Raw genomic sequence first — 137741 nt, 5'->3', positions numbered from 1 at the left:
GCCCCGGCTTCGCCCGTGGTACATGTTTACGTTTTCTCTACGTAAGAACCATCCTCGTACTTCAAGGAATATAATAAAAAAAAAAGAATTATCGAAATCGGTTCAGCCGTTCTCGAGTTATGCGCTTACCAACACATGTTGCGATTCATTTTTATATATAAGAAGAAGAAGAAGAAAGAAGAAGAAGAAGATAATAATATTTGGGGATGCTGTACACTGAATCAAAAAAAAAAAAATATCATTTTGCATGTATGTTAAGAGATGAAGCCTCGCTTAAATAAAAATATAAATAAAATATGTACATAACAATATAAATTATTATTATTTGACACGGTCGTGTTCACTGCGCATCGCTCGTCGTTTGTGTTCGCTCGCATTTCACGGCGTCATGCCCACCGCAATCACTAGGACGCGTAGCCGTTATATATTAAATCAGATGGTGTCTTAAAAAAAAAACATACTTTAGTGATCGGCGCGTATCGTTGTACGTATCAGTTTTTCGTTTATTATAATATTATCAAAGAAAACGGTAAATAATGTCTGGACGCGGTAAAGGCGGTAAAGTGAAGGGGAAGGCAAAGTCACGTTCCAACCGTGCCGGTCTGCAGTTCCCCGTCGGCCGTATTCACAGATTGCTCAGGAAGGGCAATTACGCTGAGCGCGTGGGCGCCGGTGCCCCGGTCTACCTGGCGGCCGTGATGGAGTACCTGGCGGCTGAAGTTCTCGAGTTGGCCGGCAACGCGGCGCGCGACAACAAGAAGACTAGAATTATTCCGAGACATCTGCAATTGGCCATACGTAACGACGAAGAGCTGAACAAGCTCCTCTCCGGCGTGACCATAGCACAGGGCGGTGTATTGCCTAACATTCAGGCTGTGCTGCTGCCCAAGAAGACGGAGAAGAAGGCCTAATTGGATTGCATTGCATTTACCAATAACGCTACAATTACATATTTTTATGTATGTTCATCATAATATTATGAATTGTTCAAAAGGCCCTTTTCAGGGCCGCAATATATGTCTTGACAACAACGATAGATAGAGTTTCTAGCAGCCTAAACTCTCATCTCTTCAGTGATCGTTTACCATTTGACACGTACCAGAACATGAATAATATTAATCTATGTGTTTCGCCCGCATTTAATATTATATTATAATATAGCCTTTAACCCTAGAACCGTATCCATATTAGAATTTCATTAACGCTACCCAGGTGTACAAGACGTGTAGGTACCCCGATGAAAAAAAAGTAACATTCATTTGAGTATTTTTAATTTAATTTATAATGGCATTTTTGTATTTGATCAGTAGTTCCTGAGATTAGCGCGTTCAAACAAACAAACTCTTCAGCTTTATAATATTAGGATATAGATAAGAATTATACATAATTATTATAGATGTTTAGTTTATAATAAACCTTCTTGTTGAACGCATCAAAATCCGTTCCATGCTGACTAGGATCTTCGCACACGCAGCCTCCGCGAGGAGGCTGCGTGGGGAACATTGTTCGGGGCGGGAAGCCCCCTGCAATGGGTATATAACGCCGCCCGTCAACACGGGCGGGAATTTGGGGGGGCGTGAAAAGCCCTTATTTTTTGGAATTTGATTCCGCGTCGCACGAATCAATCGACCTCTTTCTTTTACGAGCCCGGCCATGAGTTGTGTCATGACCGGGGACGGAGGGGGACTGGGGCGAGGCGACACGAGTGGGCGGGGTAGGAGGCGCCAATTGCGCGTGGGAGTATAGGTGGGGGAGTGGGCTGGGTACTTGTGTACCGACAGACGGGATTTGTATTGGTGTAGGCGTAGGGGTAGTGGGCGGCGCGGCTGGGCGCGCCGGGGCAGTAGAGTACGGGACTTGCGGGGGCGGGGGAGTGATGGAGTGCACTATAAGTGCATGCAGGAAGGTATGGAGGGATGGTGCGTTATGCACCGGAGTGTGAGGGAGCGCACGGAGTGCGTGGGCGGAAGGTGGCGCTGGAGGCGCGGGTGTATGTAACGGAGCCGTCATTGCAGCTAGCAATTCCGGAGGATAGGAGGGCGTTGTATACGCCGCGGGAGGGGGGGGTGATAACAAGTCGCGCGGAAAAGGACGGCGCGACTCGGGAGGGGCGCGCATCGGTGCAATCTCTCGGAGATGGGAGTGAGAGGATGCATCCGCGCGCGCAAACATATTCTGGGATAGGCGTAGGATGAAATCGTCAAGTGTTTCCACACCGAGATCGCTGCGTATCCGCTCGTTCCTCACGCACCACGGCGCGCCAGCGATAGTGCGTAATGCGAGTGACTGCCGCGCGCGCATTTTGCGGCGCAGGCTTTCACCCACAAAAGCATACCAGGCGGGCGCGGCGTACGTAAGGAGCGGCCTTAGGTAAATCTTATACAGACTTACCTTTATACGCAGCGGGAGTTCGGATGACAACACCGGACGAAGTATTGCGTGGGCGGATTTACACTTATTGATTACCTGCTTCACGTGGCTGTTAAAGCGAAGCCGGCGATCAATAGTGATGCCCAGGTAGGTGACAGTGCTGGACCAAGGGATTTGCTCACCAGCCAGAGTGAGATGGGTGGAGGGGGTCCAACCGCCGAATATAATCGCCTGCGTCTTTCTAGCGTTCGCGGTAATCCGCCAGCGCTCAAAATACGCAGGCAATTCGTCCAACCAACGCTGCGCCTTTATCACCGCATTCGATGTCCACATCGATGCGGCGACAAAGGCTACATCGTCGGCGTACAATGCGACGATTTGGTTGGAGGGTTGCGCGGGGGAGGGGAAATCGTCTGTGTAGGCAGAGTATAGCGCGGGCGATAAACAGCTGCCCTGCGGGACACCCGCCTGCACAGCGTGGTCTTGTGAAATGGCGGGGGACACGGATACGTGAAAGGAACGATTCGTGAGGAAGGAGTGCAATATCCTCACGAGCCGTGCGGGGCACTGGGTGGCGGTAAGGATCTTATATATAAGACCCTCATGCCAGACGCGGTCGAAAGCCTTTTCGATGTCCAACAGTACTGCAACCGCTCTCTCATTCTTGTTCAAAGCGGAGCTAAGGTGGTGCAATACTCTTGTCACCTGAAGGGTGGTACTATGTGCCTCGCGAAAGCCGAATTGCTCAGCGCGAGGCGGCACGTACGGGCGCAGCATCGGCAACAGCAATGACTCGAATACTTTGGAGACTGTGCTCAACAGAGTAATGGGTCGATAGCTGCTCGGTAAGGAAGCATTCTTTCCTGGTTTGGGGATCATTATTACGCGTCCGGTCTTCCACACTGAAGGGAAATGACCGGAGCGTAATATACCGTTAAACAGCCGCGACAGAGCCGCGACTGTTTTACGGGGGAGGTGGCGCAGGGATTCATTCGTCACGCCGTCCGCGCCGGGCGCTTTGCGCAACTTTGTACGCGAAATCGCACGGCGGACGGCGGACGGGGACGTGAAGAATGCTTCCTCAGCGAGTGGCATCGGTGAATTTAGAAAACTCGTTAGGTATTCGTTCACTGCCGTTGCGTGGGCGGCGTTCGACGGCGTCAGGGGGTTCGGCTGAAAAACTTGTGCCAGGTGTTCGGCAAACAAGTCAGCGCGACCCTGAGGGCTATATACATAAGTACCTGCGGAGTCGGTGAGTGGGCGCGCGGGGGCGGTTGAGGATTTGAACCTGCGACAGAGTCGATGAAGCGACGGCCAGTCCTCGGCGGCCTGTTCGAGCGACCGGTGCCAGCCCTCGCTTTTGTGCTCCTCAAGCGCCTTGCTAACCTGTTCTCGCAAACGAACAAGTTGCCGCTTGAGGGTCGGGCAGCGAGTTCGCTGCCATTGCCGTCGCAGAGCTCGCTTCCTCTGGATAAGGTTTTTGAGGTAACCAGGAAGAGGGGGGAGACGGGAGGTGGACGGTTTGTGTGTCGTGGCTCGGACGAGGGCGGTTTGTAGTGTATCTTGCAAATCATTCGCAAACATCTCCACATCCGCGGCGCTTGTAACCGCGCGTGCGGGGGTGGAGCGCTCAAGCGTGCTTGCGAATAACTTCCAATTTACACATCGGAGGGAGCGGGATGGGGCGATTGCCGGACTGTCTGCAGCGAACTCGGCCAATACCGGCAGATGGTCTGAGTCGAGTTCGTCCACAATGACAGTTTGCGTTATCGACTGGCGGACCACATTGTGGATCGAAAAGTCGATAATATCCGCGCGGTGGGAGTCATTATCGGGATAGTGAGTGGGTTCAGGAGGGCCCTCTATCACGATATTGTTATAATCAATAAGGTTATAGAGGGCGTTGCCGTTGTGGCAGTTGAAGCGAGACAGCCAGTGCGTATGCTTGCTATTCCAGTCACCCGCAGCGAACGTCGGCACGTCCGAGGCGAAAAGTCGTTTCACCTCGTTCGTGTCGACACTCCCCGCAGGCGGTCTGTATATAGCATACATACGTATTCTGCCACATGGAAGTTCCGCTTCAACGCCAAGCGCGGAAAATGACTGGGATGTGAAGGCAGGGAGGGGGGTGTGGGGAATGGACCGACGGATTAGGATCGCAAGCCCGCGGTATCGCCTGCCAGTAGGCGATACCTCGTCCCTGCGATAAACTACATACCCGGACGCGCTCAGCTTCGACGAGGGCCCCAGCTGCGTCTCGTTGATTAGCGCTACATCGACGTTTTGCTCCCGCATTATGTGGCGGAGCAGAGGCTTCTTGTGCGCCGGCACCATAGTGCGGGCGTTCCAGTACAGCAGCCTGAGCGCTACTGCTGCAGGAGGCTGAGGAGGCCCTGCATGACGATGGGTACGGGGTCCGTCCCCTCCTCTAAGGCGCTCAGGACACTCTGGAGTACTAGCGACGCCGCTCGGATCACCGCTCGTTTCGCGGGATCGGCAGGCGTCGCTAGTGGGCGCTGTGGTGCCGACGTTGAGGTCGTCGGCTGTGTTCGGCTGTGCTCGGGAGCCGAAGTTGTACTCGGCTCCGTTCGGGGGCGCTCGGCTGTTGTCGGCATTGCACGACGTTGCGCCGGCGGAATGTGCGCGGGCGGGCCGGCATGGGGCACTGTGGCGGTGTCGCTCCGAGGGGGCTGCGAGCGGGATTTTTTCCCGCGTCCCCCCCGTTTGCGTTTTGCGGGGGCGGCGGAGGCGGGGTTCGCCGCCGCCATGAGGCCGCTGGTGTGCGCTTCTCCGCGCGGCACCGGCTGGACGGGTGCGGGTGGCGCTACTGGCGCGCTGGGTCGAGCGGCCGGCGCGGTGCGCGGCTGCTGCTGTGCGTGGGTGGTGGTGGTGGTGCGCGCGATAGGGCCCGCCTTTTTATTGCGGGCCTCGCGCCGCATCACTGGGCACGAAGCGTGGTTGGCCGGGTGCGGCCCGTCACAGTTGGCGCACCGTGGGGGGGCGTCCGCGGGCCGATTGCAGTCAGCCGCGGTGTGCCCCTCCCCACAACGCACACAGGCAAGCGGCCTGTGGCAATTGTGGGAGGAGTGTCTAAACCCCTGACAGCGGTGGCATTGCGCCGGGCCCCGCTTTGAGCGCCACGCCTCGATGATTACCCCGGGCATGTGCATCAACTCGTTGACATCGTAGATGCCCGGGGTGAGATTCGGTGTTTTCCTTAGGATCGCAAGGAAGAGGCATCCAGGGCGCCCCTTCCTAGCGCGGATGGGCCGCGCGAACTCTGGGTCATACCCTAATTCGCGCAGCGCGGCAAGCAGCTCGTCTGGCTGCGTGTTATGCGGTAGCCCGCGGATCGCCACCTTTATACTGCGCTCGGCTTCGGGGGAGTACGAGAACCAACTTATGTCGGTCCCCTCCCCCTCTATGCGGCGCAGGTATCGGTCGATTGCGCGGTACTCGGCTTCGTCTTTTGGGGTGAAGCGCACGCCCGTGCCATAGGCGCGCGCGCTCACCTGGTGTCCTATTATGTGGGTTAGCTCCCGCATGTGGGTCGTCCAGTTCGGGAACGACTCCACAATGATAGGCGGGAACCTTTTGGCAGCTGCGGCGCTAGTTGGCACTGCTGTGCGCGCGGGCGGCTGCGCGGGCGGCTGCGCGGGCGGCTGCGCGGGCGGCCGCGCGGGCGTAGTGCCGCGGTTTGCTGCTGGCGGCGGTTGTAGCCCGGAAGGGCCGGGCTGCGGCTCCTCGGCCGCTCCGACGTCGATGCGGCGGGGGCGGCGCGGGTCCCGCGGGTGGAGCGGTTTGCTCGAGGCGGCGCCTGCACTTACCGCGGCATAGGTGGCGGGTTGCGGTGCGGGCGCGATGGTAGTATCCATCGCAGTGGCGACGGCGGGGGCGGCGACGGTGAGGGCGGGAGTCTGGCAAGGCCGCTTGGCCTGTGCCGACTCGACCGGCTCCTCATCTTCGTCGCTGCTACTGATGAGGCGACGGCGCCGCGCTCGCGGCTTGCTAGGCGGGATCGGCACGGAGGCGAGCCTGTCTAACAGGACCTGCTCGTCCTCCGGCGATGGCTCCTCCCAACAGCCGGGCGGCATTCGCGCCAGGTCTCCTCTTCTCATTTCAATATATGACGCTAGCCATCCGCGCAGCTTATATGAAAGGAGGCCCGACTGCACGAACCGATCAATCATCGCCACGTCCGACAAATATGCGGTGCGCGGCGATGTAGTCTGGTTCGCGCCGGACTCGTCCTCAGCAGCGGCGGCGGGCCTGGGTGTCTCCCACAGCGGGGCGGGCTGCCAAAACGGGTGGGAGGGGCGTCCGGGAGCGGAGCTCGACCGGACTGCTCCATAGCGGTCTCTTCTCACGATGAAGCGCGGGCGCGATAATCGCGCGGATCGCGCGGGAGTCGCGTGCATTACTGCAGCGTCCTCCGTGTGGCCCTGAGAAGGGCCTTTACGGTCGAGTGCTTCGGCGAAGCACTGGGGCGTCCGTCAGTGCTGTCTCAACAGCTACGGCCGCATCACCGCCCTCTCCGCTTTTCGGCTTTCACCGTCAAACGGCAGACGGTGCTGCGGAACGTACCTGGGCTTCAACGAGCACGGGCGAACTCCTCAGTGGGGCGACTGACACTGACTTTACAAACACGAAAGAAGCGCAGTACGCACGAGGGAAACAGTAAGACACGAACACTATATAGATAAGAATTATACATAATTATTATAGATGTTTAGTTTATAATAAACCTTCTTGTTGAACGCATCAAAATCCGTTCCATTTTATGTTTGTTTGTAATATATATAATAACTAGCTGTGCCCCGCGGTTTCACCCGCATTGCTCCGCTCCTATTGGTCTTAGCGTGATTATATATAGCCTATAATAGCCTTCCTCGATAAATGGGCTATCTAACACCGAAAGAATTTCTGAAATTCGATTAGTAGTTCCTGAGATTAGCGTGTTCAAATAAACAAACAAACAAACTCTTCAGCTTTATAATATTAATTATAGATAATGTTCGTTCGTTAATCGTTTTCGTCAAGCGGGAAACTTGGAATATTGAAACTGTTTGGCGAGGCGAGCAACTGTTTTCATACTTCGTATTGTGTAAGCTGGAAATTTAAATAAATGTTAAATCAAGTAAAATTTTTAATAAATAGGTACTTGCTATTGTTTGGATACTATAGATTTATTTATTTATCATTTTATTTGATTTTGATATTTTATTTAAAGAAAAACCCGTTCCCGTAGGATTTCCGGGATAAAACCTTCTAATCTTATGTCCTTTCTCGGGTATCAAAATATCTCTAAGTATACCAAATTTCATGCAAATTGGTTCAGTAGTTAAGGCGTGATTGAGTAACAGACATACAGACAGAGTTACTTTCGCATTTATAATATTAGTATGGATAACAACAAACAATTGATGGAAAATTACCATACCTTTCAATGCTGCCTGCCTTTCAATTTTCTCGGTTTTGGAGACGACTGTATATTATGTTTTTATGTTTCCATATTATGCTTTCCAGAAATAAAGACGATGCTTAATTTGTGTGTGCACATGCATGCACATTTTTGTGGTTATCCTAAAAACAAATTAATAATAAATTATATACCATCATGATTAAGCTCGATATTTTTATACATGTTACATAATTTTTTTCACTCACAACCATTTTATTATATTAATTATTAATATAACAACGCGATGCGATTTCATGTACTATCTTTGAATCAATATTATAATTATTTTGACAGACATCGTCAGTTTGATTTATTGGTGTCAATTTAAAAAAAAAAAGAAAAGTTTAACACAAATAAGGTTTCATATCTTTAATTAAGTTAAGATATTAAATAAAATCCTCCTTGGTGATTCCCAATTCGACTGTAGTCTGTACTGTTATTTTACCTCAGCCTTATGTGATTTAAAAAAATAAATAAAATGCCAAATGTAAACATCTAAATGATTCACCGCATGTTCACCGCCCACTGTGTGGAGGGGACGCTTACGCTCCACGGTATTGGCCGATAACCAAAAGTGCTAGCTCGCATTACTAACCGACGGCCGTAACGCCGTGTGGCGCGATCTAGACCGGTTTTTGAACCGAAAAATTTTATACAGTTTCTATTGATTGAACTTATACTACAACAAGCAACATGCCGCCAAAAACGAGTGGAAAGGCCGCCAAGAAGTCCGGCAAAGCGCAGAAGAACATCTCGAAGTCTGACAAGAAAAAGAAGAAGCACAAGAGGAAGGAGAGCTACGCCATTTACATTTACAAGGTGCTCAAGCAGGTCCACCCCGACACCGGTATCTCCTCGAAGGCCATGTCCATCATGAACTCGTTCGTGAACGACATTTTCGAGCGCATCGCCGCGGAGGCGTCCCGGCTCGCTCACTACAACAAGCGGTCGACCATCACGTCGCGAGAGGTGCAAACCTCCGTGCGGCTGCTGCTGCCCGGCGAGCTCGCCAAGCACGCGGTCAGCGAGGGCACAAAGGCTGTCACCAAGTACACGAGCTCCAAGTGAGCGGTGAGCGGTCGTCGGGACAACGGCGTGGCGTGTTCGACTTATCGAACGCCCGCTCGCTCGCGTTTTGTGTTTATTATTATTATATACTATCAAAACAACAACGGCCCTTTTCAGGGCCACAATATATTTCATGAATGAATTGTGTGTGTGTGTACACGCCAAAAATACGTTTCTCCAACACGAACAACAGCAGTGAGAAAAAAAAAAACCTAAATTTGTAAGTAATTTTGAAATTCGAATTTCGAATTATACGTTCAACAATAATTATTAACGTTGGTCATATTTTGTGGGTATGATTTATTTTATTTTATTTACAAACTAGGGCTTCGCCCGTGGTACATATTATTTCGCAATAATAAAAAGTAGCCTATGTATGTTCTTTCTCAGCGTCTAAAGATTGTCTGTGCCAAATTTCATCAAAATCGGTCCAGTAGTTTTGATGATGAGCCTATTCATTAACAAACAAAGTTTTCCTCTTTATAATATTAGTGTAGATACAATATTATGATTGTCAGATCTACCAACCCGATATGCACACAACATTTCATGAGAATCGATCGAGCCGTTTCGTAGGAGTTTAACTTTAATTGGTTTAGATTATACAGAAGAATAAAATATAATCTAAAAATCTATATAGGTAGGTAGGTAGGTAGGTAGGTAGGTACGTACAATATAAAAATGAGACCCGTTTCGCGTTGTCACGGCATCACGTGTGAACGGCTGAACCGATTTCGATAATTCTTTCTTATCAAGTATATTCCTTATTATAATATTAGGATATAGATAAAAATTATACATAATTATTATAGATGTTTAGTTTATAATAAACCTTCTTGTTGAACGCATCAAAATCCGTTCCGTTTCATTTTATGTTTGTTTGTAATATAATATATATAATAATAACAACAAACAATTGATGGAAAATTACCATACCTTTCAATGCTGCCTGCCTTTCAATTTTCTCGGTTTTGGAGACGACTGTATATTATGTTTTTATGTTTCCATATTATGCTTTCCAGAAATAAAGACGATGCTTAATTTGTGTGTGCACATGCATGCACATTTTTGCGGTTATCCTAAAAACAAATTCATAATAAATTATATACCATCATGATTTGGCTCGATATTTTTATACATGTTACATAATTTTTTTTCACTCACAACCATTTTATTACTTATATATTAATATAACAACGCAATGCGATTTCATGTACTATCTTTGAATCAATATTATATTTATTTTGACAGACATCGTCAGTTTGATTTATTGGTGTCAATTTAAAAAAATAAAAAAGTTTAACACAAATAAGGTTTCATATCTTTAATTAAGTTAAGATATTAAATAAAATCCTCCTTGATGATTCCCAATTCGACTGTAGTCTGTACTGTTATTTTACCTCAGCCTTATGTCAAAACGTAAATTTAATTGATATACAACAAAAAATTAATATTAATTATTAAATGGAGAAATAATTAAACTTGTACAGTTAATTTGAAGTTATTTTTTTTTTTTAATAACTGTTTAACAAATAAATGGTAGATTGATTAGTTATCGCCCGCGGCTGTGCCTGCATTGTTCAGAACGTAACAAATTATATATACTAAAAGCTTCCTCGAGATGCAGCCTATCTATTGAAATAAACCGCATCAAAATCGGTTCTCTAGTTTTAATTATACAAATTTATATAGGGAATATAGCACACACGGACAGACATTCAAACCGATTTTCTGTTATATTTATATAGTTTTGTGTTTTGCAATAGTTTTGGTAAATTAATATTTTGTACTAGATTTCCGCCCGCGGCTTCGCCCGCGTTTTCAAAGGAAAACCCGCATAGTTCCCGTTCCCGCGGGATTTCCGGGATAAAACCTACCCTATGTGTTAATCCAAGTTACCTTCTATATGTGTGCTAAATTTCATTGTAATCGGTTCAGTAGTATTTTTCCGGACGTATAGAAATTTTCCTGGCGTATGGAAATTTTCCGGACTGAGAAAATTTTTCCTAACCTAACCTAACCCAACCTAACCTAACCTAACCTAACCTAACCTAACCTAACGTAACCTAACGTAACCTAACGTAACGTAACCTAACCTAACCTAACCTAACCTAACCTAACCTAACGTAACCTAACGTAACCTAACCTAACCTAACCTAACCTAACCTAACCTAACCTAACGTAACCTAACGTAACCTAACGTAACCTAACGTAACCTAACGTAACCTAACCTAACGTAACCTAACGTAACCTAACCTAACCTAACGTAACGTAACCTAACGTAACCTAACGTAACCTAACGTAACCTAACCTAACCTAACCTAACCTAACGTAACCTAACGTAACCTAACGTAACCTAACGTAACCTAACGTAACCTAACGTAACCTAACGTAACCTAACGTAACCTAACCTAACCTAACCTAACGTAACCTAACGTAACCTAACCTAACCTAACCTAACCTAACGTAACGTAACCTAACGTAACGTAACCTAACGTAACCTAACCTAACCTAACCTAACCTAACCTCTCCTAACCTAACCTCTCCTAACCTAACCTAACCTAACCTAACCTAACCTAACCTATCCTTTTCCACCTTATAGAAATTTTTCCTGACGTATAGAAATTTTCCTGGCTTATATAAATGTTCCTGACTTATAGAAATTTTCCTGGCGTATAGAAATTTTCCGGACTTATGATAATTCTCCTATCTTATAGAAATTTTCCTTTCTTATGGAATAATCAACTTGAAGATTACTCGAGATCTCAAAAACGGCGCAACGGATTTTGATGCGGTTTATTTTAATAGATATAATTTTTAAATGTTCATAAAATTTGCAACCGAACGAGGCCGCGGCGAATTTCTAGTTAGGTATATTATGAACGTATTATGTATTTGTTGGTATTTTTTTTTTTAGTGCTGTTTTGTTTTGGTATACGAAAATACCTATGTAGAGTATGAAGTAAAATAAATATAGTTTGAAAAACTAAAAAACACGCTTTCAAGTTAGATACTTACCACTAAAAAGTAGAAAATAATAATTCTTTAATCTTGTAATCAAGCAATAACCAAGACATATTTTATTTTTGAACGCATTTTTATGAAACTTTGCACCTATGTAGAGTATGTATGAAGTAAAATAAAAAAGTAGAATAATTTCCATCCATTTTGGATAAGACCGTACATGTAAATTTAATGAATAGATCCAGTACGACCATACCATAATGACGAACATAACAATATTATGACATGGGCTGTGTATGACATTGACAATATTATGACAGTGCAGATTGCACATTGCACATTGAAGATCGTTTTTCTTTTTTTTTTTTTGTTTTCGAGTTCGAGTAGTTAATTTTGCATCAGGAATCGTGCAAATCCAACACAAAACTTTGATTATTATTATTTTATCTCTCTTTTCTCGACATACACACCGCGCGAACGGTTACTTATCGATGTCTCTCTCGCACTCGACTACGATGAATAACGAAACGGAGACGAGTGTACCTAATGTGTTTATAAAAACGGCGTCGTACGCGTTTTCGTATTCATTCGAAGCGCAACCACTTCTCCGTGCGGTCGTATTTGTTGTTTTATTTCTCTATAATAAATATAGTGAATTCGAATTTCGAACAAGCCCCCCGGTCACAATGGCTCGCACAAAGCAGACCGCTCGCAAGTCCACCGGTGGAAAGGCGCCGAGGAAGCAGCTCGCCACCAAAGCGGCCCGCAAGAGTGCGCCCGCAACCGGTGGCGTGAAGAAGCCCCATCGCTACAGGCCCGGCACGGTTGCTCTGCGTGAGATTCGTCGCTACCAGAAGAGCACTGAGCTACTGATCCGCAAGTTGCCGTTCCAACGTCTCGTCCGTGAGATAGCGCAGGACTTCAAGACCGACCTCCGCTTCCAGAGCTCGGCCGTCATGGCCCTGCAGGAGGCGAGCGAAGCGTACCTCGTAGGTCTATTTGAAGACACCAATCTGTGCGCTATACACGCTAAGAGAGTGACCATTATGCCAAAGGACATTCAATTGGCCCGCCGTATCCGTGGTGAACGCGCCTAAGATCCGTTTGTTGTTTGCATTGTTCGTGTCTCGTGTCGTGTCGTGTGGTGTGTGGTTTCAATATGAAATAACATAACATAACATGACATAGCACAGAGGACACGTCATCGGACATCGAATGTTAAAAAAAAAGGCCCTTTTCAGGGCCGCACGTGATTCATTTTAATAGTAGGTACCTAACCTAACTATAAACGTTTTCCACTGTGCAGTAACGGAAACATACAACGAAATATCTAATAATATAATGATAATATTGTTATGAGAATGATAAAATGTATTAATATTATTATATTACTATTATAAACAGAAAACTTACCTACCTGATGAATTTTAGATTTTAGTAATGTAATCATTCAGTAGCCATTAACTTTAAATTCTTCTAATGAAATAGTTTTATTTAATATTATAAATGCAAAAGTTGTTGATGGATGGACGTATGTATGTATGTACCTATGTGTTGAACCGATTACAATGAAATTTAGCACACATAATAATAGAGAGATAATAGAGTACAAGTGAAATGATAGTGAGTGTTGTAGTTTTGCGCGCGTGGGGAAACATATCCATAATACAATAATATATAATATTGTGGAATTAATGAATCGTATGCGGCCCTGAAAAGGGCCTTTTTGTTGTTAATTTGTTTGTTTCAAAATCATCGCCGTGGTGGTCGTACGCCCATCTTTATTCGTACCAAGAATAATAATTATTAAAACGCCGAATCGATTGCATGGAATAATTATTGACGTACGTACGAACGGACGGACGATCTTTGAAGTAACACAATTAATTAACCGCCGAATCCGTAGAGGGTACGTCCCTGACGTTTCAGCGCGTACACGACGTCCATTGCGGTGACGGTCTTCCTCTTTGCGTGCTCGGTGTAAGTGACGGCGTCACGGATCACGTTCTCAAGGAATACCTTGAGAACGCCGCGCGTCTCTTCGTATATCAAACCGGATATACGCTTGACGCCACCCCTGCGAGCGAGACGACGGATCGCGGGCTTCGTGATACCCTGGATGTTGTCACGGAGCACCTTCCTGTGCCGCTTAGCGCCACCTTTTCCGAGCCCCTTGCCTCCTTTACCGCGGCCTGTCATATCGCCGACTGTCTTGCGTTATTCTACTCGTTTACTTGCTTACTCGCTGCGTGCCCGAAAGCTTGTGCGCTCCGCGCCTTCGGGGTCTTCGCTCCCACCATCACTGGTGAGGGGAAAGAGTACCGGGGCTAGGCCCCCCAACTCTGGTGTCTCTCGCCTCCCGCCACTACGGGAGGGTCCCTGGGATAACCCCACTATGGGGTTGTTGTTTGTTTATTTGCCGCATGCGCGTTGGTTTTGGTAGTGCTCAACGCAGTCTCCCCACCCAGGCAACCTGCCCACGGCGACTCGGGGTCCGCGTTTCCGCTAACCGGGCGATCCGCCCCACCGGGTGAGACCCTTAAGGGAGGCCCAGCGAGTGCGGATCAGCGACCATGCGCGGTGGCGACGCGTCCCCCTCGTCCCGGGCCAAGTCGCGCGGGTAGGGCTTCGCGTCAATCGCGCTAGCTCTCCAAGGTGCAATGTTTCGGAGGTGTTCGTAATTTGATCTATCGGTTTTTGCGAAGATCTTCTTTGCTTGTTCTTTGATAATCTTTTCGAGAGGCTCCACTCCCAAGTCCCTCTCGATAGTGGAATTGCGGACGTATCTGGGGGCGTCGACAATAACCCGCAGAGTGCGCGACTGAGCCGTCTTTATTTTCTTTTTATTGGCTTCTGAGATGTAGCCGTACCAGACTGGAGCAGCGTACAAGATCTTGGGTTTTACATAGGTATTATAGAGTCTCAGCTTCAGTCTGGTAGGCAAGCTGGATGTGAAGATCGGTCTCAGTCGCACAGCCGCGACTTGTGCCTGGCGAGCGGCTTTCAGGGCTTGATGGTTAAAGGCTAGGCGCCTGTCTATCTCCACCCCCAGATACGTGACTTTATTTGACCACGGAATCTTGGTTCGCAGTACTTCCAGGTTCGCCGGGTTCGGCGCACAGCCCATACAGATTGCCTGCGTCTTCCTCGGATTGACCCGGAGCCTCCACTTATCCAGCCACTCCGGCAGCTGATCAAGCATTTTCTGCATCTTGATAGCGGCATGGTTCCGGTTGAGCGATGTTGCTATGTACGCCGTGTCGTCCGCGAACAGGGACAATTGGGAGTCCGCCCTGTTCGGGATATCGTCCGTATACACGGCGTACAAGTGTGGTGACAAGCAGCTGCCTTGTGGGACTCCGGCTTCAATCCTCCTGGTACTGGAGGAGGCACCCCCTATGCGGACCTGAAAGGCCCGGTCCTCCAAGAAACTCCGCAAAAAGCCGAGGATATACTGTGGGCAATCCAATTGGCTCAGCTTGTACAGAAGGCCCTCGTGCCACACCTTGTCAAAGGCCTTCTCCATGTCCAAGAACACTGCAACTGCCGCTTCCTTTTTATTTGAGGCCGCTGCTAAGGAGTGTACGACTCTGGACAGTTGCAGTGTTGTGCTGTGTTCTGCCCGGAATCCAAATTGCTCATCTCTCGGGGTGAAATGTGGTGTGAAACGTCTTAGTAACAATCGTTCAAGCACCTTGGACATGGAGGGCAGTAGCGAGATCGGCCTGTATCCGTCCGGTTTGGTGTTATCCTTCCCTGGCTTCGGCAGCATAACCACCGTGGCCGTTTTCCAGTTGCAGGGGACATGTCCCAACCTCAGACATCCATTGAACACGCGGCTGAGTGCCGCTACCGCTCGCCTGTGTAGGTTTTTAAGGGCCATGTTGGTGATGGCGTCATTGCCAGGCGCTTTTTTGGGTTGTAGTTCACGTATCGCCTTTTGTACCTCTCTAGGAGACACCGCCTCTATATTCTCCTGTAGGCGCGGCCCGGCGAATACATCGTATAGCGCTTTTTCTACCATTCCAGTGTGCGCTGCGTCAACGGATGGGAGTGGCTTGAATGTGCTGGCCAGGTGGTCGGCCAGTAACTCTGCTCTATGGTTGGCATCGTATACTAAACCGCTTTCCGTCCTCAGCGGTAGGTCGGGAGTGGTGTCTTTCGTGAGCCCCTTGCAGAGCCTGTGTAGGGTTTCGTCGCTTCCCAGTGCTGCATCTATGGCTTCCTCCCATTCAATGGTTCTTTGGTTGTTCAGCAGCTCTTTGACTTCCTCGTCGAGACGATTTAGTTTACTGCGAAGAGTCGGACACCTGGATCTTTGCCATTCCTTCCGCAATCGACGCTTCTCCTTGAGCTTGGTTTCCAGGTGTCTAGGCAGTGGTGGGCAGCCACGGGGAGTCAGTTTTTTCGTAGAGCTGAACAGGGCCTCCTGAATGTTCCGGGTGATATCTCTGGCGTACATGTCGACGTCCTCCCTACATCCGATCGGTCCTGTAGTGATGTTTGCAGTTTTCTCCTTGAATGCTTCCCAATTAGTTTTCCCCCTTCTGGGGACTGGCGGGATGGTTGTCGGGGGCGTTGAGACGGTTACTACGACTGGGTGATGGTCCGACCCCATATTGTCCTCCAGGACCTCCTGTGTGAGCCTCCCATCAAAGGCCCGGGTGACTGCAAAGTCTATAGTGCTTGGCATGTGGGTGTGCGTGTCCGGGTAGTGTGTTGGTACACCCGGGCTGTGGACAATGGCGTCGACATGATCCAGGACGGCTCGGAGTCGCGTGCCAGCAGAGTTCGTGTTCGGTCCGCCCCATTCTAGGTTTTGGGCGTTCCAGTCGCCCATGGCCAGAGTGGCGATGTCTTGCGGAGGAGAGAGGATTGTTTCAATGTCGCTTCTGGAGATAGCGTTTCCTCCCGGCCGGTAGATGCTAAGAATTCTTGTTTGCGTGCCCCGGATATCAATCTCAATCCCCAGGGCATCCATGGCTTCCAGCTGTGTATAGGGAGCCAGTGGTCTGTGGATCACTGCCCTCTTGACTAGGACAGCAATCCCACGGTACGCGCTCCCAGCTTGGTTCGTTTTGTCCTCCCTATACACATGGTATCCTGGGATTCTCAGTTTTTCCTTGGTTGATAAGTGGGTCTCGGAGATCAGGGCGATGTGAATTTTGTACTCTTGTAGGACCTGCTTCAGCAGAGCGGCCTTCTGCCGCAGGCCCCGAGCGTTCCAGTAGAGAATTTTCAGGTTATCCATTGTGGAGTTCCAAAATTTTGGAAAGTCCTTGGACGACCGCCGTCACGGGGCTCTCGTCATTGAGTACGGCGTTCAGTACGTCGATCATGATCTTGACCAGCACGGCCACCTCTTCCTTGCGCTGGGGGGTGTCCTGGCGTGTCTGGCGTGCGGTTTTCCTCTTTAGAAGCTCCACTACTTGCACGTCCTTTGTTGTTGTAGCCGTTTGTTCGGTTACTTGGGCGGCTGGCTCCTTTGTGGATGGCATCTCTTCTGTCTTGTTTTTCTTCGGCTTCTTTTTCTTCTTTTTGGGGGCCGCTGCCGCTAGTTTAGGCATGTTGGCCACGGCCATTAGTGAAGCGCCCGTCTGTTCGCCCAGTGGGACGGGTTCCACGGACGTCGGGGCGGGGGGGTCCTCAGGTTTCCCCTTCGGCGGTCTCGTTGTGGCCGTGGGACCGGCCTTCTTGTTCCTTGCCTCCCGCTTGAACACAGGGCAGGAGGCATTGTTGGCCGGGTGCGGCCCTCCGCAGTTTGCGCATGTCGCCGGAATGTCTTTAGGGCGGCTGCACTCTTTCGCCGCGTGCGCCTCCCCGCATCTTACGCACTTGATTGGTCGGTGGCAATTGTGCGAGGAGTGGCGAAACTTTTGGCACCGGTGGCATTGCGCCGGCCCCTTCTTTGCTCGCCAGGCTTCTATTTTGATCCCCGGCATACACAGCATTTCGTTGATGCTGTATATAGCCGGGGTGGTGTCAGCTTCTCGCTTTATTATTGCGAAGAATATGCAGCCGGGCCGGCCCTTCCTTGCCCTTATATGGCGTGCATATTCCGCCTTGTGTCCTAATTCGTTAAATGCATCCACGATCTCCTCCGGAGTCGTCTGACTGGGAAGGCCGCGTATTGCGACCTTCAGGCTCCGTTCCTGCGGTGGCGTGTAAGCGTGCCACGCTATATCGCTCAACCCGCCCAAGTAATTCTGAATGCATCTAAACTCATCTCCGTCTTCGGGCATGAATCTTATGCCTTTCCCGTAAGGGCGGGCGCTGGGGTTCCTTCCTAGTAGTTTCTTTAGCTCCTTGAAATGGGATGCCCAATTCGGTAGTTCGTCCACTACTATTGGTGGGTATTTGTCCTTCTTTGAGGTGGCAGCCGTGGTGACGCCCTGTGTTGTCGGCAGCGGCTGGTCTCCCGCGGGGGGTGGGGGGGATCTCGCGGCCGTCGCGTATGTCCGCACCTCTGGGTTGAGTCTTTTCCTAGGTCTCGCGTTTTCCGCTTCATGTTCGTCGCTTGCGGAGCGGGGGCGCCGCAAGGGGGTATCCATGGGAGGGAGGGGGGTGCTCCTCGCCTCTTCGATCACAGCCTTCTCCTCTTCAGGTATCGGCTGCGCCATCATCTTCTGGATTTGCTTTTTACGCTCGCTGAGGCAGGCGGCCATCGCGGCGTGCATCTCTTCTGAGAGGGCTCCCAGCTCAAAGAGGCGGCTTGTGAGGATCATGTCCTTCTCTAAGCGGGCGCGTGGGGATAGGGTTTCGCCGGTGTTTTTCGCCGAAGTAGCCTGCGGAATCTTGGGGGGCTCTGGTTCCTCTTCGTCGGAGCTTCCATCGTCCTCCATAGAATCGCTCTTTGTTGAGTGGCTCTCCGCTCGGTCAACCGCGGTTTCAGTGCCTCTGTGGCTTTCCGCTCGGTAAACCGAGGTTTTGGTATCTATGCGGCTCTCCGTTCGGTCAACCTGCATCTCAGTATCGGTAACATGAACGCTAGGTGGCGCTTCGGTGCCGCGGCTCTCCTGTCGGTAAACCCGCGGGTTCGTTGTTTGCCCGCTAGGTGGCGCTTGGCTAGTCCTCGCCAGTCTTGGGTCGCGATTGCGCGGCTCCATTTCAACGATACGAATTTCATAAATTCTTAACTGTTGATATGTGGTTTGGCCCTGAAAAGGGCCTTTGATATGGAGAAAACTCTGTTGGCAGAGTAAGGAGCGACCACACGGTCCCAGGAGGGGGATCTACAGCCCCTCCTCCTCACGTTCCCCGGTGAGACCCGCTTGTGGGAGGCCGGGAAAAGTGAGGAGGCGAGAATAAACCTTCCCTCCGGAATCAAATATGAAAGCCTCTTACTCCACGGCGGTTACTTGATGTGAATTTTGCTCAGCAAAATCTCCGTAACTCTTCTTGTGTGCTTGTGGACCCGTGTGCTCTCAACGATCGCTCGGCGAATCCTGCGCTCCGCGCCTTTTTTTTTTTTTTTTTTTTGTGTGGTGTCTCTCAATGTTAGCCAGAAGGGCTTCTACATTTTAACGCGGACGCGGGGGTGAACTGAAGGTTCACCCTGGTAGCGACCTGCACAAGGGCGTCCCCCCTTGACGGGGACCACGAACCTCGGCTTGAGCTGTCGCTTGAGTGGAGGAGGCCAGAAGGGCCCTAATCGGACGGGCGCTCACCCGGGTGGGCGCGGGAACGCGGAACAAGGGACCTCGTCTTCGCCGGCGAAGACGGTGTACGCTTTCTGCTGTGGTGTGTGCGGTGTCGCGGTTGTTTCGACGTTGGGCTTCAATCGCCGCGTCTAGCCGTGCGTTAGCTTTGGTAATATCGTCGTCGGAGTCGTCCAAGACGTGTCTCGGCCGCCTGCGACGACGAGTGGGATCGGGATTCGCGACGTATGCGATGGCCTTTGTCACCAATGGGTTGGGGTGGTTTTTAGCCTTGTCGAAGTAGCGCTTAGACGCTTGCTTCATCCATTGGGCTATGGTGGGGAGTTCTAGGTCCCTATGTAGGTCCACGTTACGCACGAACCAGGGCGCTCCAGTCGCCGTTCTCATGAACCGCGACTGAATCGTCTGGAGCTTGTGTATGGAGCTGGGAGCGCAATGCGCGAAAACTACACTACTATAAGTGAGGATTGGACGGACCACCGTTTTGTAAAGTGTCACCTTATGTCTAAGGGACATTTTACTGCGACTGTTTATAAGGTAATAGAGCCGGCTAAGAACATAGCTGGCTTTCTTACGGACTGCCTTAATGTGGGCTTTAAATGACATGTGTGCGTCTAGAGTGACGCCTAAGAATTTGGTGTGCTTTTGCCACGGAATGACTTGGCCATAGAGTTTGACACTATCTATGGCCTCGGGGCCGCCGCGCCTGAAGAGCACGGCGGCGCTCTTGTCGGGGTTCACAGTGATACCCCATTTGCGAAACCATTTGCCTAGTGCATCGGTCGCGGATTGTAGGAGTGGAGTTATTCTTTTGCGGTGTGGACTCGACACGTAGAGTGCCGTGTCGTCCGCGAAGAGGGATAGTTGCACTTTATCGTGCTTTGGGATGTCGCTAGTGTATAGCGCGAATAGGAGGGGCGACAAGACGGAGCCCTGAGGGACTCCGGCCTGTATGGGACGTGAAGACGAGAGCGTGCCGTCTAGTCTGTAGCGGAAGGACCGGTTAGACAAGTAGTCTCGTATGATGAACACGAGACTGTCTGGCACGCCGAGAGTGTACAGTTTGTAAATCAAACCGTTGTGCCAGACCTTGTCGAACGCCTTCGCTACGTCAAAGAAGACCGCTCCCGTTCTGTGAGGTGTGAGGCGGGTGAGGCCCGCGAGAATGTACTCCGTGATGCGGTGTACTTGGTGAGGACATGAGTGAGCTCGCCTAAAGCCGAACTGTTCGTCCGGGAGCAGCTTTTTGGCAATGACTGCGTCCCAGAGGCGTTTGGAGATGATTCTCTCATAGATTTTCCCCAGAGAGCTGAGGAGACTGATGGGACGGTAACTAGATGCCACGTTCCGGGGTTTGCCCGGTTTGTGGATCCCGATCACAATTGCTTCCTTCCACTTAGCGGGGAAGGTACAATTGGCCAGGAGACAATTGAAGGTGGCTACTAGGAGAGCGATAAGGGCGGGCGGTAGGCTTTTTAGAGCTCTATTGGGAATAGAGTCTCCGCCTGGGGACTTCCTATTGGCAAGTGACTTGATAAGTGATTTTACTTCGGTGGCCGTCGTTGGTGACAAGGGCTCGGCATCGATACGAGGGGTTTCAGAAAAACGTGCGATCTCTTGATTAACTACGTTAATGTGAGTCGAGTCGGTCAAGTCGAGACTGGGGGAACATTGTTCCTCTAAACTGTCAGCTAAGCATTCGGCCTTCTCAAAATCGTCAAAAGCGGGAGGTTGGTCAGGGCGAATGAGCGGTGGCGTGGCGGCAATGCCATCAGATTTGAGAGTCCTCGCAAGCCGCCAGTAGGCAGTGTGCGAGGGAGAGAGATCGCTAAGTAAAGAGTCCCACCGCTCGTTGCGTAATTCGTGAATTCGCTCTCTTACCTCTCTCTGTAAGGAACGAAGTATTCTACGGTTTTCGTCTGTCGGTGCTCGGTCGTAGGCGCGCGTCGCCGCGTTCTTATCGCCCACCAGCCTTCGTACGTCCGGGGGCAGATCCAACCGGTGGCCGAGGCCAACGGGGACCCGCCGGGACGCGTATTCAATCTTGGATTGAATGTGGCTGGTGACCGAGGAGACTGCGTCGAGCGCCTCTACGACCGTGTCGATTTTGTCAGGTACAGACTCCAGCTCTGGCGAGTCGACGGGCTGTAAGGCCTCGTGCAACTTTCGCCAGTCTACCTTCGTCATGTACTCTACGGTGGTGCTATCGGGGGGACCCAGTTCGAACAACACGGGCCTGTGATCAGAGTCGAGCTCGTGCAACGTTTCAACGGAGCGCAACTGTAGCGTCACGTTCCGCATCACCGCCACATCGAGCACGTCCTGTCTGTGTCCCGTGTTCTTCGGAAAGTGAGTCGGTTCTAAGGGGCCTACAATCGTGACGTTAAGTAGGTCAGTCAGTCGGTCTAGTCGTTTGCCATTGGCATTCTCGTAGGAGCTATTCCAGTTCCAGTGCTTGCAGTTGAGGTCGCCGGCCAGAATGACCGAGTCGCCCAGTGCAAGCAAGGCTCTGAGATCGCTCTCCAAGATTGCCTTTGACGGTGAGAGATAGACCGAGGCGATTATGACGGGTTGATGACCGGTCATAGACACCTTGATCACTGTGGCTTCTAAGTTAATTAGAGGCGGCGTGTCGATGGGCGTGCAGTGCAAGGCCCTTCTGTAATATATAAGGGTGCCGCCTAAGGGGCTGTTTACGCGGTCGTTACGCACCAACATGTAGTTGGCGATTCGCGGATTGCGGTTAAAAGGCTTAAGGAATGTCTCTTGCATTACTAGCACATCGACACGCCGTCTAGTGACAAAGTCCCTAACTAGGTTAGTCTGTTTTAGAAGGCCGTCCGCGTTAAAAGTAACTACGGAGATCGCTCTGGGTTTAATTCTAGCTGTAGTAGCCATTAGGGAGTTGTGTTGATTTTATTTATTAACTCCCAATGGGTGAATACAGTGATCATGGCCTCATCACGGCTTTTGGCGTTTCTTAATTTCTCGGCCACTAGATTTACCTCATCAGGGTTGAGGTTGAGGTTTTTAACATAATTCCTAATGTAGATAACGTTTGATAAGAACTCGTTAGGCGAGGCTAATTCTAGTGAGTGCACTTCGGCTGAAGGCTTCGGTGCTGCTTGTATGGCGGGAGCCGCTGAAGGCGGCGCCGCCACGCTCGGCTGGGCCTGCGTCACTAGTGACGGAGGTTTCGCCCAAGCGTTTGTTTTGGGTGGTGGAGCCGGTATAAAGACCGGCTTTGGTTGTGGGGGTTGAGCCCCGGCGCGGGCGATCCCGCGAGGTTTGTTCGCCTTCTGGCGACCCCCCGCCCTGTGTTTGGGAGCCTTCGGGCAACCCCGGTAGTTCGCGGGGTGACCCGAAGTCTCACATAGTACGCAGGACGGTGGATCCTCATTAGGCAAATCTTTGGACCTCGTGCAATCCTCCGTGCCGTGGTCGCCTAAACATTTGACGCAGCGAGGCCGCGAAAAACAGTTACGAGCAGAGTGCCCGTAAAGTTGACAGCGATGACACTGTCTAATATAGCTGTGGGAGTCGGGTGTTTCCACCTTGAGCCCTGAAAGTTTGCAGCAATGCCGCATTTTAAAAATGTCTTTACCCTTCGGGGTACGATCTAGGACCGCGAGGACCATGTCATATGGTGCTTTAGTGATTCTATTGTGCATGCGGAAGCACTCCTGCACAGGGAAACCTTGGTCTTTCAAGTCATTGAAGACTTGATCGGCAGAGATCTCTTTAGGGATCCCTTTTATAACAACTCTTAAAGAGCGTTCCTCCGGAAGGGGGAACGAATGACCGCCTATGTTTTGGTCTCTAAGATAGGCCGTGAAAACCCTATGGTGGGTTGAAGTAAGCAATTGGACACGTATATTGTCCTTAGTAGGGCGAGCTTTGAAGGAGATTCCTTCACTATCTAAAAAGGCTGAGATTTTCAGCCAGGCTGATTTATCCCTCACGTAAACGGGGGGAGGGGAAGGTGGTTTGCGCGTCGCGGCGTTGCCCGCGGTCGGGCCTTCGGGTGCCTGAGGGGCGGATGCCTGAGGGGCGGGGGGCGCACGGCTAAACTCGGCGCGCGCGGAATCGCGAACGGTCGCGTTCCGTTTGGCGGGCGGAGCAGCATTTTTTAGTTTGCGTTTCTTTTTATTTGTAACGGTTTCGAAACCGTCTGACGAATTTGAGGACTCCGCCTCTGAAGCTATTGACTCTGACTCTGGAGCGCTCTCGCACTCCATAACGGTCGGGGCTTCGAACCCCGCTTCGACTGCCACTGGGGACAGCGGTGGGGACTCAGGAGAGTCCCTTAACGGTTGCGCAACGGGCGCGGCAAGTTTTTGAGCCCCGGCGGCGCTGTGTGCTTTAAACGCATCCAGCACCTCCGGGTTCTCCCTGACTAAGAAAGCCATAAAGGCTTTTATATCTAGGTCCTCCAACGAATCGGACATCCTAACGGTTTTTATTTTTCCTACTCGTCGTCCTAGCGGCCCTCCCCGCTTCCGGGCGGGGGGGGGGTTGTGTGCCTACACGTATGTATGTGAGTGTGGTGTGTTTGGTGCGTCCCGCTGGTGATAGCGGGGTGAGGTTGTCACTACCTAACAGTTCGCAGGGGTCTTGGAGTGACCCCCTGCGAAAGCGTGACGTGGACCCGTCAGGAGTAGTTTTCGGCCGAGTCCGGGCGCTAGCGAGCAGTTGGAGTACCTGCCCGCCGTGGCAGTGCCTACTAAGAGGACCCCGGACTCACAGTCACCGAAAAGCTCCCGAAGCGGTGAGGCTGTACGCCGTTTATACAAACGTGCGGTATCTGCGCCCCACAGATACTTCCACCGGATGGTGTTAATTTCTCCGAAGCCCGTTTGACACCGTTAGGTGGGCAACGGAGAAACCGCGACTGGCGCGTCGAGAAACAAGAAAGTTAGTTGTACGCTGCGAGTGCAGCTGCGGTTGCACCGCGACTGACCAGGTAGTAAACTACCTGAGCAGGCGGGGTGGGACCGGTCGCTTATCGGTCGCTATTGTTCACAACAAAGGCGCGGGTCACTTCCCGGAATTTGCCTTTCGGCGAATCTCAGGTAGCGGTCCCCCGTCTCTACGGAGAACAATAGACGGCAGGTAGGGCGCTCTTGCTAAGCACGAGTGCTCAGCTCGAGTGCCAAACCCGGTATATGACGCGCTCCGCGCCATTTCATGTCGGACTTTTATACACACACATTATACACGCGTTTCGCTCGGCTCGCCCTCGACGCGCGACGGAGACGGATAGATATATCGTGCATATCGAGGGACTGCGTTAATAATCTTTGAATAATAATAATAATAACTCAATCACAACAATTGACAACATTTCATTTTTTAATCGCATATTTTAAGAGAAATTAAATAAAAAAAAAAATAACGATAAATGTGATGATGACGTCATACATACGGAGGAATAAAAAATAAAAATACTATCACATTTACACTAGACATTAACAGGGTAGGTATGGCATGTGTCAAATTTCATATTAATGTAATTTTTGTGAATTATTATATAAATAAGTAGCTTGAAATTTTTTGAAATGTATATAATAGATCGTCATTACTTAATTAACTTACTTGTGTTGTTATCATTATCCTTCTAATATTATAAATGTTACTATTTCACGCAAATATTACTGAACTGATTACAATGAACTTGGATTAACACATAGGATAGGTTTTATCCTGTTGAAAAAAAAAAATAAAAATCGACACAGCAAATTAAATAAGTAATTATTATTAACCAACTCTCTATCTATAAATATAGATCCCTCGTAGTTATTAAGTATAGTAGAGCCATTTTAAAATAGGCAACATTTGACAGTTCAACAAAATTCAACAACGTAACCTAGTAACGACGACATAGAATAACAAGATATTTCGTTTTGTTAGAACTGCACATTTGCTTAACTTTTTTCAATTACGACTACATAATATTAATTATAATAATAATGACCGATAAAAGTATTTTTTTTTTTTTAAGATTTCATTTTACTGATAAACCATTCTAAACATAATAAATACCAGAGACGTTACTCTAAAAATCGAAATCTGACATCTAGAATCGAATGCTTCACTTTAATCGATGTTTACTGCGCTCAGGTGCATTACGAAGATTTAAGGAATCTACAACGGTACGACAATAATAATTCATCAAAACATGGATACGTCATTGTCGCTATTGAATTAATCGTAATTGCAGTTGATGATGATGATATTATATATAAGTAACTTAATGATTAGGTAAATAATAAACTATTAATTAACTACCTACATTCGTGTTATTATCGATTCGTCATAATATTGTTACTACTCCTCTGTCTATTATTTAGGTATTGCTTATTATGCGTTATTATGCGACGATATTAAGTTAACACAATAATAATATTATAATAAATACGCAATTGTGAATCGTAGTCTCGTTCTCGCGCGGCCTATATAATATTTTGACAATATTAAAACGTGCGGGCGTTGCGGTGTGGTGTGCGTACTATGTACCTACTAGCTGTTAGTACCTGTGACTGTGAATATAATATTGTGACAAATATGTGACATTTATTTATAATATTGTCATTTCGTTATTGTGGCACATTCGTATTGTTATTATTTTTGTATTTAAAGGACGTTAAACATATTCGACCGATCGCCGAACTGTGTGTGTAGCCGGCCGCGCGGTCGTCGTTTGCGTTATGCTGTTCTACAACAGGTCACATTCATCCCCCTAAAAACCGTCGCAAACATATTATATGGCGATTACGAATAGTTTCACCTTAACGTCTGTATATCAGTGTATTGAGAGAGCCTTTTTCGAAACGACAATCGGTTTAATTACAGGTGAAATGATAATTTTAAAGTTGACACCGCGCACGCGGATAGCCCTTGGCAAAATTTAAACGTCCATCGCTATCGATGCGCTCCTCGAGCGTCGCGCGGGCTTGCACACTACGAGGGCCGATCTCAAAAGGGACGAGAAACATGTGAAACGTATACTTTTAAACGTTAATTTCACGTAAAATATACGTTCGAACGGAGGCATGTTAGTGAAAAGTTTCAAGCGCGACCGCGAGAAAACGTATCTCGATTGCACGGTTCCCCGTGAGGTAAACCGTCCAGTCGATTCCTACACTAGCGACACCGTACGTCGAATACAGTGAAACCTACTAAGTACTACTTATATATACTAATTATTATTACATACTATTGTCGACGTAAAGTTGAATTTTAATTAACAAAAATGGCAGACACCGCAGTCGAAACTGAAACTCCGGCGCCAGCGTCGACGCCCGCGAAGAAAGCGCCCAAAGCATCAGCAGCAGCAGCAGCAGCGGCGTCGGGAGGAGCCAAGAAAGCGGCCAAAGCAAGATTGGCGCACCCGAAGACGTCGGAAATGGTGAACACTGCTATCAGCGATCTCAAAGAGCGTAGCGGCTCTTCCCTGCAGGCGATCAAGAAGTACATATCGGCCACGTACAAGGTGGACGCGGATAAACTGGCGCCGTTCATTAGGAGATATCTCAAGGGCGCCGTCGAATCCGGCACGCTCGTTCAGACGAAGGGCAAGGGCGCATCTGGCTCGTTCAAACTGGAGTCAAAGTCCTCCGCGGCCAAGAAGAAGACCTCTCCGTCGAGCGGAGCCGCCGGCAAGGGCTCCGGAGCGGCGGCGGCCGTCAAGGTGCGCAAATCTGGCGGCGGTGGCAAGGCGCAAGCGGCCGCCAAAAAGACGGCCGTCAACGCAGGCAGCAGGTCCAAGAAGGCGGCGGCAGCCGCCGCCGCAGCAGCGGCCGCAGACTCGTCGTCCTCGCCGTCCAAGTCGAAAGCGTCAGCGGTGAAAGACAAGAAAGTAGCTGCAGGCAGAAAGAAGCCCGCCGCGGCCGCCAAGAAGGCGCCGGCTGCGGGCAAGGCGGCCGCAAAACCCGCCGCAGCAGCGTCGGCCGCCGCGCCGAAGGCTAAGAGGAGTGCCAAACCGCCGACGAAGAAGCCGAAGGCACCGAAACCGAAGAAAGCGGCAACGCCAAAATCCAAAGCGGCCACCGCCAAGAAAGCCTCGGCCGCGTCCAAGAAGTGAACGTGTGGTGTGCGTGCAATCGATCAATCGCAAGCGCAAGCGCAACCTAATTCGACTTCGACGAAGGTTAAGGTTGGAACTGGTTATGCAGTGCAGCGGCGACGGCGAGTGCATCGGGCACAAGTCTCAGCAAAATAGATACATATTATATATTATCTATCGCCAAAAAGCCCTTCTCAGGGCTAACATATATTTTCGAATGCGCACTCACTACGAACGTTAACGTTTCCTTCCAATTTGCGAGGACGAACAAGCAACTTGTAGGTACCTACACAATAAAACTACAATTATTACAATTTTACAAATTACATAATAGTTATGTAACATCATAATATATTATAGTAGCAACTAGCAACATGCATGCACAATATAATAACAACAAGAAAATCAAATCTACTACTAACTAATCTACAGCTTTACGTTAGGTTAGGTTTAGGTTTAGGTTTAGGTTTAGGTTTAGGTTTAGGTTTAGGTTTAGGTTTAGGTTTAGGTTAGGTTAGGTTAGGTTAGGTTAGGTTTCTTAAAAAAAAACTACACAGAAATAGGAGCCCCGCGAAGCGGGGCTCCGTCGACGCGCAATGAAATAAGGAATAAATAAAAAAACATCAAAATATACCTACGTAATACGTACGGTAAACACACACGTTACTTTTTACCTTCAACTTGCAAAATAAAATATTATGTAACTATTCATCGCACACTGCAACACGCTACCACACAGACAGACACAGACACAGACACAGACACAGACACAGACACAGCACAGACACCGCCCGCCCGCCCCACACCAGCGCACGCCGCCCGACCGACCGCCCGCCCGACGCCCGACTCCCGATAGTACATTTTACCGAAACTTACTAAATACCTACTCTCTAAAATCTATACATACCTACTGCTATGAATAATTATTAATTATTATTGATGGTTGTCTAGACAACACAGTCTGTTTCTGTCACCTGACAAGTTACTTTAAAAACAATCAACCACGGTACAGATACAAACTGTCTTTTCGACATCGTCATAGATTGTGACGTACGTACTAATCATTATTATTATGAGTAACTAGCGGTCCGCCCCGGCTTCGCCCGTGGTACATGTTTACGTTTTCTCTACGTAAGAACCATCCTCGTACTTCAAGGAATATAATAAAAAAAAAAGAATTATCGAAATCGGTTCAGCCGTTCTCGAGTTATGCGCTTACCAACACATGTTGCGATTCATTTTTATATATAAGAAGAAGAAGAAGAAAGAAGAAGAAGAAGATAATAATATTTGGGGATGCTGTACACTGAATCAAAAAAAAAAAAATATCATTTTGCATGTATGTTAAGAGATGAAGCCTCGCTTAAATAAAAATATAAATAAAATATGTACATAACAATATAAATTATTATTATTTGACACGGTCGTGTTCACTGCGCATCGCTCGTCGTTTGTGTTCGCTCGCATTTCACGGCGTCATGCCCACCGCAATCACTAGGACGCGTAGCCGTTATATATTAAATCAGATGGTGTCTTAAAAAAAAAACATACTTTAGTGATCGGCGCGTATCGTTGTACGTATCAGTTTTTCGTTTATTATAATATTATCAAAGAAAACGGTAAATAATGTCTGGACGCGGTAAAGGCGGTAAAGTGAAGGGGAAGGCAAAGTCACGTTCCAACCGTGCCGGTCTGCAGTTCCCCGTCGGCCGTATTCACAGATTGCTCAGGAAGGGCAATTACGCTGAGCGCGTGGGCGCCGGTGCCCCGGTCTACCTGGCGGCCGTGATGGAGTACCTGGCGGCTGAAGTTCTCGAGTTGGCCGGCAACGCGGCGCGCGACAACAAGAAGACTAGAATTATTCCGAGACATCTGCAATTGGCCATACGTAACGACGAAGAGCTGAACAAGCTCCTCTCCGGCGTGACCATAGCACAGGGCGGTGTATTGCCTAACATTCAGGCTGTGCTGCTGCCCAAGAAGACGGAGAAGAAGGCCTAATTGGATTGCATTGCATTTACCAATAACGCTACAATTACATATTTTTATGTATGTTCATCATAATATTATGAATTGTTCAAAAGGCCCTTTTCAGGGCCGCAATATATGTCTTGACAACAACGATAGATAGAGTTTCTAGCAGCCTAAACTCTCATCTCTTCAGTGATCGTTTACCATTTGACACGTACCAGAACATGAATAATATTAATCTATGTGTTTCGCCCGCATTTAATATTATATTATAATATAGCCTTTAACCCTAGAACCGTATCCATATTAGAATTTCATTAACGCTACCCAGGTGTACAAGACGTGTAGGTACCCCGATGAAAAAAAAGTAACATTCATTTGAGTATTTTTAATTTAATTTATAATGGCATTTTTGTATTTGATCAGTAGTTCCTGAGATTAGCGCGTTCAAACAAACAAACTCTTCAGCTTTATAATATTAGGATATAGATAAGAATTATACATAATTATTATAGATGTTTAGTTTATAATAAACCTTCTTGTTGAACGCATCAAAATCCGTTCCATTTTATGTTTGTTTGTAATATATATAATAACTAGCTGTGCCCCGCGGTTTCACCCGCATTGCTCCGCTCCTATTGGTCTTAGCGTGATTATATATAGCCTATAATAGCCTTCCTCGATAAATGGGCTATCTAACACCGAAAGAATTTCTGAAATTCGATTAGTAGTTCCTGAGATTAGCGTGTTCAAATAAACAAACAAACAAACTCTTCAGCTTTATAATATTAATTATAGATAATGTTCGTTCGTTAATCGTTTTCGTCAAGCGGGAAACTTGGAATATTGAAACTGTTTGGCGAGGCGAGCAACTGTTTTCATACTTCGTATTGTGTAAGCTGGAAATTTAAATAAATGTTAAATCAAGTAAAATTTTTAATAAATAGGTACTTGCTATTGTTTGGATACTATAGATTTATTTATTTATCATTTTATTTGATTTTGATATTTTATTTAAAGAAAAACCCGTTCCCGTAGGATTTCCGGGATAAAACCTTCTAATCTTATGTCCTTTCTCGGGTATCAAAATATCTCTAAGTATACCAAATTTCATGCAAATTGGTTCAGTAGTTAAGGCGTGATTGAGTAACAGACATACAGACAGAGTTACTTTCGCATTTATAATATTAGTATGGATAACAACAAACAATTGATGGAAAATTACCATACCTTTCAATGCTGCCTGCCTTTCAATTTTCTCGGTTTTGGAGACGACTGTATATTATGTTTTTATGTTTCCATATTATGCTTTCCAGAAATAAAGACGATGCTTAATTTGTGTGTGCACATGCATGCACATTTTTGTGGTTATCCTAAAAACAAATTAATAATAAATTATATACCATCATGATTAAGCTCGATATTTTTATACATGTTACATAATTTTTTTCACTCACAACCATTTTATTATATTAATTATTAATATAACAACGCGATGCGATTTCATGTACTATCTTTGAATCAATATTATAATTATTTTGACAGACATCGTCAGTTTGATTTATTGGTGTCAATTTAAAAAAAAAAAGAAAAGTTTAACACAAATAAGGTTTCATATCTTTAATTAAGTTAAGATATTAAATAAAATCCTCCTTGGTGATTCCCAATTCGACTGTAGTCTGTACTGTTATTTTACCTCAGCCTTATGTGATTTAAAAAAATAAATAAAATGCCAAATGTAAACATCTAAATGATTCACCGCATGTTCACCGCCCACTGTGTGGAGGGGACGCTTACGCTCCACGGTATTGGCCGATAACCAAAAGTGCTAGCTCGCATTACTAACCGACGGCCGTAACGCCGTGTGGCGCGATCTAGACCGGTTTTTGAACCGAAAAATTTTATAAGCTGCGCGGATGGCTAGCGTCATATATTGAAATGAGAAGAGGAGACCTGGCGCGAATGCCGCCCGGCTGTTGGGAGGAGCCATCGCCGGAGGACGAGCAGGTCCTGTTAGACAGGCTTGCCTCCGTGCCGATCCCGCCTAGCAAGCCGCGAGCGCGGCGCCGTCGCCTCATCAGTAGCAGCGACGAAGATGAGGAGCCGGTCGAGTCGGCACAGGCCAAGCGGCCTTGCCAGACTCCCGCCCTCACCGTCGCCGCCCCCGCCGTCGCCACTGCGATGGATACTACCAGCGCGCCCGCACCGCAACCCGCCACCTATGCCGCGGTAAGTGCAGGCGCCGCCTCGAGCAAACCGCTCCACCCGCGGGACCCGCGCCGCCCCCGCCGCATCGACGTCGGAGCGGCCGAGGAGCCGCAGCCCGGCCCTTCCGGGCTACAACCGCCGCCAGCAGCAAACCGCGGCACTACGCCCGCGCGGCCGCCCGCGCAGCCGCCCGCGCAGCCGCCCGCGCAGCCGCCCGCGCGCACAGCAGTGCCAACTAGCACCGCAGCTGCCAAAAGGTTCCCGCCTATCATCGTGGAGTCGTTCCCGAACTGGGCGACCCACATGCGGGAGCTAACCCACATAATAGGACACCAGGTGAGCGCGCGCGCCTATGGCACGGGCGTGCGCTTCACCCCAAAAGACGAAGCCGAGTACCGCGCAATCGACCGATACCTGCGCCGCATAGAGGGGGAGGGGACCGACATAAGTTGGTTCTCGTACTCCCCCGAAGCCGAGCGCAGTATAAAGGTGGCGATCCGCGGGCTACCGCATAACACGCAGCCAGACGAGCTGCTTGCCGCGCTGCGCGAATTAGGGTATGACCCAGAGTTCGCGCGGCCCATCCGCGCTAGAAAGGGGCGCCCTGGATGCCTCTTCCTTGCGATCCTAAGGAAAACACCGAATCTCACCCCGGGCATCTACGATGTCAACGAGTTGATGCACATGCCCGGGGTAATCATCGAGGCGTGGCGCTCAAAGCGGGGCCCGGCGCAATGCCACCGCTGTCAGGGGTTTAGACACTCCTCCCACAACTGCCACAGGCCGCTTGCCTGTGTGCGTTGTGGGGAGGGGCACACCGCGGCTGACTGCAATCGGCCCGCGGACGCCCCCCCACGGTGCGCCAACTGTGGCGGGCCGCACCCGGCCAACCTCGCTTCGTGCCCAGTGATGCGGCGCGAGGCCCGCAATAAAAAGGCGGGCCCCATCGCGCGCACCACCACCACCACCCACGCACAGCAGCAGCCGCGCACCGCGCCGGCCGCTCGACCCAGCGCGCCAGTAGCGCCGCCCGCACCCGTCCAGCCGGTGCCGCGCGGAGAAGCGCACACCAGCGGCCTCATGGCGGCGGCGAACCCCGCCTCCGCCGCCCCCGCAAAACGCAAACGGGGGGGACGCGGGAAAAAATCCCGCTCGCAGCCCCCTCGGAGCGACACCGCCACAGTGCCCCATGCCGGCCCGCCCGCGCACATTCCGCCGGCGCAACGTCGTGCAATGCCGACAACAGCCGAGCGCCCCCGAACGGAGCCGAGTACAACTTCGGCTCCCGAGCACAGCCGAACACAGCCGACGACCTCAACGTCGGCACCACAGCGCCCACTAGCGACGCCTGCCGATCCCGCGAAACGAGCGGTGATCCGAGCGGCGTCGCTAGTACTCCAGAGTGTCCTGAGCGCCTTAGAGGAGGGGACGGACCCCGTACCCATCGTCATGCAGGGCCTCCTCAGCCTCCTGCAGCAGTAGCGCTCAGGCTGCTGTACTGGAACGCCCGCACTATGGTGCCGGCGCACAAGAAGCCTCTGCTCCGCCACATAATGCGGGAGCAAAACGTCGATGTAGCGCTAATCAACGAGACGCAGCTGGGGCCCTCGTCGAAGCTGAGCGCGTCCGGGTATGTAGTTTATCGCAGGGACGAGGTATCGCCTACTGGCAGGCGATACCGCGGGCTTGCGATCCTAATCCGTCGGTCCATTCCCCACACCCCCCTCCCTGCCTTCACATCCCAGTCATTTTCCGCGCTTGGCGTTGAAGCGGAACTTCCATGTGGCAGAATACGTATGTATGCTATATACAGACCGCCTGCGGGGAGTGTCGACACGAACGAGGTGAAACGACTTTTCGCCTCGGACGTGCCGACGTTCGCTGCGGGTGACTGGAATAGCAAGCATACGCACTGGTTGTCTCGCTTCAACTGCCACAACGGCAACGCCCTCTATAACCTTATTGATTATAACAATATCGTGATAGAGGGCCCTCCTGAACCCACTCACTATCCCGATAATGACTCCCACCGCGCGGATATTATCGACTTTTCGATCCACAATGTGGTCCGCCAGTCGATAACGCAAACTGTCATTGTGGACGAACTCGACTCAGACCATCTGCCGGTATTGGCCGAGTTCGCTGCAGACAGTCCGGCAATCGCCCCATCCCGCTCCCTCCGATGTGTAAATTGGAAGTTATTCGCAAGCACGCTTGAGCGCTCCACCCCCGCACGCGCGGTTACAAGCGCCGCGGATGTGGAGATGTTTGCGAATGATTTGCAAGATACACTACAAACCGCCCTCGTCCGAGCCACGACACACAAACCGTCCACCTCCCGTCTCCCCCCTCTTCCTGGTTACCTCAAAAACCTTATCCAGAGGAAGCGAGCTCTGCGACGGCAATGGCAGCGAACTCGCTGCCCGACCCTCAAGCGGCAACTTGTTCGTTTGCGAGAACAGGTTAGCAAGGCGCTTGAGGAGCACAAAAGCGAGGGCTGGCACCGGTCGCTCGAACAGGCCGCCGAGGACTGGCCGTCGCTTCATCGACTCTGTCGCAGGTTCAAATCCTCAACCGCCCCCGCGCGCCCACTCACCGACTCCGCAGGTACTTATGTATATAGCCCTCAGGGTCGCGCTGACTTGTTTGCCGAACACCTGGCACAAGTTTTTCAGCCGAACCCCCTGACGCCGTCGAACGCCGCCCACGCAACGGCAGTGAACGAATACCTAACGAGTTTTCTAAATTCACCGATGCCACTCGCTGAGGAAGCATTCTTCACGTCCCCGTCCGCCGTCCGCCGTGCGATTTCGCGTACAAAGTTGCGCAAAGCGCCCGGCGCGGACGGCGTGACGAATGAATCCCTGCGCCACCTCCCCCGTAAAACAGTCGCGGCTCTGTCGCGGCTGTTTAACGGTATATTACGCTCCGGTCATTTCCCTTCAGTGTGGAAGACCGGACGCGTAATAATGATCCCCAAACCAGGAAAGAATGCTTCCTTACCGAGCAGCTATCGACCCATTACTCTGTTGAGCACAGTCTCCAAAGTATTCGAGTCATTGCTGTTGCCGATGCTGCGCCCGTACGTGTCGCCTCGCGCTGAGCAATTCGGCTTTCGCGAGGCACATAGTACCACCCTTCAGGTGACAAGAGTATTGCACCACCTTAGCTCCGCTTTGAACAAGAATGAGAGAGCGGTTGCAGTACTGTTGGACATCGAAAAGGCTTTCGACCGCGTCTGGCATGAGGGTCTTATATATAAGATCCTTACCGCCACCCAGTGCCCCGCACGGCTCGTGAGGATATTGCACTCCTTCCTCACGAATCGTTCCTTTCACGTATCCGTGTCCCCCGCCATTTCACAAGACCACGCTGTGCAGGCGGGTGTCCCGCAGGGCAGCTGTTTATCGCCCGCGCTATACTCTGCCTACACAGACGATTTCCCCTCCCCCGCGCAACCCTCCAACCAAATCGTCGCATTGTACGCCGACGATGTAGCCTTTGTCGCCGCATCGATGTGGACATCGAATGCGGTGATAAAGGCGCAGCGTTGGTTGGACGAATTGCCTGCGTATTTTGAGCGCTGGCGGATTACCGCGAACGCTAGAAAGACGCAGGCGATTATATTCGGCGGTTGGACCCCCTCCACCCATCTCACTCTGGCTGGTGAGCAAATCCCTTGGTCCAGCACTGTCACCTACCTGGGCATCACTATTGATCGCCGGCTTCGCTTTAACAGCCACGTGAAGCAGGTAATCAATAAGTGTAAATCCGCCCACGCAATACTTCGTCCGGTGTTTTCATCCGAACTCCCGCTGCGTATAAAGGTAAGTCTGTATAAGATTTACCTAAGGCCGCTCCTTACGTACGCCGCGCCCGCCTGGTATGCTTTTGTGGGTGAAAGCCTGCGCCGCAAAATGCGCGCGCGGCAGTCACTCGCATTACGCACTATCGCTGGCGCGCCGTGGTGCGTGAGGAACGAGCGGATACGCAGCGATCTCGGTGTGGAAACACTTGACGATTTCATCCTACGCCTATCCCAGAATATGTTTGCGCGCGCGGATGCATCCTCTCACTCCCATCTCCGAGAGATTGCACCGATGCGCGCCCCTCCCGAGTCGCGCCGTCCTTTTCCGCGCGACTTGTTATCACCCCCCCCTCCCGCGGCGTATACAACGCCCTCCTATCCTCCGGAATTGCTAGCTGCAATGACGGCTCCGTTACATACACCCGCGCCTCCAGCGCCACCTTCCGCCCACGCACTCCGTGCGCTCCCTCACACTCCGGTGCATAACGCACCATCCCTCCATACCTTCCTGCATGCACTTATAGTGCACTCCATCACTCCCCCGCCCCCGCAAGTCCCGTACTCTACTGCCCCGGCGCGCCCAGCCGCGCCGCCCACTACCCCTACGCCTACACCAATACAAATCCCGTCTGTCGGTACACAAGTACCCAGCCCACTCCCCCACCTATACTCCCACGCGCAATTGGCGCCTCCTACCCCGCCCACTCGTGTCGCCTCGCCCCAGTCCCCCTCCGTCCCCGGTCATGACACAACTCATGGCCGGGCTCGTAAAAGAAAGAGGTCGATTGATTCGTGCGACGCGGAATCAAATTCCAAAAAATAAGGGCTTTTCACGCCCCCCCAAATTCCCGCCCGTGTTGACGGGCGGCGTTATATACCCATTGCAGGGGGCTTCCCGCCCCGAACAATGTTCCCCACGCAGCCTCCTCGCGGAGGCTGCGTGTGCGAAGATCCTAGTCAGAAAAATTTTATACAGTTTCTATTGATTGAACTTATACTACAACAAGCAACATGCCGCCAAAAACGAGTGGAAAGGCCGCCAAGAAGTCCGGCAAAGCGCAGAAGAACATCTCGAAGTCTGACAAGAAAAAGAAGAAGCACAAGAGGAAGGAGAGCTACGCCATTTACATTTACAAGGTGCTCAAGCAGGTCCACCCCGACACCGGTATCTCCTCGAAGGCCATGTCCATCATGAACTCGTTCGTGAACGACATTTTCGAGCGCATCGCCGCGGAGGCGTCCCGGCTCGCTCACTACAACAAGCGGTCGACCATCACGTCGCGAGAGGTGCAAACCTCCGTGCGGCTGCTGCTGCCCGGCGAGCTCGCCAAGCACGCGGTCAGCGAGGGCACAAAGGCTGTCACCAAGTACACGAGCTCCAAGTGAGCGGTGAGCGGTCGTCGGGACAACGGCGTGGCGTGTTCGACTTATCGAACGCCCGCTCGCTCGCGTTTTGTGTTTATTATTATTATATACTATCAAAACAACAACGGCCCTTTTCAGGGCCACAATATATTTCATGAATGAATTGTGTGTGTGTGTACACGCCAAAAATACGTTTCTCCAACACGAACAACAGCAGTGAGAAAAAAAAAAACCTAAATTTGTAAGTAATTTTGAAATTCGAATTTCGAATTATACGTTCAACAATAATTATTAACGTTGGTCATATTTTGTGGGTATGATTTATTTTATTTTATTTACAAACTAGGGCTTCGCCCGTGGTACATATTATTTCGCAATAATAAAAAGTAGCCTATGTATGTTCTTTCTCAGCGTCTAAAGATTGTCTGTGCCAAATTTCATCAAAATCGGTCCAGTAGTTTTGATGATGAGCCTATTCATTAACAAACAAAGTTTTCCTCTTTATAATATTAGTGTAGATACAATATTATGATTGTCAGATCTACCAACCCGATATGCACACAACATTTCATGAGAATCGATCGAGCCGTTTCGTAGGAGTTTAACTTTAATTGGTTTAGATTATACAGAAGAATAAAATATAATCTAAAAATCTATATAGGTAGGTAGGTAGGTAGGTAGGTAGGTACGTACAATATAAAAATGAGACCCGTTTCGCGTTGTCACGGCATCACGTGTGAACGGCTGAACCGATTTCGATAATTCTTTCTTATCAAGTATATTCCTTATTATAATATTAGGATATAGATAAAAATTATACATAATTATTATAGATGTTTAGTTTATAATAAACCTTCTTGTTGAACGCATCAAAATCCGTTCCGTTTCATTTTATGTTTGTTTGTAATATAATATATATAATAATAACAACAAACAATTGATGGAAAATTACCATACCTTTCAATGCTGCCTGCCTTTCAATTTTCTCGGTTTTGGAGACGACTGTATATTATGTTTTTATGTTTCCATATTATGCTTTCCAGAAATAAAGACGATGCTTAATTTGTGTGTGCACATGCATGCACATTTTTGCGGTTATCCTAAAAACAAATTCATAATAAATTATATACCATCATGATTTGGCTCGATATTTTTATACATGTTACATAATTTTTTTTCACTCACAACCATTTTATTACTTATATATTAATATAACAACGCAATGCGATTTCATGTACTATCTTTGAATCAATATTATATTTATTTTGACAGACATCGTCAGTTTGATTTATTGGTGTCAATTTAAAAAAATAAAAAAGTTTAACACAAATAAGGTTTCATATCTTTAATTAAGTTAAGATATTAAATAAAATCCTCCTTGATGATTCCCAATTCGACTGTAGTCTGTACTGTTATTTTACCTCAGCCTTATGTCAAAACGTAAATTTAATTGATATACAACAAAAAATTAATATTAATTATTAAATGGAGAAATAATTAAACTTGTACAGTTAATTTGAAGTTATTTTTTTTTTTTAATAACTGTTTAACAAATAAATGGTAGATTGATTAGTTATCGCCCGCGGCTGTGCCTGCATTGTTCAGAACGTAACAAATTATATATACTAAAAGCTTCCTCGAGATGCAGCCTATCTATTGAAATAAACCGCATCAAAATCGGTTCTCTAGTTTTAATTATACAAATTTATATAGGGAATATAGCACACACGGACAGACATTCAAACCGATTTTCTGTTATATTTATATAGTTTTGTGTTTTGCAATAGTTTTGGTAAATTAATATTTTGTACTAGATTTCCGCCCGCGGCTTCGCCCGCGTTTTCAAAGGAAAACCCGCATAGTTCCCGTTCCCGCGGGATTTCCGGGATAAAACCTACCCTATGTGTTAATCCAAGTTACCTTCTATATGTGTGCTAAATTTCATTGTAATCGGTTCAGTAGTATTTTTCCGGACGTATAGAAATTTTCCTGGCGTATGGAAATTTTCCGGACTGAGAAAATTTTTCCTAACCTAACCTAACCCAACCTAACCTAACCTAACCTAACCTAACCTAACCTAACGTAACCTAACGTAACCTAACGTAACGTAACCTAACCTAACCTAACCTAACCTAACCTAACCTAACGTAACCTAACGTAACCTAACCTAACCTAACCTAACCTAACCTAACCTAACCTAACGTAACCTAACGTAACCTAACGTAACCTAACGTAACCTAACGTAACCTAACCTAACGTAACCTAACGTAACCTAACCTAACCTAACGTAACGTAACCTAACGTAACCTAACGTAACCTAACGTAACCTAACCTAACCTAACCTAACCTAACGTAACCTAACGTAACCTAACGTAACCTAACGTAACCTAACGTAACCTAACGTAACCTAACGTAACCTAACGTAACCTAACCTAACCTAACCTAACGTAACCTAACGTAACCTAACCTAACCTAACCTAACCTAACGTAACGTAACCTAACGTAACGTAACCTAACGTAACCTAACCTAACCTAACCTAACCTAACCTCTCCTAACCTAACCTCTCCTAACCTAACCTAACCTAACCTAACCTAACCTAACCTATCCTTTTCCACCTTATAGAAATTTTTCCTGACGTATAGAAATTTTCCTGGCTTATATAAATGTTCCTGACTTATAGAAATTTTCCTGGCGTATAGAAATTTTCCGGACTTATGATAATTCTCCTATCTTATAGAAATTTTCCTTTCTTATGGAATAATCAACTTGAAGATTACTCGAGATCTCAAAAACGGCGCAACGGATTTTGATGCGGTTTATTTTAATAGATATAATTTTTAAATGTTCATAAAATTTGCAACCGAACGAGGCCGCGGCGAATTTCTAGTTAGGTATATTATGAACGTATTATGTATTTGTTGGTATTTTTTTTTTTAGTGCTGTTTTGTTTTGGTATACGAAAATACCTATGTAGAGTATGAAGTAAAATAAATATAGTTTGAAAAACTAAAAAACACGCTTTCAAGTTAGATACTTACCACTAAAAAGTAGAAAATAATAATTCTTTAATCTTGTAATCAAGCAATAACCAAGACATATTTTATTTTTGAACGCATTTTTATGAAACTTTGCACCTATGTAGAGTATGTATGAAGTAAAATAAAAAAGTAGAATAATTTCCATCCATTTTGGATAAGACCGTACATGTAAATTTAATGAATAGATCCAGTACGACCATACCATAATGACGAACATAACAATATTATGACATGGGCTGTGTATGACATTGACAATATTATGACAGTGCAGATTGCACATTGCACATTGAAGATCGTTTTTCTTTTTTTTTTTTTGTTTTCGAGTTCGAGTAGTTAATTTTGCATCAGGAATCGTGCAAATCCAACACAAAACTTTGATTATTATTATTTTATCTCTCTTTTCTCGACATACACACCGCGCGAACGGTTACTTATCGATGTCTCTCTCGCACTCGACTACGATGAATAACGAAACGGAGACGAGTGTACCTAATGTGTTTATAAAAACGGCGTCGTACGCGTTTTCGTACACGACATACCGGGTTTGGCACTCGAGCTGAGCACTCGTGCTTAGCAAGAGCGCCTACCTGCCGTCTATTGTTCTCCGTAGAGACGGGGGACCGCTACCTGAGATTCGCCGAAAGGCAAATTCCGGGAAGTGACCCGCGCCTTTGTTGTGAACAATAGCGACCGATAAGCGACCGGTCCCACCCCGCCTGCTCAGGTAGTTTACTACCTGGTCAGTCGCGGTGCAACCGCAGCTGCACTCGCAGCGTACAACTAATTCTTGTTTCTCGACGCGCCAATCGCGGTTTCTCCGTTGCCCACCTAACGGTGTCAAACGGGCTTCGGAGAAATTAACACCATCCGGTGGAAGTATCTGTGGGGCGCAGATACCGCACGTTTGTATAAACGGCGTACAGCCTCACCGCTTCGGGAGCTTTTCGGTGACTGTGAGTCCGGGGTCCTCTTAGTAGGCACTGCCACGGCGGGCAGGTACTCCAACTGCTCGCTAGCGCCCGGACTCGGCCGAAAACTACTCCTGACGGGTCCACGTCACGCTTTCGCAGGGGGTCACTCCAAGACCTCTGCGAACTGTTAGGTAGTGACAACCTCACCCCGCTATCACCAGCGGGACGCACCAAACACACCACACACACATACATACGTGTAGGCACACAACCCCCCCCCCCGCCCGGAAGCGGGGAGGGCCGCTAGGACGACAATTAGGAAAAATTAAAAACCGTTAGGATGTCCGATTCGTTGGAGGACCTAGATATAAAAGCCTTTATGGCTTTCTTAGTCAGGGAGAACCCGGAGGTGCTGGATGCATTTAAAGCACACAGCGCCGCCGGGGCTCAAAAACTTGCCGCGCCCGTTGCGCAACCGTTAAGGGACTCTCCTGAGTCCCCACCGCTGTCCCCAGTGGCAGTCGAAGCGGGGTTCGAAGCCCCGACCGTTATGGAGTGCGAGAGCGCTCCAGAGTCGATAGTATCGGAGGCGGAGTCCTCAAATTCGTCAGACGGCTTCGAAACCGTCACAAATAAAAAGAGACGCAAACTAAAAAATGCTGCTCCGCCCGCCAAACGGAACGCGACCGTTCGCGATTCCGCGCGCGCCGAATCTAGCCGTGCGCCCCCCGCCCCTCAGGCATCCGCCCCTCAGGCACCCGAAGGCCCGACCGCGGGCAACGCCGCGACGCGCAAACCGCCCTCCCCTCCCCCCGTCTACGTGAGGGATAAGTCCGCGTGGCTGAAGATCTCAGCCTACCTAGACAATGAAGGTATCCCCTTCAAAGCTCGTCCAACTAAGGACAACATTCGAGTTCAGTTATTAACGTCTACCCATCACAGGGTTTTCACTTCATATTTAAGAGACCAAAACATAGGCGGTCATTCGTTCCCCCTTCCGGAGGAACGCTCTTTAAGAGTCGTTATAAAAGGGATCCCCAAAGAGATCTCTGCCGATCAAGTCTTCAATGACTTGAAAGACCAAGGTTTCCCTGTGCAGGAGTGCTTCCGCATGCACAATAGAATCACTAAAGCACCATATGACATGGTCCTCGCGGTCCTAGATCGTACCCCGAAGGGTAAAGACATTTTTAAAATGCGGCATTGCTGCAAACTCTCAGGGCTCAAGGTGGAAACACCCGACTCCCACAGCTATATTAGACAGTGTCATCGCTGTCAACTTTACGGGCACTCTGCTCGTAACTGTTTTTCGCGGCCTCGCTGCGTCAAATGTTTAGGCGACCACGGCACGGAGGATTGCACGAGGTCCAAAGATTTGCCTAATGAGGATCCACCGTCCTGCGTACTATGTGAGACTTCGGGTCACCCCGCGAACTACCGGGGTTGCCCGAAGGCTCCCAAACACAGGGCGGGGGGTCGCCAGAAGGCGAACAAACCTCGCGGGATCGCCCGCGCCGGGGCTCAACCCCCACAACCAAAGCCGGTCTTTATACCGGCTCCACCTCCCAAGACAAACGCTTGGACGAAACCTCCGTCACTAGTGACGCAGGCCCAGTCGAGCGTGGCGGTGCCGCCTTCAGCGGCTCCCGCTATACATATAGCACCGAAGCCCTCAGCTAAAGTGCACACACCCGAATTAGACTTGCCTGACGAGTCTATCGCAAACCTCGTATACTTAATGAATTATATTCATGAAATCAACTTTGATGAGGTAAATCTAGTTGCAAACCAACTTAGGAATGCCAAAAGCAGCCTAGAGAGAATCCATATATTAGCAGCTCATAGGGAGTTGGTAATAAAACTCAACAAGACTCCCTAATGGCTACCACAAGTAGAATTAAACCTAGAGCGATCTCCGTAGTTACTTTTAACGCGGACGGCCTTCTCAAACAGACTAACTTAGTTAGGGACTTTGTCACTAGACGGCGTGTCGATGTGCTAGTAATGCAAGAGACATTCCTTAAGCCTTTTAACCGCAATCCGCGTATCGCCAACTACATGTTGGTGCGTAACGACCGCGTAAACAGCCCCTTAGGCGGCACCCTTATATATTACAGAAGGGCCTTGCACTGCACGCCCATCGACACGCCGCCTCTAATTAACTTAGAAGCCACAGTGATCAAGGTGTCTATGACCGGTCATCAACCCGTCATAATCGCCTCGGTCTATCTCTCACCGTCAAAGGCAATCTTGGAGAGCGATCTCAGAGCCTTGCTTGCACTGGGCGACTCGGTCATTCTGGCCGGCGACCTCAACTGCAAGCACTGGAACTGGAATAGCTCCTACGAGAATGCCAATGGCAAACGACTAGACCGACTGACTGACCTACTTAACGTCACGATTGTAGGCCCCTTAGAACCGACTCATTTTCCGAAGAACACGGGACACAGACAGGACGTGCTCGATGTGGCGGTGATGCGGAACGTGACGCTACAGTTGCGCTCCGTTGAAACGTTGCACGAGCTCGACTCTGATCACAGGCCCGTGTTGTTCGAACTGGGTCCCCCCGATAGCACCACCGTAGAGTACATGACGAAGGTAGACTGGCGAAAGTTGCACGAGGCCTTACAGCCCGTCGACTCGCCAGAGCTGGAGTCGGTACCTGACAAAATCGACACGGTCGTAGAGGCGCTCGACGCGGTCTCCTCGGTCACCAGCCACATTCAATCCAAGATTGAATACGCGTCCCGGCGGGTCCCCGTTGGCCTCGGCCACCGGTTGGATCTGCCCCCGGACGTACGAAGGCTGGTGGGCGATAAGAACGCGGCGACGCGCGCCTACGACCGAGCACCGACAGACGAAAACCGTAGAATACTTCGTTCCTTACAGAGAGAGGTAAGAGAGCGAATTCACGAATTACGCAACGAGCGGTGGGACTCTTTACTTAGCGATCTCTCTCCCTCGCACACCGCCTACTGGCGGCTTGCGAGGACTCTCAAATCTGATGGTATTGCCGCCACGCCACCGCTCATTCGCCCTGACCAACCTCCCGCTTTTGACGATTTTGAGAAGGCCGAATGCTTAGCTGACAGTTTAGAGGAACAATGTTCCCCCAATCTCGACATGACCGACTCGACTCACATTAACGTAGTTAATCAAGAGATCGCACGTTTTACCGAAACCCCTCGTATCGATGCCGAGCCCTTGTCACCAACGACGGCCACCGAAGTAAAATCACTCATCAAGTCACTTGCCAATAGGAAGTCCCCAGGCGGAGACTCTATTCCCAATAGAGCTCTAAAAAGCCTGCCGCCCGCCCTTATCGCTCTCCTAGTAGCCACCTTTAATTGTCTCCTGGCCAATTGTACCTTCCCCGCTAAGTGGAAGGAAGCAATTGTGATCGGGATCCACAAACCGGGCAAACCCCGGAACGTGGCATCTAGTTACCGTCCCATCAGTCTCCTCAGCTCTCTGGGGAAAATCTATGAGAGAATCATCTCTAAACGCCTCTGGGACGCAGTCATTGCCAAAAAGCTGCTCCCGGACGAACAATTCGGCTTTAGGCGAGCTCACTCATGTCCTCACCAAGTACACCGCATCACGGAGTACATTCTCGCGGGCCTCACCCGCCTCACACCCCACAGAACGGGAGCGGTCTTCTTTGACGTAGCGAAGGCGTTCGACAAGGTCTGGCACAACGGTTTGATTTACAAACTGCACACTCTCGGCGTGCCAGACAGTCTCGTGTTCATCATACGAGACTACTTGTCTAACCGGTCCTTCCGCTACAGACTAGACGGCACGCTCTCGTCTTCACGTCCCATCCAGGCCGGAGTCCCTCAGGGCTCCGTCTTGTCGCCCCTCCTATTCGCGCTATACACTAGCGACATCCCTAAGCACGATAAAGTGCAACTATCCCTCTTCGCGGACGACACGGCACTCTACGTGTCGAGTCCATACCGCAAAAGAATAACTCCACTCCTACAATCCGCGACCGATGCACTAGGCAAATGGTTTCGCAAATGGGGTATCACTGTGAACCCCGACAAGAGCGCCGCCGTGCTCTTCAGGCGCGGCGGCCCCGAGGCCATAGATAGTGTCAAACTCTATGGCCAAGTCATTCCGTGGCAAAAGCACACCAAATTCTTAGGCGTCACTCTAGACGCACACATGTCATTTAAAGCCCACATTAAGGCAGTCCGTAAGAAAGCCAGCTATGTTCTTAGCCGGCTCTATTACCTTATAAACAGTCGCAGTAAAATGTCCCTTAGACATAAGGTGACACTTTACAAAACGGTGGTCCGTCCTATCCTCACTTATAGTAGTGTAGTTTTCGCGCATTGCGCCCCCAGCTCCATACACAAGCTCCAGACGATTCAGTCGCGGTTCATGAGAACGGCGACTGGAGCGCCCTGGTTCGTGCGTAACGTGGACCTACATAGGGACCTAGAACTCCCCACCATAGCCCAATGGATGAAGCAAGCGTCTAAGCGCTACTTCGACAAGGCTAAAAACCACCCCAACCCATTGGTGACAAAGGCCATCGCATACGTCGCGAATCCCGATCCCACTCGTCGTCGCAGGCGGCCAAGACACGTCTTGGACGACTCCGACGACGACATTACCAAAGCCAACGCACGGCTAGACTCGGCGATTGAAGTCCAACGTCGAACCAACCGCGACACCGCACACACCACAGCAGAAAGCGTACACCGTCTTCGCCGGCGAAGACGAGGTCCCTTGTTCCGCGTTCCCGCGCCCACCCGGGTGAGCGCCCGTCCGATTAGGGCCCTTCTGGCCTCCTCCACTCAAGCGACAGCTCAAGCCGAGGTTCGTGGTCCCCGTCAAGGGGGGACGCCCTTGTGCATGTCGCTACCAGGGTGAACCTTCAGTTCACCCCCGCGTCCGCGTTAAAATGTAGAAGCCCTTCTGGCTAACATTGAGAGACACCACACAAAAAAAAAAAAAAAAAAAAAAAGCGTTTTCGTATTCATTCGAAGCGCAACCACTTCTCCGTGCGGTCGTATTTGTTGTTTTATTTCTCTATAATAAATATAGTGAATTCGAATTTCGAACAAGCCCCCCGGTCACAATGGCTCGCACAAAGCAGACCGCTCGCAAGTCCACCGGTGGAAAGGCGCCGAGGAAGCAGCTCGCCACCAAAGCGGCCCGCAAGAGTGCGCCCGCAACCGGTGGCGTGAAGAAGCCCCATCGCTACAGGCCCGGCACGGTTGCTCTGCGTGAGATTCGTCGCTACCAGAAGAGCACTGAGCTACTGATCCGCAAGTTGCCGTTCCAACGTCTCGTCCGTGAGATAGCGCAGGACTTCAAGACCGACCTCCGCTTCCAGAGCTCGGCCGTCATGGCCCTGCAGGAGGCGAGCGAAGCGTACCTCGTAGGTCTATTTGAAGACACCAATCTGTGCGCTATACACGCTAAGAGAGTGACCATTATGCCAAAGGACATTCAATTGGCCCGCCGTATCCGTGGTGAACGCGCCTAAGATCCGTTTGTTGTTTGCATTGTTCGTGTCTCGTGTCGTGTCGTGTGGTGTGTGGTTTCAATATGAAATAACATAACATAACATGACATAGCACAGAGGACACGTCATCGGACATCGAATGTTAAAAAAAAAGGCCCTTTTCAGGGCCGCACGTGATTCATTTTAATAGTAGGTACCTAACCTAACTATAAACGTTTTCCACTGTGCAGTAACGGAAACATACAACGAAATATCTAATAATATAATGATAATATTGTTATGAGAATGATAAAATGTATTAATATTATTATATTACTATTATAAACAGAAAACTTACCTACCTGATGAATTTTAGATTTTAGTAATGTAATCATTCAGTAGCCATTAACTTTAAATTCTTCTAATGAAATAGTTTTATTTAATATTATAAATGCAAAAGTTGTTGATGGATGGACGTATGTATGTATGTACCTATGTGTTGAACCGATTACAATGAAATTTAGCACACATAATAATAGAGAGATAATAGAGTACAAGTGAAATGATAGTGAGTGTTGTAGTTTTGCGCGCGTGGGGAAACATATCCATAATACAATAATATATAATATTGTGGAATTAATGAATCGTATGCGGCCCTGAAAAGGGCCTTTTTGTTGTTAATTTGTTTGTTTCAAAATCATCGCCGTGGTGGTCGTACGCCCATCTTTATTCGTACCAAGAATAATAATTATTAAAACGCCGAATCGATTGCATGGAATAATTATTGACGTACGTACGAACGGACGGACGATCTTTGAAGTAACACAATTAATTAACCGCCGAATCCGTAGAGGGTACGTCCCTGACGTTTCAGCGCGTACACGACGTCCATTGCGGTGACGGTCTTCCTCTTTGCGTGCTCGGTGTAAGTGACGGCGTCACGGATCACGTTCTCAAGGAATACCTTGAGAACGCCGCGCGTCTCTTCGTATATCAAACCGGATATACGCTTGACGCCACCCCTGCGAGCGAGACGACGGATCGCGGGCTTCGTGATACCCTGGATGTTGTCACGGAGCACCTTCCTGTGCCGCTTAGCGCCACCTTTTCCGAGCCCCTTGCCTCCTTTACCGCGGCCTGTCATATCGCCGACTGTCTTGCGTTATTCTACTCGTTTACTTGCTTACTCGCTGCGTGCCCGAAAGCTTGTGCGCTCCGCGCCATTTCATGTCGGACTTTTATACACACACATTATACACGCGTTTCGCTCGGCTCGCCCTCGACGCGCGACGGAGACGGATAGATATATCGTGCATATCGAGGGACTGCGTTAATAATCTTTGAATAATAATAATAATAACTCAATCACAACAATTGACAACATTTCATTTTTTAATCGCATATTTTAAGAGAAATTAAATAAAAAAAAAAATAACGATAAATGTGATGATGACGTCATACATACGGAGGAATAAAAAATAAAAATACTATCACATTTACACTAGACATTAACAGGGTAGGTATGGCATGTGTCAAATTTCATATTAATGTAATTTTTGTGAATTATTATATAAATAAGTAGCTTGAAATTTTTTGAAATGTATATAATAGATCGTCATTACTTAATTAACTTACTTGTGTTGTTATCATTATCCTTCTAATATTATAAATGTTACTATTTCACGCAAATATTACTGAACTGATTACAATGAACTTGGATTAACACATAGGATAGGTTTTATCCTGTTGAAAAAAAAAAATAAAAATCGACACAGCAAATTAAATAAGTAATTATTATTAACCAACTCTCTATCTATAAATATAGATCCCTCGTAGTTATTAAGTATAGTAGAGCCATTTTAAAATAGGCAACATTTGACAGTTCAACAAAATTCAACAACGTAACCTAGTAACGACGACATAGAATAACAAGATATTTCGTTTTGTTAGAACTGCACATTTGCTTAACTTTTTTCAATTACGACTACATAATATTAATTATAATAATAATGACCGATAAAAGTATTTTTTTTTTTTTAAGATTTCATTTTACTGATAAACCATTCTAAACATAATAAATACCAGAGACGTTACTCTAAAAATCGAAATCTGACATCTAGAATCGAATGCTTCACTTTAATCGATGTTTACTGCGCTCAGGTGCATTACGAAGATTTAAGGAATCTACAACGGTACGACAATAATAATTCATCAAAACATGGATACGTCATTGTCGCTATTGAATTAATCGTAATTGCAGTTGATGATGATGATATTATATATAAGTAACTTAATGATTAGGTAAATAATAAACTATTAATTAACTACCTACATTCGTGTTATTATCGATTCGTCATAATATTGTTACTACTCCTCTGTCTATTATTTAGGTATTGCTTATTATGCGTTATTATGCGACGATATTAAGTTAACACAATAATAATATTATAATAAATACGCAATTGTGAATCGTAGTCTCGTTCTCGCGCGGCCTATATAATATTTTGACAATATTAAAACGTGCGGGCGTTGCGGTGTGGTGTGCGTACTATGTACCTACTAGCTGTTAGTACCTGTGACTGTGAATATAATATTGTGACAAATATGTGACATTTATTTATAATATTGTCATTTCGTTATTGTGGCACATTCGTATTGTTATTATTTTTGTATTTAAAGGACGTTAAACATATTCGACCGATCGCCGAACTGTGTGTGTAGCCGGCCGCGCGGTCGTCGTTTGCGTTATGCTGTTCTACAACAGGTCACATTCATCCCCCTAAAAACCGTCGCAAACATATTATATGGCGATTACGAATAGTTTCACCTTAACGTCTGTATATCAGTGTATTGAGAGAGCCTTTTTCGAAACGACAATCGGTTTAATTACAGGTGAAATGATAATTTTAAAGTTGACACCGCGCACGCGGATAGCCCTTGGCAAAATTTAAACGTCCATCGCTATCGATGCGCTCCTCGAGCGTCGCGCGGGCTTGCACACTACGAGGGCCGATCTCAAAAGGGACGAGAAACATGTGAAACGTATACTTTTAAACGTTAATTTCACGTAAAATATACGTTCGAACGGAGGCATGTTAGTGAAAAGTTTCAAGCGCGACCGCGAGAAAACGTATCTCGATTGCACGGTTCCCCGTGAGGTAAACCGTCCAGTCGATTCCTACACTAGCGACACCGTACGTCGAATACAGTGAAACCTACTAAGTACTACTTATATATACTAATTATTATTACATACTATTGTCGACGTAAAGTTGAATTTTAATTAACAAAAATGGCAGACACCGCAGTCGAAACTGAAACTCCGGCGCCAGCGTCGACGCCCGCGAAGAAAGCGCCCAAAGCATCAGCAGCAGCAGCAGCAGCGGCGTCGGGAGGAGCCAAGAAAGCGGCCAAAGCAAGATTGGCGCACCCGAAGACGTCGGAAATGGTGAACACTGCTATCAGCGATCTCAAAGAGCGTAGCGGCTCTTCCCTGCAGGCGATCAAGAAGTACATATCGGCCACGTACAAGGTGGACGCGGATAAACTGGCGCCGTTCATTAGGAGATATCTCAAGGGCGCCGTCGAATCCGGCACGCTCGTTCAGACGAAGGGCAAGGGCGCATCTGGCTCGTTCAAACTGGAGTCAAAGTCCTCCGCGGCCAAGAAGAAGACCTCTCCGTCGAGCGGAGCCGCCGGCAAGGGCTCCGGAGCGGCGGCGGCCGTCAAGGTGCGCAAATCTGGCGGCGGTGGCAAGGCGCAAGCGGCCGCCAAAAAGACGGCCGTCAACGCAGGCAGCAGGTCCAAGAAGGCGGCGGCAGCCGCCGCCGCAGCAGCGGCCGCAGACTCGTCGTCCTCGCCGTCCAAGTCGAAAGCGTCAGCGGTGAAAGACAAGAAAGTAGCTGCAGGCAGAAAGAAGCCCGCCGCGGCCGCCAAGAAGGCGCCGGCTGCGGGCAAGGCGGCCGCAAAACCCGCCGCAGCAGCGTCGGCCGCCGCGCCGAAGGCTAAGAGGAGTGCCAAACCGCCGACGAAGAAGCCGAAGGCACCGAAACCGAAGAAAGCGGCAACGCCAAAATCCAAAGCGGCCACCGCCAAGAAAGCCTCGGCCGCGTCCAAGAAGTGAACGTGTGGTGTGCGTGCAATCGATCAATCGCAAGCGCAAGCGCAACCTAATTCGACTTCGACGAAGGTTAAGGTTGGAACTGGTTATGCAGTGCAGCGGCGACGGCGAGTGCATCGGGCACAAGTCTCAGCAAAATAGATACATATTATATATTATCTATCGCCAAAAAGCCCTTCTCAGGGCTAACATATATTTTCGAATGCGCACTCACTACGAACGTTAACGTTTCCTTCCAATTTGCGAGGACGAACAAGCAACTTGTAGGTACCTACACAATAAAACTACAATTATTACAATTTTACAAATTACATAATAGTTATGTAACATCATAATATATTATAGTAGCAACTAGCAACATGCATGCACAATATAATAACAACAAGAAAATCAAATCTACTACTAACTAATCTACAGCTTTACGTTAGGTTAGGTTTAGGTTTAGGTTTAGGTTTAGGTTTAGGTTTAGGTTTAGGTTTAGGTTTAGGTTTAGGTTAGGTTAGGTTAGGTTAGGTTAGGTTTCTTAAAAAAAAACTACACAGAAATAGGAGCCCCGCGAAGCGGGGCTCCGTCGACGCGCAATGAAATAAGGAATAAATAAAAAAACATCAAAATATACCTACGTAATACGTACGGTAAACACACACGTTACTTTTTACCTTCAACTTGCAAAATAAAATATTATGTAACTATTCATCGCACACTGCAACACGCTACCACACAGACAGACACAGACACAGACACAGACACAGACACAGACACAGCACAGACACCGCCCGCCCGCCCCACACCAGCGCACGCCGCCCGACCGACCGCCCGCCCGACGCCCGACTCCCGATAGTACATTTTACCGAAACTTACTAAATACCTACTCTCTAAAATCTATACATACCTACTGCTATGAATAATTATTAATTATTATTGATGGTTGTCTAGACAACACAGTCTGTTTCTGTCACCTGACAAGTTACTTTAAAAACAATCAACCACGGTACAGATACAAACTGTCTTTTCGACATCGTCATAGATTGTGACGTACGTACTAATCATTATTATTATGAGTAACTAGCGGTCCGCCCCGGCTTCGCCCGTGGTACATGTTTACGTTTTCTCTACGTAAGAACCATCCTCGTACTTCAAGGAATATAATAAAAAAAAAAGAATTATCGAAATCGGTTCAGCCGTTCTCGAGTTATGCGCTTACCAACACATGTTGCGATTCATTTTTATATATAAGAAGAAGAAGAAGAAAGAAGAAGAAGAAGATAATAATATTTGGGGATGCTGTACACTGAATCAAAAAAAAAAAAATATCATTTTGCATGTATGTTAAGAGATGAAGCCTCGCTTAAATAAAAATATAAATAAAATATGTACATAACAATATAAATTATTATTATTTGACACGGTCGTGTTCACTGCGCATCGCTCGTCGTTTGTGTTCGCTCGCATTTCACGGCGTCATGCCCACCGCAATCACTAGGACGCGTAGCCGTTATATATTAAATCAGATGGTGTCTTAAAAAAAAAACATACTTTAGTGATCGGCGCGTATCGTTGTACGTATCAGTTTTTCGTTTATTATAATATTATCAAAGAAAACGGTAAATAATGTCTGGACGCGGTAAAGGCGGTAAAGTGAAGGGGAAGGCAAAGTCACGTTCCAACCGTGCCGGTCTGCAGTTCCCCGTCGGCCGTATTCACAGATTGCTCAGGAAGGGCAATTACGCTGAGCGCGTGGGCGCCGGTGCCCCGGTCTACCTGGCGGCCGTGATGGAGTACCTGGCGGCTGAAGTTCTCGAGTTGGCCGGCAACGCGGCGCGCGACAACAAGAAGACTAGAATTATTCCGAGACATCTGCAATTGGCCATACGTAACGACGAAGAGCTGAACAAGCTCCTCTCCGGCGTGACCATAGCACAGGGCGGTGTATTGCCTAACATTCAGGCTGTGCTGCTGCCCAAGAAGACGGAGAAGAAGGCCTAATTGGATTGCATTGCATTTACCAATAACGCTACAATTACATATTTTTATGTATGTTCATCATAATATTATGAATTGTTCAAAAGGCCCTTTTCAGGGCCGCAATATATGTCTTGACAACAACGATAGATAGAGTTTCTAGCAGCCTAAACTCTCATCTCTTCAGTGATCGTTTACCATTTGACACGTACCAGAACATGAATAATATTAATCTATGTGTTTCGCCCGCATTTAATATTATATTATAATATAGCCTTTAACCCTAGAACCGTATCCATATTAGAATTTCATTAACGCTACCCAGGTGTACAAGACGTGTAGGTACCCCGATGAAAAAAAAGTAACATTCATTTGAGTATTTTTAATTTAATTTATAATGGCATTTTTGTATTTGATCAGTAGTTCCTGAGATTAGCGCGTTCAAACAAACAAACTCTTCAGCTTTATAATATTAGGATATAGATAAGAATTATACATAATTATTATAGATGTTTAGTTTATAATAAACCTTCTTGTTGAACGCATCAAAATCCGTTCCATTTTATGTTTGTTTGTAATATATATAATAACTAGCTGTGCCCCGCGGTTTCACCCGCATTGCTCCGCTCCTATTGGTCTTAGCGTGATTATATATAGCCTATAATAGCCTTCCTCGATAAATGGGCTATCTAACACCGAAAGAATTTCTGAAATTCGATTAGTAGTTCCTGAGATTAGCGTGTTCAAATAAACAAACAAACAAACTCTTCAGCTTTATAATATTAATTATAGATAATGTTCGTTCGTTAATCGTTTTCGTCAAGCGGGAAACTTGGAATATTGAAACTGTTTGGCGAGGCGAGCAACTGTTTTCATACTTCGTATTGTGTAAGCTGGAAATTTAAATAAATGTTAAATCAAGTAAAATTTTTAATAAATAGGTACTTGCTATTGTTTGGATACTATAGATTTATTTATTTATCATTTTATTTGATTTTGATATTTTATTTAAAGAAAAACCCGTTCCCGTAGGATTTCCGGGATAAAACCTTCTAATCTTATGTCCTTTCTCGGGTATCAAAATATCTCTAAGTATACCAAATTTCATGCAAATTGGTTCAGTAGTTAAGGCGTGATTGAGTAACAGACATACAGACAGAGTTACTTTCGCATTTATAATATTAGTATGGATAACAACAAACAATTGATGGAAAATTACCATACCTTTCAATGCTGCCTGCCTTTCAATTTTCTCGGTTTTGGAGACGACTGTATATTATGTTTTTATGTTTCCATATTATGCTTTCCAGAAATAAAGACGATGCTTAATTTGTGTGTGCACATGCATGCACATTTTTGTGGTTATCCTAAAAACAAATTAATAATAAATTATATACCATCATGATTAAGCTCGATATTTTTATACATGTTACATAATTTTTTTCACTCACAACCATTTTATTATATTAATTATTAATATAACAACGCGATGCGATTTCATGTACTATCTTTGAATCAATATTATAATTATTTTGACAGACATCGTCAGTTTGATTTATTGGTGTCAATTTAAAAAAAAAAAGAAAAGTTTAACACAAATAAGGTTTCATATCTTTAATTAAGTTAAGATATTAAATAAAATCCTCCTTGGTGATTCCCAATTCGACTGTAGTCTGTACTGTTATTTTACCTCAGCCTTATGTGATTTAAAAAAATAAATAAAATGCCAAATGTAAACATCTAAATGATTCACCGCATGTTCACCGCCCACTGTGTGGAGGGGACGCTTACGCTCCACGGTATTGGCCGATAACCAAAAGTGCTAGCTCGCATTACTAACCGACGGCCGTAACGCCGTGTGGCGCGATCTAGACCGGTTTTTGAACCGAAAAATTTTATAAGCTGCGCGGATGGCTAGCGTCATATATTGAAATGAGAAGAGGAGACCTGGCGCGAATGCCGCCCGGCTGTTGGGAGGAGCCATCGCCGGAGGACGAGCAGGTCCTGTTAGACAGGCTTGCCTCCGTGCCGATCCCGCCTAGCAAGCCGCGAGCGCGGCGCCGTCGCCTCATCAGTAGCAGCGACGAAGATGAGGAGCCGGTCGAGTCGGCACAGGCCAAGCGGCCTTGCCAGACTCCCGCCCTCACCGTCGCCGCCCCCGCCGTCGCCACTGCGATGGATACTACCAGCGCGCCCGCACCGCAACCCGCCACCTATGCCGCGGTAAGTGCAGGCGCCGCCTCGAGCAAACCGCTCCACCCGCGGGACCCGCGCCGCCCCCGCCGCATCGACGTCGGAGCGGCCGAGGAGCCGCAGCCCGGCCCTTCCGGGCTACAACCGCCGCCAGCAGCAAACCGCGGCACTACGCCCGCGCGGCCGCCCGCGCAGCCGCCCGCGCAGCCGCCCGCGCAGCCGCCCGCGCGCACAGCAGTGCCAACTAGCACCGCAGCTGCCAAAAGGTTCCCGCCTATCATCGTGGAGTCGTTCCCGAACTGGGCGACCCACATGCGGGAGCTAACCCACATAATAGGACACCAGGTGAGCGCGCGCGCCTATGGCACGGGCGTGCGCTTCACCCCAAAAGACGAAGCCGAGTACCGCGCAATCGACCGATACCTGCGCCGCATAGAGGGGGAGGGGACCGACATAAGTTGGTTCTCGTACTCCCCCGAAGCCGAGCGCAGTATAAAGGTGGCGATCCGCGGGCTACCGCATAACACGCAGCCAGACGAGCTGCTTGCCGCGCTGCGCGAATTAGGGTATGACCCAGAGTTCGCGCGGCCCATCCGCGCTAGAAAGGGGCGCCCTGGATGCCTCTTCCTTGCGATCCTAAGGAAAACACCGAATCTCACCCCGGGCATCTACGATGTCAACGAGTTGATGCACATGCCCGGGGTAATCATCGAGGCGTGGCGCTCAAAGCGGGGCCCGGCGCAATGCCACCGCTGTCAGGGGTTTAGACACTCCTCCCACAACTGCCACAGGCCGCTTGCCTGTGTGCGTTGTGGGGAGGGGCACACCGCGGCTGACTGCAATCGGCCCGCGGACGCCCCCCCACGGTGCGCCAACTGTGGCGGGCCGCACCCGGCCAACCTCGCTTCGTGCCCAGTGATGCGGCGCGAGGCCCGCAATAAAAAGGCGGGCCCCATCGCGCGCACCACCACCACCACCCACGCACAGCAGCAGCCGCGCACCGCGCCGGCCGCTCGACCCAGCGCGCCAGTAGCGCCGCCCGCACCCGTCCAGCCGGTGCCGCGCGGAGAAGCGCACACCAGCGGCCTCATGGCGGCGGCGAACCCCGCCTCCGCCGCCCCCGCAAAACGCAAACGGGGGGGACGCGGGAAAAAATCCCGCTCGCAGCCCCCTCGGAGCGACACCGCCACAGTGCCCCATGCCGGCCCGCCCGCGCACATTCCGCCGGCGCAACGTCGTGCAATGCCGACAACAGCCGAGCGCCCCCGAACGGAGCCGAGTACAACTTCGGCTCCCGAGCACAGCCGAACACAGCCGACGACCTCAACGTCGGCACCACAGCGCCCACTAGCGACGCCTGCCGATCCCGCGAAACGAGCGGTGATCCGAGCGGCGTCGCTAGTACTCCAGAGTGTCCTGAGCGCCTTAGAGGAGGGGACGGACCCCGTACCCATCGTCATGCAGGGCCTCCTCAGCCTCCTGCAGCAGTAGCGCTCAGGCTGCTGTACTGGAACGCCCGCACTATGGTGCCGGCGCACAAGAAGCCTCTGCTCCGCCACATAATGCGGGAGCAAAACGTCGATGTAGCGCTAATCAACGAGACGCAGCTGGGGCCCTCGTCGAAGCTGAGCGCGTCCGGGTATGTAGTTTATCGCAGGGACGAGGTATCGCCTACTGGCAGGCGATACCGCGGGCTTGCGATCCTAATCCGTCGGTCCATTCCCCACACCCCCCTCCCTGCCTTCACATCCCAGTCATTTTCCGCGCTTGGCGTTGAAGCGGAACTTCCATGTGGCAGAATACGTATGTATGCTATATACAGACCGCCTGCGGGGAGTGTCGACACGAACGAGGTGAAACGACTTTTCGCCTCGGACGTGCCGACGTTCGCTGCGGGTGACTGGAATAGCAAGCATACGCACTGGTTGTCTCGCTTCAACTGCCACAACGGCAACGCCCTCTATAACCTTATTGATTATAACAATATCGTGATAGAGGGCCCTCCTGAACCCACTCACTATCCCGATAATGACTCCCACCGCGCGGATATTATCGACTTTTCGATCCACAATGTGGTCCGCCAGTCGATAACGCAAACTGTCATTGTGGACGAACTCGACTCAGACCATCTGCCGGTATTGGCCGAGTTCGCTGCAGACAGTCCGGCAATCGCCCCATCCCGCTCCCTCCGATGTGTAAATTGGAAGTTATTCGCAAGCACGCTTGAGCGCTCCACCCCCGCACGCGCGGTTACAAGCGCCGCGGATGTGGAGATGTTTGCGAATGATTTGCAAGATACACTACAAACCGCCCTCGTCCGAGCCACGACACACAAACCGTCCACCTCCCGTCTCCCCCCTCTTCCTGGTTACCTCAAAAACCTTATCCAGAGGAAGCGAGCTCTGCGACGGCAATGGCAGCGAACTCGCTGCCCGACCCTCAAGCGGCAACTTGTTCGTTTGCGAGAACAGGTTAGCAAGGCGCTTGAGGAGCACAAAAGCGAGGGCTGGCACCGGTCGCTCGAACAGGCCGCCGAGGACTGGCCGTCGCTTCATCGACTCTGTCGCAGGTTCAAATCCTCAACCGCCCCCGCGCGCCCACTCACCGACTCCGCAGGTACTTATGTATATAGCCCTCAGGGTCGCGCTGACTTGTTTGCCGAACACCTGGCACAAGTTTTTCAGCCGAACCCCCTGACGCCGTCGAACGCCGCCCACGCAACGGCAGTGAACGAATACCTAACGAGTTTTCTAAATTCACCGATGCCACTCGCTGAGGAAGCATTCTTCACGTCCCCGTCCGCCGTCCGCCGTGCGATTTCGCGTACAAAGTTGCGCAAAGCGCCCGGCGCGGACGGCGTGACGAATGAATCCCTGCGCCACCTCCCCCGTAAAACAGTCGCGGCTCTGTCGCGGCTGTTTAACGGTATATTACGCTCCGGTCATTTCCCTTCAGTGTGGAAGACCGGACGCGTAATAATGATCCCCAAACCAGGAAAGAATGCTTCCTTACCGAGCAGCTATCGACCCATTACTCTGTTGAGCACAGTCTCCAAAGTATTCGAGTCATTGCTGTTGCCGATGCTGCGCCCGTACGTGTCGCCTCGCGCTGAGCAATTCGGCTTTCGCGAGGCACATAGTACCACCCTTCAGGTGACAAGAGTATTGCACCACCTTAGCTCCGCTTTGAACAAGAATGAGAGAGCGGTTGCAGTACTGTTGGACATCGAAAAGGCTTTCGACCGCGTCTGGCATGAGGGTCTTATATATAAGATCCTTACCGCCACCCAGTGCCCCGCACGGCTCGTGAGGATATTGCACTCCTTCCTCACGAATCGTTCCTTTCACGTATCCGTGTCCCCCGCCATTTCACAAGACCACGCTGTGCAGGCGGGTGTCCCGCAGGGCAGCTGTTTATCGCCCGCGCTATACTCTGCCTACACAGACGATTTCCCCTCCCCCGCGCAACCCTCCAACCAAATCGTCGCATTGTACGCCGACGATGTAGCCTTTGTCGCCGCATCGATGTGGACATCGAATGCGGTGATAAAGGCGCAGCGTTGGTTGGACGAATTGCCTGCGTATTTTGAGCGCTGGCGGATTACCGCGAACGCTAGAAAGACGCAGGCGATTATATTCGGCGGTTGGACCCCCTCCACCCATCTCACTCTGGCTGGTGAGCAAATCCCTTGGTCCAGCACTGTCACCTACCTGGGCATCACTATTGATCGCCGGCTTCGCTTTAACAGCCACGTGAAGCAGGTAATCAATAAGTGTAAATCCGCCCACGCAATACTTCGTCCGGTGTTTTCATCCGAACTCCCGCTGCGTATAAAGGTAAGTCTGTATAAGATTTACCTAAGGCCGCTCCTTACGTACGCCGCGCCCGCCTGGTATGCTTTTGTGGGTGAAAGCCTGCGCCGCAAAATGCGCGCGCGGCAGTCACTCGCATTACGCACTATCGCTGGCGCGCCGTGGTGCGTGAGGAACGAGCGGATACGCAGCGATCTCGGTGTGGAAACACTTGACGATTTCATCCTACGCCTATCCCAGAATATGTTTGCGCGCGCGGATGCATCCTCTCACTCCCATCTCCGAGAGATTGCACCGATGCGCGCCCCTCCCGAGTCGCGCCGTCCTTTTCCGCGCGACTTGTTATCACCCCCCCCTCCCGCGGCGTATACAACGCCCTCCTATCCTCCGGAATTGCTAGCTGCAATGACGGCTCCGTTACATACACCCGCGCCTCCAGCGCCACCTTCCGCCCACGCACTCCGTGCGCTCCCTCACACTCCGGTGCATAACGCACCATCCCTCCATACCTTCCTGCATGCACTTATAGTGCACTCCATCACTCCCCCGCCCCCGCAAGTCCCGTACTCTACTGCCCCGGCGCGCCCAGCCGCGCCGCCCACTACCCCTACGCCTACACCAATACAAATCCCGTCTGTCGGTACACAAGTACCCAGCCCACTCCCCCACCTATACTCCCACGCGCAATTGGCGCCTCCTACCCCGCCCACTCGTGTCGCCTCGCCCCAGTCCCCCTCCGTCCCCGGTCATGACACAACTCATGGCCGGGCTCGTAAAAGAAAGAGGTCGATTGATTCGTGCGACGCGGAATCAAATTCCAAAAAATAAGGGCTTTTCACGCCCCCCCAAATTCCCGCCCGTGTTGACGGGCGGCGTTATATACCCATTGCAGGGGGCTTCCCGCCCCGAACAATGTTCCCCACGCAGCCTCCTCGCGGAGGCTGCGTGTGCGAAGATCCTAGTCAGAAAAATTTTATACAGTTTCTATTGATTGAACTTATACTACAACAAGCAACATGCCGCCAAAAACGAGTGGAAAGGCCGCCAAGAAGTCCGGCAAAGCGCAGAAGAACATCTCGAAGTCTGACAAGAAAAAGAAGAAGCACAAGAGGAAGGAGAGCTACGCCATTTACATTTACAAGGTGCTCAAGCAGGTCCACCCCGACACCGGTATCTCCTCGAAGGCCATGTCCATCATGAACTCGTTCGTGAACGACATTTTCGAGCGCATCGCCGCGGAGGCGTCCCGGCTCGCTCACTACAACAAGCGGTCGACCATCACGTCGCGAGAGGTGCAAACCTCCGTGCGGCTGCTGCTGCCCGGCGAGCTCGCCAAGCACGCGGTCAGCGAGGGCACAAAGGCTGTCACCAAGTACACGAGCTCCAAGTGAGCGGTGAGCGGTCGTCGGGACAACGGCGTGGCGTGTTCGACTTATCGAACGCCCGCTCGCTCGCGTTTTGTGTTTATTATTATTATATACTATCAAAACAACAACGGCCCTTTTCAGGGCCACAATATATTTCATGAATGAATTGTGTGTGTGTGTACACGCCAAAAATACGTTTCTCCAACACGAACAACAGCAGTGAGAAAAAAAAAAACCTAAATTTGTAAGTAATTTTGAAATTCGAATTTCGAATTATACGTTCAACAATAATTATTAACGTTGGTCATATTTTGTGGGTATGATTTATTTTATTTTATTTACAAACTAGGGCTTCGCCCGTGGTACATATTATTTCGCAATAATAAAAAGTAGCCTATGTATGTTCTTTCTCAGCGTCTAAAGATTGTCTGTGCCAAATTTCATCAAAATCGGTCCAGTAGTTTTGATGATGAGCCTATTCATTAACAAACAAAGTTTTCCTCTTTATAATATTAGTGTAGATACAATATTATGATTGTCAGATCTACCAACCCGATATGCACACAACATTTCATGAGAATCGATCGAGCCGTTTCGTAGGAGTTTAACTTTAATTGGTTTAGATTATACAGAAGAATAAAATATAATCTAAAAATCTATATAGGTAGGTAGGTAGGTAGGTAGGTAGGTACGTACAATATAAAAATGAGACCCGTTTCGCGTTGTCACGGCATCACGTGTGAACGGCTGAACCGATTTCGATAATTCTTTCTTATCAAGTATATTCCTTATTATAATATTAGGATATAGATAAAAATTATACATAATTATTATAGATGTTTAGTTTATAATAAACCTTCTTGTTGAACGCATCAAAATCCGTTCCGTTTCATTTTATGTTTGTTTGTAATATAATATATATAATAATAACAACAAACAATTGATGGAAAATTACCATACCTTTCAATGCTGCCTGCCTTTCAATTTTCTCGGTTTTGGAGACGACTGTATATTATGTTTTTATGTTTCCATATTATGCTTTCCAGAAATAAAGACGATGCTTAATTTGTGTGTGCACATGCATGCACATTTTTGCGGTTATCCTAAAAACAAATTCATAATAAATTATATACCATCATGATTTGGCTCGATATTTTTATACATGTTACATAATTTTTTTTCACTCACAACCATTTTATTACTTATATATTAATATAACAACGCAATGCGATTTCATGTACTATCTTTGAATCAATATTATATTTATTTTGACAGACATCGTCAGTTTGATTTATTGGTGTCAATTTAAAAAAATAAAAAAGTTTAACACAAATAAGGTTTCATATCTTTAATTAAGTTAAGATATTAAATAAAATCCTCCTTGATGATTCCCAATTCGACTGTAGTCTGTACTGTTATTTTACCTCAGCCTTATGTCAAAACGTAAATTTAATTGATATACAACAAAAAATTAATATTAATTATTAAATGGAGAAATAATTAAACTTGTACAGTTAATTTGAAGTTATTTTTTTTTTTTAATAACTGTTTAACAAATAAATGGTAGATTGATTAGTTATCGCCCGCGGCTGTGCCTGCATTGTTCAGAACGTAACAAATTATATATACTAAAAGCTTCCTCGAGATGCAGCCTATCTATTGAAATAAACCGCATCAAAATCGGTTCTCTAGTTTTAATTATACAAATTTATATAGGGAATATAGCACACACGGACAGACATTCAAACCGATTTTCTGTTATATTTATATAGTTTTGTGTTTTGCAATAGTTTTGGTAAATTAATATTTTGTACTAGATTTCCGCCCGCGGCTTCGCCCGCGTTTTCAAAGGAAAACCCGCATAGTTCCCGTTCCCGCGGGATTTCCGGGATAAAACCTACCCTATGTGTTAATCCAAGTTACCTTCTATATGTGTGCTAAATTTCATTGTAATCGGTTCAGTAGTATTTTTCCGGACGTATAGAAATTTTCCTGGCGTATGGAAATTTTCCGGACTGAGAAAATTTTTCCTAACCTAACCTAACCCAACCTAACCTAACCTAACCTAACCTAACCTAACCTAACGTAACCTAACGTAACCTAACGTAACGTAACCTAACCTAACCTAACCTAACCTAACCTAACCTAACGTAACCTAACGTAACCTAACCTAACCTAACCTAACCTAACCTAACCTAACCTAACGTAACCTAACGTAACCTAACGTAACCTAACGTAACCTAACGTAACCTAACCTAACGTAACCTAACGTAACCTAACCTAACCTAACGTAACGTAACCTAACGTAACCTAACGTAACCTAACGTAACCTAACCTAACCTAACCTAACCTAACGTAACCTAACGTAACCTAACGTAACCTAACGTAACCTAACGTAACCTAACGTAACCTAACGTAACCTAACGTAACCTAACCTAACCTAACCTAACGTAACCTAACGTAACCTAACCTAACCTAACCTAACCTAACGTAACGTAACCTAACGTAACGTAACCTAACGTAACCTAACCTAACCTAACCTAACCTAACCTCTCCTAACCTAACCTCTCCTAACCTAACCTAACCTAACCTAACCTAACCTAACCTATCCTTTTCCACCTTATAGAAATTTTTCCTGACGTATAGAAATTTTCCTGGCTTATATAAATGTTCCTGACTTATAGAAATTTTCCTGGCGTATAGAAATTTTCCGGACTTATGATAATTCTCCTATCTTATAGAAATTTTCCTTTCTTATGGAATAATCAACTTGAAGATTACTCGAGATCTCAAAAACGGCGCAACGGATTTTGATGCGGTTTATTTTAATAGATATAATTTTTAAATGTTCATAAAATTTGCAACCGAACGAGGCCGCGGCGAATTTCTAGTTAGGTATATTATGAACGTATTATGTATTTGTTGGTATTTTTTTTTTTAGTGCTGTTTTGTTTTGGTATACGAAAATACCTATGTAGAGTATGAAGTAAAATAAATATAGTTTGAAAAACTAAAAAACACGCTTTCAAGTTAGATACTTACCACTAAAAAGTAGAAAATAATAATTCTTTAATCTTGTAATCAAGCAATAACCAAGACATATTTTATTTTTGAACGCATTTTTATGAAACTTTGCACCTATGTAGAGTATGTATGAAGTAAAATAAAAAAGTAGAATAATTTCCATCCATTTTGGATAAGACCGTACATGTAAATTTAATGAATAGATCCAGTACGACCATACCATAATGACGAACATAACAATATTATGACATGGGCTGTGTATGACATTGACAATATTATGACAGTGCAGATTGCACATTGCACATTGAAGATCGTTTTTCTTTTTTTTTTTTTGTTTTCGAGTTCGAGTAGTTAATTTTGCATCAGGAATCGTGCAAATCCAACACAAAACTTTGATTATTATTATTTTATCTCTCTTTTCTCGACATACACACCGCGCGAACGGTTACTTATCGATGTCTCTCTCGCACTCGACTACGATGAATAACGAAACGGAGACGAGTGTACCTAATGTGTTTATAAAAACGGCGTCGTACGCGTTTTCGTATTCATTCGAAGCGCAACCACTTCTCCGTGCGGTCGTATTTGTTGTTTTATTTCTCTATAATAAATATAGTGAATTCGAATTTCGAACAAGCCCCCCGGTCACAATGGCTCGCACAAAGCAGACCGCTCGCAAGTCCACCGGTGGAAAGGCGCCGAGGAAGCAGCTCGCCACCAAAGCGGCCCGCAAGAGTGCGCCCGCAACCGGTGGCGTGAAGAAGCCCCATCGCTACAGGCCCGGCACGGTTGCTCTGCGTGAGATTCGTCGCTACCAGAAGAGCACTGAGCTACTGATCCGCAAGTTGCCGTTCCAACGTCTCGTCCGTGAGATAGCGCAGGACTTCAAGACCGACCTCCGCTTCCAGAGCTCGGCCGTCATGGCCCTGCAGGAGGCGAGCGAAGCGTACCTCGTAGGTCTATTTGAAGACACCAATCTGTGCGCTATACACGCTAAGAGAGTGACCATTATGCCAAAGGACATTCAATTGGCCCGCCGTATCCGTGGTGAACGCGCCTAAGATCCGTTTGTTGTTTGCATTGTTCGTGTCTCGTGTCGTGTCGTGTGGTGTGTGGTTTCAATATGAAATAACATAACATAACATGACATAGCACAGAGGACACGTCATCGGACATCGAATGTTAAAAAAAAAGGCCCTTTTCAGGGCCGCACGTGATTCATTTTAATAGTAGGTACCTAACCTAACTATAAACGTTTTCCACTGTGCAGTAACGGAAACATACAACGAAATATCTAATAATATAATGATAATATTGTTATGAGAATGATAAAATGTATTAATATTATTATATTACTATTATAAACAGAAAACTTACCTACCTGATGAATTTTAGATTTTAGTAATGTAATCATTCAGTAGCCATTAACTTTAAATTCTTCTAATGAAATAGTTTTATTTAATATTATAAATGCAAAAGTTGTTGATGGATGGACGTATGTATGTATGTACCTATGTGTTGAACCGATTACAATGAAATTTAGCACACATAATAATAGAGAGATAATAGAGTACAAGTGAAATGATAGTGAGTGTTGTAGTTTTGCGCGCGTGGGGAAACATATCCATAATACAATAATATATAATATTGTGGAATTAATGAATCGTATGCGGCCCTGAAAAGGGCCTTTTTGTTGTTAATTTGTTTGTTTCAAAATCATCGCCGTGGTGGTCGTACGCCCATCTTTATTCGTACCAAGAATAATAATTATTAAAACGCCGAATCGATTGCATGGAATAATTATTGACGTACGTACGAACGGACGGACGATCTTTGAAGTAACACAATTAATTAACCGCCGAATCCGTAGAGGGTACGTCCCTGACGTTTCAGCGCGTACACGACGTCCATTGCGGTGACGGTCTTCCTCTTTGCGTGCTCGGTGTAAGTGACGGCGTCACGGATCACGTTCTCAAGGAATACCTTGAGAACGCCGCGCGTCTCTTCGTATATCAAACCGGATATACGCTTGACGCCACCCCTGCGAGCGAGACGACGGATCGCGGGCTTCGTGATACCCTGGATGTTGTCACGGAGCACCTTCCTGTGCCGCTTAGCGCCACCTTTTCCGAGCCCCTTGCCTCCTTTACCGCGGCCTGTCATATCGCCGACTGTCTTGCGTTATTCTACTCGTTTACTTGCTTACTCGCTGCGTGCCCGAAAGCTTGTGCGCTCCGCGCCATTTCATGTCGGACTTTTATACACACACATTATACACGCGTTTCGCTCGGCTCGCCCTCGACGCGCGACGGAGACGGATAGATATATCGTGCATATCGAGGGACTGCGTTAATAATCTTTGAATAATAATAATAATAACTCAATCACAACAATTGACAACATTTCATTTTTTAATCGCATATTTTAAGAGAAATTAAATAAAAAAAAAAATAACGATAAATGTGATGATGACGTCATACATACGGAGGAATAAAAAATAAAAATACTATCACATTTACACTAGACATTAACAGGGTAGGTATGGCATGTGTCAAATTTCATATTAATGTAATTTTTGTGAATTATTATATAAATAAGTAGCTTGAAATTTTTTGAAATGTATATAATAGATCGTCATTACTTAATTAACTTACTTGTGTTGTTATCATTATCCTTCTAATATTATAAATGTTACTATTTCACGCAAATATTACTGAACTGATTACAATGAACTTGGATTAACACATAGGATAGGTTTTATCCTGTTGAAAAAAAAAAATAAAAATCGACACAGCAAATTAAATAAGTAATTATTATTAACCAACTCTCTATCTATAAATATAGATCCCTCGTAGTTATTAAGTATAGTAGAGCCATTTTAAAATAGGCAACATTTGACAGTTCAACAAAATTCAACAACGTAACCTAGTAACGACGACATAGAATAACAAGATATTTCGTTTTGTTAGAACTGCACATTTGCTTAACTTTTTTCAATTACGACTACATAATATTAATTATAATAATAATGACCGATAAAAGTATTTTTTTTTTTTTAAGATTTCATTTTACTGATAAACCATTCTAAACATAATAAATACCAGAGACGTTACTCTAAAAATCGAAATCTGACATCTAGAATCGAATGCTTCACTTTAATCGATGTTTACTGCGCTCAGGTGCATTACGAAGATTTAAGGAATCTACAACGGTACGACAATAATAATTCATCAAAACATGGATACGTCATTGTCGCTATTGAATTAATCGTAATTGCAGTTGATGATGATGATATTATATATAAGTAACTTAATGATTAGGTAAATAATAAACTATTAATTAACTACCTACATTCGTGTTATTATCGATTCGTCATAATATTGTTACTACTCCTCTGTCTATTATTTAGGTATTGCTTATTATGCGTTATTATGCGACGATATTAAGTTAACACAATAATAATATTATAATAAATACGCAATTGTGAATCGTAGTCTCGTTCTCGCGCGGCCTATATAATATTTTGACAATATTAAAACGTGCGGGCGTTGCGGTGTGGTGTGCGTACTATGTACCTACTAGCTGTTAGTACCTGTGACTGTGAATATAATATTGTGACAAATATGTGACATTTATTTATAATATTGTCATTTCGTTATTGTGGCACATTCGTATTGTTATTATTTTTGTATTTAAAGGACGTTAAACATATTCGACCGATCGCCGAACTGTGTGTGTAGCCGGCCGCGCGGTCGTCGTTTGCGTTATGCTGTTCTACAACAGGTCACATTCATCCCCCTAAAAACCGTCGCAAACATATTATATGGCGATTACGAATAGTTTCACCTTAACGTCTGTATATCAGTGTATTGAGAGAGCCTTTTTCGAAACGACAATCGGTTTAATTACAGGTGAAATGATAATTTTAAAGTTGACACCGCGCACGCGGATAGCCCTTGGCAAAATTTAAACGTCCATCGCTATCGATGCGCTCCTCGAGCGTCGCGCGGGCTTGCACACTACGAGGGCCGATCTCAAAAGGGACGAGAAACATGTGAAACGTATACTTTTAAACGTTAATTTCACGTAAAATATACGTTCGAACGGAGGCATGTTAGTGAAAAGTTTCAAGCGCGACCGCGAGAAAACGTATCTCGATTGCACGGTTCCCCGTGAGGTAAACCGTCCAGTCGATTCCTACACTAGCGACACCGTACGTCGAATACAGTGAAACCTACTAAGTACTACTTATATATACTAATTATTATTACATACTATTGTCGACGTAAAGTTGAATTTTAATTAACAAAAATGGCAGACACCGCAGTCGAAACTGAAACTCCGGCGCCAGCGTCGACGCCCGCGAAGAAAGCGCCCAAAGCATCAGCAGCAGCAGCAGCAGCGGCGTCGGGAGGAGCCAAGAAAGCGGCCAAAGCAAGATTGGCGCACCCGAAGACGTCGGAAATGGTGAACACTGCTATCAGCGATCTCAAAGAGCGTAGCGGCTCTTCCCTGCAGGCGATCAAGAAGTACATATCGGCCACGTACAAGGTGGACGCGGATAAACTGGCGCCGTTCATTAGGAGATATCTCAAGGGCGCCGTCGAATCCGGCACGCTCGTTCAGACGAAGGGCAAGGGCGCATCTGGCTCGTTCAAACTGGAGTCAAAGTCCTCCGCGGCCAAGAAGAAGACCTCTCCGTCGAGCGGAGCCGCCGGCAAGGGCTCCGGAGCGGCGGCGGCCGTCAAGGTGCGCAAATCTGGCGGCGGTGGCAAGGCGCAAGCGGCCGCCAAAAAGACGGCCGTCAACGCAGGCAGCAGGTCCAAGAAGGCGGCGGCAGCCGCCGCCGCAGCAGCGGCCGCAGACTCGTCGTCCTCGCCGTCCAAGTCGAAAGCGTCAGCGGTGAAAGACAAGAAAGTAGCTGCAGGCAGAAAGAAGCCCGCCGCGGCCGCCAAGAAGGCGCCGGCTGCGGGCAAGGCGGCCGCAAAACCCGCCGCAGCAGCGTCGGCCGCCGCGCCGAAGGCTAAGAGGAGTGCCAAACCGCCGACGAAGAAGCCGAAGGCACCGAAACCGAAGAAAGCGGCAACGCCAAAATCCAAAGCGGCCACCGCCAAGAAAGCCTCGGCCGCGTCCAAGAAGTGAACGTGTGGTGTGCGTGCAATCGATCAATCGCAAGCGCAAGCGCAACCTAATTCGACTTCGACGAAGGTTAAGGTTGGAACTGGTTATGCAGTGCAGCGGCGACGGCGAGTGCATCGGGCACAAGTCTCAGCAAAATAGATACATATTATATATTATCTATCGCCAAAAAGCCCTTCTCAGGGCTAACATATATTTTCGAATGCGCACTCACTACGAACGTTAACGTTTCCTTCCAATTTGCGAGGACGAACAAGCAACTTGTAGGTACCTACACAATAAAACTACAATTATTACAATTTTACAAATTACATAATAGTTATGTAACATCATAATATATTATAGTAGCAACTAGCAACATGCATGCACAATATAATAACAACAAGAAAATCAAATCTACTACTAACTAATCTACAGCTTTACGTTAGGTTAGGTTTAGGTTTAGGTTTAGGTTTAGGTTTAGGTTTAGGTTTAGGTTTAGGTTTAGGTTTAGGTTAGGTTAGGTTAGGTTAGGTTAGGTTTCTTAAAAAAAAACTACACAGAAATAGGAGCCCCGCGAAGCGGGGCTCCGTCGACGCGCAATGAAATAAGGAATAAATAAAAAAACATCAAAATATACCTACGTAATACGTACGGTAAACACACACGTTACTTTTTACCTTCAACTTGCAAAATAAAATATTATGTAACTATTCATCGCACACTGCAACACGCTACCACACAGACAGACACAGACACAGACACAGACACAGACACAGACACAGCACAGACACCGCCCGCCCGCCCCACACCAGCGCACGCCGCCCGACCGACCGCCCGCCCGACGCCCGACTCCCGATAGTACATTTTACCGAAACTTACTAAATACCTACTCTCTAAAATCTATACATACCTACTGCTATGAATAATTATTAATTATTATTGATGGTTGTCTAGACAACACAGTCTGTTTCTGTCACCTGACAAGTTACTTTAAAAACAATCAACCACGGTACAGATACAAACTGTCTTTTCGACATCGTCATAGATTGTGACGTACGTACTAATCATTATTATTATGAGTAACTAGCGGTCCGCCCCGGCTTCGCCCGTGGTACATGTTTACGTTTTCTCTACGTAAGAACCATCCTCGTACTTCAAGGAATATAATAAAAAAAAAAGAATTATCGAAATCGGTTCAGCCGTTCTCGAGTTATGCGCTTACCAACACATGTTGCGATTCATTTTTATATATAAGAAGAAGAAGAAGAAAGAAGAAGAAGAAGATAATAATATTTGGGGATGCTGTACACTGAATCAAAAAAAAAAAAATATCATTTTGCATGTATGTTAAGAGATGAAGCCTCGCTTAAATAAAAATATAAATAAAATATGTACATAACAATATAAATTATTATTATTTGACACGGTCGTGTTCACTGCGCATCGCTCGTCGTTTGTGTTCGCTCGCATTTCACGGCGTCATGCCCACCGCAATCACTAGGACGCGTAGCCGTTATATATTAAATCAGATGGTGTCTTAAAAAAAAAACATACTTTAGTGATCGGCGCGTATCGTTGTACGTATCAGTTTTTCGTTTATTATAATATTATCAAAGAAAACGGTAAATAATGTCTGGACGCGGTAAAGGCGGTAAAGTGAAGGGGAAGGCAAAGTCACGTTCCAACCGTGCCGGTCTGCAGTTCCCCGTCGGCCGTATTCACAGATTGCTCAGGAAGGGCAATTACGCTGAGCGCGTGGGCGCCGGTGCCCCGGTCTACCTGGCGGCCGTGATGGAGTACCTGGCGGCTGAAGTTCTCGAGTTGGCCGGCAACGCGGCGCGCGACAACAAGAAGACTAGAATTATTCCGAGACATCTGCAATTGGCCATACGTAACGACGAAGAGCTGAACAAGCTCCTCTCCGGCGTGACCATAGCACAGGGCGGTGTATTGCCTAACATTCAGGCTGTGCTGCTGCCCAAGAAGACGGAGAAGAAGGCCTAATTGGATTGCATTGCATTTACCAATAACGCTACAATTACATATTTTTATGTATGTTCATCATAATATTATGAATTGTTCAAAAGGCCCTTTTCAGGGCCGCAATATATGTCTTGACAACAACGATAGATAGAGTTTCTAGCAGCCTAAACTCTCATCTCTTCAGTGATCGTTTACCATTTGACACGTACCAGAACATGAATAATATTAATCTATGTGTTTCGCCCGCATTTAATATTATATTATAATATAGCCTTTAACCCTAGAACCGTATCCATATTAGAATTTCATTAACGCTACCCAGGTGTACAAGACGTGTAGGTACCCCGATGAAAAAAAAGTAACATTCATTTGAGTATTTTTAATTTAATTTATAATGGCATTTTTGTATTTGATCAGTAGTTCCTGAGATTAGCGCGTTCAAACAAACAAACTCTTCAGCTTTATAATATTAGGATATAGATAAGAATTATACATAATTATTATAGATGTTTAGTTTATAATAAACCTTCTTGTTGAACGCATCAAAATCCGTTCCATTTTATGTTTGTTTGTAATATATATAATAACTAGCTGTGCCCCGCGGTTTCACCCGCATTGCTCCGCTCCTATTGGTCTTAGCGTGATTATATATAGCCTATAATAGCCTTCCTCGATAAATGGGCTATCTAACACCGAAAGAATTTCTGAAATTCGATTAGTAGTTCCTGAGATTAGCGTGTTCAAATAAACAAACAAACAAACTCTTCAGCTTTATAATATTAATTATAGATAATGTTCGTTCGTTAATCGTTTTCGTCAAGCGGGAAACTTGGAATATTGAAACTGTTTGGCGAGGCGAGCAACTGTTTTCATACTTCGTATTGTGTAAGCTGGAAATTTAAATAAATGTTAAATCAAGTAAAATTTTTAATAAATAGGTACTTGCTATTGTTTGGATACTATAGATTTATTTATTTATCATTTTATTTGATTTTGATATTTTATTTAAAGAAAAACCCGTTCCCGTAGGATTTCCGGGATAAAACCTTCTAATCTTATGTCCTTTCTCGGGTATCAAAATATCTCTAAGTATACCAAATTTCATGCAAATTGGTTCAGTAGTTAAGGCGTGATTGAGTAACAGACATACAGACAGAGTTACTTTCGCATTTATAATATTAGTATGGATAACAACAAACAATTGATGGAAAATTACCATACCTTTCAATGCTGCCTGCCTTTCAATTTTCTCGGTTTTGGAGACGACTGTATATTATGTTTTTATGTTTCCATATTATGCTTTCCAGAAATAAAGACGATGCTTAATTTGTGTGTGCACATGCATGCACATTTTTGTGGTTATCCTAAAAACAAATTAATAATAAATTATATACCATCATGATTAAGCTCGATATTTTTATACATGTTACATAATTTTTTTCACTCACAACCATTTTATTATATTAATTATTAATATAACAACGCGATGCGATTTCATGTACTATCTTTGAATCAATATTATAATTATTTTGACAGACATCGTCAGTTTGATTTATTGGTGTCAATTTAAAAAAAAAAAGAAAAGTTTAACACAAATAAGGTTTCATATCTTTAATTAAGTTAAGATATTAAATAAAATCCTCCTTGGTGATTCCCAATTCGACTGTAGTCTGTACTGTTATTTTACCTCAGCCTTATGTGATTTAAAAAAATAAATAAAATGCCAAATGTAAACATCTAAATGATTCACCGCATGTTCACCGCCCACTGTGTGGAGGGGACGCTTACGCTCCACGGTATTGGCCGATAACCAAAAGTGCTAGCTCGCATTACTAACCGACGGCCGTAACGCCGTGTGGCGCGATCTAGACCGGTTTTTGAACCGAAAAATTTTATCTTGGCGTTGAAGCGGAACTTCCATGTGGCAGAATACGTATGTATGCTATATACAGACCGCCTGCGGGGAGTGTCGACACGAACGAGGTGAAACGACTTTTCGCCTCGGACGTGCCGACGTTCGCTGCGGGTGACTGGAATAGCAAGCATACGCACTGGCTGTCTCGCTTCAACTGCCACAACGGCAACGCCCTCTATAACCTTATTGATTATAACAATATCGTGATAGAGGGCCCTCCTGAACCCACTCACTATCCCGATAATGACTCCCACCGCGCGGATATTATCGACTTTTCGATCCACAATGTGGTCCGCCAGTCGATAACGCAAACTGTCATTGTGGACGAACTCGACTCAGACCATCTGCCGGTATTGGCCGAGTTCGCTGCAGACAGTCCGGCAATCGCCCCATCCCGCTCCCTCCGATGTGTAAATTGGAAGTTATTCGCAAGCACGCTTGAGCGCTCCACCCCCGCACGCGCGGTTACAAGCGCCGCGGATGTGGAGATGTTTGCGAATGATTTGCAAGATACACTACAAACCGCCCTCGTCCGAGCCACGACACACAAACCGTCCACCTCCCGTCTCCCCCCTCTTCCTGGTTACCTCAAAAACCTTATCCAGAGGAAGCGAGCTCTGCGACGGCAATGGCAGCGAACTCGCTGCCCGACCCTCAAGCGGCAACTTGTTCGTTTGCGAGAACAGGTTAGCAAGGCGCTTGAGGAGCACAAAAGCGAGGGCTGGCACCGGTCGCTCGAACAGGCCGCCGAGGACTGGCCGTCGCTTCATCGACTCTGTCGCAGGTTCAAATCCTCAACCGCCCCCGCGCGCCCACTCACCGACTCCGCAGGTACTTATGTATATAGCCCTCAGGGTCGCGCTGACTTGTTTGCCGAACACCTGGCACAAGTTTTTCAGCCGAACCCCCTGACGCCGTCGAACGCCGCCCACGCAACGGCAGTGAACGAATACCTAACGAGTTTTCTAAATTCACCGATGCCACTCGCTGAGGAAGCATTCTTCACGTCCCCGTCCGCCGTCCGCCGTGCGATTTCGCGTACAAAGTTGCGCAAAGCGCCCGGCGCGGACGGCGTGACGAATGAATCCCTGCGCCACCTCCCCCGTAAAACAGTCGCGGCTCTGTCGCGGCTGTTTAACGGTATATTACGCTCCGGTCATTTCCCTTCAGTGTGGAAGACCGGACGCGTAATAATGATCCCCAAACCAGGAAAGAATGCTTCCTTACCGAGCAGCTATCGACCCATTACTCTGTTGAGCACAGTCTCCAAAGTATTCGAGTCATTGCTGTTGCCGATGCTGCGCCCGTACGTGTCGCCTCGCGCTGAGCAATTCGGCTTTCGCGAGGCACATAGTACCACCCTTCAGGTGACAAGAGTATTGCACCACCTTAGCTCCGCTTTGAACAAGAATGAGAGAGCGGTTGCAGTACTGTTGGACATCGAAAAGGCTTTCGACCGCGTCTGGCATGAGGGTCTTATATATAAGATCCTTACCGCCACCCAGTGCCCCGCACGGCTCGTGAGGATATTGCACTCCTTCCTCACGAATCGTTCCTTTCACGTATCCGTGTCCCCCGCCATTTCACAAGACCACGCTGTGCAGGCGGGTGTCCCGCAGGGCAGCTGTTTATCGCCCGCGCTATACTCTGCCTACACAGACGATTTCCCCTCCCCCGCGCAACCCACCAACCAAATCGTCGCATTGTACGCCGACGATGTAGCCTTTGTCGCCGCATCGATGTGGACATCGAATGCGGTGATAAAGGCGCAGCGTTGGTTGGACGAATTGCCTGCGTATTTTGAGCGCTGGCGGATTACCGCGAACGCTAGAAAGACGCAGGCGATTATATTCGGCGGTTGGACCCCCTCCACCCATCTCACTCTGGCTGGTGAGCAAATCCCTTGGTCCAGCACTGTCACCTACCTGGGCATCACTATTGATCGCCGGCTTCGCTTTAACAGCCACGTGAAGCAGGTAATCAATAAGTGTAAATCCGCCCACGCAATACTTCGTCCGGTGTTGTCATCCGAACTCCCGCTGCGTATAAAGGTAAGTCTGTATAAGATTTACCTAAGGCCGCTCCTTACGTACGCCGCGCCCGCCTGGTATGCTTTTGTGGGTGAAAGCCTGCGCCGCAAAATGCGCGCGCGGCAGTCACTCGCATTACGCACTATCGCTGGCGCGCCGTGGTGCGTGAGGAACGAGCGGATACGCAGCGATCTCGGTGTGGAAACACTTGACGATTTCATCCTACGCCTATCCCAGAATATGTTTGCGCGCGCGGATGCATCCTCTCACTCCCATCTCCGAGAGATTGCACCGATGCGCGCCCCTCCCGAGTCGCGCCGTCCTTTTCCGCGCGACTTGTTATCACCCCCCCCTCCCGCGGCGTATACAACGCCCTCCTATCCTCCGGAATTGCTAGCTGCAATGACGGCTCCGTTACATACACCCGCGCCTCCAGCGCCACCTTCCGCCCACGCACTCCGTGCGCTCCCTTATACTCCGGTGCATAACGCACCATCCCTCCATACCTTCCTGCATGCACTCATAGTGCACTCCATCACTCCCCCGCCCCCGCAAGTCCCGTACTCTACTGCCCCGGCGCGCCCAGCCGCGCCGCCCACTACCCCTACGCCTACACCAATACAAATCCCGTCTGTCGGTACACAAGTACCCAGCCCACTTCCCCACCTATACTCCCACGCGCAATTGGCGCCTCCTACCCCGCCCACTCGTGTCGCTTCGCCCCAGTCCCCCTCCGTCCCCGGCCATGACACAACTCATGGCCGGGCTCGTAAAAGAAAGAGGTCGATTGATTCGTGCGACGCGGAATCAAATTCCAAAAAATAAGGGCTTTTCACGCCCCCCCAAATTCCCGCCCGTGTTGACGGGCGGCGTTATATACCCATTGCAGGGGGCTTCCCGCCCCGAACAATGTTCCCCACGCAGCCTCCTCGCGGAGGCTGCGTGTGCGAAGATCCTAGTCAGCAAATTTTATACAGTTTCTATTGATTGAACTTATACTACAACAAGCAACATGCCGCCAAAAACGAGTGGAAAGGCCGCCAAGAAGTCCGGCAAAGCGCAGAAGAACATCTCGAAGTCTGACAAGAAAAAGAAGAAGCACAAGAGGAAGGAGAGCTACGCCATTTACATTTACAAGGTGCTCAAGCAGGTCCACCCCGACACCGGTATCTCCTCGAAGGCCATGTCCATCATGAACTCGTTCGTGAACGACATTTTCGAGCGCATCGCCGCGGAGGCGTCCCGGCTCGCTCACTACAACAAGCGGTCGACCATCACGTCGCGAGAGGTGCAAACCTCCGTGCGGCTGCTGCTGCCCGGCGAGCTCGCCAAGCACGCGGTCAGCGAGGGCACAAAGGCTGTCACCAAGTACACGAGCTCCAAGTGAGCGGTGAGCGGTCGTCGGGACAACGGCGTGGCGTGTTCGACTTATCGAACGCCCGCTCGCTCGCGTTTTGTGTTTATTATTATTATATACTATCAAAACAACAACGGCCCTTTTCAGGGCCACAATATATTTCATGAATGAATTGTGTGTGTGTGTACACGCCAAAAATACGTTTCTCCAACACGAACAACAGCAGTGAGAAAAAAAAAAACCTAAATTTGTAAGTAATTTTGAAATTCGAATTTCGAATTATACGTTCAACAATAATTATTAACGTTGGTCATATTTTGTGGGTATGATTTATTTTATTTTATTTACAAACTAGGGCTTCGCCCGTGGTACATATTATTTCGCAATAATAAAAAGTAGCCTATGTATGTTCTTTCTCAGCGTCTAAAGATTGTCTGTGCCAAATTTCATCAAAATCGGTCCAGTAGTTTTGATGATGAGCCTATTCATTAACAAACAAAGTTTTCCTCTTTATAATATTAGTGTAGATACAATATTATGATTGTCAGATCTACCAACCCGATATGCACACAACATTTCATGAGAATCGATCGAGCCGTTTCGTAGGAGTTTAACTTTAATTGGTTTAGATTATACAGAAGAATAAAATATAATCTAAAAATCTATATAGGTAGGTAGGTAGGTAGGTAGGTAGGTACGTACAATATAAAAATGAGACCCGTTTCGCGTTGTCACGGCATCACGTGTGAACGGCTGAACCGATTTCGATAATTCTTTCTTATCAAGTATATTCCTTATTATAATATTAGGATATAGATAAAAATTATACATAATTATTATAGATGTTTAGTTTATAATAAACCTTCTTGTTGAACGCATCAAAATCCGTTCCGTTTCATTTTATGTTTGTTTGTAATATAATATATATAATAATAACAACAAACAATTGATGGAAAATTACCATACCTTTCAATGCTGCCTGCCTTTCAATTTTCTCGGTTTTGGAGACGACTGTATATTATGTTTTTATGTTTCCATATTATGCTTTCCAGAAATAAAGACGATGCTTAATTTGTGTGTGCACATGCATGCACATTTTTGCGGTTATCCTAAAAACAAATTCATAATAAATTATATACCATCATGATTTGGCTCGATATTTTTATACATGTTACATAATTTTTTTTCACTCACAACCATTTTATTACTTATATATTAATATAACAACGCAATGCGATTTCATGTACTATCTTTGAATCAATATTATATTTATTTTGACAGACATCGTCAGTTTGATTTATTGGTGTCAATTTAAAAAAATAAAAAAGTTTAACACAAATAAGGTTTCATATCTTTAATTAAGTTAAGATATTAAATAAAATCCTCCTTGATGATTCCCAATTCGACTGTAGTCTGTACTGTTATTTTACCTCAGCCTTATGTCAAAACGTAAATTTAATTGATATACAACAAAAAATTAATATTAATTATTAAATGGAGAAATAATTAAACTTGTACAGTTAATTTGAAGTTATTTTTTTTTTTTAATAACTGTTTAACAAATAAATGGTAGATTGATTAGTTATCGCCCGCGGCTGTGCCTGCATTGTTCAGAACGTAACAAATTATATATACTAAAAGCTTCCTCGAGATGCAGCCTATCTATTGAAATAAACCGCATCAAAATCGGTTCTCTAGTTTTAATTATACAAATTTATATAGGGAATATAGCACACACGGACAGACATTCAAACCGATTTTCTGTTATATTTATATAGTTTTGTGTTTTGCAATAGTTTTGGTAAATTAATATTTTGTACTAGATTTCCGCCCGCGGCTTCGCCCGCGTTTTCAAAGGAAAACCCGCATAGTTCCCGTTCCCGCGGGATTTCCGGGATAAAACCTACCCTATGTGTTAATCCAAGTTACCTTCTATATGTGTGCTAAATTTCATTGTAATCGGTTCAGTAGTATTTTTCCGGACGTATAGAAATTTTCCTGGCGTATGGAAATTTTCCGGACTGAGAAAATTTTTCCTAACCTAACCTAACCCAACCTAACCTAACCTAACCTAACCTAACCTAACCTAACGTAACCTAACGTAACCTAACGTAACGTAACCTAACCTAACCTAACCTAACCTAACCTAACCTAACGTAACCTAACGTAACCTAACCTAACCTAACCTAACCTAACCTAACCTAACCTAACGTAACCTAACGTAACCTAACGTAACCTAACGTAACCTAACGTAACCTAACCTAACGTAACCTAACGTAACCTAACCTAACCTAACGTAACGTAACCTAACGTAACCTAACGTAACCTAACGTAACCTAACCTAACCTAACCTAACCTAACGTAACCTAACGTAACCTAACGTAACCTAACGTAACCTAACGTAACCTAACGTAACCTAACGTAACCTAACGTAACCTAACCTAACCTAACCTAACGTAACCTAACGTAACCTAACCTAACCTAACCTAACCTAACGTAACGTAACCTAACGTAACGTAACCTAACGTAACCTAACCTAACCTAACCTAACCTAACCTCTCCTAACCTAACCTCTCCTAACCTAACCTAACCTAACCTAACCTAACCTAACCTATCCTTTTCCACCTTATAGAAATTTTTCCTGACGTATAGAAATTTTCCTGGCTTATATAAATGTTCCTGACTTATAGAAATTTTCCTGGCGTATAGAAATTTTCCGGACTTATGATAATTCTCCTATCTTATAGAAATTTTCCTTTCTTATGGAATAATCAACTTGAAGATTACTCGAGATCTCAAAAACGGCGCAACGGATTTTGATGCGGTTTATTTTAATAGATATAATTTTTAAATGTTCATAAAATTTGCAACCGAACGAGGCCGCGGCGAATTTCTAGTTAGGTATATTATGAACGTATTATGTATTTGTTGGTATTTTTTTTTTTAGTGCTGTTTTGTTTTGGTATACGAAAATACCTATGTAGAGTATGAAGTAAAATAAATATAGTTTGAAAAACTAAAAAACACGCTTTCAAGTTAGATACTTACCACTAAAAAGTAGAAAATAATAATTCTTTAATCTTGTAATCAAGCAATAACCAAGACATATTTTATTTTTGAACGCATTTTTATGAAACTTTGCACCTATGTAGAGTATGTATGAAGTAAAATAAAAAAGTAGAATAATTTCCATCCATTTTGGATAAGACCGTACATGTAAATTTAATGAATAGATCCAGTACGACCATACCATAATGACGAACATAACAATATTATGACATGGGCTGTGTATGACATTGACAATATTATGACAGTGCAGATTGCACATTGCACATTGAAGATCGTTTTTCTTTTTTTTTTTTTGTTTTCGAGTTCGAGTAGTTAATTTTGCATCAGGAATCGTGCAAATCCAACACAAAACTTTGATTATTATTATTTTATCTCTCTTTTCTCGACATACACACCGCGCGAACGGTTACTTATCGATGTCTCTCTCGCACTCGACTACGATGAATAACGAAACGGAGACGAGTGTACCTAATGTGTTTATAAAAACGGCGTCGTACGCGTTTTCGTATTCATTCGAAGCGCAACCACTTCTCCGTGCGGTCGTATTTGTTGTTTTATTTCTCTATAATAAATATAGTGAATTCGAATTTCGAACAAGCCCCCCGGTCACAATGGCTCGCACAAAGCAGACCGCTCGCAAGTCCACCGGTGGAAAGGCGCCGAGGAAGCAGCTCGCCACCAAAGCGGCCCGCAAGAGTGCGCCCGCAACCGGTGGCGTGAAGAAGCCCCATCGCTACAGGCCCGGCACGGTTGCTCTGCGTGAGATTCGTCGCTACCAGAAGAGCACTGAGCTACTGATCCGCAAGTTGCCGTTCCAACGTCTCGTCCGTGAGATAGCGCAGGACTTCAAGACCGACCTCCGCTTCCAGAGCTCGGCCGTCATGGCCCTGCAGGAGGCGAGCGAAGCGTACCTCGTAGGTCTATTTGAAGACACCAATCTGTGCGCTATACACGCTAAGAGAGTGACCATTATGCCAAAGGACATTCAATTGGCCCGCCGTATCCGTGGTGAACGCGCCTAAGATCCGTTTGTTGTTTGCATTGTTCGTGTCTCGTGTCGTGTCGTGTGGTGTGTGGTTTCAATATGAAATAACATAACATAACATGACATAGCACAGAGGACACGTCATCGGACATCGAATGTTAAAAAAAAAGGCCCTTTTCAGGGCCGCACGTGATTCATTTTAATAGTAGGTACCTAACCTAACTATAAACGTTTTCCACTGTGCAGTAACGGAAACATACAACGAAATATCTAATAATATAATGATAATATTGTTATGAGAATGATAAAATGTATTAATATTATTATATTACTATTATAAACAGAAAACTTACCTACCTGATGAATTTTAGATTTTAGTAATGTAATCATTCAGTAGCCATTAACTTTAAATTCTTCTAATGAAATAGTTTTATTTAATATTATAAATGCAAAAGTTGTTGATGGATGGACGTATGTATGTATGTACCTATGTGTTGAACCGATTACAATGAAATTTAGCACACATAATAATAGAGAGATAATAGAGTACAAGTGAAATGATAGTGAGTGTTGTAGTTTTGCGCGCGTGGGGAAACATATCCATAATACAATAATATATAATATTGTGGAATTAATGAATCGTATGCGGCCCTGAAAAGGGCCTTTTTGTTGTTAATTTGTTTGTTTCAAAATCATCGCCGTGGTGGTCGTACGCCCATCTTTATTCGTACCAAGAATAATAATTATTAAAACGCCGAATCGATTGCATGGAATAATTATTGACGTACGTACGAACGGACGGACGATCTTTGAAGTAACACAATTAATTAACCGCCGAATCCGTAGAGGGTACGTCCCTGACGTTTCAGCGCGTACACGACGTCCATTGCGGTGACGGTCTTCCTCTTTGCGTGCTCGGTGTAAGTGACGGCGTCACGGATCACGTTCTCAAGGAATACCTTGAGAACGCCGCGCGTCTCTTCGTATATCAAACCGGATATACGCTTGACGCCACCCCTGCGAGCGAGACGACGGATCGCGGGCTTCGTGATACCCTGGATGTTGTCACGGAGCACCTTCCTGTGCCGCTTAGCGCCACCTTTTCCGAGCCCCTTGCCTCCTTTACCGCGGCCTGTCATATCGCCGACTGTCTTGCGTTATTCTACTCGTTTACTTGCTTACTCGCTGCGTGCCCGAAAGCTTGTGCGCTCCGCGCCTTCGGGGTCTTCGCTCCCACCATCACTGGTGAGGGGAAAGAGTACCGGGGCTAAGCCCCCCAACTCTAGTGTCTCTCGCCTCCCGCCACTACGGGAGGGTCCCTGGGATAACCCCACTATGGGGTTGTTGTTTGTTTATTTGCCGCATGCGCGTTGGTTTTGGTAGTGCTCAACGCAGTCTCCCCACCCAGGCAACCTGCCCACGGCGACTCGGGGTCCGCGTTTCCGCTAACTGGGCGATCCGCCCCACCGGGTGAGACCCTTAAGGGAGGCCCAGCGAGTGCGGATCAGCGACCATGCGCGGTGGCGACGCGTCCCCCTCGTCCCGGGCCAAGTCGCGCGGGTAGGGCTTCGCGTCAATCGCGCTAGCTCTCCAAGGTGCAATGTTTCGGAGGTGTTCGTAATTTGATCTATCGGTTTTTGCGAAGATCTTCTTTGCCTGTTCTTTGATAATCTTTTCGAGAGGCTCCACTCCCAAGTCCCTCTCGATAGTGGAGTTGCGGACGTATCTGGGGGCGTCGACAATAACCCGCAGAGTGCGCGACTGAGCCGTCTTTATTTTCTTTTTATTGGCTTCTGAGATGTAGCCGTACCAGACTGGAGCAGCGTACAAGATCTTGGGTTTTACATAGGTATTATAGAGTCTTAGCTTCAGTCTGGTAGGCAAGCTGGATGTGAAGATCGGTCTCAGTCGCACAGCCGCGACTTGTGCCTGGCGAGCGGCTTTCAGGGCTTGGTGGTTAAAGGCTAGGCGCCTGTCTATCTCCACCCCCAGATACGTGACTTTATTTGACCACGGAATCTTGGTTCGCAGTACTTCTAGGTTCGCCGGGTTCGGCGCACAGAGGTTTGTTCGCCTTCTGGCGACCCCCCGCCCTGTGTTTGGGAGCCTTCGGGCAACCCCGGTAGTTCGCGGGGTGACCCGAAGTCTCACATAGTACGCAGGACGGTGGATCCTCATTAGGCAAATCTTTGGACCTCGTGCAATCCTCCGTGCCGTGGTCGCCTAAACATTTGACGCAGCGAGGCCGCGAAAAACAGTTACGAGCAGAGTGCCCGTAAAGTTGACAGCGATGACACTGTCTAATATAGCTGTGGGAGTCGGGTGTTTCCACCTTGAGCCCTGAAAGTTTGCAGCAATGCCGCATTTTAAAAATGTCTTTACCCTTCGGGGTACGATCTAGGACCGCGAGGACCATGTCATATGGTGCTTTAGTGATTCTATTGTGCATGCGGAAGCACTCCTGCACAGGGAAACCTTGGTCTTTCAAGTCATTGAAGACTTGATCGGCAGAGATCTCTTTAGGGATCCCTTTTATAACAACTCTTAAAGAGCGTTCCTCCGGAAGGGGGAACGAATGACCGCCTATGTTTTGGTCTCTAAGATAGGCCGTGAAAACCCTATGGTGGGTTGAAGTAAGCAATTGGACACGTATATTGTCCTTAGTAGGGCGAGCTTTGAAGGAGATTCCTTCACTATCTAAAAAGGCTGAGATTTTCAGCCAGGCTGATTTATCCCTCACGTAAACGGGGGGAGGGGAAGGTGGTTTGCGCGTCGCGGCGTTGCCCGCGGTCGGGCCTTCGGGTGCCTGAGGGGCGGATGCCTGAGGGGCGGGGGGCGCACGGCTAAACTCGGCGCGCGCGGAATCGCGAACGGTCGCGTTCCGTTTGGCGGGCGGAGCAGCATTTTTTAGTTTGCGTTTCTTTTTATTTGTAACGGTTTCGAAACCGTCTGACGAATTTGAGGACTCCGCCTCTGAAGCTATTGACTCTGACTCTGGAGCGCTCTCGCACTCCATAACGGTCGGGGCTTCGAACCCCGCTTCGACTGCCACTGGGGACAGCGGTGGGGACTCAGGAGAGTCCCTTAACGGTTGCGCAACGGGCGCGGCAAGTTTTTGAGCCCCGGCGGCGCTGTGTGCTTTAAACGCATCCAGCACCTCCGGGTTCTCCCTGACTAAGAAAGCCATAAAGGCTTTTATATCTAGGTCCTCCAACGAATCGGACATCCTAACGGTTTTTATTTTTCCTACTCGTCGTCCTAGCGGCCCTCCCCGCTTCCGGGCGGGGGGGGGGTTGTGTGCCTACACGTATGTATGTGAGTGTGGTGTGTTTGGTGCGTCCCGCTGGTGATAGCGGGGTGAGGTTGTCACTACCTAACAGTTCGCAGGGGTCTTGGAGTGACCCCCTGCGAAAGCGTGACGTGGACCCGTCAGGAGTAGTTTTCGGCCGAGTCCGGGCGCTAGCGAGCAGTTGGAGTACCTGCCCGCCGTGGCAGTGCCTACTAAGAGGACCCCGGACTCACAGTCACCGAAAAGCTCCCGAAGCGGTGAGGCTGTACGCCGTTTATACAAACGTGCGGTATCTGCGCCCCACAGATACTTCCACCGGATGGTGTTAATTTCTCCGAAGCCCGTTTGACACCGTTAGGTGGGCAACGGAGAAACCGCGACTGGCGCGTCGAGAAACAAGAAAGTTAGTTGTACGCTGCGAGTGCAGCTGCGGTTGCACCGCGACTGACCAGGTAGTAAACTACCTGAGCAGGCGGGGTGGGACCGGTCGCTTATCGGTCGCTATTGTTCACAACAAAGGCGCGGGTCACTTCCCGGAATTTGCCTTTCGGCGAATCTCAGGTAGCGGTCCCCCGTCTCTACGGAGAACAATAGACGGCAGGTAGGGCGCTCTTGCTAAGCACGAGTGCTCAGCTCGAGTGCCAAACCCGGTATATGACGCGCTCCGCGCCATTTCATGTCGGACTTTTATACACACACATTATACACGCGTTTCGCTCGGCTCGCCCTCGACGCGCGACGGAGACGGATAGATATATCGTGCATATCGAGGGACTGCGTTAATAATCTTTGAATAATAATAATAATAACTCAATCACAACAATTGACAACATTTCATTTTTTAATCGCATATTTTAAGAGAAATTAAATAAAAAAAAAAATAACGATAAATGTGATGATGACGTCATACATACGGAGGAATAAAAAATAAAAATACTATCACATTTACACTAGACATTAACAGGGTAGGTATGGCATGTGTCAAATTTCATATTAATGTAATTTTTGTGAATTATTATATAAATAAGTAGCTTGAAATTTTTTGAAATGTATATAATAGATCGTCATTACTTAATTAACTTACTTGTGTTGTTATCATTATCCTTCTAATATTATAAATGTTACTATTTCACGCAAATATTACTGAACTGATTACAATGAACTTGGATTAACACATAGGATAGGTTTTATCCTGTTGAAAAAAAAAAATAAAAATCGACACAGCAAATTAAATAAGTAATTATTATTAACCAACTCTCTATCTATAAATATAGATCCCTCGTAGTTATTAAGTATAGTAGAGCCATTTTAAAATAGGCAACATTTGACAGTTCAACAAAATTCAACAACGTAACCTAGTAACGACGACATAGAATAACAAGATATTTCGTTTTGTTAGAACTGCACATTTGCTTAACTTTTTTCAATTACGACTACATAATATTAATTATAATAATAATGACCGATAAAAGTATTTTTTTTTTTTTAAGATTTCATTTTACTGATAAACCATTCTAAACATAATAAATACCAGAGACGTTACTCTAAAAATCGAAATCTGACATCTAGAATCGAATGCTTCACTTTAATCGATGTTTACTGCGCTCAGGTGCATTACGAAGATTTAAGGAATCTACAACGGTACGACAATAATAATTCATCAAAACATGGATACGTCATTGTCGCTATTGAATTAATCGTAATTGCAGTTGATGATGATGATATTATATATAAGTAACTTAATGATTAGGTAAATAATAAACTATTAATTAACTACCTACATTCGTGTTATTATCGATTCGTCATAATATTGTTACTACTCCTCTGTCTATTATTTAGGTATTGCTTATTATGCGTTATTATGCGACGATATTAAGTTAACACAATAATAATATTATAATAAATACGCAATTGTGAATCGTAGTCTCGTTCTCGCGCGGCCTATATAATATTTTGACAATATTAAAACGTGCGGGCGTTGCGGTGTGGTGTGCGTACTATGTACCTACTAGCTGTTAGTACCTGTGACTGTGAATATAATATTGTGACAAATATGTGACATTTATTTATAATATTGTCATTTCGTTATTGTGGCACATTCGTATTGTTATTATTTTTGTATTTAAAGGACGTTAAACATATTCGACCGATCGCCGAACTGTGTGTGTAGCCGGCCGCGCGGTCGTCGTTTGCGTTATGCTGTTCTACAACAGGTCACATTCATCCCCCTAAAAACCGTCGCAAACATATTATATGGCGATTACGAATAGTTTCACCTTAACGTCTGTATATCAGTGTATTGAGAGAGCCTTTTTCGAAACGACAATCGGTTTAATTACAGGTGAAATGATAATTTTAAAGTTGACACCGCGCACGCGGATAGCCCTTGGCAAAATTTAAACGTCCATCGCTATCGATGCGCTCCTCGAGCGTCGCGCGGGCTTGCACACTACGAGGGCCGATCTCAAAAGGGACGAGAAACATGTGAAACGTATACTTTTAAACGTTAATTTCACGTAAAATATACGTTCGAACGGAGGCATGTTAGTGAAAAGTTTCAAGCGCGACCGCGAGAAAACGTATCTCGATTGCACGGTTCCCCGTGAGGTAAACCGTCCAGTCGATTCCTACACTAGCGACACCGTACGTCGAATACAGTGAAACCTACTAAGTACTACTTATATATACTAATTATTATTACATACTATTGTCGACGTAAAGTTGAATTTTAATTAACAAAAATGGCAGACACCGCAGTCGAAACTGAAACTCCGGCGCCAGCGTCGACGCCCGCGAAGAAAGCGCCCAAAGCATCAGCAGCAGCAGCAGCAGCGGCGTCGGGAGGAGCCAAGAAAGCGGCCAAAGCAAGATTGGCGCACCCGAAGACGTCGGAAATGGTGAACACTGCTATCAGCGATCTCAAAGAGCGTAGCGGCTCTTCCCTGCAGGCGATCAAGAAGTACATATCGGCCACGTACAAGGTGGACGCGGATAAACTGGCGCCGTTCATTAGGAGATATCTCAAGGGCGCCGTCGAATCCGGCACGCTCGTTCAGACGAAGGGCAAGGGCGCATCTGGCTCGTTCAAACTGGAGTCAAAGTCCTCCGCGGCCAAGAAGAAGACCTCTCCGTCGAGCGGAGCCGCCGGCAAGGGCTCCGGAGCGGCGGCGGCCGTCAAGGTGCGCAAATCTGGCGGCGGTGGCAAGGCGCAAGCGGCCGCCAAAAAGACGGCCGTCAACGCAGGCAGCAGGTCCAAGAAGGCGGCGGCAGCCGCCGCCGCAGCAGCGGCCGCAGACTCGTCGTCCTCGCCGTCCAAGTCGAAAGCGTCAGCGGTGAAAGACAAGAAAGTAGCTGCAGGCAGAAAGAAGCCCGCCGCGGCCGCCAAGAAGGCGCCGGCTGCGGGCAAGGCGGCCGCAAAACCCGCCGCAGCAGCGTCGGCCGCCGCGCCGAAGGCTAAGAGGAGTGCCAAACCGCCGACGAAGAAGCCGAAGGCACCGAAACCGAAGAAAGCGGCAACGCCAAAATCCAAAGCGGCCACCGCCAAGAAAGCCTCGGCCGCGTCCAAGAAGTGAACGTGTGGTGTGCGTGCAATCGATCAATCGCAAGCGCAAGCGCAACCTAATTCGACTTCGACGAAGGTTAAGGTTGGAACTGGTTATGCAGTGCAGCGGCGACGGCGAGTGCATCGGGCACAAGTCTCAGCAAAATAGATACATATTATATATTATCTATCGCCAAAAAGCCCTTCTCAGGGCTAACATATATTTTCGAATGCGCACTCACTACGAACGTTAACGTTTCCTTCCAATTTGCGAGGACGAACAAGCAACTTGTAGGTACCTACACAATAAAACTACAATTATTACAATTTTACAAATTACATAATAGTTATGTAACATCATAATATATTATAGTAGCAACTAGCAACATGCATGCACAATATAATAACAACAAGAAAATCAAATCTACTACTAACTAATCTACAGCTTTACGTTAGGTTAGGTTTAGGTTTAGGTTTAGGTTTAGGTTTAGGTTTAGGTTTAGGTTTAGGTTTAGGTTTAGGTTAGGTTAGGTTAGGTTAGGTTAGGTTTCTTAAAAAAAAACTACACAGAAATAGGAGCCCCGCGAAGCGGGGCTCCGTCGACGCGCAATGAAATAAGGAATAAATAAAAAAACATCAAAATATACCTACGTAATACGTACGGTAAACACACACGTTACTTTTTACCTTCAACTTGCAAAATAAAATATTATGTAACTATTCATCGCACACTGCAACACGCTACCACACAGACAGACACAGACACAGACACAGACACAGACACAGACACAGCACAGACACCGCCCGCCCGCCCCACACCAGCGCACGCCGCCCGACCGACCGCCCGCCCGACGCCCGACTCCCGATAGTACATTTTACCGAAACTTACTAAATACCTACTCTCTAAAATCTATACATACCTACTGCTATGAATAATTATTAATTATTATTGATGGTTGTCTAGACAACACAGTCTGTTTCTGTCACCTGACAAGTTACTTTAAAAACAATCAACCACGGTACAGATACAAACTGTCTTTTCGACATCGTCATAGATTGTGACGTACGTACTAATCATTATTATTATGAGTAACTAGCGGTCCGCCCCGGCTTCGCCCGTGGTACATGTTTACGTTTTCTCTACGTAAGAACCATCCTCGTACTTCAAGGAATATAATAAAAAAAAAAGAATTATCGAAATCGGTTCAGCCGTTCTCGAGTTATGCGCTTACCAACACATGTTGCGATTCATTTTTATATATAAGAAGAAGAAGAAGAAAGAAGAAGAAGAAGATAATAATATTTGGGGATGCTGTACACTGAATCAAAAAAAAAAAAATATCATTTTGCATGTATGTTAAGAGATGAAGCCTCGCTTAAATAAAAATATAAATAAAATATGTACATAACAATATAAATTATTATTATTTGACACGGTCGTGTTCACTGCGCATCGCTCGTCGTTTGTGTTCGCTCGCATTTCACGGCGTCATGCCCACCGCAATCACTAGGACGCGTAGCCGTTATATATTAAATCAGATGGTGTCTTAAAAAAAAAACATACTTTAGTGATCGGCGCGTATCGTTGTACGTATCAGTTTTTCGTTTATTATAATATTATCAAAGAAAACGGTAAATAATGTCTGGACGCGGTAAAGGCGGTAAAGTGAAGGGGAAGGCAAAGTCACGTTCCAACCGTGCCGGTCTGCAGTTCCCCGTCGGCCGTATTCACAGATTGCTCAGGAAGGGCAATTACGCTGAGCGCGTGGGCGCCGGTGCCCCGGTCTACCTGGCGGCCGTGATGGAGTACCTGGCGGCTGAAGTTCTCGAGTTGGCCGGCAACGCGGCGCGCGACAACAAGAAGACTAGAATTATTCCGAGACATCTGCAATTGGCCATACGTAACGACGAAGAGCTGAACAAGCTCCTCTCCGGCGTGACCATAGCACAGGGCGGTGTATTGCCTAACATTCAGGCTGTGCTGCTGCCCAAGAAGACGGAGAAGAAGGCCTAATTGGATTGCATTGCATTTACCAATAACGCTACAATTACATATTTTTATGTATGTTCATCATAATATTATGAATTGTTCAAAAGGCCCTTTTCAGGGCCGCAATATATGTCTTGACAACAACGATAGATAGAGTTTCTAGCAGCCTAAACTCTCATCTCTTCAGTGATCGTTTACCATTTGACACGTACCAGAACATGAATAATATTAATCTATGTGTTTCGCCCGCATTTAATATTATATTATAATATAGCCTTTAACCCTAGAACCGTATCCATATTAGAATTTCATTAACGCTACCCAGGTGTACAAGACGTGTAGGTACCCCGATGAAAAAAAAGTAACATTCATTTGAGTATTTTTAATTTAATTTATAATGGCATTTTTGTATTTGATCAGTAGTTCCTGAGATTAGCGCGTTCAAACAAACAAACTCTTCAGCTTTATAATATTAGGATATAGATAAGAATTATACATAATTATTATAGATGTTTAGTTTATAATAAACCTTCTTGTTGAACGCATCAAAATCCGTTCCATTTTATGTTTGTTTGTAATATATATAATAACTAGCTGTGCCCCGCGGTTTCACCCGCATTGCTCCGCTCCTATTGGTCTTAGCGTGATTATATATAGCCTATAATAGCCTTCCTCGATAAATGGGCTATCTAACACCGAAAGAATTTCTGAAATTCGATTAGTAGTTCCTGAGATTAGCGTGTTCAAATAAACAAACAAACAAACTCTTCAGCTTTATAATATTAATTATAGATAATGTTCGTTCGTTAATCGTTTTCGTCAAGCGGGAAACTTGGAATATTGAAACTGTTTGGCGAGGCGAGCAACTGTTTTCATACTTCGTATTGTGTAAGCTGGAAATTTAAATAAATGTTAAATCAAGTAAAATTTTTAATAAATAGGTACTTGCTATTGTTTGGATACTATAGATTTATTTATTTATCATTTTATTTGATTTTGATATTTTATTTAAAGAAAAACCCGTTCCCGTAGGATTTCCGGGATAAAACCTTCTAATCTTATGTCCTTTCTCGGGTATCAAAATATCTCTAAGTATACCAAATTTCATGCAAATTGGTTCAGTAGTTAAGGCGTGATTGAGTAACAGACATACAGACAGAGTTACTTTCGCATTTATAATATTAGTATGGATAACAACAAACAATTGATGGAAAATTACCATACCTTTCAATGCTGCCTGCCTTTCAATTTTCTCGGTTTTGGAGACGACTGTATATTATGTTTTTATGTTTCCATATTATGCTTTCCAGAAATAAAGACGATGCTTAATTTGTGTGTGCACATGCATGCACATTTTTGTGGTTATCCTAAAAACAAATTAATAATAAATTATATACCATCATGATTAAGCTCGATATTTTTATACATGTTACATAATTTTTTTCACTCACAACCATTTTATTATATTAATTATTAATATAACAACGCGATGCGATTTCATGTACTATCTTTGAATCAATATTATAATTATTTTGACAGACATCGTCAGTTTGATTTATTGGTGTCAATTTAAAAAAAAAAAGAAAAGTTTAACACAAATAAGGTTTCATATCTTTAATTAAGTTAAGATATTAAATAAAATCCTCCTTGGTGATTCCCAATTCGACTGTAGTCTGTACTGTTATTTTACCTCAGCCTTATGTGATTTAAAAAAATAAATAAAATGCCAAATGTAAACATCTAAATGATTCACCGCATGTTCACCGCCCACTGTGTGGAGGGGACGCTTACGCTCCACGGTATTGGCCGATAACCAAAAGTGCTAGCTCGCATTACTAACCGACGGCCGTAACGCCGTGTGGCGCGATCTAGACCGGTTTTTGAACCGAAAAATTTTATCTTGGCGTTGAAGCGGAACTTCCATGTGGCAGAATACGTATGTATGCTATATACAGACCGCCTGCGGGGAGTGTCGACACGAACGAGGTGAAACGACTTTTCGCCTCGGACGTGCCGACGTTCGCTGCGGGTGACTGGAATAGCAAGCATACGCACTGGCTGTCTCGCTTCAACTGCCACAACGGCAACGCCCTCTATAACCTTATTGATTATAACAATATCGTGATAGAGGGCCCTCCTGAACCCACTCACTATCCCGATAATGACTCCCACCGCGCGGATATTATCGACTTTTCGATCCACAATGTGGTCCGCCAGTCGATAACGCAAACTGTCATTGTGGACGAACTCGACTCAGACCATCTGCCGGTATTGGCCGAGTTCGCTGCAGACAGTCCGGCAATCGCCCCATCCCGCTCCCTCCGATGTGTAAATTGGAAGTTATTCGCAAGCACGCTTGAGCGCTCCACCCCCGCACGCGCGGTTACAAGCGCCGCGGATGTGGAGATGTTTGCGAATGATTTGCAAGATACACTACAAACCGCCCTCGTCCGAGCCACGACACACAAACCGTCCACCTCCCGTCTCCCCCCTCTTCCTGGTTACCTCAAAAACCTTATCCAGAGGAAGCGAGCTCTGCGACGGCAATGGCAGCGAACTCGCTGCCCGACCCTCAAGCGGCAACTTGTTCGTTTGCGAGAACAGGTTAGCAAGGCGCTTGAGGAGCACAAAAGCGAGGGCTGGCACCGGTCGCTCGAACAGGCCGCCGAGGACTGGCCGTCGCTTCATCGACTCTGTCGCAGGTTCAAATCCTCAACCGCCCCCGCGCGCCCACTCACCGACTCCGCAGGTACTTATGTATATAGCCCTCAGGGTCGCGCTGACTTGTTTGCCGAACACCTGGCACAAGTTTTTCAGCCGAACCCCCTGACGCCGTCGAACGCCGCCCACGCAACGGCAGTGAACGAATACCTAACGAGTTTTCTAAATTCACCGATGCCACTCGCTGAGGAAGCATTCTTCACGTCCCCGTCCGCCGTCCGCCGTGCGATTTCGCGTACAAAGTTGCGCAAAGCGCCCGGCGCGGACGGCGTGACGAATGAATCCCTGCGCCACCTCCCCCGTAAAACAGTCGCGGCTCTGTCGCGGCTGTTTAACGGTATATTACGCTCCGGTCATTTCCCTTCAGTGTGGAAGACCGGACGCGTAATAATGATCCCCAAACCAGGAAAGAATGCTTCCTTACCGAGCAGCTATCGACCCATTACTCTGTTGAGCACAGTCTCCAAAGTATTCGAGTCATTGCTGTTGCCGATGCTGCGCCCGTACGTGTCGCCTCGCGCTGAGCAATTCGGCTTTCGCGAGGCACATAGTACCACCCTTCAGGTGACAAGAGTATTGCACCACCTTAGCTCCGCTTTGAACAAGAATGAGAGAGCGGTTGCAGTACTGTTGGACATCGAAAAGGCTTTCGACCGCGTCTGGCATGAGGGTCTTATATATAAGATCCTTACCGCCACCCAGTGCCCCGCACGGCTCGTGAGGATATTGCACTCCTTCCTCACGAATCGTTCCTTTCACGTATCCGTGTCCCCCGCCATTTCACAAGACCACGCTGTGCAGGCGGGTGTCCCGCAGGGCAGCTGTTTATCGCCCGCGCTATACTCTGCCTACACAGACGATTTCCCCTCCCCCGCGCAACCCTCCAACCAAATCGTCGCATTGTACGCCGACGATGTAGCCTTTGTCGCCGCATCGATGTGGACATCGAATGCGGTGATAAAGGCGCAGCGTTGGTTGGACGAATTGCCTGCGTATTTTGAGCGCTGGCGGATTACCGCGAACGCTAGAAAGACGCAGGCGATTATATTCGGCGGTTGGACCCCCTCCACCCATCTCACTCTGGCTGGTGAGCAAATCCCTTGGTCCAGCACTGTCACCTACCTGGGCATCACTATTGATCGCCGGCTTCGCTTTAACAGCCACGTGAAGCAGGTAATCAATAAGTGTAAATCCGCCCACGCAATACTTCGTCCGGTGTTGTCATCCGAACTCCCGCTGCGTATAAAGGTAAGTCTGTATAAGATTTACCTAAGGCCGCTCCTTACGTACGCCGCGCCCGCCTGGTATGCTTTTGTGGGTGAAAGCCTGCGCCGCAAAATGCGCGCGCGGCAGTCACTCGCATTACGCACTATCGCTGGCGCGCCGTGGTGCGTGAGGAACGAGCGGATACGCAGCGATCTCGGTGTGGAAACACTTGACGATTTCATCCTACGCCTATCCCAGAATATGTTTGCGCGCGCGGATGCATCCTCTCACTCCCATCTCCGAGAGATTGCACCGATGCGCGCCCCTCCCGAGTCGCGCCGTCCTTTTCCGCGCGACTTGTTATCACCCCCCCCTCCCGCGGCGTATACAACGCCCTCCTATCCTCCGGAATTGCTAGCTGCAATGACGGCTCCGTTACATACACCCGCGCCTCCAGCGCCACCTTCCGCCCACGCACTCCGTGCGCTCCCTCACACTCCGGTGCATAACGCACCATCCCTCCATACCTTCCTGCATGCACTTATAGTGCACTCCATCACTCCCCCGCCCCCGCAAGTCCCGTACTCTACTGCCCCGGCGCGCCCAGCCGCGCCGCCCACTACCCCTACGCCTACACCAATACAAATCCCGTCTGTCGGTACACAAGTACCCAGCCCACTCCCCCACCTATACTCCCACGCGCAATTGGCGCCTCCTACCCCGCCCACTCGTGTCGCCTCGCCCCAGTCCCCCTCCGTCCCCGGTCATGACACAACTCATGGCCGGGCTCGTAAAAGAAAGAGGTCGATTGATTCGTGCGACGCGGAATCAAATTCCAAAAAATAAGGGCTTTTCACGCCCCCCCAAATTCCCGCCCGTGTTGACGGGCGGCGTTATATACCCATTGCAGGGGGCTTCCCGCCCCGAACAATGTTCCCCACGCAGCCTCCTCGCGGAGGCTGCGTGTGCGAAGATCCTAGTCAGCAAAATTTTATACAGTTTCTATTGATTGAACTTATACTACAACAAGCAACATGCCGCCAAAAACGAGTGGAAAGGCCGCCAAGAAGTCCGGCAAAGCGCAGAAGAACATCTCGAAGTCTGACAAGAAAAAGAAGAAGCACAAGAGGAAGGAGAGCTACGCCATTTACATTTACAAGGTGCTCAAGCAGGTCCACCCCGACACCGGTATCTCCTCGAAGGCCATGTCCATCATGAACTCGTTCGTGAACGACATTTTCGAGCGCATCGCCGCGGAGGCGTCCCGGCTCGCTCACTACAACAAGCGGTCGACCATCACGTCGCGAGAGGTGCAAACCTCCGTGCGGCTGCTGCTGCCCGGCGAGCTCGCCAAGCACGCGGTCAGCGAGGGCACAAAGGCTGTCACCAAGTACACGAGCTCCAAGTGAGCGGTGAGCGGTCGTCGGGACAACGGCGTGGCGTGTTCGACTTATCGAACGCCCGCTCGCTCGCGTTTTGTGTTTATTATTATTATATACTATCAAAACAACAACGGCCCTTTTCAGGGCCACAATATATTTCATGAATGAATTGTGTGTGTGTGTACACGCCAAAAATACGTTTCTCCAACACGAACAACAGCAGTGAGAAAAAAAAAAACCTAAATTTGTAAGTAATTTTGAAATTCGAATTTCGAATTATACGTTCAACAATAATTATTAACGTTGGTCATATTTTGTGGGTATGATTTATTTTATTTTATTTACAAACTAGGGCTTCGCCCGTGGTACATATTATTTCGCAATAATAAAAAGTAGCCTATGTATGTTCTTTCTCAGCGTCTAAAGATTGTCTGTGCCAAATTTCATCAAAATCGGTCCAGTAGTTTTGATGATGAGCCTATTCATTAACAAACAAAGTTTTCCTCTTTATAATATTAGTGTAGATACAATATTATGATTGTCAGATCTACCAACCCGATATGCACACAACATTTCATGAGAATCGATCGAGCCGTTTCGTAGGAGTTTAACTTTAATTGGTTTAGATTATACAGAAGAATAAAATATAATCTAAAAATCTATATAGGTAGGTAGGTAGGTAGGTAGGTAGGTACGTACAATATAAAAATGAGACCCGTTTCGCGTTGTCACGGCATCACGTGTGAACGGCTGAACCGATTTCGATAATTCTTTCTTATCAAGTATATTCCTTATTATAATATTAGGATATAGATAAAAATTATACATAATTATTATAGATGTTTAGTTTATAATAAACCTTCTTGTTGAACGCATCAAAATCCGTTCCGTTTCATTTTATGTTTGTTTGTAATATAATATATATAATAATAACAACAAACAATTGATGGAAAATTACCATACCTTTCAATGCTGCCTGCCTTTCAATTTTCTCGGTTTTGGAGACGACTGTATATTATGTTTTTATGTTTCCATATTATGCTTTCCAGAAATAAAGACGATGCTTAATTTGTGTGTGCACATGCATGCACATTTTTGCGGTTATCCTAAAAACAAATTCATAATAAATTATATACCATCATGATTTGGCTCGATATTTTTATACATGTTACATAATTTTTTTTCACTCACAACCATTTTATTACTTATATATTAATATAACAACGCAATGCGATTTCATGTACTATCTTTGAATCAATATTATATTTATTTTGACAGACATCGTCAGTTTGATTTATTGGTGTCAATTTAAAAAAATAAAAAAGTTTAACACAAATAAGGTTTCATATCTTTAATTAAGTTAAGATATTAAATAAAATCCTCCTTGATGATTCCCAATTCGACTGTAGTCTGTACTGTTATTTTACCTCAGCCTTATGTCAAAACGTAAATTTAATTGATATACAACAAAAAATTAATATTAATTATTAAATGGAGAAATAATTAAACTTGTACAGTTAATTTGAAGTTATTTTTTTTTTTTAATAACTGTTTAACAAATAAATGGTAGATTGATTAGTTATCGCCCGCGGCTGTGCCTGCATTGTTCAGAACGTAACAAATTATATATACTAAAAGCTTCCTCGAGATGCAGCCTATCTATTGAAATAAACCGCATCAAAATCGGTTCTCTAGTTTTAATTATACAAATTTATATAGGGAATATAGCACACACGGACAGACATTCAAACCGATTTTCTGTTATATTTATATAGTTTTGTGTTTTGCAATAGTTTTGGTAAATTAATATTTTGTACTAGATTTCCGCCCGCGGCTTCGCCCGCGTTTTCAAAGGAAAACCCGCATAGTTCCCGTTCCCGCGGGATTTCCGGGATAAAACCTACCCTATGTGTTAATCCAAGTTACCTTCTATATGTGTGCTAAATTTCATTGTAATCGGTTCAGTAGTATTTTTCCGGACGTATAGAAATTTTCCTGGCGTATGGAAATTTTCCGGACTGAGAAAATTTTTCCTAACCTAACCTAACCCAACCTAACCTAACCTAACCTAACCTAACCTAACCTAACGTAACCTAACGTAACCTAACGTAACGTAACCTAACCTAACCTAACCTAACCTAACCTAACCTAACGTAACCTAACGTAACCTAACCTAACCTAACCTAACCTAACCTAACCTAACCTAACGTAACCTAACGTAACCTAACGTAACCTAACGTAACCTAACGTAACCTAACCTAACGTAACCTAACGTAACCTAACCTAACCTAACGTAACGTAACCTAACGTAACCTAACGTAACCTAACGTAACCTAACCTAACCTAACCTAACCTAACGTAACCTAACGTAACCTAACGTAACCTAACGTAACCTAACGTAACCTAACGTAACCTAACGTAACCTAACGTAACCTAACCTAACCTAACCTAACGTAACCTAACGTAACCTAACCTAACCTAACCTAACCTAACGTAACGTAACCTAACGTAACGTAACCTAACGTAACCTAACCTAACCTAACCTAACCTAACCTCTCCTAACCTAACCTCTCCTAACCTAACCTAACCTAACCTAACCTAACCTAACCTATCCTTTTCCACCTTATAGAAATTTTTCCTGACGTATAGAAATTTTCCTGGCTTATATAAATGTTCCTGACTTATAGAAATTTTCCTGGCGTATAGAAATTTTCCGGACTTATGATAATTCTCCTATCTTATAGAAATTTTCCTTTCTTATGGAATAATCAACTTGAAGATTACTCGAGATCTCAAAAACGGCGCAACGGATTTTGATGCGGTTTATTTTAATAGATATAATTTTTAAATGTTCATAAAATTTGCAACCGAACGAGGCCGCGGCGAATTTCTAGTTAGGTATATTATGAACGTATTATGTATTTGTTGGTATTTTTTTTTTTAGTGCTGTTTTGTTTTGGTATACGAAAATACCTATGTAGAGTATGAAGTAAAATAAATATAGTTTGAAAAACTAAAAAACACGCTTTCAAGTTAGATACTTACCACTAAAAAGTAGAAAATAATAATTCTTTAATCTTGTAATCAAGCAATAACCAAGACATATTTTATTTTTGAACGCATTTTTATGAAACTTTGCACCTATGTAGAGTATGTATGAAGTAAAATAAAAAAGTAGAATAATTTCCATCCATTTTGGATAAGACCGTACATGTAAATTTAATGAATAGATCCAGTACGACCATACCATAATGACGAACATAACAATATTATGACATGGGCTGTGTATGACATTGACAATATTATGACAGTGCAGATTGCACATTGCACATTGAAGATCGTTTTTCTTTTTTTTTTTTTGTTTTCGAGTTCGAGTAGTTAATTTTGCATCAGGAATCGTGCAAATCCAACACAAAACTTTGATTATTATTATTTTATCTCTCTTTTCTCGACATACACACCGCGCGAACGGTTACTTATCGATGTCTCTCTCGCACTCGACTACGATGAATAACGAAACGGAGACGAGTGTACCTAATGTGTTTATAAAAACGGCGTCGTACGCGTTTTCGTATTCATTCGAAGCGCAACCACTTCTCCGTGCGGTCGTATTTGTTGTTTTATTTCTCTATAATAAATATAGTGAATTCGAATTTCGAACAAGCCCCCCGGTCACAATGGCTCGCACAAAGCAGACCGCTCGCAAGTCCACCGGTGGAAAGGCGCCGAGGAAGCAGCTCGCCACCAAAGCGGCCCGCAAGAGTGCGCCCGCAACCGGTGGCGTGAAGAAGCCCCATCGCTACAGGCCCGGCACGGTTGCTCTGCGTGAGATTCGTCGCTACCAGAAGAGCACTGAGCTACTGATCCGCAAGTTGCCGTTCCAACGTCTCGTCCGTGAGATAGCGCAGGACTTCAAGACCGACCTCCGCTTCCAGAGCTCGGCCGTCATGGCCCTGCAGGAGGCGAGCGAAGCGTACCTCGTAGGTCTATTTGAAGACACCAATCTGTGCGCTATACACGCTAAGAGAGTGACCATTATGCCAAAGGACATTCAATTGGCCCGCCGTATCCGTGGTGAACGCGCCTAAGATCCGTTTGTTGTTTGCATTGTTCGTGTCTCGTGTCGTGTCGTGTGGTGTGTGGTTTCAATATGAAATAACATAACATAACATGACATAGCACAGAGGACACGTCATCGGACATCGAATGTTAAAAAAAAAGGCCCTTTTCAGGGCCGCACGTGATTCATTTTAATAGTAGGTACCTAACCTAACTATAAACGTTTTCCACTGTGCAGTAACGGAAACATACAACGAAATATCTAATAATATAATGATAATATTGTTATGAGAATGATAAAATGTATTAATATTATTATATTACTATTATAAACAGAAAACTTACCTACCTGATGAATTTTAGATTTTAGTAATGTAATCATTCAGTAGCCATTAACTTTAAATTCTTCTAATGAAATAGTTTTATTTAATATTATAAATGCAAAAGTTGTTGATGGATGGACGTATGTATGTATGTACCTATGTGTTGAACCGATTACAATGAAATTTAGCACACATAATAATAGAGAGATAATAGAGTACAAGTGAAATGATAGTGAGTGTTGTAGTTTTGCGCGCGTGGGGAAACATATCCATAATACAATAATATATAATATTGTGGAATTAATGAATCGTATGCGGCCCTGAAAAGGGCCTTTTTGTTGTTAATTTGTTTGTTTCAAAATCATCGCCGTGGTGGTCGTACGCCCATCTTTATTCGTACCAAGAATAATAATTATTAAAACGCCGAATCGATTGCATGGAATAATTATTGACGTACGTACGAACGGACGGACGATCTTTGAAGTAACACAATTAATTAACCGCCGAATCCGTAGAGGGTACGTCCCTGACGTTTCAGCGCGTACACGACGTCCATTGCGGTGACGGTCTTCCTCTTTGCGTGCTCGGTGTAAGTGACGGCGTCACGGATCACGTTCTCAAGGAATACCTTGAGAACGCCGCGCGTCTCTTCGTATATCAAACCGGATATACGCTTGACGCCACCCCTGCGAGCGAGACGACGGATCGCGGGCTTCGTGATACCCTGGATGTTGTCACGGAGCACCTTCCTGTGCCGCTTAGCGCCACCTTTTCCGAGCCCCTTGCCTCCTTTACCGCGGCCTGTCATATCGCCGACTGTCTTGCGTTATTCTACTCGTTTACTTGCTTACTCGCTGCGTGCCCGAAAGCTTGTGCGCTCCGCGCCTTCGGGGTCTTCGCTCCCACCATCACTGGTGAGGGGAAAGAGTACCGGGGCTAGGCCCCCCAACTCTGGTGTCTCTCGCCTCCCGCCACTACGGGAGGGTCCCTGGGATAACCCCACTATGGGGTTGTTGTTTGTTTATTTGCCGCATGCGCGTTGGTTTTGGTAGTGCTCAACGCAGTCTCCCCACCCAGGCAACCTGCCCACGGCGACTCGGGGTCCGCGTTTCCGCTAACCGGGCGATCCGCCCCACCGGGTGAGACCCTTAAGGGAGGCCCAGCGAGTGCGGATCAGCGACCATGCGCGGTGGCGACGCGTCCCCCTCGTCCCGGGCCAAGTCGCGCGGGTAGGGCTTCGCGTCAATCGCGCTAGCTCTCCAAGGTGCAATGTTTCGGAGGTGTTCGTAATTTGATCTATCGGTTTTTGCGAAGATCTTCTTTGCTTGTTCTTTGATAATCTTTTCGAGAGGCTCCACTCCCAAGTCCCTCTCGATAGTGGAATTGCGGACGTATCTGGGGGCGTCGACAATAACCCGCAGAGTGCGCGACTGAGCCGTCTTTATTTTCTTTTTATTGGCTTCTGAGATGTAGCCGTACCAGACTGGAGCAGCGTACAAGATCTTGGGTTTTACATAGGTATTATATAGTCTCAGCTTCAGTCTGGTAGGCAAGCTGGATGTGAAGATCGGTCTCAGTCGCACAGCCGCGACTTGTGCCTGGCGAGCGGCTTTCAGGGCTTGATGGTTAAAGGCTAGGCGCCTGTCTATCTCCACCCCCAGATACGTGACTTTATTTGACCACGGAATCTTGGTTCGCAGTACTTCCAGGTTCGCCGGGTTCGGCGCACAGCCCATACAGATTGCCTGCGTCTTCCTCGGATTGACCCGGAGCCTCCACTTGTCCAGCCACTCCGGCAGCTGATCAAGCATTTTCTGCATTTTGATAGCGGCATGATTCCGGTTGAGCGATGTTGCTATGTACGCCGTGTCGTCCGCGAACAGGGACAATTGGGAGTCCGCCCTGTTCGGGATATCGTCCGTATACACGGCGTACAAGTGTGGTGACAAGCAGCTGCCTTGTGGGACTCCGGCTTCAATCCTCCTGGTACTGGAGGAGGCACCCCCTATGCGGACCTGAAAGGCCCGGTCCTCCAAGAAACTCCGCATAAAGCCGAGGATATACTGTGGGCAATCCAATTGGCTCAGCTTGTACAGAAGGCCCTCGTGCCACACCTTGTCAAAGGCCTTCTCCATGTCCAAGAACACTGCAACTGCCGCTTCCTTTTTATTTGAGGCCGCTGCTAAGGAATGTACGACTCTGGACAGTTGCAGTGTTGTGCTGTGTTCTGCCCGGAATCCAAATTGCTCGTCTCTCGGGGTGAAATGTGGTGTGAAACGTCTTAGTATCAATCGTTCAAGCACCTTGGACATGGAGGGCAGCAGCGAGATCGGCCTGTATCCGTCCGGTTTGGTGTTATCCTTCCCTGGCTTCGGCAGCATAACCACTGTGGCCGTTTTCCAGTTGCAGGGGACATGTCCCAACCTCAGACATCCATTGAACACGCGGCTGAGTGCCGCTACCGCTCGCCTATGTAGGTTTTTAAGGGCCATGTTGGTGATGGCGTCATTGCCAGGCGCTTTCTTGGGTTGTAGTTCACGTATCGCCTTTTGTACCTCTCTGGGAGACACCGCCTTTATATTCTCCTGTAGGCGCGGCCCGGCGAATACATCGTATAGCGCTTTTTCCACCATTCCAGTGTGCGCTGCGTCAACGGATGGGAGTGGCTTGAATGTGCTGGCCAGGTGGTCGGCCAGTAACTCTGCTCTATGGTTGGCATCGTATACTAAACCGCTTTCCGTCCTCAGCGGTAGGTCGGGAGTGGTGTCTTTCGTGAGCCCCTTGCAGAGCCTGTGTAGGGTTTCGTCGCTTCCCAGTGCTGCATCTATGGCTTCCTCCCATTCAATGGTTCTTTGGTTATTCAGCAGCTCTTTGACTTCCTCGTCGAGACGATTTAGTTTACTGCGAAGAGTCGGACACCTGGATCTTTGCCATTCCTTCCGCAATCGACGCTTCTCCTTGAGCTTAGTTTCCAGGTGTCTAGGCAGTGGTGGACAGCCACGGGGAGTCAGTTTTTTCGTAGAGCTGAACAGGGCCTCCTGAATGTTCCGGGTGATATCTCTGGCGTACATGTCGACGTCCTCCCTACATTCGATCGGTCCTGTAGTGATATTAGCAGTTTTCTCCTTGAATGCTTCCCAATTAGTTTTCCCCCTTCTGGGGACTGGCGGGATGGTTGTCGGGGGCGTTGAGACGGTTACTACGACTGGGTGATGGTCCGACCCCATATTGTCCTCCAGGACCTCCTGCGTGAGCCTCCCATCAAAGGCCCGGGTGACTGCAAAGTCTATAGTGCTTGGCATGTGGGTGTGCGTGTCCGGGTAGTGTGTTGGTACACCCGGGCTGTGGACAATGGCGTCAACATGATCCAGGGCGGCTCGGAGTCGCGTGCCAGCAGAGTTCGTGTTCGGTCCGCCCCATTCTAGGTTTTGGGCGTTCCAATCGCCCATGGCCAGAGTGGCGATATCTTGCGGAGGAGAGAGGATTGTTTCAATGTCGCTTCTGGAGATAGCGTTTCCTCCCGGCCGGTAGATGCTAAGAATTCTTGTTTGTGTGCCCCGGATATCAATCTCAATCCCCAGGGCATCCATGGCTTCCAGCTGTGTATAGGGAGCCAGTGGTCTGTGGATCACTGCCCTCTTGACTAGGACAGCAATCCCACGGTACGCGCTCCCAGCTTGGTTCGTTTTGTCCTCCCTATACACATGGTATCCTGGGACTCTCAGTTTTTCCTTGGTTGATAAGTGGGTCTCGGAGATCAAGGCGATGTGAATTTTGTACTCTTGTAGGACCTGCTTCAGCAGAGCGGCCTTCTGCCGCAGGCCTCGAGCGTTCCAGTAGAGAATTTTCAGGTTATCCATTGTGGAGTTCCAAAATTTTGGAAAGTCCTTGGACGACCGCCGTCACGGGGCTCTCGTCATTGAGTACGGCGTTCAGTACGTCGATCATGATCTTGACCAGCACGGCCACCTCTTCCTTGCGCTGGGGGGTGTCCTGGCGTGTCTGGCGTGCGGTTTTCCTCTTTAGAAGCTCCACTACTTGCACGTCCTTTGTTGTTGTAGCCGTTTGTTCGGTTACTTGGGCGGCTGGCTCCTTTGTGGTTGGCATCTCTTCTGTCTTGTTTTTCTTCGGCTTCTTTTTCTTCTTTTTGGGGGCCGCTGCCGCTAGTTTAGGCATGTTGGCCACGGCCATTAGTGAAGCGCCCGTCTGTTCGCCCAGTGGGACGGGTTCCACGGACGTCGGGGCGGGGGGGTCCTCGGGTTTCCCCTTCGGCGGTCTCGTTGTGGCCGTGGGACCGGCCTTCTTGTTCCTTGCCTCCCGCTTGAACACAGGGCAGGAGGCATTGTTGGCCGGGTGCGGCCCTCCGCAGTTTGCGCATGTCGCCGGAATGTCTTTAGGGCGGCTGCACTCTTTCGCCGCGTGCGCCTCCCCGCATCTTACGCACTTGATTGGTCGGTGGCAATTGTGCGAGGAGTGGCGAAACTTTTGGCACCGGTGGCATTGCGCCGGCCCCTTCTTTGCTCGCCAGGCTTCTATTTTGATCCCCGGCATACACAGCATTTCGTTGATGCTGTATATAGCCGGGGTGGTGTCAGCTTCTCGCTTTATTATTGCGAAGAATATGCAGCCGGGCCGGCCCTTCCTTGCCCTTATATGGCGTGCATATTCCGCCTTGTGTCCCAGTTCACTAAATGCATCCATGATCTCCTCCGGAGTCGTCTGACTGGGAAGGCCGCGTATTGCGACCTTCAGGCTCCGTTCCTGCGGTGGCGTGTAAGCGTGCCACGCTATGTCGCTCAACCCGCCCAAGTAATTCTGAATGCATCTAAATTCATCTCCGTCTTCGGGCATGAATCTTATGCCTTTCCCGTAAGGGCGGGCGCTGGGGTTCCTTCCTAGTAGTTTCTTTAGTTCCTTGAAATGGGATGCCCAATTCGGTAGTTCGTCCACTACTATTGGTGGGTATTTGTCCTTCTTTGTGGTGGCAGCCGTGGTGACGCCCTGTGTTGTCGGCAGCGGCTGGTCTCCCGCGGGGGGTGGGGGGGATCTCGCGGCCGTCGCGTATGTCCGCACCTCTGGGTTGAGTCTTTTCCTAGGTCTCGCGTTTTCCGCTTCATGTTCGTCGCTTGCGGAGCGGGGGCGCCGCAAGGGGGTATCCATGGGAGGGAGGGGGGTGCTCCTCGCCTCTTCGATCACAGCCTTCTCCTCTTCAGGTATCGGCTGCGCCATCATCTTCTGAATTTGCTTTTTACGCTCGCTGAGGCAGGCGGCCATCGCGGCGTGCATCTCTTCTGAGAGGGCTCCCAGCTCAAAGAGGCGGCTTGTGAGGATCATGTCCTTCTCTAAGCGGGCGCGTGGGGATAGGGTTTCGCCGGTGTTTTTCGCCGAAGTAGCCTGCGGAATCTTGGGGGGCTCTGGTTCCTCTTCGTCGGAGCTTCCATCGTCCTCCATAGAATCGCTCTTTGTTGAGTGGCTCTCCGCTCGGTCAACCGCGGTTTCAGTGCCTCTGTGGCTTTCCGCTCGGTAAACCGAGGTTTTGGTATCTATGCGGCTCTCCGTTCGGTCAACCTGCATCTCAGTATCGGTAACATGAACGCTAGGTGGCGCTTCGGTGCCGCGGCTCTCCTGTCGGTAAACCCGCGGGTTCGTTGTTTGCCCGCTAGGTGGCGCTTGGCTAGTCCTCGCCAGTCTTGGGTCGCGATTGCGCGGCTCCATTTCAACGATACGAATTTCATAAATTCTTAACTGTTGATATGTGGTTTGGCCCTGAAAAGGGCCTTTGATATGGAGAAAACTCTGTTGGCAGAGTAAGGAGCGACCACACGGTCCCAGGAGGGGGATCTACAGCCCCTCCTCCTCACGTTCCCCGGTGAGACCCGCTTGTGGGAGGCCGGGAAAAGTGAGGAGGCGAGAATAAACCTTCCCTCCGGAATCAAATATGAAAGCCTCTTACTCCACGGCGGTTACTTGATGTGAATTTTGCTCAGCAAAATCTCCGTAACTCTTCTTGTGTGCTTGTGGACCCGTGTGCTCTCAACGATCGCTCGGCGAATCCTGCGCTCCGCGCCATTTCATGTCGGACTTTTATACACACACATTATACACGCGTTTCGCTCGGCTCGCCCTCGACGCGCGACGGAGACGGATAGATATATCGTGCATATCGAGGGACTGCGTTAATAATCTTTGAATAATAATAATAATAACTCAATCACAACAATTGACAACATTTCATTTTTTAATCGCATATTTTAAGAGAAATTAAATAAAAAAAAAAATAACGATAAATGTGATGATGACGTCATACATACGGAGGAATAAAAAATAAAAATACTATCACATTTACACTAGACATTAACAGGGTAGGTATGGCATGTGTCAAATTTCATATTAATGTAATTTTTGTGAATTATTATATAAATAAGTAGCTTGAAATTTTTTGAAATGTATATAATAGATCGTCATTACTTAATTAACTTACTTGTGTTGTTATCATTATCCTTCTAATATTATAAATGTTACTATTTCACGCAAATATTACTGAACTGATTACAATGAACTTGGATTAACACATAGGATAGGTTTTATCCTGTTGAAAAAAAAAAATAAAAATCGACACAGCAAATTAAATAAGTAATTATTATTAACCAACTCTCTATCTATAAATATAGATCCCTCGTAGTTATTAAGTATAGTAGAGCCATTTTAAAATAGGCAACATTTGACAGTTCAACAAAATTCAACAACGTAACCTAGTAACGACGACATAGAATAACAAGATATTTCGTTTTGTTAGAACTGCACATTTGCTTAACTTTTTTCAATTACGACTACATAATATTAATTATAATAATAATGACCGATAAAAGTATTTTTTTTTTTTTAAGATTTCATTTTACTGATAAACCATTCTAAACATAATAAATACCAGAGACGTTACTCTAAAAATCGAAATCTGACATCTAGAATCGAATGCTTCACTTTAATCGATGTTTACTGCGCTCAGGTGCATTACGAAGATTTAAGGAATCTACAACGGTACGACAATAATAATTCATCAAAACATGGATACGTCATTGTCGCTATTGAATTAATCGTAATTGCAGTTGATGATGATGATATTATATATAAGTAACTTAATGATTAGGTAAATAATAAACTATTAATTAACTACCTACATTCGTGTTATTATCGATTCGTCATAATATTGTTACTACTCCTCTGTCTATTATTTAGGTATTGCTTATTATGCGTTATTATGCGACGATATTAAGTTAACACAATAATAATATTATAATAAATACGCAATTGTGAATCGTAGTCTCGTTCTCGCGCGGCCTATATAATATTTTGACAATATTAAAACGTGCGGGCGTTGCGGTGTGGTGTGCGTACTATGTACCTACTAGCTGTTAGTACCTGTGACTGTGAATATAATATTGTGACAAATATGTGACATTTATTTATAATATTGTCATTTCGTTATTGTGGCACATTCGTATTGTTATTATTTTTGTATTTAAAGGACGTTAAACATATTCGACCGATCGCCGAACTGTGTGTGTAGCCGGCCGCGCGGTCGTCGTTTGCGTTATGCTGTTCTACAACAGGTCACATTCATCCCCCTAAAAACCGTCGCAAACATATTATATGGCGATTACGAATAGTTTCACCTTAACGTCTGTATATCAGTGTATTGAGAGAGCCTTTTTCGAAACGACAATCGGTTTAATTACAGGTGAAATGATAATTTTAAAGTTGACACCGCGCACGCGGATAGCCCTTGGCAAAATTTAAACGTCCATCGCTATCGATGCGCTCCTCGAGCGTCGCGCGGGCTTGCACACTACGAGGGCCGATCTCAAAAGGGACGAGAAACATGTGAAACGTATACTTTTAAACGTTAATTTCACGTAAAATATACGTTCGAACGGAGGCATGTTAGTGAAAAGTTTCAAGCGCGACCGCGAGAAAACGTATCTCGATTGCACGGTTCCCCGTGAGGTAAACCGTCCAGTCGATTCCTACACTAGCGACACCGTACGTCGAATACAGTGAAACCTACTAAGTACTACTTATATATACTAATTATTATTACATACTATTGTCGACGTAAAGTTGAATTTTAATTAACAAAAATGGCAGACACCGCAGTCGAAACTGAAACTCCGGCGCCAGCGTCGACGCCCGCGAAGAAAGCGCCCAAAGCATCAGCAGCAGCAGCAGCAGCGGCGTCGGGAGGAGCCAAGAAAGCGGCCAAAGCAAGATTGGCGCACCCGAAGACGTCGGAAATGGTGAACACTGCTATCAGCGATCTCAAAGAGCGTAGCGGCTCTTCCCTGCAGGCGATCAAGAAGTACATATCGGCCACGTACAAGGTGGACGCGGATAAACTGGCGCCGTTCATTAGGAGATATCTCAAGGGCGCCGTCGAATCCGGCACGCTCGTTCAGACGAAGGGCAAGGGCGCATCTGGCTCGTTCAAACTGGAGTCAAAGTCCTCCGCGGCCAAGAAGAAGACCTCTCCGTCGAGCGGAGCCGCCGGCAAGGGCTCCGGAGCGGCGGCGGCCGTCAAGGTGCGCAAATCTGGCGGCGGTGGCAAGGCGCAAGCGGCCGCCAAAAAGACGGCCGTCAACGCAGGCAGCAGGTCCAAGAAGGCGGCGGCAGCCGCCGCCGCAGCAGCGGCCGCAGACTCGTCGTCCTCGCCGTCCAAGTCGAAAGCGTCAGCGGTGAAAGACAAGAAAGTAGCTGCAGGCAGAAAGAAGCCCGCCGCGGCCGCCAAGAAGGCGCCGGCTGCGGGCAAGGCGGCCGCAAAACCCGCCGCAGCAGCGTCGGCCGCCGCGCCGAAGGCTAAGAGGAGTGCCAAACCGCCGACGAAGAAGCCGAAGGCACCGAAACCGAAGAAAGCGGCAACGCCAAAATCCAAAGCGGCCACCGCCAAGAAAGCCTCGGCCGCGTCCAAGAAGTGAACGTGTGGTGTGCGTGCAATCGATCAATCGCAAGCGCAAGCGCAACCTAATTCGACTTCGACGAAGGTTAAGGTTGGAACTGGTTATGCAGTGCAGCGGCGACGGCGAGTGCATCGGGCACAAGTCTCAGCAAAATAGATACATATTATATATTATCTATCGCCAAAAAGCCCTTCTCAGGGCTAACATATATTTTCGAATGCGCACTCACTACGAACGTTAACGTTTCCTTCCAATTTGCGAGGACGAACAAGCAACTTGTAGGTACCTACACAATAAAACTACAATTATTACAATTTTACAAATTACATAATAGTTATGTAACATCATAATATATTATAGTAGCAACTAGCAACATGCATGCACAATATAATAACAACAAGAAAATCAAATCTACTACTAACTAATCTACAGCTTTACGTTAGGTTAGGTTTAGGTTTAGGTTTAGGTTTAGGTTTAGGTTTAGGTTTAGGTTTAGGTTTAGGTTTAGGTTAGGTTAGGTTAGGTTAGGTTAGGTTTCTTAAAAAAAAACTACACAGAAATAGGAGCCCCGCGAAGCGGGGCTCCGTCGACGCGCAATGAAATAAGGAATAAATAAAAAAACATCAAAATATACCTACGTAATACGTACGGTAAACACACACGTTACTTTTTACCTTCAACTTGCAAAATAAAATATTATGTAACTATTCATCGCACACTGCAACACGCTACCACACAGACAGACACAGACACAGACACAGACACAGACACAGACACAGCACAGACACCGCCCGCCCGCCCCACACCAGCGCACGCCGCCCGACCGACCGCCCGCCCGACGCCCGACTCCCGATAGTACATTTTACCGAAACTTACTAAATACCTACTCTCTAAAATCTATACATACCTACTGCTATGAATAATTATTAATTATTATTGATGGTTGTCTAGACAACACAGTCTGTTTCTGTCACCTGACAAGTTACTTTAAAAACAATCAACCACGGTACAGATACAAACTGTCTTTTCGACATCGTCATAGATTGTGACGTACGTACTAATCATTATTATTATGAGTAACTAGCGGTCCGCCCCGGCTTCGCCCGTGGTACATGTTTACGTTTTCTCTACGTAAGAACCATCCTCGTACTTCAAGGAATATAATAAAAAAAAAAGAATTATCGAAATCGGTTCAGCCGTTCTCGAGTTATGCGCTTACCAACACATGTTGCGATTCATTTTTATATATAAGAAGAAGAAGAAGAAAGAAGAAGAAGAAGATAATAATATTTGGGGATGCTGTACACTGAATCAAAAAAAAAAAAATATCATTTTGCATGTATGTTAAGAGATGAAGCCTCGCTTAAATAAAAATATAAATAAAATATGTACATAACAATATAAATTATTATTATTTGACACGGTCGTGTTCACTGCGCATCGCTCGTCGTTTGTGTTCGCTCGCATTTCACGGCGTCATGCCCACCGCAATCACTAGGACGCGTAGCCGTTATATATTAAATCAGATGGTGTCTTAAAAAAAAAACATACTTTAGTGATCGGCGCGTATCGTTGTACGTATCAGTTTTTCGTTTATTATAATATTATCAAAGAAAACGGTAAATAATGTCTGGACGCGGTAAAGGCGGTAAAGTGAAGGGGAAGGCAAAGTCACGTTCCAACCGTGCCGGTCTGCAGTTCCCCGTCGGCCGTATTCACAGATTGCTCAGGAAGGGCAATTACGCTGAGCGCGTGGGCGCCGGTGCCCCGGTCTACCTGGCGGCCGTGATGGAGTACCTGGCGGCTGAAGTTCTCGAGTTGGCCGGCAACGCGGCGCGCGACAACAAGAAGACTAGAATTATTCCGAGACATCTGCAATTGGCCATACGTAACGACGAAGAGCTGAACAAGCTCCTCTCCGGCGTGACCATAGCACAGGGCGGTGTATTGCCTAACATTCAGGCTGTGCTGCTGCCCAAGAAGACGGAGAAGAAGGCCTAATTGGATTGCATTGCATTTACCAATAACGCTACAATTACATATTTTTATGTATGTTCATCATAATATTATGAATTGTTCAAAAGGCCCTTTTCAGGGCCGCAATATATGTCTTGACAACAACGATAGATAGAGTTTCTAGCAGCCTAAACTCTCATCTCTTCAGTGATCGTTTACCATTTGACACGTACCAGAACATGAATAATATTAATCTATGTGTTTCGCCCGCATTTAATATTATATTATAATATAGCCTTTAACCCTAGAACCGTATCCATATTAGAATTTCATTAACGCTACCCAGGTGTACAAGACGTGTAGGTACCCCGATGAAAAAAAAGTAACATTCATTTGAGTATTTTTAATTTAATTTATAATGGCATTTTTGTATTTGATCAGTAGTTCCTGAGATTAGCGCGTTCAAACAAACAAACTCTTCAGCTTTATAATATTAGGATATAGATAAGAATTATACATAATTATTATAGATGTTTAGTTTATAATAAACCTTCTTGTTGAACGCATCAAAATCCGTTCCATTTTATGTTTGTTTGTAATATATATAATAACTAGCTGTGCCCCGCGGTTTCACCCGCATTGCTCCGCTCCTATTGGTCTTAGCGTGATTATATATAGCCTATAATAGCCTTCCTCGATAAATGGGCTATCTAACACCGAAAGAATTTCTGAAATTCGATTAGTAGTTCCTGAGATTAGCGTGTTCAAATAAACAAACAAACAAACTCTTCAGCTTTATAATATTAATTATAGATAATGTTCGTTCGTTAATCGTTTTCGTCAAGCGGGAAACTTGGAATATTGAAACTGTTTGGCGAGGCGAGCAACTGTTTTCATACTTCGTATTGTGTAAGCTGGAAATTTAAATAAATGTTAAATCAAGTAAAATTTTTAATAAATAGGTACTTGCTATTGTTTGGATACTATAGATTTATTTATTTATCATTTTATTTGATTTTGATATTTTATTTAAAGAAAAACCCGTTCCCGTAGGATTTCCGGGATAAAACCTTCTAATCTTATGTCCTTTCTCGGGTATCAAAATATCTCTAAGTATACCAAATTTCATGCAAATTGGTTCAGTAGTTAAGGCGTGATTGAGTAACAGACATACAGACAGAGTTACTTTCGCATTTATAATATTAGTATGGATAACAACAAACAATTGATGGAAAATTACCATACCTTTCAATGCTGCCTGCCTTTCAATTTTCTCGGTTTTGGAGACGACTGTATATTATGTTTTTATGTTTCCATATTATGCTTTCCAGAAATAAAGACGATGCTTAATTTGTGTGTGCACATGCATGCACATTTTTGTGGTTATCCTAAAAACAAATTAATAATAAATTATATACCATCATGATTAAGCTCGATATTTTTATACATGTTACATAATTTTTTTCACTCACAACCATTTTATTATATTAATTATTAATATAACAACGCGATGCGATTTCATGTACTATCTTTGAATCAATATTATAATTATTTTGACAGACATCGTCAGTTTGATTTATTGGTGTCAATTTAAAAAAAAAAAGAAAAGTTTAACACAAATAAGGTTTCATATCTTTAATTAAGTTAAGATATTAAATAAAATCCTCCTTGGTGATTCCCAATTCGACTGTAGTCTGTACTGTTATTTTACCTCAGCCTTATGTGATTTAAAAAAATAAATAAAATGCCAAATGTAAACATCTAAATGATTCACCGCATGTTCACCGCCCACTGTGTGGAGGGGACGCTTACGCTCCACGGTATTGGCCGATAACCAAAAGTGCTAGCTCGCATTACTAACCGACGGCCGTAACGCCGTGTGGCGCGATCTAGACCGGTTTTTGAACCGAAAAATTTTATACAGTTTCTATTGATTGAACTTATACTACAACAAGCAACATGCCGCCAAAAACGAGTGGAAAGGCCGCCAAGAAGTCCGGCAAAGCGCAGAAGAACATCTCGAAGTCTGACAAGAAAAAGAAGAAGCACAAGAGGAAGGAGAGCTACGCCATTTACATTTACAAGGTGCTCAAGCAGGTCCACCCCGACACCGGTATCTCCTCGAAGGCCATGTCCATCATGAACTCGTTCGTGAACGACATTTTCGAGCGCATCGCCGCGGAGGCGTCCCGGCTCGCTCACTACAACAAGCGGTCGACCATCACGTCGCGAGAGGTGCAAACCTCCGTGCGGCTGCTGCTGCCCGGCGAGCTCGCCAAGCACGCGGTCAGCGAGGGCACAAAGGCTGTCACCAAGTACACGAGCTCCAAGTGAGCGGTGAGCGGTCGTCGGGACAACGGCGTGGCGTGTTCGACTTATCGAACGCCCGCTCGCTCGCGTTTTGTGTTTATTATTATTATATACTATCAAAACAACAACGGCCCTTTTCAGGGCCACAATATATTTCATGAATGAATTGTGTGTGTGTGTACACGCCAAAAATACGTTTCTCCAACACGAACAACAGCAGTGAGAAAAAAAAAAACCTAAATTTGTAAGTAATTTTGAAATTCGAATTTCGAATTATACGTTCAACAATAATTATTAACGTTGGTCATATTTTGTGGGTATGATTTATTTTATTTTATTTACAAACTAGGGCTTCGCCCGTGGTACATATTATTTCGCAATAATAAAAAGTAGCCTATGTATGTTCTTTCTCAGCGTCTAAAGATTGTCTGTGCCAAATTTCATCAAAATCGGTCCAGTAGTTTTGATGATGAGCCTATTCATTAACAAACAAAGTTTTCCTCTTTATAATATTAGTGTAGATACAATATTATGATTGTCAGATCTACCAACCCGATATGCACACAACATTTCATGAGAATCGATCGAGCCGTTTCGTAGGAGTTTAACTTTAATTGGTTTAGATTATACAGAAGAATAAAATATAATCTAAAAATCTATATAGGTAGGTAGGTAGGTAGGTAGGTAGGTACGTACAATATAAAAATGAGACCCGTTTCGCGTTGTCACGGCATCACGTGTGAACGGCTGAACCGATTTCGATAATTCTTTCTTATCAAGTATATTCCTTATTATAATATTAGGATATAGATAAAAATTATACATAATTATTATAGATGTTTAGTTTATAATAAACCTTCTTGTTGAACGCATCAAAATCCGTTCCGTTTCATTTTATGTTTGTTTGTAATATAATATATATAATAATAACAACAAACAATTGATGGAAAATTACCATACCTTTCAATGCTGCCTGCCTTTCAATTTTCTCGGTTTTGGAGACGACTGTATATTATGTTTTTATGTTTCCATATTATGCTTTCCAGAAATAAAGACGATGCTTAATTTGTGTGTGCACATGCATGCACATTTTTGCGGTTATCCTAAAAACAAATTCATAATAAATTATATACCATCATGATTTGGCTCGATATTTTTATACATGTTACATAATTTTTTTTCACTCACAACCATTTTATTACTTATATATTAATATAACAACGCAATGCGATTTCATGTACTATCTTTGAATCAATATTATATTTATTTTGACAGACATCGTCAGTTTGATTTATTGGTGTCAATTTAAAAAAATAAAAAAGTTTAACACAAATAAGGTTTCATATCTTTAATTAAGTTAAGATATTAAATAAAATCCTCCTTGATGATTCCCAATTCGACTGTAGTCTGTACTGTTATTTTACCTCAGCCTTATGTCAAAACGTAAATTTAATTGATATACAACAAAAAATTAATATTAATTATTAAATGGAGAAATAATTAAACTTGTACAGTTAATTTGAAGTTATTTTTTTTTTTTAATAACTGTTTAACAAATAAATGGTAGATTGATTAGTTATCGCCCGCGGCTGTGCCTGCATTGTTCAGAACGTAACAAATTATATATACTAAAAGCTTCCTCGAGATGCAGCCTATCTATTGAAATAAACCGCATCAAAATCGGTTCTCTAGTTTTAATTATACAAATTTATATAGGGAATATAGCACACACGGACAGACATTCAAACCGATTTTCTGTTATATTTATATAGTTTTGTGTTTTGCAATAGTTTTGGTAAATTAATATTTTGTACTAGATTTCCGCCCGCGGCTTCGCCCGCGTTTTCAAAGGAAAACCCGCATAGTTCCCGTTCCCGCGGGATTTCCGGGATAAAACCTACCCTATGTGTTAATCCAAGTTACCTTCTATATGTGTGCTAAATTTCATTGTAATCGGTTCAGTAGTATTTTTCCGGACGTATAGAAATTTTCCTGGCGTATGGAAATTTTCCGGACTGAGAAAATTTTTCCTAACCTAACCTAACCCAACCTAACCTAACCTAACCTAACCTAACCTAACCTAACGTAACCTAACGTAACCTAACGTAACGTAACCTAACCTAACCTAACCTAACCTAACCTAACCTAACGTAACCTAACGTAACCTAACCTAACCTAACCTAACCTAACCTAACCTAACCTAACGTAACCTAACGTAACCTAACGTAACCTAACGTAACCTAACGTAACCTAACCTAACGTAACCTAACGTAACCTAACCTAACCTAACGTAACGTAACCTAACGTAACCTAACGTAACCTAACGTAACCTAACCTAACCTAACCTAACCTAACGTAACCTAACGTAACCTAACGTAACCTAACGTAACCTAACGTAACCTAACGTAACCTAACGTAACCTAACGTAACCTAACCTAACCTAACCTAACGTAACCTAACGTAACCTAACCTAACCTAACCTAACCTAACGTAACGTAACCTAACGTAACGTAACCTAACGTAACCTAACCTAACCTAACCTAACCTAACCTCTCCTAACCTAACCTCTCCTAACCTAACCTAACCTAACCTAACCTAACCTAACCTATCCTTTTCCACCTTATAGAAATTTTTCCTGACGTATAGAAATTTTCCTGGCTTATATAAATGTTCCTGACTTATAGAAATTTTCCTGGCGTATAGAAATTTTCCGGACTTATGATAATTCTCCTATCTTATAGAAATTTTCCTTTCTTATGGAATAATCAACTTGAAGATTACTCGAGATCTCAAAAACGGCGCAACGGATTTTGATGCGGTTTATTTTAATAGATATAATTTTTAAATGTTCATAAAATTTGCAACCGAACGAGGCCGCGGCGAATTTCTAGTTAGGTATATTATGAACGTATTATGTATTTGTTGGTATTTTTTTTTTTAGTGCTGTTTTGTTTTGGTATACGAAAATACCTATGTAGAGTATGAAGTAAAATAAATATAGTTTGAAAAACTAAAAAACACGCTTTCAAGTTAGATACTTACCACTAAAAAGTAGAAAATAATAATTCTTTAATCTTGTAATCAAGCAATAACCAAGACATATTTTATTTTTGAACGCATTTTTATGAAACTTTGCACCTATGTAGAGTATGTATGAAGTAAAATAAAAAAGTAGAATAATTTCCATCCATTTTGGATAAGACCGTACATGTAAATTTAATGAATAGATCCAGTACGACCATACCATAATGACGAACATAACAATATTATGACATGGGCTGTGTATGACATTGACAATATTATGACAGTGCAGATTGCACATTGCACATTGAAGATCGTTTTTCTTTTTTTTTTTTTGTTTTCGAGTTCGAGTAGTTAATTTTGCATCAGGAATCGTGCAAATCCAACACAAAACTTTGATTATTATTATTTTATCTCTCTTTTCTCGACATACACACCGCGCGAACGGTTACTTATCGATGTCTCTCTCGCACTCGACTACGATGAATAACGAAACGGAGACGAGTGTACCTAATGTGTTTATAAAAACGGCGTCGTACGCGTTTTCGTATTCATTCGAAGCGCAACCACTTCTCCGTGCGGTCGTATTTGTTGTTTTATTTCTCTATAATAAATATAGTGAATTCGAATTTCGAACAAGCCCCCCGGTCACAATGGCTCGCACAAAGCAGACCGCTCGCAAGTCCACCGGTGGAAAGGCGCCGAGGAAGCAGCTCGCCACCAAAGCGGCCCGCAAGAGTGCGCCCGCAACCGGTGGCGTGAAGAAGCCCCATCGCTACAGGCCCGGCACGGTTGCTCTGCGTGAGATTCGTCGCTACCAGAAGAGCACTGAGCTACTGATCCGCAAGTTGCCGTTCCAACGTCTCGTCCGTGAGATAGCGCAGGACTTCAAGACCGACCTCCGCTTCCAGAGCTCGGCCGTCATGGCCCTGCAGGAGGCGAGCGAAGCGTACCTCGTAGGTCTATTTGAAGACACCAATCTGTGCGCTATACACGCTAAGAGAGTGACCATTATGCCAAAGGACATTCAATTGGCCCGCCGTATCCGTGGTGAACGCGCCTAAGATCCGTTTGTTGTTTGCATTGTTCGTGTCTCGTGTCGTGTCGTGTGGTGTGTGGTTTCAATATGAAATAACATAACATAACATGACATAGCACAGAGGACACGTCATCGGACATCGAATGTTAAAAAAAAAGGCCCTTTTCAGGGCCGCACGTGATTCATTTTAATAGTAGGTACCTAACCTAACTATAAACGTTTTCCACTGTGCAGTAACGGAAACATACAACGAAATATCTAATAATATAATGATAATATTGTTATGAGAATGATAAAATGTATTAATATTATTATATTACTATTATAAACAGAAAACTTACCTACCTGATGAATTTTAGATTTTAGTAATGTAATCATTCAGTAGCCATTAACTTTAAATTCTTCTAATGAAATAGTTTTATTTAATATTATAAATGCAAAAGTTGTTGATGGATGGACGTATGTATGTATGTACCTATGTGTTGAACCGATTACAATGAAATTTAGCACACATAATAATAGAGAGATAATAGAGTACAAGTGAAATGATAGTGAGTGTTGTAGTTTTGCGCGCGTGGGGAAACATATCCATAATACAATAATATATAATATTGTGGAATTAATGAATCGTATGCGGCCCTGAAAAGGGCCTTTTTGTTGTTAATTTGTTTGTTTCAAAATCATCGCCGTGGTGGTCGTACGCCCATCTTTATTCGTACCAAGAATAATAATTATTAAAACGCCGAATCGATTGCATGGAATAATTATTGACGTACGTACGAACGGACGGACGATCTTTGAAGTAACACAATTAATTAACCGCCGAATCCGTAGAGGGTACGTCCCTGACGTTTCAGCGCGTACACGACGTCCATTGCGGTGACGGTCTTCCTCTTTGCGTGCTCGGTGTAAGTGACGGCGTCACGGATCACGTTCTCAAGGAATACCTTGAGAACGCCGCGCGTCTCTTCGTATATCAAACCGGATATACGCTTGACGCCACCCCTGCGAGCGAGACGACGGATCGCGGGCTTCGTGATACCCTGGATGTTGTCACGGAGCACCTTCCTGTGCCGCTTAGCGCCACCTTTTCCGAGCCCCTTGCCTCCTTTACCGCGGCCTGTCATATCGCCGACTGTCTTGCGTTATTCTACTCGTTTACTTGCTTACTCGCTGCGTGCCCGAAAGCTTGTGCGCTCCGCGCCATTTCATGTCGGACTTTTATACACACACATTATACACGCGTTTCGCTCGGCTCGCCCTCGACGCGCGACGGAGACGGATAGATATATCGTGCATATCGAGGGACTGCGTTAATAATCTTTGAATAATAATAATAATAACTCAATCACAACAATTGACAACATTTCATTTTTTAATCGCATATTTTAAGAGAAATTAAATAAAAAAAAAAATAACGATAAATGTGATGATGACGTCATACATACGGAGGAATAAAAAATAAAAATACTATCACATTTACACTAGACATTAACAGGGTAGGTATGGCATGTGTCAAATTTCATATTAATGTAATTTTTGTGAATTATTATATAAATAAGTAGCTTGAAATTTTTTGAAATGTATATAATAGATCGTCATTACTTAATTAACTTACTTGTGTTGTTATCATTATCCTTCTAATATTATAAATGTTACTATTTCACGCAAATATTACTGAACTGATTACAATGAACTTGGATTAACACATAGGATAGGTTTTATCCTGTTGAAAAAAAAAAATAAAAATCGACACAGCAAATTAAATAAGTAATTATTATTAACCAACTCTCTATCTATAAATATAGATCCCTCGTAGTTATTAAGTATAGTAGAGCCATTTTAAAATAGGCAACATTTGACAGTTCAACAAAATTCAACAACGTAACCTAGTAACGACGACATAGAATAACAAGATATTTCGTTTTGTTAGAACTGCACATTTGCTTAACTTTTTTCAATTACGACTACATAATATTAATTATAATAATAATGACCGATAAAAGTATTTTTTTTTTTTTAAGATTTCATTTTACTGATAAACCATTCTAAACATAATAAATACCAGAGACGTTACTCTAAAAATCGAAATCTGACATCTAGAATCGAATGCTTCACTTTAATCGATGTTTACTGCGCTCAGGTGCATTACGAAGATTTAAGGAATCTACAACGGTACGACAATAATAATTCATCAAAACATGGATACGTCATTGTCGCTATTGAATTAATCGTAATTGCAGTTGATGATGATGATATTATATATAAGTAACTTAATGATTAGGTAAATAATAAACTATTAATTAACTACCTACATTCGTGTTATTATCGATTCGTCATAATATTGTTACTACTCCTCTGTCTATTATTTAGGTATTGCTTATTATGCGTTATTATGCGACGATATTAAGTTAACACAATAATAATATTATAATAAATACGCAATTGTGAATCGTAGTCTCGTTCTCGCGCGGCCTATATAATATTTTGACAATATTAAAACGTGCGGGCGTTGCGGTGTGGTGTGCGTACTATGTACCTACTAGCTGTTAGTACCTGTGACTGTGAATATAATATTGTGACAAATATGTGACATTTATTTATAATATTGTCATTTCGTTATTGTGGCACATTCGTATTGTTATTATTTTTGTATTTAAAGGACGTTAAACATATTCGACCGATCGCCGAACTGTGTGTGTAGCCGGCCGCGCGGTCGTCGTTTGCGTTATGCTGTTCTACAACAGGTCACATTCATCCCCCTAAAAACCGTCGCAAACATATTATATGGCGATTACGAATAGTTTCACCTTAACGTCTGTATATCAGTGTATTGAGAGAGCCTTTTTCGAAACGACAATCGGTTTAATTACAGGTGAAATGATAATTTTAAAGTTGACACCGCGCACGCGGATAGCCCTTGGCAAAATTTAAACGTCCATCGCTATCGATGCGCTCCTCGAGCGTCGCGCGGGCTTGCACACTACGAGGGCCGATCTCAAAAGGGACGAGAAACATGTGAAACGTATACTTTTAAACGTTAATTTCACGTAAAATATACGTTCGAACGGAGGCATGTTAGTGAAAAGTTTCAAGCGCGACCGCGAGAAAACGTATCTCGATTGCACGGTTCCCCGTGAGGTAAACCGTCCAGTCGATTCCTACACTAGCGACACCGTACGTCGAATACAGTGAAACCTACTAAGTACTACTTATATATACTAATTATTATTACATACTATTGTCGACGTAAAGTTGAATTTTAATTAACAAAAATGGCAGACACCGCAGTCGAAACTGAAACTCCGGCGCCAGCGTCGACGCCCGCGAAGAAAGCGCCCAAAGCATCAGCAGCAGCAGCAGCAGCGGCGTCGGGAGGAGCCAAGAAAGCGGCCAAAGCAAGATTGGCGCACCCGAAGACGTCGGAAATGGTGAACACTGCTATCAGCGATCTCAAAGAGCGTAGCGGCTCTTCCCTGCAGGCGATCAAGAAGTACATATCGGCCACGTACAAGGTGGACGCGGATAAACTGGCGCCGTTCATTAGGAGATATCTCAAGGGCGCCGTCGAATCCGGCACGCTCGTTCAGACGAAGGGCAAGGGCGCATCTGGCTCGTTCAAACTGGAGTCAAAGTCCTCCGCGGCCAAGAAGAAGACCTCTCCGTCGAGCGGAGCCGCCGGCAAGGGCTCCGGAGCGGCGGCGGCCGTCAAGGTGCGCAAATCTGGCGGCGGTGGCAAGGCGCAAGCGGCCGCCAAAAAGACGGCCGTCAACGCAGGCAGCAGGTCCAAGAAGGCGGCGGCAGCCGCCGCCGCAGCAGCGGCCGCAGACTCGTCGTCCTCGCCGTCCAAGTCGAAAGCGTCAGCGGTGAAAGACAAGAAAGTAGCTGCAGGCAGAAAGAAGCCCGCCGCGGCCGCCAAGAAGGCGCCGGCTGCGGGCAAGGCGGCCGCAAAACCCGCCGCAGCAGCGTCGGCCGCCGCGCCGAAGGCTAAGAGGAGTGCCAAACCGCCGACGAAGAAGCCGAAGGCACCGAAACCGAAGAAAGCGGCAACGCCAAAATCCAAAGCGGCCACCGCCAAGAAAGCCTCGGCCGCGTCCAAGAAGTGAACGTGTGGTGTGCGTGCAATCGATCAATCGCAAGCGCAAGCGCAACCTAATTCGACTTCGACGAAGGTTAAGGTTGGAACTGGTTATGCAGTGCAGCGGCGACGGCGAGTGCATCGGGCACAAGTCTCAGCAAAATAGATACATATTATATATTATCTATCGCCAAAAAGCCCTTCTCAGGGCTAACATATATTTTCGAATGCGCACTCACTACGAACGTTAACGTTTCCTTCCAATTTGCGAGGACGAACAAGCAACTTGTAGGTACCTACACAATAAAACTACAATTATTACAATTTTACAAATTACATAATAGTTATGTAACATCATAATATATTATAGTAGCAACTAGCAACATGCATGCACAATATAATAACAACAAGAAAATCAAATCTACTACTAACTAATCTACAGCTTTACGTTAGGTTAGGTTTAGGTTTAGGTTTAGGTTTAGGTTTAGGTTTAGGTTTAGGTTTAGGTTTAGGTTTAGGTTAGGTTAGGTTAGGTTAGGTTAGGTTTCTTAAAAAAAAACTACACAGAAATAGGAGCCCCGCGAAGCGGGGCTCCGTCGACGCGCAATGAAATAAGGAATAAATAAAAAAACATCAAAATATACCTACGTAATACGTACGGTAAACACACACGTTACTTTTTACCTTCAACTTGCAAAATAAAATATTATGTAACTATTCATCGCACACTGCAACACGCTACCACACAGACAGACACAGACACAGACACAGACACAGACACAGACACAGCACAGACACCGCCCGCCCGCCCCACACCAGCGCACGCCGCCCGACCGACCGCCCGCCCGACGCCCGACTCCCGATAGTACATTTTACCGAAACTTACTAAATACCTACTCTCTAAAATCTATACATACCTACTGCTATGAATAATTATTAATTATTATTGATGGTTGTCTAGACAACACAGTCTGTTTCTGTCACCTGACAAGTTACTTTAAAAACAATCAACCACGGTACAGATACAAACTGTCTTTTCGACATCGTCATAGATTGTGACGTACGTACTAATCATTATTATTATGAGTAACTAGCGGTCCGCCCCGGCTTCGCCCGTGGTACATGTTTACGTTTTCTCTACGTAAGAACCATCCTCGTACTTCAAGGAATATAATAAAAAAAAAAGAATTATCGAAATCGGTTCAGCCGTTCTCGAGTTATGCGCTTACCAACACATGTTGCGATTCATTTTTATATATAAGAAGAAGAAGAAGAAAGAAGAAGAAGAAGATAATAATATTTGGGGATGCTGTACACTGAATCAAAAAAAAAAAAATATCATTTTGCATGTATGTTAAGAGATGAAGCCTCGCTTAAATAAAAATATAAATAAAATATGTACATAACAATATAAATTATTATTATTTGACACGGTCGTGTTCACTGCGCATCGCTCGTCGTTTGTGTTCGCTCGCATTTCACGGCGTCATGCCCACCGCAATCACTAGGACGCGTAGCCGTTATATATTAAATCAGATGGTGTCTTAAAAAAAAAACATACTTTAGTGATCGGCGCGTATCGTTGTACGTATCAGTTTTTCGTTTATTATAATATTATCAAAGAAAACGGTAAATAATGTCTGGACGCGGTAAAGGCGGTAAAGTGAAGGGGAAGGCAAAGTCACGTTCCAACCGTGCCGGTCTGCAGTTCCCCGTCGGCCGTATTCACAGATTGCTCAGGAAGGGCAATTACGCTGAGCGCGTGGGCGCCGGTGCCCCGGTCTACCTGGCGGCCGTGATGGAGTACCTGGCGGCTGAAGTTCTCGAGTTGGCCGGCAACGCGGCGCGCGACAACAAGAAGACTAGAATTATTCCGAGACATCTGCAATTGGCCATACGTAACGACGAAGAGCTGAACAAGCTCCTCTCCGGCGTGACCATAGCACAGGGCGGTGTATTGCCTAACATTCAGGCTGTGCTGCTGCCCAAGAAGACGGAGAAGAAGGCCTAATTGGATTGCATTGCATTTACCAATAACGCTACAATTACATATTTTTATGTATGTTCATCATAATATTATGAATTGTTCAAAAGGCCCTTTTCAGGGCCGCAATATATGTCTTGACAACAACGATAGATAGAGTTTCTAGCAGCCTAAACTCTCATCTCTTCAGTGATCGTTTACCATTTGACACGTACCAGAACATGAATAATATTAATCTATGTGTTTCGCCCGCATTTAATATTATATTATAATATAGCCTTTAACCCTAGAACCGTATCCATATTAGAATTTCATTAACGCTACCCAGGTGTACAAGACGTGTAGGTACCCCGATGAAAAAAAAGTAACATTCATTTGAGTATTTTTAATTTAATTTATAATGGCATTTTTGTATTTGATCAGTAGTTCCTGAGATTAGCGCGTTCAAACAAACAAACTCTTCAGCTTTATAATATTAGGATATAGATAAGAATTATACATAATTATTATAGATGTTTAGTTTATAATAAACCTTCTTGTTGAACGCATCAAAATCCGTTCCATTTTATGTTTGTTTGTAATATATATAATAACTAGCTGTGCCCCGCGGTTTCACCCGCATTGCTCCGCTCCTATTGGTCTTAGCGTGATTATATATAGCCTATAATAGCCTTCCTCGATAAATGGGCTATCTAACACCGAAAGAATTTCTGAAATTCGATTAGTAGTTCCTGAGATTAGCGTGTTCAAATAAACAAACAAACAAACTCTTCAGCTTTATAATATTAATTATAGATAATGTTCGTTCGTTAATCGTTTTCGTCAAGCGGGAAACTTGGAATATTGAAACTGTTTGGCGAGGCGAGCAACTGTTTTCATACTTCGTATTGTGTAAGCTGGAAATTTAAATAAATGTTAAATCAAGTAAAATTTTTAATAAATAGGTACTTGCTATTGTTTGGATACTATAGATTTATTTATTTATCATTTTATTTGATTTTGATATTTTATTTAAAGAAAAACCCGTTCCCGTAGGATTTCCGGGATAAAACCTTCTAATCTTATGTCCTTTCTCGGGTATCAAAATATCTCTAAGTATACCAAATTTCATGCAAATTGGTTCAGTAGTTAAGGCGTGATTGAGTAACAGACATACAGACAGAGTTACTTTCGCATTTATAATATTAGTATGGATAACAACAAACAATTGATGGAAAATTACCATACCTTTCAATGCTGCCTGCCTTTCAATTTTCTCGGTTTTGGAGACGACTGTATATTATGTTTTTATGTTTCCATATTATGCTTTCCAGAAATAAAGACGATGCTTAATTTGTGTGTGCACATGCATGCACATTTTTGTGGTTATCCTAAAAACAAATTAATAATAAATTATATACCATCATGATTAAGCTCGATATTTTTATACATGTTACATAATTTTTTTCACTCACAACCATTTTATTATATTAATTATTAATATAACAACGCGATGCGATTTCATGTACTATCTTTGAATCAATATTATAATTATTTTGACAGACATCGTCAGTTTGATTTATTGGTGTCAATTTAAAAAAAAAAAGAAAAGTTTAACACAAATAAGGTTTCATATCTTTAATTAAGTTAAGATATTAAATAAAATCCTCCTTGGTGATTCCCAATTCGACTGTAGTCTGTACTGTTATTTTACCTCAGCCTTATGTGATTTAAAAAAATAAATAAAATGCCAAATGTAAACATCTAAATGATTCACCGCATGTTCACCGCCCACTGTGTGGAGGGGACGCTTACGCTCCACGGTATTGGCCGATAACCAAAAGTGCTAGCTCGCATTACTAACCGACGGCCGTAACGCCGTGTGGCGCGATCTAGACCGGTTTTTGAACCGAAAAATTTTATGGAAGGCCACGTCCGTCGCCTTTTGATATATGCCCGTGCTTATACCAACTGTGTCGTGTTCGTGTCTTACTGTTTCCCTCGTGCGTACTGCGCTTCTTTCGTGTTTGTAAAGTCAGTGTCAGTCGCCCCACTGAGGAGTTCGCCCGTGCTCGTTGAAGCCCAGGTACGTTCCGCAGCACCGTCTGCCGTTTGACGGTGAAAGCCGAAAAGCGGAGAGGGCGGTGATGCGGCCGTAGCTGTTGAGACAGCACTGACGGACGCCCCAGTGCTTCGCCGAAGCACTCGACCGTAAAGGCCCTTCTCAGGGCCACACGGAGGACGCTGCAGTAATGCACGCGACTCCCGCGCGATCCGCGCGATTATCGCGCCCGCGCTTCATCGTGAGAAGAGACCGCTATGGAGCAGTCCGGTCGAGCTCCGCTCCCGGACGCCCCTCCCACCCGTTTTGGCAGCCCGCCCCGCTGTGGGAGACACCCAGGCCCGCCGCCGCTGCTGAGGACGAGTCCGGCGCGAACCAGACTACATCGCCGCGCACCGCATATTTGTCGGACGTGGCGATGATTGATCGGTTCGTGCAGTCGGGCCTCCTTTCATATAAGCTGCGCGGATGGCTAGCGTCATATATTGAAATGAGAAGAGGAGACCTGGCGCGAATGCCGCCCGGCTGTTGGGAGGAGCCATCGCCGGAGGACGAGCAGGTCCTGTTAGACAGGCTCGCCTCCGTGCCGATCCCGCCTAGCAAGCCGCGAGCGCGGCGCCGTCGCCTCATCAGTAGCAGCGACGAAGATGAGGAGCCGGTCGAGTCGGCACAGGCCAAGCGGCCTTGCCAGACTCCCGCCCTCACCGTCGCCGCCCCCGCCGTCGCCACTGCGATGGATACTACCATCGCGCCCGCACCGCAACCCGCCACCTATGCCGCGGTAAGTGCAGGCGCCGCCTCGAGCAAACCGCTCCACCCGCGGGACCCGCGCCGCCCCCGCCGCATCGACGTCGGAGCGGCCGAGGAGCCGCAGCCCGGCCCTTCCGGGCTACAACCGCCGCCAGCAGCAAACCGCGGCACTACGCCCGCGCGGCCGCCCGCGCAGCCGCCCGCGCAGCCGCCCGCGCAGCCGCCCGCGCGCACAGCAGTGCCAACTAGCGCCGCAGCTGCCAAAAGGTTCCCGCCTATCATTGTGGAGTCGTTCCCGAACTGGGCGACCCACATGCGGGAGCTAACCCACATAATAGGACACCAGGTGAGCGCGCGCGCCTATGGCACGGGCGTGCGCTTCACCCCAAAAGACGAAGCCGAGTACCGCGCAATCGACCGATACCTGCGCCGCATAGAGGGGGAGGGGACCGACATAAGTTGGTTCTCGTACTCCCCCGAAGCCGAGCGCAGTATAAAGGTGGCGATCCGCGGGCTACCGCATAACACGCAGCCAGACGAGCTGCTTGCCGCGCTGCGCGAATTAGGGTATGACCCAGAGTTCGCGCGGCCCATCCGCGCTAGGAAGGGGCGCCCTGGATGCCTCTTCCTTGCGATCCTAAGGAAAACACCGAATCTCACCCCGGGCATCTACGATGTCAACGAGTTGATGCACATGCCCGGGGTAATCATCGAGGCGTGGCGCTCAAAGCGGGGCCCGGCGCAATGCCACCGCTGTCAGGGGTTTAGACACTCCTCCCACAATTGCCACAGGCCGCTTGCCTGTGTGCGTTGTGGGGAGGGGCACACCGCGGCTGACTGCAATCGGCCCGCGGACGCCCCCCCACGGTGCGCCAACTGTGACGGGCCGCACCCGGCCAACCACGCTTCGTGCCCAGTGATGCGGCGCGAGGCCCGCAATAAAAAGGCGGGCCCTATCGCGCGCACCACCACCACCACCCACGCACAGCAGCAGCCGCGCACCGCGCCGGCCGCTCGACCCAGCGCGCCAGTAGCGCCACCCGCACCCGTCCAGCCGGTGCCGCGCGGAGAAGCGCACACCAGCGGCCTCATGGCGGCGGCGAACCCCGCCTCCGCCGCCCCCGCAAAACGCAAACGGGGGGGACGCGGGAAAAAATCCCGCTCGCAGCCCCCTCGGAGCGACACCGCCACAGTGCCCCATGCCGGCCCGCCCGCGCACATTCCGCCGGCGCAACGTCGTGCAATGCCGACAACAGCCGAGCGCCCCCGAACGGAGCCGAGTACAACTTCGGCTCCCGAGCACAGCCGAACACAGCCGACGACCTCAACGTCGGCACCACAGCGCCCACTAGCGACGCCTGCCGATCCCGCGAAACGAGCGGTGATCCGAGCGGCGTCGCTAGTACTCCAGAGTGTCCTGAGCGCCTTAGAGGAGGGGACGGACCCCGTACCCATCGTCATGCAGGGCCTCCTCAGCCTCCTGCAGCAGTAGCGCTCAGGCTGCTGTACTGGAACGCCCGCACTATGGTGCCGGCGCACAAGAAGCCTCTGCTCCGCCACATAATGCGGGAGCAAAACGTCGATGTAGCGCTAATCAACGAGACGCAGCTGGGGCCCTCGTCGAAGCTGAGCGCGTCCGGGTATGTAGTTTATCGCAGGGACGAGGTATCGCCTACTGGCAGGCGATACCGCGGGCTTGCGATCCTAATCCGTCGGTCCATTCCCCACACCCCCCTCCCTGCCTTCACATCCCAGTCATTTTCCGCGCTTGGCGTTGAAGCGGAACTTCCATGTGGCAGAATACGTATGTATGCTATATACAGACCGCCTGCGGGGAGTGTCGACACGAACGAGGTGAAACGACTTTTCGCCTCGGACGTGCCGACGTTCGCTGCGGGTGACTGGAATAGCAAGCATACGCACTGGCTGTCTCGCTTCAACTGCCACAACGGCAACGCCCTCTATAACCTTATTGATTATAACAATATCGTGATAGAGGGCCCTCCTGAACCCACTCACTATCCCGATAATGACTCCCACCGCGCGGATATTATCGACTTTTCGATCCACAATGTGGTCCGCCAGTCGATAACGCAAACTGTCATTGTGGACGAACTCGACTCAGACCATCTGCCGGTATTGGCCGAGTTCGCTGCAGACAGTCCGGCAATCGCCCCATCCCGCTCCCTCCGATGTGTAAATTGGAAGTTATTCGCAAGCACGCTTGAGCGCTCCACCCCCGCACGCGCGGTTACAAGCGCCGCGGATGTGGAGATGTTTGCGAATGATTTGCAAGATACACTACAAACCGCCCTCGTCCGAGCCACGACACACAAACCGTCCACCTCCCGTCTCCCCCCTCTTCCTGGTTACCTCAAAAACCTTATCCAGAGGAAGCGAGCTCTGCGACGGCAATGGCAGCGAACTCGCTGCCCGACCCTCAAGCGGCAACTTGTTCGTTTGCGAGAACAGGTTAGCAAGGCGCTTGAGGAGCACAAAAGCGAGGGCTGGCACCGGTCGCTCGAACAGGCCGCCGAGGACTGGCCGTCGCTTCATCGACTCTGTCGCAGGTTCAAATCCTCAACCGCCCCCGCGCGCCCACTCACCGACTCCGCAGGTACTTATGTATATAGCCCTCAGGGTCGCGCTGACTTGTTTGCCGAACACCTGGCACAAGTTTTTCAGCCGAACCCCCTGACGCCGTCGAACGCCGCCCACGCAACGGCAGTGAACGAATACCTAACGAGTTTTCTAAATTCACCGATGCCACTCGCTGAGGAAGCATTCTTCACGTCCCCGTCCGCCGTCCGCCGTGCGATTTCGCGTACAAAGTTGCGCAAAGCGCCCGGCGCGGACGGCGTGACGAATGAATCCCTGCGCCACCTCCCCCGTAAAACAGTCGCGGCTCTGTCGCGGCTGTTTAACGGTATATTACGCTCCGGTCATTTCCCTTCAGTGTGGAAGACCGGACGCGTAATAATGATCCCCAAACCAGGAAAGAATGCTTCCTTACCGAGCAGCTATCGACCCATTACTCTGTTGAGCACAGTCTCCAAAGTATTCGAGTCATTGCTGTTGCCGATGCTGCGCCCGTACGTGTCGCCTCGCGCTGAGCAATTCGGCTTTCGCGAGGCACATAGTACCACCCTTCAGGTGACAAGAGTATTGCACCACCTTAGCTCCGCTTTGAACAAGAATGAGAGAGCGGTTGCAGTACTGTTGGACATCGAAAAGGCTTTCGACCGCGTCTGGCATGAGGGTCTTATATATAAGATCCTTACCGCCACCCAGTGCCCCGCACGGCTCGTGAGGATATTGCACTCCTTCCTCACGAATCGTTCCTTTCACGTATCCGTGTCCCCCGCCATTTCACAAGACCACGCTGTGCAGGCGGGTGTCCCGCAGGGCAGCTGTTTATCGCCCGCGCTATACTCTGCCTACACAGACGATTTCCCCTCCCCCGCGCAACCCACCAACCAAATCGTCGCATTGTACGCCGACGATGTAGCCTTTGTCGCCGCATCGATGTGGACATCGAATGCGGTGATAAAGGCGCAGCGTTGGTTGGACGAATTGCCTGCGTATTTTGAGCGCTGGCGGATTACCGCGAACGCTAGAAAGACGCAGGCGATTATATTCGGCGGTTGGACCCCCTCCACCCATCTCACTCTGGCTGGTGAGCAAATCCCTTGGTCCAGCACTGTCACCTACCTGGGCATCACTATTGATCGCCGGCTTCGCTTTAACAGCCACGTGAAGCAGGTAATCAATAAGTGTAAATCCGCCCACGCAATACTTCGTCCGGTGTTGTCATCCGAACTCCCGCTGCGTATAAAGGTAAGTCTGTATAAGATTTACCTAAGGCCGCTCCTTACGTACGCCGCGCCCGCCTGGTATGCTTTTGTGGGTGAAAGCCTGCGCCGCAAAATGCGCGCGCGGCAGTCACTCGCATTACGCACTATCGCTGGCGCGCCGTGGTGCGTGAGGAACGAGCGGATACGCAGCGATCTCGGTGTGGAAACACTTGACGATTTCATCCTACGCCTATCCCAGAATATGTTTGCGCGCGCGGATGCATCCTCTCACTCCCATCTCCGAGAGATTGCACCGATGCGCGCCCCTCCCGAGTCGCGCCGTCCTTTTCCGCGCGACTTGTTATCACCCCCCCCTCCCGCGGCGTATACAACGCCCTCCTATCCTCCGGAATTGCTAGCTGCAATGACGGCTCCGTTACATACACCCGCGCCTCCAGCGCCACCTTCCGCCCACGCACTCCGTGCGCTCCCTTATACTCCGGTGCATAACGCACCATCCCTCCATACCTTCCTGCATGCACTCATAGTGCACTCCATCACTCCCCCGCCCCCGCAAGTCCCGTACTCTACTGCCCCGGCGCGCCCAGCCGCGCCGCCCACTACCCCTACGCCTACACCAATACAAATCCCGTCTGTCGGTACACAAGTACCCAGCCCACTTCCCCACCTATACTCCCACGCGCAATTGGCGCCTCCTACCCCGCCCACTCGTGTCGCTTCGCCCCAGTCCCCCTCCGTCCCCGGCCATGACACAACTCATGGCCGGGCTCGTAAAAGAAAGAGGTCGATTGATTCGTGCGACGCGGAATCAAATTCCAAAAAATAAGGGCTTTTCACGCCCCCCCAAATTCCCGCCCGTGTTGACGGGCGGCGTTATATACCCATTGCAGGGGGCTTCCCGCCCCGAACAATGTTCCCCACGCAGCCTCCTCGCGGAGGCTGCGTGTGCGAAGATCCTAGTCAGCAAAATTTTATACAGTTTCTATTGATTGAACTTATACTACAACAAGCAACATGCCGCCAAAAACGAGTGGAAAGGCCGCCAAGAAGTCCGGCAAAGCGCAGAAGAACATCTCGAAGTCTGACAAGAAAAAGAAGAAGCACAAGAGGAAGGAGAGCTACGCCATTTACATTTACAAGGTGCTCAAGCAGGTCCACCCCGACACCGGTATCTCCTCGAAGGCCATGTCCATCATGAACTCGTTCGTGAACGACATTTTCGAGCGCATCGCCGCGGAGGCGTCCCGGCTCGCTCACTACAACAAGCGGTCGACCATCACGTCGCGAGAGGTGCAAACCTCCGTGCGGCTGCTGCTGCCCGGCGAGCTCGCCAAGCACGCGGTCAGCGAGGGCACAAAGGCTGTCACCAAGTACACGAGCTCCAAGTGAGCGGTGAGCGGTCGTCGGGACAACGGCGTGGCGTGTTCGACTTATCGAACGCCCGCTCGCTCGCGTTTTGTGTTTATTATTATTATATACTATCAAAACAACAACGGCCCTTTTCAGGGCCACAATATATTTCATGAATGAATTGTGTGTGTGTGTACACGCCAAAAATACGTTTCTCCAACACGAACAACAGCAGTGAGAAAAAAAAAAACCTAAATTTGTAAGTAATTTTGAAATTCGAATTTCGAATTATACGTTCAACAATAATTATTAACGTTGGTCATATTTTGTGGGTATGATTTATTTTATTTTATTTACAAACTAGGGCTTCGCCCGTGGTACATATTATTTCGCAATAATAAAAAGTAGCCTATGTATGTTCTTTCTCAGCGTCTAAAGATTGTCTGTGCCAAATTTCATCAAAATCGGTCCAGTAGTTTTGATGATGAGCCTATTCATTAACAAACAAAGTTTTCCTCTTTATAATATTAGTGTAGATACAATATTATGATTGTCAGATCTACCAACCCGATATGCACACAACATTTCATGAGAATCGATCGAGCCGTTTCGTAGGAGTTTAACTTTAATTGGTTTAGATTATACAGAAGAATAAAATATAATCTAAAAATCTATATAGGTAGGTAGGTAGGTAGGTAGGTAGGTACGTACAATATAAAAATGAGACCCGTTTCGCGTTGTCACGGCATCACGTGTGAACGGCTGAACCGATTTCGATAATTCTTTCTTATCAAGTATATTCCTTATTATAATATTAGGATATAGATAAAAATTATACATAATTATTATAGATGTTTAGTTTATAATAAACCTTCTTGTTGAACGCATCAAAATCCGTTCCGTTTCATTTTATGTTTGTTTGTAATATAATATATATAATAATAACAACAAACAATTGATGGAAAATTACCATACCTTTCAATGCTGCCTGCCTTTCAATTTTCTCGGTTTTGGAGACGACTGTATATTATGTTTTTATGTTTCCATATTATGCTTTCCAGAAATAAAGACGATGCTTAATTTGTGTGTGCACATGCATGCACATTTTTGCGGTTATCCTAAAAACAAATTCATAATAAATTATATACCATCATGATTTGGCTCGATATTTTTATACATGTTACATAATTTTTTTTCACTCACAACCATTTTATTACTTATATATTAATATAACAACGCAATGCGATTTCATGTACTATCTTTGAATCAATATTATATTTATTTTGACAGACATCGTCAGTTTGATTTATTGGTGTCAATTTAAAAAAATAAAAAAGTTTAACACAAATAAGGTTTCATATCTTTAATTAAGTTAAGATATTAAATAAAATCCTCCTTGATGATTCCCAATTCGACTGTAGTCTGTACTGTTATTTTACCTCAGCCTTATGTCAAAACGTAAATTTAATTGATATACAACAAAAAATTAATATTAATTATTAAATGGAGAAATAATTAAACTTGTACAGTTAATTTGAAGTTATTTTTTTTTTTTAATAACTGTTTAACAAATAAATGGTAGATTGATTAGTTATCGCCCGCGGCTGTGCCTGCATTGTTCAGAACGTAACAAATTATATATACTAAAAGCTTCCTCGAGATGCAGCCTATCTATTGAAATAAACCGCATCAAAATCGGTTCTCTAGTTTTAATTATACAAATTTATATAGGGAATATAGCACACACGGACAGACATTCAAACCGATTTTCTGTTATATTTATATAGTTTTGTGTTTTGCAATAGTTTTGGTAAATTAATATTTTGTACTAGATTTCCGCCCGCGGCTTCGCCCGCGTTTTCAAAGGAAAACCCGCATAGTTCCCGTTCCCGCGGGATTTCCGGGATAAAACCTACCCTATGTGTTAATCCAAGTTACCTTCTATATGTGTGCTAAATTTCATTGTAATCGGTTCAGTAGTATTTTTCCGGACGTATAGAAATTTTCCTGGCGTATGGAAATTTTCCGGACTGAGAAAATTTTTCCTAACCTAACCTAACCCAACCTAACCTAACCTAACCTAACCTAACCTAACCTAACGTAACCTAACGTAACCTAACGTAACGTAACCTAACCTAACCTAACCTAACCTAACCTAACCTAACGTAACCTAACGTAACCTAACCTAACCTAACCTAACCTAACCTAACCTAACCTAACGTAACCTAACGTAACCTAACGTAACCTAACGTAACCTAACGTAACCTAACCTAACGTAACCTAACGTAACCTAACCTAACCTAACGTAACGTAACCTAACGTAACCTAACGTAACCTAACGTAACCTAACCTAACCTAACCTAACCTAACGTAACCTAACGTAACCTAACGTAACCTAACGTAACCTAACGTAACCTAACGTAACCTAACGTAACCTAACGTAACCTAACCTAACCTAACCTAACGTAACCTAACGTAACCTAACCTAACCTAACCTAACCTAACGTAACGTAACCTAACGTAACGTAACCTAACGTAACCTAACCTAACCTAACCTAACCTAACCTCTCCTAACCTAACCTCTCCTAACCTAACCTAACCTAACCTAACCTAACCTAACCTATCCTTTTCCACCTTATAGAAATTTTTCCTGACGTATAGAAATTTTCCTGGCTTATATAAATGTTCCTGACTTATAGAAATTTTCCTGGCGTATAGAAATTTTCCGGACTTATGATAATTCTCCTATCTTATAGAAATTTTCCTTTCTTATGGAATAATCAACTTGAAGATTACTCGAGATCTCAAAAACGGCGCAACGGATTTTGATGCGGTTTATTTTAATAGATATAATTTTTAAATGTTCATAAAATTTGCAACCGAACGAGGCCGCGGCGAATTTCTAGTTAGGTATATTATGAACGTATTATGTATTTGTTGGTATTTTTTTTTTTAGTGCTGTTTTGTTTTGGTATACGAAAATACCTATGTAGAGTATGAAGTAAAATAAATATAGTTTGAAAAACTAAAAAACACGCTTTCAAGTTAGATACTTACCACTAAAAAGTAGAAAATAATAATTCTTTAATCTTGTAATCAAGCAATAACCAAGACATATTTTATTTTTGAACGCATTTTTATGAAACTTTGCACCTATGTAGAGTATGTATGAAGTAAAATAAAAAAGTAGAATAATTTCCATCCATTTTGGATAAGACCGTACATGTAAATTTAATGAATAGATCCAGTACGACCATACCATAATGACGAACATAACAATATTATGACATGGGCTGTGTATGACATTGACAATATTATGACAGTGCAGATTGCACATTGCACATTGAAGATCGTTTTTCTTTTTTTTTTTTTGTTTTCGAGTTCGAGTAGTTAATTTTGCATCAGGAATCGTGCAAATCCAACACAAAACTTTGATTATTATTATTTTATCTCTCTTTTCTCGACATACACACCGCGCGAACGGTTACTTATCGATGTCTCTCTCGCACTCGACTACGATGAATAACGAAACGGAGACGAGTGTACCTAATGTGTTTATAAAAACGGCGTCGTACGCGTTTTCGTATTCATTCGAAGCGCAACCACTTCTCCGTGCGGTCGTATTTGTTGTTTTATTTCTCTATAATAAATATAGTGAATTCGAATTTCGAACAAGCCCCCCGGTCACAATGGCTCGCACAAAGCAGACCGCTCGCAAGTCCACCGGTGGAAAGGCGCCGAGGAAGCAGCTCGCCACCAAAGCGGCCCGCAAGAGTGCGCCCGCAACCGGTGGCGTGAAGAAGCCCCATCGCTACAGGCCCGGCACGGTTGCTCTGCGTGAGATTCGTCGCTACCAGAAGAGCACTGAGCTACTGATCCGCAAGTTGCCGTTCCAACGTCTCGTCCGTGAGATAGCGCAGGACTTCAAGACCGACCTCCGCTTCCAGAGCTCGGCCGTCATGGCCCTGCAGGAGGCGAGCGAAGCGTACCTCGTAGGTCTATTTGAAGACACCAATCTGTGCGCTATACACGCTAAGAGAGTGACCATTATGCCAAAGGACATTCAATTGGCCCGCCGTATCCGTGGTGAACGCGCCTAAGATCCGTTTGTTGTTTGCATTGTTCGTGTCTCGTGTCGTGTCGTGTGGTGTGTGGTTTCAATATGAAATAACATAACATAACATGACATAGCACAGAGGACACGTCATCGGACATCGAATGTTAAAAAAAAAGGCCCTTTTCAGGGCCGCACGTGATTCATTTTAATAGTAGGTACCTAACCTAACTATAAACGTTTTCCACTGTGCAGTAACGGAAACATACAACGAAATATCTAATAATATAATGATAATATTGTTATGAGAATGATAAAATGTATTAATATTATTATATTACTATTATAAACAGAAAACTTACCTACCTGATGAATTTTAGATTTTAGTAATGTAATCATTCAGTAGCCATTAACTTTAAATTCTTCTAATGAAATAGTTTTATTTAATATTATAAATGCAAAAGTTGTTGATGGATGGACGTATGTATGTATGTACCTATGTGTTGAACCGATTACAATGAAATTTAGCACACATAATAATAGAGAGATAATAGAGTACAAGTGAAATGATAGTGAGTGTTGTAGTTTTGCGCGCGTGGGGAAACATATCCATAATACAATAATATATAATATTGTGGAATTAATGAATCGTATGCGGCCCTGAAAAGGGCCTTTTTGTTGTTAATTTGTTTGTTTCAAAATCATCGCCGTGGTGGTCGTACGCCCATCTTTATTCGTACCAAGAATAATAATTATTAAAACGCCGAATCGATTGCATGGAATAATTATTGACGTACGTACGAACGGACGGACGATCTTTGAAGTAACACAATTAATTAACCGCCGAATCCGTAGAGGGTACGTCCCTGACGTTTCAGCGCGTACACGACGTCCATTGCGGTGACGGTCTTCCTCTTTGCGTGCTCGGTGTAAGTGACGGCGTCACGGATCACGTTCTCAAGGAATACCTTGAGAACGCCGCGCGTCTCTTCGTATATCAAACCGGATATACGCTTGACGCCACCCCTGCGAGCGAGACGACGGATCGCGGGCTTCGTGATACCCTGGATGTTGTCACGGAGCACCTTCCTGTGCCGCTTAGCGCCACCTTTTCCGAGCCCCTTGCCTCCTTTACCGCGGCCTGTCATATCGCCGACTGTCTTGCGTTATTCTACTCGTTTACTTGCTTACTCGCTGCGTGCCCGAAAGCTTGTGCGCTCCGCGCCTTCGGGGTCTTCGCTCCCACCATCACTGGTGAGGGGAAAGAGTACCGGGGCTACGCCCCCCAACTCTGGTGTCTCTCGCCTCCCGCCACTACGGGAGGGTCCCTGGGTTAACCCCACATCTGTGGGGCTGTTATTTGTTCAGTTGTCGCTTGTGCGTTGTTTCTGGTGGTGTTCTATACGCAGTCCCCCGCCCAGGCAACCTGCCCACGGCGACTCGGGGTTTGCGTTTCCGCGAACCGGGCGATCCGCCCCACCGGGTGAGACCCTTAAGGGAGGCCCAGCGAGTGCGGATCAGCGACCGTGTGCGGTGGCGACGCATCCCCCTCGTCCCGGGCCAAGTCGCGCGGGTAGGGTTTCGCGTCAATCACGCTGGCTCTCCAAGGTGCTATGCTTTGGAGGTGCTCATAGTTCGATCTATCGGCTTTTTCAAAGATTTTCTTTGCTTGCTCTTTGATGATCTTTTCGAGGGGCTCCACTCCCAAGTCCCTTTCAATAGTGGAGTTGCGGACGTATCTGGGGGCGTCGACGATAACTCGCAGAGTGCGCGACTGAGCCGTCTTTATTTTCTTTTTGCTGGCCTGTGAGATGTAGCCGTACCAGACTGGAGCGGCGTACAAGATCTTGGGTTTAACGTATGTATTGTAGAGTCTCAGCTTCAGTCTGGTAGGCAAGCTGGACGTGAAAATCGGTCTCAGTCGCACAGCTGCGACCTGTGCCTGGCGAGCGGCTTTCAGGGCTTGGTGATTAAAGGCTAGGCGCCTGTCAATCTCCACCCCCAGATACGTGGCCTTGCTTGACCATGGGATCCTTGTCTCTTGGAACTCTACATTTGCCGGGTTTGGAGCACAACCCATGCAAATTGCTTGCGACTTCTTGGGATTCACCCGGAGCCTCCATCTGTCCAGCCACTCCGGCAGCTCGTCAAGCATTTTCTGCATCTTGATAGCGGCATGGTTACGGTTGAGCGATGTCGCTATGTACGCCGTGTCGTCCGCGAACAGGGATAATTGGGAGTCCGCCCTGTTCGGGATATCGTCCGTGTACACGGCGTACAAGTGCGGTGACAGGCAGCTGCCCTGTGGGACTCCGGCTTCAATCTTCCTAGTGGTGGAGAAGGCACCACCTATGCGGACCTGAAAAGCCCGGTCCTCCAGGAAGCTCCGAATGAAGTTGAGGACGTAGTGTGGACAGCTTAACTTGCTCAACTTGAATAGGAGGCCCTCGTGCCACACCTTGTCAAAGGCCTTCTCCATGTCCAAGAACACTGCAACTGCCGCTTCCTTTTTGTTTTTGGCTGCTACGAGGGAATGAATGACTCTGGACAGTTGCAGTGTTGTGCTGTGTTCTGTCCGGAACCCAAATTGCTCCTCTCTTGGTGTGAAGTGTGGTGAGAACCGTCGCAAAACCAGTCGTTCGAGCACCTTGGACATGGAGGGCAGTAGAGATATGGGCCTGTACCCATCGGGCCTTGTTTGGTCCTTTCCCTGCTTGGGGAGCATCACAACAACGGCAGTCTTCCACATCAGGGGGACATGGCCCAGCCTAAGGCACCCGTTATATACGCGGCAGAGCGCCGCAACCGCTCTTCGGTGCAAGTTTCTTAGGGCCAGGTTGGGTATGGAGTCATTCCCCGGCGCTTCCTTTGGCTTCAAGTCTCTGATCGCCTTTTTTAGCTCCCCTGGGGACACCGCCTTGATTTCCTCCCGAGGGCGCGGTCCGGCGAATACTTCTTGGAGCGTGACCTCCACCGCTCTGGCGTGCGCTCTGTCCACTGTTGGGAATGGTCTAAAGGTGCTGGCGAGGTGGTCAGCCAGCAGCTCCGCCCTTTGTGTCGGGTCGTAAATAAGACCGCTCTCCGTCCTCAGTGGCAGGGTAGGGACGGCTTCGCTCGTGAGTGCCTTGCATATTCCATACAGGGCTTCATCGTTGTCCACCGCTGCGTCCATCTTTTCCTCCCATTCAGCTGTCCTCTGTTTTCTAAGCAGTTCTTTCATTTCTTCGTCCAGTCGGTTTAGTCGACTACGGAGCGTTGGGCACCTGGTTTTTTGCCATTCTTTCCTAAGTCTGCGCTTCTCTTGTATCCTGGTTTCCAGGTGTCTTGGCAGTGGCTGTCGCTGTCGGTCTCGGAAGCTCGGTTCAGATGAAGTGTTTTTCAGAGCCTCTTGAATGTTCGAAGTAATGTCCCAGACATACTTGTCAATGTCCTCTCTACTTCTTATCGGTCCTGCTGTGATACCGGCTGTCTTTTCTGTGAAGGCCTCCCAGTTAGTTTTTCCCCTTCCGGGGGCTGGTGGAATGGTTGTCGGGGGAGCTGTGGTGGTTACCACAACTGGGTGATGGTCTGACCCCAGATTGTCCTCCAGGACCTCTTGTGTGAGCCCACCAGCAAAGGCCCGGGTGACTGCGAAGTCTATGGTACTCGGCATATGTGTATGCGTGTCCGGGTAATGTGTTGGCACACCCGGACTGTGGATGATGGCACCAATGTGGTTTAGGGTGGCCGAAAGTCGTATGCCAGCGGTGTTGGTATTCGGTCCACCCCATTCCATATTTTGGGCATTCCAGTCTCCCATGGCTATTGTGGGGACGTCTTGTTGGGGAGTGAAGATCGCCTCCATGTCGCCTCTGATGACTGCGGCGCCTCCTCCCGGTCGGTAGATGCTGAAGATCCTAGTAGCCGATCCCCGGATTTCGACCTCAATCCCCAGGGCGTTTATAGCTTCCAGTGTGTAGGGGGCTAAGACTTGGTGGATTATCGTTCTCTTGACAAGGACGGCTAGTCCACGGTATGCTCTTCCTGCCTGGTCCACCTGGTCCTCTCTGTACATGTGGTATCCTGGGAACCTAAGCTTATCCCTTGCCGCCATATGGGTCTCCGAAATCAGGGCGATATTGATTCTGTATTCATGTAGGACCTGCTTTAGCAGCGCGGCCTTCTGCCGCAGGCCCCGAGCGTTCCAGTAGAGAATTCTTAGACTATCCATTATGGAGCTCTAAAATTTTGGACAGTCCTTGGACGACCGCCGTCACAGGGCTCTCGTCATTGAGTACGGCGTTCAGTACATCGATCATGATCTTGACCAGCACGGCCACCTCTTCCTTCTGCCGGGGCGAATCGTGGCGCGCCTGACGTGGGATTCTTCTTGTATTTTCGGGCGGTTGCTCGTCCTTGGCTGCTGTTGCCGCTCGACTGTCCGGTTGGGCGGTTGTTGGCTCCTCATTGGGCGGCTGTGTCTGCTTCTTCTTCTTCTTTGGCTTCTTCTTTTTGCCTTGTGTGGCCGCCGCTGCCGCTTTAGGCATGTTGGCCACGGCCATCAATGAGGCACCCGTCTGTTCGCCCAGCGGGACGGGTTCTACGGTCGTCGGGG

At 46.5% G+C, this 137741-nt stretch overlaps 35 protein-coding genes across 35 annotated transcripts; 27 read left to right on the top strand and 8 right to left on the bottom strand.

Moving 5' to 3' along the window:
- Nucleotides 1-503: 503 nt before the first annotated feature.
- On the top strand, nt 504-1099 carry LOC149475621 (histone H2A). The gene has a single exon (XM_089712591.1). It carries the CDS (start codon nt 537-539, stop codon nt 909-911), a length of 375 nt encoding a protein of 124 aa, XP_089568717.1. The 5' UTR covers nt 504-536; the 3' UTR covers nt 912-1099.
- Nucleotides 1100-8503: 7404 nt separating this feature from the next.
- LOC149475620 (histone H2B) lies at nt 8504-9024 on the top strand. Its single transcript, XM_089712729.1, has one exon. The coding sequence runs from the start codon at nt 8525-8527 to the stop codon at nt 8897-8899; it is 375 nt and encodes a 124-aa protein (XP_089568855.1). The 5' UTR covers nt 8504-8524; the 3' UTR covers nt 8900-9024.
- A 3410-nt stretch (nt 9025-12434) lies between these two features.
- LOC149475619 (histone H3) lies at nt 12435-13191 on the top strand. Its single transcript, XM_089712529.1, has one exon. It carries the CDS (start codon nt 12550-12552, stop codon nt 12958-12960), a length of 411 nt encoding a protein of 136 aa, XP_089568655.1. The 5' UTR covers nt 12435-12549; the 3' UTR covers nt 12961-13191.
- A 297-nt stretch (nt 13192-13488) lies between these two features.
- On the bottom strand, nt 13489-14138 carry LOC149475618 (histone H4). The gene has a single exon (XM_089712704.1). It carries the CDS (start codon nt 14060-14062, stop codon nt 13751-13753), a length of 312 nt encoding a protein of 103 aa, XP_089568830.1. The 5' UTR covers nt 14063-14138; the 3' UTR covers nt 13489-13750.
- An 8280-nt stretch (nt 14139-22418) lies between these two features.
- On the bottom strand, nt 22419-23969 carry LOC149475617 (uncharacterized). Its single transcript, XM_089712482.1, has one exon. It carries the CDS (start codon nt 23967-23969, stop codon nt 22419-22421), a length of 1551 nt encoding a protein of 516 aa, XP_089568608.1.
- A 2721-nt stretch (nt 23970-26690) lies between these two features.
- LOC149475616 (uncharacterized) lies at nt 26691-27631 on the top strand. Its single transcript, XM_089713140.1, has one exon. The coding sequence runs from the start codon at nt 26774-26776 to the stop codon at nt 27602-27604; it is 831 nt and encodes a 276-aa protein (XP_089569266.1). The 5' UTR covers nt 26691-26773; the 3' UTR covers nt 27605-27631.
- A 1548-nt stretch (nt 27632-29179) lies between these two features.
- On the top strand, nt 29180-29775 carry LOC149475615 (histone H2A). Its single transcript, XM_089712592.1, has one exon. The coding sequence runs from the start codon at nt 29213-29215 to the stop codon at nt 29585-29587; it is 375 nt and encodes a 124-aa protein (XP_089568718.1). The 5' UTR covers nt 29180-29212; the 3' UTR covers nt 29588-29775.
- Nucleotides 29776-36563: 6788 nt separating this feature from the next.
- On the top strand, nt 36564-37084 carry LOC149475614 (histone H2B). Its single transcript, XM_089712730.1, has one exon. It carries the CDS (start codon nt 36585-36587, stop codon nt 36957-36959), a length of 375 nt encoding a protein of 124 aa, XP_089568856.1. The 5' UTR covers nt 36564-36584; the 3' UTR covers nt 36960-37084.
- Nucleotides 37085-45872: 8788 nt separating this feature from the next.
- On the top strand, nt 45873-46622 carry LOC149475613 (histone H3). Its single transcript, XM_089712511.1, has one exon. It carries the CDS (start codon nt 45981-45983, stop codon nt 46389-46391), a length of 411 nt encoding a protein of 136 aa, XP_089568637.1. The 5' UTR covers nt 45873-45980; the 3' UTR covers nt 46392-46622.
- A 297-nt stretch (nt 46623-46919) lies between these two features.
- LOC149475612 (histone H4) lies at nt 46920-47548 on the bottom strand. The gene has a single exon (XM_089712715.1). The coding sequence runs from the start codon at nt 47491-47493 to the stop codon at nt 47182-47184; it is 312 nt and encodes a 103-aa protein (XP_089568841.1). The 5' UTR covers nt 47494-47548; the 3' UTR covers nt 46920-47181.
- A 2010-nt stretch (nt 47549-49558) lies between these two features.
- Nucleotides 49559-50499, top strand: LOC149475611 (uncharacterized). Its single transcript, XM_089713153.1, has one exon. It carries the CDS (start codon nt 49642-49644, stop codon nt 50470-50472), a length of 831 nt encoding a protein of 276 aa, XP_089569279.1. The 5' UTR covers nt 49559-49641; the 3' UTR covers nt 50473-50499.
- Nucleotides 50500-52046: 1547 nt separating this feature from the next.
- LOC149475610 (histone H2A) lies at nt 52047-52643 on the top strand. Its single transcript, XM_089712601.1, has one exon. It carries the CDS (start codon nt 52081-52083, stop codon nt 52453-52455), a length of 375 nt encoding a protein of 124 aa, XP_089568727.1. The 5' UTR covers nt 52047-52080; the 3' UTR covers nt 52456-52643.
- A 6788-nt stretch (nt 52644-59431) lies between these two features.
- On the top strand, nt 59432-59952 carry LOC149475609 (histone H2B). Its single transcript, XM_089712740.1, has one exon. The coding sequence runs from the start codon at nt 59453-59455 to the stop codon at nt 59825-59827; it is 375 nt and encodes a 124-aa protein (XP_089568866.1). The 5' UTR covers nt 59432-59452; the 3' UTR covers nt 59828-59952.
- Nucleotides 59953-63362: 3410 nt separating this feature from the next.
- On the top strand, nt 63363-64119 carry LOC149475608 (histone H3). Its single transcript, XM_089712531.1, has one exon. It carries the CDS (start codon nt 63478-63480, stop codon nt 63886-63888), a length of 411 nt encoding a protein of 136 aa, XP_089568657.1. The 5' UTR covers nt 63363-63477; the 3' UTR covers nt 63889-64119.
- A 297-nt stretch (nt 64120-64416) lies between these two features.
- LOC149475607 (histone H4) lies at nt 64417-65045 on the bottom strand. Its single transcript, XM_089712711.1, has one exon. It carries the CDS (start codon nt 64988-64990, stop codon nt 64679-64681), a length of 312 nt encoding a protein of 103 aa, XP_089568837.1. The 5' UTR covers nt 64991-65045; the 3' UTR covers nt 64417-64678.
- Nucleotides 65046-67055: 2010 nt separating this feature from the next.
- LOC149475606 (uncharacterized) lies at nt 67056-67996 on the top strand. The gene has a single exon (XM_089713141.1). It carries the CDS (start codon nt 67139-67141, stop codon nt 67967-67969), a length of 831 nt encoding a protein of 276 aa, XP_089569267.1. The 5' UTR covers nt 67056-67138; the 3' UTR covers nt 67970-67996.
- A 1548-nt stretch (nt 67997-69544) lies between these two features.
- LOC149475605 (histone H2A) lies at nt 69545-70140 on the top strand. Its single transcript, XM_089712593.1, has one exon. The coding sequence runs from the start codon at nt 69578-69580 to the stop codon at nt 69950-69952; it is 375 nt and encodes a 124-aa protein (XP_089568719.1). The 5' UTR covers nt 69545-69577; the 3' UTR covers nt 69953-70140.
- Nucleotides 70141-74867: 4727 nt separating this feature from the next.
- LOC149475604 (histone H2B) lies at nt 74868-75388 on the top strand. Its single transcript, XM_089712732.1, has one exon. It carries the CDS (start codon nt 74889-74891, stop codon nt 75261-75263), a length of 375 nt encoding a protein of 124 aa, XP_089568858.1. The 5' UTR covers nt 74868-74888; the 3' UTR covers nt 75264-75388.
- A 3410-nt stretch (nt 75389-78798) lies between these two features.
- Nucleotides 78799-79555, top strand: LOC149475603 (histone H3). Its single transcript, XM_089712532.1, has one exon. It carries the CDS (start codon nt 78914-78916, stop codon nt 79322-79324), a length of 411 nt encoding a protein of 136 aa, XP_089568658.1. The 5' UTR covers nt 78799-78913; the 3' UTR covers nt 79325-79555.
- Nucleotides 79556-79852: 297 nt separating this feature from the next.
- Nucleotides 79853-80503, bottom strand: LOC149475602 (histone H4). Its single transcript, XM_089712702.1, has one exon. The coding sequence runs from the start codon at nt 80424-80426 to the stop codon at nt 80115-80117; it is 312 nt and encodes a 103-aa protein (XP_089568828.1). The 5' UTR covers nt 80427-80503; the 3' UTR covers nt 79853-80114.
- A 4731-nt stretch (nt 80504-85234) lies between these two features.
- LOC149475601 (uncharacterized) lies at nt 85235-86175 on the top strand. The gene has a single exon (XM_089713142.1). The coding sequence runs from the start codon at nt 85318-85320 to the stop codon at nt 86146-86148; it is 831 nt and encodes a 276-aa protein (XP_089569268.1). The 5' UTR covers nt 85235-85317; the 3' UTR covers nt 86149-86175.
- A 1548-nt stretch (nt 86176-87723) lies between these two features.
- LOC149475600 (histone H2A) lies at nt 87724-88319 on the top strand. Its single transcript, XM_089712594.1, has one exon. The coding sequence runs from the start codon at nt 87757-87759 to the stop codon at nt 88129-88131; it is 375 nt and encodes a 124-aa protein (XP_089568720.1). The 5' UTR covers nt 87724-87756; the 3' UTR covers nt 88132-88319.
- A 4728-nt stretch (nt 88320-93047) lies between these two features.
- On the top strand, nt 93048-93568 carry LOC149475599 (histone H2B). Its single transcript, XM_089712733.1, has one exon. It carries the CDS (start codon nt 93069-93071, stop codon nt 93441-93443), a length of 375 nt encoding a protein of 124 aa, XP_089568859.1. The 5' UTR covers nt 93048-93068; the 3' UTR covers nt 93444-93568.
- A 3410-nt stretch (nt 93569-96978) lies between these two features.
- LOC149475598 (histone H3) lies at nt 96979-97735 on the top strand. The gene has a single exon (XM_089712534.1). It carries the CDS (start codon nt 97094-97096, stop codon nt 97502-97504), a length of 411 nt encoding a protein of 136 aa, XP_089568660.1. The 5' UTR covers nt 96979-97093; the 3' UTR covers nt 97505-97735.
- A 297-nt stretch (nt 97736-98032) lies between these two features.
- LOC149475597 (histone H4) lies at nt 98033-98682 on the bottom strand. Its single transcript, XM_089712703.1, has one exon. The coding sequence runs from the start codon at nt 98604-98606 to the stop codon at nt 98295-98297; it is 312 nt and encodes a 103-aa protein (XP_089568829.1). The 5' UTR covers nt 98607-98682; the 3' UTR covers nt 98033-98294.
- Nucleotides 98683-105853: 7171 nt separating this feature from the next.
- Nucleotides 105854-106794, top strand: LOC149475596 (uncharacterized). Its single transcript, XM_089713143.1, has one exon. It carries the CDS (start codon nt 105937-105939, stop codon nt 106765-106767), a length of 831 nt encoding a protein of 276 aa, XP_089569269.1. The 5' UTR covers nt 105854-105936; the 3' UTR covers nt 106768-106794.
- A 1548-nt stretch (nt 106795-108342) lies between these two features.
- Nucleotides 108343-108938, top strand: LOC149475595 (histone H2A). The gene has a single exon (XM_089712597.1). It carries the CDS (start codon nt 108376-108378, stop codon nt 108748-108750), a length of 375 nt encoding a protein of 124 aa, XP_089568723.1. The 5' UTR covers nt 108343-108375; the 3' UTR covers nt 108751-108938.
- A 1705-nt stretch (nt 108939-110643) lies between these two features.
- On the top strand, nt 110644-111164 carry LOC149475594 (histone H2B). The gene has a single exon (XM_089712734.1). It carries the CDS (start codon nt 110665-110667, stop codon nt 111037-111039), a length of 375 nt encoding a protein of 124 aa, XP_089568860.1. The 5' UTR covers nt 110644-110664; the 3' UTR covers nt 111040-111164.
- A 3410-nt stretch (nt 111165-114574) lies between these two features.
- On the top strand, nt 114575-115331 carry LOC149475593 (histone H3). The gene has a single exon (XM_089712535.1). The coding sequence runs from the start codon at nt 114690-114692 to the stop codon at nt 115098-115100; it is 411 nt and encodes a 136-aa protein (XP_089568661.1). The 5' UTR covers nt 114575-114689; the 3' UTR covers nt 115101-115331.
- A 297-nt stretch (nt 115332-115628) lies between these two features.
- On the bottom strand, nt 115629-116257 carry LOC149475592 (histone H4). Its single transcript, XM_089712712.1, has one exon. The coding sequence runs from the start codon at nt 116200-116202 to the stop codon at nt 115891-115893; it is 312 nt and encodes a 103-aa protein (XP_089568838.1). The 5' UTR covers nt 116203-116257; the 3' UTR covers nt 115629-115890.
- Nucleotides 116258-118267: 2010 nt separating this feature from the next.
- On the top strand, nt 118268-119208 carry LOC149475591 (uncharacterized). Its single transcript, XM_089713144.1, has one exon. The coding sequence runs from the start codon at nt 118351-118353 to the stop codon at nt 119179-119181; it is 831 nt and encodes a 276-aa protein (XP_089569270.1). The 5' UTR covers nt 118268-118350; the 3' UTR covers nt 119182-119208.
- A 1548-nt stretch (nt 119209-120756) lies between these two features.
- Nucleotides 120757-121352, top strand: LOC149475590 (histone H2A). The gene has a single exon (XM_089712598.1). It carries the CDS (start codon nt 120790-120792, stop codon nt 121162-121164), a length of 375 nt encoding a protein of 124 aa, XP_089568724.1. The 5' UTR covers nt 120757-120789; the 3' UTR covers nt 121165-121352.
- A 7384-nt stretch (nt 121353-128736) lies between these two features.
- On the top strand, nt 128737-129257 carry LOC149475589 (histone H2B). Its single transcript, XM_089712735.1, has one exon. It carries the CDS (start codon nt 128758-128760, stop codon nt 129130-129132), a length of 375 nt encoding a protein of 124 aa, XP_089568861.1. The 5' UTR covers nt 128737-128757; the 3' UTR covers nt 129133-129257.
- Nucleotides 129258-132667: 3410 nt separating this feature from the next.
- On the top strand, nt 132668-133424 carry LOC149475588 (histone H3). The gene has a single exon (XM_089712530.1). It carries the CDS (start codon nt 132783-132785, stop codon nt 133191-133193), a length of 411 nt encoding a protein of 136 aa, XP_089568656.1. The 5' UTR covers nt 132668-132782; the 3' UTR covers nt 133194-133424.
- Nucleotides 133425-133721: 297 nt separating this feature from the next.
- Nucleotides 133722-134364, bottom strand: LOC149475587 (histone H4). Its single transcript, XM_089712548.1, has one exon. The coding sequence runs from the start codon at nt 134293-134295 to the stop codon at nt 133984-133986; it is 312 nt and encodes a 103-aa protein (XP_089568674.1). The 5' UTR covers nt 134296-134364; the 3' UTR covers nt 133722-133983.
- Between the last annotated feature and the right edge of the window lie 3377 nt (nt 134365-137741).

Source organism: Colias philodice, chromosome 29, assembly GCF_061535455.1.
Source record: "Colias philodice isolate Cphi_HAF_F1 chromosome 29, ilColPhil1 Martin Lab GWU primary, whole genome shotgun sequence".
NCBI classification, from domain to species: Eukaryota; Metazoa; Arthropoda; class Insecta; order Lepidoptera; family Pieridae; genus Colias; species Colias philodice.
The sequence above is the reverse complement of the archived record's forward strand: the minus strand, read 5'-3'. Positions and strand labels throughout refer to the sequence as shown.

Excerpts from the sequence above, each read along its gene's own strand:
- LOC149475621 (XM_089712591.1), top strand. The coding sequence starts at position 537 with ATGTCTGGACGCGGTAAAGGCGGTAAAGTGAAGGGGAAGGCAAAGTCA.
- LOC149475620 (XM_089712729.1), top strand. The coding sequence starts at position 8,525 with ATGCCGCCAAAAACGAGTGGAAAGGCCGCCAAGAAGTCCGGCAAAGCG.
- LOC149475619 (XM_089712529.1), top strand. The coding sequence starts at position 12,550 with ATGGCTCGCACAAAGCAGACCGCTCGCAAGTCCACCGGTGGAAAGGCG.
- LOC149475618 (XM_089712704.1), bottom strand. The coding sequence starts at position 14,062 with ATGACAGGCCGCGGTAAAGGAGGCAAGGGGCTCGGAAAAGGTGGCGCT.
- LOC149475617 (XM_089712482.1), bottom strand. The coding sequence starts at position 23,969 with ATGTCCGATTCGTTGGAGGACCTAGATATAAAAGCCTTTATGGCTTTC.
- LOC149475616 (XM_089713140.1), top strand. The coding sequence starts at position 26,774 with ATGGCAGACACCGCAGTCGAAACTGAAACTCCGGCGCCAGCGTCGACG.
- LOC149475615 (XM_089712592.1), top strand. The coding sequence starts at position 29,213 with ATGTCTGGACGCGGTAAAGGCGGTAAAGTGAAGGGGAAGGCAAAGTCA.
- LOC149475614 (XM_089712730.1), top strand. The coding sequence starts at position 36,585 with ATGCCGCCAAAAACGAGTGGAAAGGCCGCCAAGAAGTCCGGCAAAGCG.
- LOC149475613 (XM_089712511.1), top strand. The coding sequence starts at position 45,981 with ATGGCTCGCACAAAGCAGACCGCTCGCAAGTCCACCGGTGGAAAGGCG.
- LOC149475612 (XM_089712715.1), bottom strand. The coding sequence starts at position 47,493 with ATGACAGGCCGCGGTAAAGGAGGCAAGGGGCTCGGAAAAGGTGGCGCT.
- LOC149475611 (XM_089713153.1), top strand. The coding sequence starts at position 49,642 with ATGGCAGACACCGCAGTCGAAACTGAAACTCCGGCGCCAGCGTCGACG.
- LOC149475610 (XM_089712601.1), top strand. The coding sequence starts at position 52,081 with ATGTCTGGACGCGGTAAAGGCGGTAAAGTGAAGGGGAAGGCAAAGTCA.
- LOC149475609 (XM_089712740.1), top strand. The coding sequence starts at position 59,453 with ATGCCGCCAAAAACGAGTGGAAAGGCCGCCAAGAAGTCCGGCAAAGCG.
- LOC149475608 (XM_089712531.1), top strand. The coding sequence starts at position 63,478 with ATGGCTCGCACAAAGCAGACCGCTCGCAAGTCCACCGGTGGAAAGGCG.
- LOC149475607 (XM_089712711.1), bottom strand. The coding sequence starts at position 64,990 with ATGACAGGCCGCGGTAAAGGAGGCAAGGGGCTCGGAAAAGGTGGCGCT.
- LOC149475606 (XM_089713141.1), top strand. The coding sequence starts at position 67,139 with ATGGCAGACACCGCAGTCGAAACTGAAACTCCGGCGCCAGCGTCGACG.
- LOC149475605 (XM_089712593.1), top strand. The coding sequence starts at position 69,578 with ATGTCTGGACGCGGTAAAGGCGGTAAAGTGAAGGGGAAGGCAAAGTCA.
- LOC149475604 (XM_089712732.1), top strand. The coding sequence starts at position 74,889 with ATGCCGCCAAAAACGAGTGGAAAGGCCGCCAAGAAGTCCGGCAAAGCG.
- LOC149475603 (XM_089712532.1), top strand. The coding sequence starts at position 78,914 with ATGGCTCGCACAAAGCAGACCGCTCGCAAGTCCACCGGTGGAAAGGCG.
- LOC149475602 (XM_089712702.1), bottom strand. The coding sequence starts at position 80,426 with ATGACAGGCCGCGGTAAAGGAGGCAAGGGGCTCGGAAAAGGTGGCGCT.
- LOC149475601 (XM_089713142.1), top strand. The coding sequence starts at position 85,318 with ATGGCAGACACCGCAGTCGAAACTGAAACTCCGGCGCCAGCGTCGACG.
- LOC149475600 (XM_089712594.1), top strand. The coding sequence starts at position 87,757 with ATGTCTGGACGCGGTAAAGGCGGTAAAGTGAAGGGGAAGGCAAAGTCA.
- LOC149475599 (XM_089712733.1), top strand. The coding sequence starts at position 93,069 with ATGCCGCCAAAAACGAGTGGAAAGGCCGCCAAGAAGTCCGGCAAAGCG.
- LOC149475598 (XM_089712534.1), top strand. The coding sequence starts at position 97,094 with ATGGCTCGCACAAAGCAGACCGCTCGCAAGTCCACCGGTGGAAAGGCG.
- LOC149475597 (XM_089712703.1), bottom strand. The coding sequence starts at position 98,606 with ATGACAGGCCGCGGTAAAGGAGGCAAGGGGCTCGGAAAAGGTGGCGCT.
- LOC149475596 (XM_089713143.1), top strand. The coding sequence starts at position 105,937 with ATGGCAGACACCGCAGTCGAAACTGAAACTCCGGCGCCAGCGTCGACG.
- LOC149475595 (XM_089712597.1), top strand. The coding sequence starts at position 108,376 with ATGTCTGGACGCGGTAAAGGCGGTAAAGTGAAGGGGAAGGCAAAGTCA.
- LOC149475594 (XM_089712734.1), top strand. The coding sequence starts at position 110,665 with ATGCCGCCAAAAACGAGTGGAAAGGCCGCCAAGAAGTCCGGCAAAGCG.
- LOC149475593 (XM_089712535.1), top strand. The coding sequence starts at position 114,690 with ATGGCTCGCACAAAGCAGACCGCTCGCAAGTCCACCGGTGGAAAGGCG.
- LOC149475592 (XM_089712712.1), bottom strand. The coding sequence starts at position 116,202 with ATGACAGGCCGCGGTAAAGGAGGCAAGGGGCTCGGAAAAGGTGGCGCT.
- LOC149475591 (XM_089713144.1), top strand. The coding sequence starts at position 118,351 with ATGGCAGACACCGCAGTCGAAACTGAAACTCCGGCGCCAGCGTCGACG.
- LOC149475590 (XM_089712598.1), top strand. The coding sequence starts at position 120,790 with ATGTCTGGACGCGGTAAAGGCGGTAAAGTGAAGGGGAAGGCAAAGTCA.
- LOC149475589 (XM_089712735.1), top strand. The coding sequence starts at position 128,758 with ATGCCGCCAAAAACGAGTGGAAAGGCCGCCAAGAAGTCCGGCAAAGCG.
- LOC149475588 (XM_089712530.1), top strand. The coding sequence starts at position 132,783 with ATGGCTCGCACAAAGCAGACCGCTCGCAAGTCCACCGGTGGAAAGGCG.
- LOC149475587 (XM_089712548.1), bottom strand. The coding sequence starts at position 134,295 with ATGACAGGCCGCGGTAAAGGAGGCAAGGGGCTCGGAAAAGGTGGCGCT.